General features: G+C 43.4%; 6 protein-coding genes across 9 annotated transcripts; 3 read left to right on the plus strand and 3 right to left on the minus strand.

Annotated features, from left to right (window-relative positions):
- The first annotated feature begins 16170 nt into the window (after positions 1–16170).
- On the plus strand, positions 16171–17795 carry LOC139407695 (cilia and flagella associated protein 144). The gene is made up of 4 exons (XM_071151543.1): positions 16171–16372; positions 17110–17169; positions 17250–17353; positions 17487–17795. The coding sequence occupies exons 1-4, from the start codon at positions 16234–16236 to the stop codon at positions 17598–17600; spliced, it is 417 nt and encodes a 138-aa protein (XP_071007644.1). The 5' UTR covers positions 16171–16233; the 3' UTR covers positions 17601–17795.
- A 2393-nt stretch (positions 17796–20188) lies between these two features.
- On the minus strand, positions 20189–28525 carry LOC139406811 (probable rRNA-processing protein EBP2). The gene is made up of 9 exons (XM_071149861.1): positions 28339–28525; positions 28106–28189; positions 23263–23438; positions 22781–22904; positions 21795–21884; positions 21599–21674; positions 21330–21459; positions 20988–21192; positions 20189–20838 (listed from the first exon to the last, which is right to left on the minus strand). Exons 1-9 carry the CDS (start codon positions 28432–28434, stop codon positions 20791–20793), a joined length of 1029 nt encoding a protein of 342 aa, XP_071005962.1. The 5' UTR covers positions 28435–28525; the 3' UTR covers positions 20189–20790.
- Positions 28526–29215: 690 nt separating this feature from the next.
- On the plus strand, positions 29216–54246 carry LOC139407982 (cilia- and flagella-associated protein 57-like). The gene is given in 21 exon segments (XM_071151835.1): positions 29216–29372; positions 29596–29909; positions 30515–30810; positions 31094–31250; positions 31468–31760; positions 32643–32808; positions 32934–33047; positions 33355–33567; positions 35128–35301; positions 37138–37299; positions 37600–37755; positions 44125–44218; positions 44434–44624; positions 47939–48112; positions 48854–49012; positions 50436–50579; positions 51219–51335; positions 51683–51817; positions 51905–52048; positions 52291–52417; positions 54053–54246. Coding segments are annotated over 21 exon segments (3681 nt in total).
- A 1415-nt stretch (positions 54247–55661) lies between these two features.
- Positions 55662–64913, plus strand: LOC139407696 (transmembrane protein 125-like). Its single transcript, XM_071151544.1, has 2 exons — positions 55662–55945; positions 62608–64913. Exon 2 carries the CDS (start codon positions 62904–62906, stop codon positions 63582–63584), a length of 681 nt encoding a protein of 226 aa, XP_071007645.1. The 5' UTR covers positions 55662–55945; positions 62608–62903; the 3' UTR covers positions 63585–64913.
- Positions 64914–71566: 6653 nt separating this feature from the next.
- On the minus strand, positions 71567–106501 carry LOC139406812 (AP-1 complex subunit mu-1-like). The gene is made up of 12 exons (XM_071149862.1): positions 106349–106501; positions 97793–97949; positions 97300–97367; positions 97070–97200; positions 84638–84785; positions 80113–80239; positions 77127–77269; positions 76938–77009; positions 76374–76532; positions 73956–74081; positions 73720–73795; positions 71567–72957 (listed from the first exon to the last, which is right to left on the minus strand). Exons 1-12 carry the CDS (start codon positions 106388–106390, stop codon positions 72935–72937), a joined length of 1272 nt encoding a protein of 423 aa, XP_071005963.1. The 5' UTR covers positions 106391–106501; the 3' UTR covers positions 71567–72934.
- Positions 106502–106778: 277 nt separating this feature from the next.
- LOC139406813 (leucine-rich repeat-containing protein 19-like) lies at positions 106779–117649 on the minus strand. 4 transcript variants are annotated; one of them, XM_071149864.1, is made up of 5 exons: positions 117483–117606; positions 116964–117022; positions 111271–111394; positions 109262–109763; positions 106781–109092 (listed from the first exon to the last, which is right to left on the minus strand). In XM_071149864.1, the coding sequence occupies exons 3-5, from the start codon at positions 111379–111381 to the stop codon at positions 108680–108682; spliced, it is 1026 nt and encodes a 341-aa protein (XP_071005965.1). In that variant the 5' UTR covers positions 111382–111394; positions 116964–117022; positions 117483–117606; the 3' UTR covers positions 106781–108679. The 4 variants fall into 4 exon arrangements, with proteins under 4 accessions (XP_071005967.1, XP_071005965.1, XP_071005964.1 ...); XM_071149867.1 differs by having other exon boundaries at positions 107415–109092; positions 117507–117649; XM_071149866.1 differs by lacking the exon at positions 116964–117022 and having other exon boundaries at positions 106779–109092; positions 117507–117613.
- Positions 117650–127853: the final 10204 nt, after the last annotated feature.

Here is a 127853-nt window from a genome sequence, read left to right on the forward strand (position 1 = left end):
CCGCTAAATGTTGGAACATTGTGAGGGGGCTTGCTTCCATTCAGCCACAAGAGCATTAGTGAAGTCGGGCACTGATGTTGGGCGATTAGGCCTGAATCGGCATTCCAATTCATCCTAAAGGTGTTCAATGGGGTTGAGGTCAAAGCTCTGTGCAAGCCAGTCAAGTTCTTCCACACTGATCTCAACAAACCATCTGTATGGACCTCGCTTTGTGCACGGGGGCATTATCATGCTTAAACAGGAAAGGGCCTGCTCCAAACTGTTGCCACAAAGTTGGAAGCACAGAATCATCTAGAATATCATTGCTTGCTGTAACGTTAAGATTTCCCTTCACTGGAACTAAGGGGCCTAGCCCGAATCATGAAAAACAGCCCCAAACCATTATTCCTCCTCCACCAAACTTAACAGTCGGCAATATGCATTCGGACAGGTAGCGTTCTCCTAGCATACGCCAAACCCAGATTCGTCCGTTGGACTGCCAGATGGTGAAGCGTGATTCATCACTCCAGAGAAAGCTTTTCTACTCAGTCCAATGGGGGCGAGCTTTACACCACTCCAACCGACAGTTTGGAACGCTTAGAGTTGACCGGGGAAGCTCTACCAGGTCAGAAATTTGACAAACTAGCACGTTGGAAAGGTGGCACTCTATGACAGTTGCAAGTCACTTCAGCAATGCCATTCTACTGTCAATGTTTGTCTACGGAGATTGCATGGACGTGTGCTCAGTTTTACACTCCTGTCAGCAACAGGTGTGGTTGACATAGCTGAATCCACTCATTTGTAGGGCTGTCCACATACTTTTGTATGTATAGTGTGATTCTATGATGGACACGCTCCATTTTAATGTTCTGCGCTTGGTCTTTTAACGCAAACAGAGAGGACTGTGTGTAGTTCTAATAAGCTGTCTGGGAGTCTATTTTCCGTTGACAATTACACCAATCTCCATTTAATCTGCTTAGAGAGCAACCAAATCAAACAATAGGGGTGCTCTACCGAGACCTTTTTATCGATTGAGTTTCAAGTTACATTTGCCACATGCACAAGTACAGTGAAATGCTTAACTTGGAAGCCCTAACCAACAGTTCAGTATTCAACATCGAATAGTATTACTATTATTGTTGAAAAAACCCCCCAGAATAAATAAGAAATGAGAGAGTACGCTAAACACAAAGTCAGTACCACATGTACAATGTGCAAGGATACTGGAGTACTGAGGTAGGTATGTACACGTAGGCAGGGATTAGGAGAAAGTAACTGGTAGCAGGATAAATAATATTACAAATAGAAAACAGTATGGCAGCAGCGTAAGTGGTGGGTGAGTGTGTGTATAAGTGTGTAAGTGTGTCAGTGTAGGCGGATATACAGTGCATTCGGAAAGTACTCCGACCCCTTCAATTTTTCCACATTTTGTTAAGTTACAGCCTTGTTCTAAAATTGATTCAATTGATGAGGAAAATAATGAATCTACACAGAATAACCCATAATGACAATGTGAAAACAGTTTTTTTTTTATGTTTGATTTTTTGTTGTTGAAAGAAATACCTTATTTACATAAGTATTCAGACCATTTGTTATGAGACTCGAAATTGATCTCAGGTGCATCCTGTTTCCATTGATCATTCTTGAGATGTTTCCACAACTTGACTGGAGCCTACCTGTGGTAAATTCAACTGATCGGACATGATTTGGAAAGGCACACAGTGCATGTCAAAGCAAAAACCAAACCATGAGGTCGAAGGAATTGTCCGTAGAGCTCTGAGACAGGATTGTGTTAAGGCACAGATCTGGGTAGCACAAAAAAATGTCTGCAGCATTGAAGGTCTTGGAGATTACCAAAAGGCACCTAAAAGACTCTCAGACCATGAGAAACAAGATTCTCTGGTCTGATGAAACCAAGATTGAACTCTTTGACCTGAATGCCAAACGTCACGTCTGGAGGAAACCAGGCACTGCTCATCACCTGGCCAACATCATCCCTATTGTGAAGTATGGTGGTGGCAGCAGCATCATGCTGTGGGGATGTTTTTCAGCAGCAGGGACTGGGAGATTAGTCAGGATTGAGGAACAGATTAACAGAGAAAAGTACAGATGAAAACCTGCTCCATTCACCTTTCAACAGGACAACGACCCTAAGCACACAGCCAAGACAACGCAGGAGTGGCTTCGGGACAAGTCTATGAATATCCATGAGTGGCCCAGCCAGAGCCCAGACTTGAACCCGATCAAACATCTTTTTTATTTTTTTAATTTTTTAGCTTTATTTAACTAGGCAAGTCAGTTAAGAACAAATTATTATTTTCAATGAAGGCCTAGGAACAGTGGGTTAACTGCCTGTTCAGGGGCAGAACGACATATTTGTACCTTGTCAGCTTGGGGATTTGAACTCGCAACCTTCCGGTTACTAGTCCAACGCTCTAACCACTAGGCTACCCTGCCGCCCATCTCTGGAGAGACCCGAAAATAGCTGTGCAGTGACCCATCCAACCTGACAGAGCTTGAGACGATCTGCAGAGAAGAATGGGAGAAACTCCCCATGTACAGGTGTGCCAGGCTTGTAGCGTCATACCCAAGAAGACTCGAGGCTGTAATGGCTGCCGAAGGTGCTTCAACAAAGCACTAAGTAAAGGGTCTGAACACTTATGTAAAAGTGATATCAGTTTTTTATTTGCAAACATTTCTAAAAACCTGTTTTTGCTTTGTCAATGGGGTATAGTGTGTAGATTGATGATGGAAAATGCAATGTAATCAATTTTAGAATAAGCCTATAACGTAACAAAAGGTGGAAAAAGTTAAGGGGTCTGAATACTTTACTAATGCACTGAACATATCAGAGGGCTGAAAAGTGACTGATAGCAGGAATATATAAATACTTATGGTAATATACATGTAAACAGGAGTAATAGTGACCAGTATCAGGCTAAATAGATACAGTGGGGAGAACAAGTATTTGATACACTGCCGATTTTGCAGGTTTTCCTACTTACAAAGCATGTAGAGGTCTGTCATTTTTATCATAGGTACACTTCAACTGTGAGAGACGGAATCTAAAACAAAAATCCAGAAAATCACATTGTATGATTTTTAAGTAATTAATTAGCATTTTATTGCATGACATAAGTATTTGATCACCTACCAACCAGTAAGATTTCCGGGTCTCACTGACCTGTTAGTTTTTCTTTAAGAAGCCATCCTGTTCTCCACTCATTACCTTTATTATCTGCACCTGTTTGAACTCGTTACCTGTATAAAAGACTCCTGTCCACACACTCAATCAAACAGACTCCAACCTCTCCACAATGGCCAAGACCAGAAAGCTGTGTAAGGACATCAGGGATACAATTGGAGACCTGCACAAGGCTGGGATGGGCTACAGGACAATAGGCAACCCCAAGAACACCATCCCAACTGTGAAGCATGGAGGTGGAAACATCATTCTTTGGTGATGCTTTTCTGCAAAGGGGACAGGACGACTGCACCGTATTGAGGGGAGGATGGATGAGGCCATGTATCGCGAGATCTTGGCCAACAACCTCCTTCCCTCAGTAAGAGCATTGAAGATGGGTCATGGCTGGGTCTTCCAGCATGACAACGACCCAAAACACACAGCCAGGGCAACTAAGGAGTGGCTCCATAAGAAGCATCTCAAGGTCCTGGAGTAGCCTAGCCAGTCTTCAGACCTGAACCCAATAGAACATCTTTGGAGGGAGCTGAAAGTCCGTATTGCCCAGCGACAGCCCCGAAACCTGAAGGATCTGGAGAAGGTCTGTATGGAGGAGTGAGCCAAAATCCCTGCTGCAGTGTGTGCAAACCTGGTCAAGAACTACAGGAAACGTATGATCTCTGTAATTGCAAACAAAGGTTTCTGTACCAAATATTAAGTTCTGCTTTTCTGATGTATCAAACACCTATGTCATGCAATAAATGCAAATTAATGACTTAAAAATGTGATTTTTTGGGGTTTTTGTTTTAGATTCCGTCTCTCGCAGTTGAAGTGTACCTATGATACAAATTACAGACCTCTACATGCTTTGTAAGTAGGAAAACCTGCAAAATCGGCAGTGTATCAAATACTTGTTCTCCCCACTGTAGATACTAATAGTAATGGCAATCAATAGTTAATAAACAGCAGCGTAATGGTAAGCATTTCAGTGTTAGTCGAGACCTGTTATTTACGAATCGTGACAAATACAATTTGACTTGGTAATAATGAACCTAATCAATAATCATTTTAGCAGCAGCGTAGGTGTGAGGGGGAGCAGTAGTTGTTAACCATTTACTAGTCTTATAGCCAGGGGATAGAAGCTGTTTAGGGGTCTGTTGGTCTGAGCCTTGATGCACCGATACCATCTGCCAGACGGGAGCATGGAGAACAGTCCATGTCTCAGGAGGCTGGATCCTTCTGAAATTTGTCGGTCCTTTCTCAGACACCGCCTGGCATGTATGGGGCGACAGGTAATAATAATACATTTTAGTACCCCTTTCAGGGTACTCAAGGACATCTTGCATTAAAAGATGGCCTATATAAAAGCAAGTGCAGCACATAAGATCATGAAATCAATTGCATCAATCAAAGTAACATTTCAATCAAAGAACAAGACGAAACAGGACAGATAAAAAGAGGATGGAGGGGTTGGGTAGAGTAGAGTATACAAACCTGGTTTAGGGTAAGGTTGTGGGTTCACATAGGTATACTGAGAATGCACAGAATGGGGGGGGGGGGGGGGTAGAGGTTTTCGGCATCCTTGAAGTCTGTTTTTAGGAGGTTTTTGAAAGTGTCTGCATGTTGTATGTGTGGGGGGAGTGCATTCCAGAGCCTGGCTGGGCACCCTTGGTGGAGAGGCGTAATGGGGGGGGGGGGGGGGGGGGGGGGGACAAGGAGACCATCAGAGGAGGAGGGAGAGGGAAGCTGCTTAGACAGGGAGAAGGTCTGAGAGGTAGGAGGGTGCCAGGTTGTGAAGGGCTTTGTAGGTGAGGAGTGTCTTAAAGTTAATAAGGGATTGCACATGGAGCTATTGTAGATTGATGAGGATTAGTGTGATGTGTGGGTGAAGATTCTGGCAGCAGAGTTCTGGACCAGTTGAAGTCTGTTGGTGAGTTTGGCGGGGATACCAGTGAGCAGTGTTGCAATAGTCCAAACAGGAAGTGACGAGGGCATGGATGAGGGTTTTGGTGCTGGAGTGTGAAGGTGAGGGGCGGAGCCTGGAGATATTGCAGAGATGAAAGAACGCTGTCCTGGTGATGGTTTTTATGTGGGGTTCGAACGAGAGGGAACTGTACAGGAAGAAACAGCGGTTTGTATTGACAGAGAGAGTGGAAACTATGGTGATGTTGAGCTGTTTGGAGAGAGGGGTAGCCTAGCGCTTAAGAGTGTAGGGCCGATAACCAAAAGGTCGCTGGATTGAATCCCCGAGCTGACTAGGTGAGAAATCTGTTGACGTGATCGTAGTCCTTTACACTCGCGCTCGCACATGGCAGATTTTGGCAATAATAAGCACCTAAATTGGAACGTCGTGGCTGTACAGTAACATGCTATACATCAGAGCGCTGCGCTTCACAGTGCTGTATGGGTTTTGACTGACAGCCATTCTGAACTTCAGTACCACGCACCACAAGAAGTTGCCTCCACCCCTCCTGATAATTGGGCAACCTTTCCAAATGTTTTGTTGTCGGAGTGAGGGAAATGCTGCAAATTAAGATTACTCTGCATTTTTAAAGAGGAGATGTTGAGGAATATAATAAGCAAGCCAAACACCTGCGAGTCCAAATGTGCACTTCACATTTCCAAATCATAAAACTCAAGTCGGCTTTGACAGAGCCAACGTTTATGATCACTATGTTTGATAAACAGTTCCAAGATGACGTAGCGTCAAACCCTTCAGAACCATTGTTCTGAACAGAATGAGGCTGTTTATTTATTGTGAAGAAAATTTTCTGCTGAACATGCACCTGACTGCACTCATGACTCCTTTCGGTTCCGTACCCAAAATCACTCTGAATTGCCTTGTGAAAGCCTAACAATGTAGGATCGTATTTGATAACTTAACCAGTCATGTTGGCAATAGAACAAGCTTTCAAATGATGCCCGCCTGACCCAGTTTGCGATTTATAATAGACCATTTTTGGATTGCGTAAACAACAACAGTAATTGTTCCAAACCACACAACTACAAGTGGTGTGCTTGCTGTAGTTCCTCAACGGCACAGCTAGGAGAGCTCAAAAAAGTACCGTATTAGTTGAAGACTCTTCTTTGAGTCATTAAAGTGCATTGAATTTGCTTAAGGAACTGTGTGGCCACTTGAGACACCAGTAAGTCCCTCTCACTCAAACGCTTGTCATTTTTGTTGTTTTATGTTGCACCTACCCCACATTTTCCAGGAAGTCTTATCATGTTGCTGAATGTAGGCAGAGCATTTTCAGATTACGTTATCAAAATATGAGGGAAAAAAGTACAGTGAATGTAAAATGCACATAAAATCAACAGTTGAAATGTTTGGATTCAGTCTTGTGTCCAGGTGAACTGTTGTGTCTTCACCATTGGACTGATCCTTTCTCCATCATCTCCAAACGGTTCCTTTTCACTTGCTACCTTATAGGCCAATTCCCGAGTGTAAAGGGTTAAGCAAGGCACTTAACACTAATTGCTGCTGCAAGTCGCTCTGTAGATACCCTTACAGGAAAAAACACATTAATTACACATGTGGTCACGTGATCTTGCGTCACGGTAACATGTTACAACCTGTAAAAGCAACGTGACAACATGAAACAGCGCATGTGAAAACATGGACTGGTGAAATAAATGTGTCAAAAATGGGGGTGCAGCATTTTAACGTGATAACATGAAGCTACGCGTGACATTTGAACGTTTTTCACATGTAAAACTGCTAATTCAATTTTCACATGCAAATGTTTTTCGATTGAAAATACAATTCCACATGTGAGAGTTAGATTTTTACTGAAAAGTTTTTCACAAGGGGGTGAGAAGGTGGTGTTTACATAACAACTGACCTCACATGTGTCTCTTTTGTTTTCACATTTCAGCTCAAGATGTGAAAACAGCTATTTCACGGGTTCTTAAGGATGAGGGGCCATGCCAAATCATTTCAGCCTCCTGAGGGAGAAGAGGCACTGCCGTGCCTTCTTCATGACTGTTCTGGTGTGAGAGGAGCATCTTGCTTCCTCAGGTGATGTGGACATCGAGGAACTTATAGTTCTTGACCCTCTCCACAGAGGCTCCGACGTTGTGGATGGGAGTGTGCAACCGCCCCTGTTGAAGTCCAAATGGTGTTTGTTGTTACTATTATTTTTTATCTTTCTTGTTTTTTTTTTCTTTTCAGTGCAGTCTCTGAAAACCCTTAAGGCTTTTCTTCTTTTGGTCTTTTTGTTAGGCTTGATTGGTCCACCTGTCTGAAGAGCAGAGGAGACTCAAGACAGACCATTTTAGAGAGGTGCACATAGAGAGAGAGGAGATGGAGGTATGAGGAGAGATGGAGGGATGGGAAGAGGTGGAGGGTGCAGAGCCTCAATTTGGAATTTTTATTAGAGCTAATCTGATAAATTAATAATCTAGACATCAATGTGAAGCTATGGAGAACATGCCACTCCTTGTATCGTCACCTAACCTCGACACAACCTCACCACTTTAACTCACCCTTTGTCTTACCACCCTTCATACCCCTAATCTCTCCCCTAACTCCCTCCCCCCCTACTTTACCCCCTGGTCTATCCTCACATCCACCTCCTCAGAGACAGAGAGAGACATGGAGACAGGGTCAGGCCCCTCCCTCTCTAAGGAAATCCCAATCCCTTTTTTTTGTTGGCCCGCTGTAAGTGGGTAGCTGCCCTGACAGACGTGATGTCTAGCTGGCCTGTCACTGCGAGTGTGTGTGTGATTTCTGACATGAATTACACTGTTAATATAAACATGGCTGCTTTCTAGTCGCCGGCGAGAGGGAGGGCAAGCTTTTAAGAGATTACACGCCAGGTGCTGAACAGGAGGACAAGACAGAGCCAGTTACAGCCAGGGCAGAGCTCTCCTGTCAGTGTTGAAGTTAGTTAAAGTGGATGTAACTGTTATATGAGATGAAAATTTAAGGACATGTCTCATGTCTGGATGAGTCCCATTTCACGAGTCACTTGTCATACAATGGTAGCCTACCATGATAGCCTACGGATTAGCTTGGCAAATAAGATATGCTCACTAACAGGGATGTAAACAAATTTGTGAACAACATTTTAGAGCAATAAGCTTTTTATGTGTATGGAAAATGTTTGGGATTTTTTATTTCTATAGCTCATGTGTCATGAGATCGACATGGGATCGACACTTTACATGTTGCGTTTATATTTTTTTCAGTGTACAGTGCCTTGCGAAAGTATTCGGCCCCCTTGAACTTTGCGACCTTTTGCCACATTTCAGGCTTCAAACATAAAGATATAAAACTGTATTTTTTGTGAAGAATCAACAACAAGTGGGACACAATCATGAAGTGGAACGACATTTATTGGATATTTCAAACTTTTTTAACAAATCAAAAACTGAAAAATTGGGCGTGCAAAATTATTCAGCCCCCTTAAGTTAATACTTTGTAGCGCCACCTTTTGCTGCGATTACAGCTGTAAGTCGCTTGGGGTATGTCTCTATCAGTTTTGCACATCGAGAGACTGACATTTTTTCCCATTCCTCCTTGCAAAACAGCTCGAGCTCAGTGAGGTTGGATGGAGAGCATTTGTGAACAGCAGTTTTCAGTTCTTTCCACAGATTCTCGATTGGATTCAGGTCTGGACTTTGACTTGGCCATTCTAACACCTGGATATGTTTATTTTTGAACCATTCCATTGTAGATGTTGCTTTATGTTTTGGATCATTGTCTTGTTGGAAGACAAATCTCCGTCCCAGATTGTATTTATCATCATTAGTCATTTAGGTCAACATTGGATCATTCAGAGATCCTCACTGAACTTCTGGAGAGAGTTTGCTGCACTGAAAGTAAAGGGGCTGAATAATTTTGCACGCCCAATTTTTCAGTTTTTGATTTGTTAAAAAAGTTTGAAATATCCAATAAATGTCGTTCCACTTCATGATTGTGTCCCACTTGTTGTTGATTCTTCACAAAAAAATAAAATTGTATATCTTTATGTTTGAAGCCTGAAATGTGGCAAAAGGTCGCAAAGTTCAAGGGGGCCGAATACTTTCGCAAGGCACTGTATATAATATAGATTGAATTAATCATATCCCCATGAACATCAACATCTCTCTCTCTCTGCCCTGTCCCTCTCCTCTATGCCTGCAGTGACCTGTGACCTCTGGGATGAGTTCTGCTGTCATGACTTCCTGTCACCTGTGAGGTATGCCAGGGGACGTGGTCAGGTTAGGGCATGGCCCCACAGGTGGATCCCCTTCCTGAACAAAGATCACTCTGCTCTTGTCAGGAATGTGACATGGAGGACGACCCGGTCTCTTCTGCCATCCCTCTCTCAACAGCAGTACCATTCAGAAGAGGTGAGGCATGGTGAGCCGTGGACGCTGCGCTGGTGTCATTAGCCCTGAGCTAAACGCAGGTTGGCATTTATTGTCAAGAATCTTGCCCTGAAGGCAGCTCTGCAGAGTGGTCACTAGCTAGCACAGCCACAAAGTCGTAACGTCTGATTTTAAACCTTAACCACACCGCTAACCCTAATGCCGAACCCTAAATGATTTTTTGTTTTCATTAATTTTTACAATATAACCAACTTTCTTTGCAGCCTCCAGGGCAAGATTTGTGACAACAAATGTCAACCTGCGCGCTAAGCTGTCCTGCTATGACAACAAAAATATGAAATTGATTTGTCTCCCTCAGGCAGCCTTTATTGGATATGAATTAATTTGGTTAATGTTACGTCAAACATATTTAATAAGGTAGGATATGCCTCCAACCCATTTCCACTTGTTGAATTTAAGACTTCAAGGCATCGGCGTAGTTAGGGGTGGGCTTCTAGGGCTGCAGCCCTGAGTTGTTTTCAGTGTAGCCCCTAACCTTTTGATGGTCAAATAATTGTGAAATTGCAGCCTGTAAAAAATACCATGCAAACGCCTCGGAACAGGCAGGCAGGCTGTTTGACTCTGCACACAGCGGTTTCTAAAGCCAGCATGGCATGTTGTATCTGTTTTCTCCCTATAAATTTGGCTCTAGCGTGTGAACGGCTTAGGCTATTAGCTAAAATGACCCCAAAAATGAAAGCTAAGACCCCTAGGAACACACAGTATGTGTGCCTTCTGTTTCCCTCCACAACGTTCACAAGCCGTGCATAAGTCGTTAGAAGGGACTTTGACAAAACCACAGAATGACTGGAGTAAATTCATTAAATTGTGATAATCTTCCTAGAAATTTGGCTCCAGCCTTGGAGCGGATCGGGCTACTAGCAATTATGACCCCGTTCCTGAAAGTTAAGACATATCTTGTGTTCTAAGAAAGATGAACTACACAATGATTGCCTGATGATCTTCCTTCTGCTTTCCTGAATATTCCAATACTTGTACGATGCATGTTAATCACCGGAAGGCATACTTAATTCAGACTTAAATTTGGCATTGCCTGATTTGACATATCTTTGTGTTCTTTATAAGGCCAGATTCAAAGGCGTCATCATTTTTCCTTTACAGCTTTGTTCCAGGGTCCTAAAATAGAAAAAAAAAGAAAGAAAGTGTGATGGTCCATTCTATCACTATTTGAAAAACAAATATGTGTTAACAGGGCAGTAAATATAGTACAGAAAATGCACATATTAAGAGGAATGGAATGTACTTTCGGCATTGTAAAGGTCTGCCACATCTCTCCTTGGAAAGAAAACCGACATTGGATTAGGATGATTTGTCCGACAACAATCGTAAGCGTGCTATTTTATTTGACTGAACTGTACACTCACCATACAGTTTATTAGGTACACCACTCCATTCACGAAACTGGATCGCTTGAGTCGCGTGGCCTGGCTTGCGATAATAAAGCAGGCAGACAGGTATCCAGTTCCTCTTTGATTAAACGCGAGACTGGGCAACATGAGTGACCTAAGCGACTGAGTGTGGTAGGATCGTCAGATCCGGTATCTCAGAAACAGCCACCCTCCTGGGGCTTTTCACGAATGGTAGTGTCTAGGGTTTACCGAGAACGGTGGGACAAACAAAGACACATCCAGCCAGCGGCAGTCCTGTGGGAGAAAACAGCTCATTGATGAGAGAGGTCGGAGGAGAATGGCAAGAATCATGCAAGCTAACAGACGGGTCACAGACAGACAAATAACGGCGCCGTGGGTGTTCAGAATGGCATCTTGAAACGCACACAAATCATGAATCCTTGACACGGATGGGCTATTGCAGCAGACGACCACTCCAGGGTCCACTCCTATCAACTAAAAACAAGAAGAAGCGGCTCTAGTGGGAACAACATCACCAACACCGGACAATCGAGGAGTGGAAAACAGCCTGGTCCAACAAATCAAGGTTCCAGTTGCATCATGCTGATGGCAGAGTAAGGATTTGGAGTAAACAGCATGAGTCCATGGACCCATCCTGCCTGGTGTCAAAGGTACAGGCTTGTGGTGGTGGCGTACTGCTGTCCAATCTGCAGCAACTGTGTGATGCCATTGCGTCAGCAAGGACCAATATCCCTGTGGAACGTTTCCGACTTGTAGAATCAATGCCCCTGAGAATTCAAGCTGTTCTGGGGGCAAAGGGGGTCCGACCCAGTACTAGATGGTACTGGTGATTGTATAGGAGAGAGAGAGAAAGCGAGCTTGGGTAAGAGTGTGATTCTTGAAGCAGTTTGGCTCATTGGACATGTCAGAAGCCCCGTTTATACCTGGTTCTAACATGTGTCCGTTGTCCTAATCTTGTCCCATTCTGATTGTGCTCAATTTTTTGGACATGTGTAGATGATTAAAAGACACATCGTGATTTGATTGTGATCAGACCTTCCTGACCACCTCCGGACGTAGTCAGTCACACATTGTTCCTGGATCTGCACAGTGAATCCATTTAAATCACAATTATCCTGTCCTCTACAATCATTGACAGGTTACGCCATTGACTTATGGCATCAATATGTGTCTTAAAAAAAAAAAAAAGATTAAAATAAATAAATATGATGACTACCTGCATTTAGGATGTTGAAATTCCTTTTTCTTCTGGGTGAGACCCCCAGACCCCCCCAGACCCCTTTGTGCTAAGCCCCCAATTTCCTCAAATCCTAGCAATGCCATTAACCGAATCAATGGGATGTTCAGCAGACACACACACACGCACCCGAGGGTGCCCCGTCTCTCCGCCTCTCTCCTCTAATGCCTCTAGCTAATCAGCTCTGTTAGCAAACAAGGCAGAGAGAGAATCACCAGCCTCCACGCTCCCTGTCTCACTCCAGGCCAGTGATATTAATGAAGATGAGCTAGTGTAGTGAGGAGGGCAAATAGGAGGACAAATTAGATTAAAACACGACTACATAGCGGAGGGCAGAGGAGCGCCATAGATGAGTGAGCTCACATCACCCACTACTGCAACCCGGTGGAGAAACCATGCAACTGCCTGAGACAAGAAGAGAGCAGAAAGCATACAACACTTATGAAAGTGCCTCTTGCCTTTGTGGCCCCAAAAAAAGATACCAGTCTGCAGGGAAGGGTAGACTATAAAGTAACTTTGGTCAGATATCTATTCTACAACAAGGTGTATTCTAATCGGTGCAGCTCTAATCGGCTGCGCTCAATCAGTGAGAAAGTCTACTGAGAAAGTCTACTACTGGAGGCACAACAGGGAGATTTGAGAAAGGAGTAATGGTGACATAACAGTGAGATCTGATCTGAGGACGGCTTTCCCGCGACTGGGGTGTCTCCACTGCACCTCACATAAACAAATCACAAGCATCAGCTCTCTGTCTCTGTCTGTCTGTGTGTGTCTGTCTCCAGATAAACGTTCCCCTGCGATCACCTGTCCTGCTGGCTCCATTGTGAGTGTAGTATGTATACATGGCTAGACTGCATGGCACAGAATGTGTGGGCAGTGGTGCCTGCCCTGCTCTACCAAACACAATAGGCCATAAGAGGAGGGCTGTGTTGAGAGTTGTGTTCAAAATGGAGTGGTGGATGCCTGGCAGTCACAGACTGCACTAGGCTCAGGGGCTCCAGGTACAAACCCCAGAGAAATCATTTTCTCACGGTCTTAGGTCTTCACTGGAGATAGCAAAGTCTATGTACAACACTGTCTTCTATGGGCTCTCTTCTGTACTGGCTGATGAGCAGGGTTAGTTGGGATTCGTCACTACCTTAACATCATCTCTAAGGTAGTCTTGTTTTCTTGTTCATGTGATAAAAATATAGCCATTTATTTTTTCTATCACTATTTGATTTGGTTAGAATAAATTCCAAAGAACCGATTCCATTACTCCTAAGGAGTCTGGTGCACAACACGCTCCCTATTTCATAAAAACATCATTTATGAAAAATAAAATACATTTACAGTGTCAAAGTGCTATTTGATGAGACATTTCTACGGTTCCCTTTGATTCTCATCCACAACCACTCGTGTTCCAAAGGTCATGTTCAGTAAATGAAAAGCTACCCAGGAAGTTCATTCAAATTACAGTTCTAAATTCCACCACCAGTGTGTTGTTCTTTCCCCTTAGTAAGTAAATATCAGTGGAGTTCATTAGTGGTCATAACTAAGTGGATTAGAGAGTGTGAAGGAATAAAACGCAGGCTCTTGTTAGTTCTGTGTTGGATTAATCAGGGAGAAAATGGCTGTATTATACTGCACATTACATCATGTTTAATTAGCAGGCTAGTTGGAGGGCAATTTGTAATTAGAACATGGCCTCGTCAGGAAAGGTCAAAAGCTGTTGATTGCCATGGCGCAGAGTTGGACTGTCTACTATGGAAAGGGTTGTGAATATTGAGCCGTTATTGGCTTTGATACTGAGCCATGTTCTGGGGCACAAACTCTCGATCTCTCTCTACTTTGCACACACATTAGTTCTAAAAGACATTATATGGAGTATACAGTTGCCATAAAATCTAATGTTCTTTTCCATGGCCTTTCTAAATAATAGGTATATTCAAACAAGAGGAACTAGTTACACATTCTTCCATTATGGCCTGAGGATGTGAACTACATCAAAATGCCAACCTGACAATCTAAAAATTGCCCTCTCTCTGTTCTCTGATCCAGAATGCAAAGGGAGAGAAAGTGACTGACTTGACATTAACATGGATGGACATTGTGACAGGGGACAGAGGGTTGTGCTTGACATGACACACCCCGAGTCCCTCACACACAAAGAGAAATATCACAAACATGAGACACAAACTCTCTGTCTCTCTCACACACACACACACACACACACACCCCTACTAATTTGCCTCTAGATGTTCCCAATAACAAAGCTGCACTCTAACACAAGCTGATTCTCAAACTCCCTGGGAAGCTAGTCCATTTTTCCTGTTATTACTTACTATATTTTTCATTATTTTCCAGAGACAACAATAACCCTTAAATCAGGTTACGACAATGGAAGGGAGAACAGCAGAGGATCTCTGACTTTATTAACTTGTCTCTTTCCATGAGGGAAGCAGTGACACAGAACCAACCCGCAGAGACACACACTGCTCAGAAACCCTCAGAAGGGGGGGGACAATAATGATTGTCTCAGAACAGGAGGAAGGAATGAGGAAGGGACTAAGGAAGACTGGAGGAAGGGAAATGAAAGGGAAATGAAATAAAAGGCCTTATGTGATGGGACAAGTGCAGGCGCTTCAAAGCCGTGAGATTGTCATCGCTGCTTTGCAAATATACCAGTGATCCTGAGGGACCCATCCAACCAAATGCTCCATTTACAAGAGGAAGTGTGTGTGCCTTTGTAAAATGTGCATGTGTGTGTGAGAAGCCCTGATCGTGACACTACAGATGGTAGACTAACTCAAGCGTAGTTCTGCACAATCTGAAAACCTCAATTTGGTTTCCAAGCATTGTGCAGTCAGTCACTAGACTGTACTTTCTCCCATTACTGTTAAATATTCATAACAGTTAACCCAGTAGGCTACGTACAGCACATCAGCAACACAGAGACGTTAACAGATGGAGATGGGGAAAGAGCAGCTGAACACTAAAGCGCTCCAAGTATCTTCTGCCAGTGTCTGCATGACAAAGACTATGTCTCAAATTGCACCCTTTTCCCTATATAGTGGGCTACTTCTGTCCAGGGCCCATAGGGCTCTGGTCAAAAGTTGTGTGCCGTGTAGCGAATAAGATGCCATTTGGGACAGTGTACATCTAAAACATTCTGATTGGCGAGATTGGGGGGGGAAGAGAAAAAATAATCAAGATATGAAGACAAAAAAAAGTAAGATTGATAGCCACTCGCAAAACCTAGTAAGCTTACAACATAAACCAAAGACAAGACAAATGGGTCTCTGTGAAAACTCGGAATCAATATCAAACACAACGGTCTTTGAAATTAAATCAACAGCAGTCTGAAAAACAAAAACTCACAGACTGACCAAGCAATAATCTCAGGGTATATATATATATATATATATATTATTCGTCGAGCCTATCAGATATAAATATAGCCTTAGAGAAGAGGTCGGCCGAGGACAACCAAGGTCTTGTATTGGAACTGGACACCACCTCTGGCAGGGTTATATAGAGGGAGCCCGGGGATCCTCATGTCAATACAGCTATGACCTTGTCATCACATTCTACTCATGCAGCCAGGCCTAAATATATATATTTTTAAAACACGTACTGAACGGAGAAGCTCGTGTAAAAGGTTTAAAGCACCTAACGTTTGATATAGCATCTCTAGATATCAAACAAGCAAACTTGGCATGCATTTTACAATATTTTCTTTGATGTTTTTCAATTGCCAACGTTGGAGTAAATTGATTTAATGGTGGCCTACAAGACGGAATGTACTCTCTTCACTAGCAGGGCAAGAGCACAGTAGACTACAGCCCCTGTAGCTCTGAACAGAAATACATTTTTAATTTCATCCACGGCTGACTGAAGGAAAATGTGTACTGTGCGCCCTCGTGTGGCCACTAAATACCTGCACATTCTGAGATTCTGTTTACTGTTGCTAGGCAACGAGAGAACTAAAGAAGACTTGTTGCGATTGAATGTTAGTTTGTATTTCGAAGGCTGGCTTTCTACGAAGTTGCATACTACGTGGTCTCCCGTGTTCTCTCTGGATTGCGTCCGAATTTACACGAACCAGGATGGCAGCGGCTAAACAACCAAAAGAAAAGCACCCTGTGGATATTGTTCATCAGAACGCAATTCACGTCGAGACCATAAAGAAGGAGAATAGGAGCCAACGATTGTACACGCTATTTAGCATAAACCCGTACAAAAGACGTAAGCACATTCGACCGCCGTAGAAAGGTTTGCGTATTAATGTGAACCGATGAGGAATTTCATGATGAACAACTACTGTAATTGATTGTGTCCAATCTCTCCTACTGTGTCATAAACTAGTATCACAGGAATGAAACCACTTCGAAAGCTTTAGCTATATACAAACTCAAAGTACTGGAAAAAAATAAATATATAACACCTAGCTATCACCACACAATTATGAAATACAACCTCCTGAGTTGACAGCCTTTTATGCTTTGCCGACACCTCTGCTGTTTAAGATCACTCAGTTAGTAACATACTGCAAGGACAATACCAGGACGACAAGAGCTTCAACCAGAGGAGTCTGCTCAACTCAGTTTAGGGCCACCAAACTTGTCCCGAAACCTTTTTCAGTCAGAGCGTCTGGATTATGGAACACCCTGCCAACCAGTGAGAGAGTATTTTTGCTAGCTTCAAGGTAGACCTGAAAAAGTGTCTAGTGTAAAACCAGTCATGTGAAGATTAAGGCATTATGTTACTTAAAATGTCAGATACTGTAGGACCAAAAGAATTTCAACTCTGAACTGGTATCATTATATTGTATATTTTTGCCTGTTTTGATTTGTTTTACATATAGAGATATATTAAGCGTTATATTGTAATGAAGTATATAGTTCTGTCCGGAACTACATATATCAGCTATCTACCTAAATCTCTGACAAATAAACCAATAGTCATCTTCTTTTATTTCTCAGTTCATGTTTTGACTGACAAGCCTATGGCCAGCCCCACCCACGACAACATAGAGGAGGATCGTAAGTATAATGGCTAACTTTTCAATATTATCAGAGATGTTGGCCAGTCTCTTAGATTATGTCCCCCCCCCCCCCCCCAGCTGCTTTCCTGAAGATCATCCACAGGGCTTGTTTGGAACCAACCAAGAAATACACTCACCCCCAAACGGAGAGCCAAGAGATAGGCTGGACATCCAGACCTCTGGTAAGAACTTCCACTCTGTGAGTGATTATGAGAATACGTTTCAAAGTTGTGTCCCCCTTTAGTGTCCTTAGCCTGCTCTGGCATTCCTACAATCAAATTTGTCCTAAAATAGCTTTTTTTTTGCCCTGTCAAGATTGCTTCAGATCGCAGTGATAGGAGACTGAACTGGCCACGGCAGAACTCTGAGATCACCAAGTACATGGATGCAGCATGGCGTCTGAAAGAACAGACACAGAACCTGGGCTAGATCTCCGGCCTACTACAAGCCTCAATTTGGATAAACTACCGGATCATTGGCCTCTTTGCTGGATATTGATTGAGAAATATTAAGTGGAAACATGGCTATGAAGAATATTACTTTACTGTCCCAAGCAAACAACTGGTTGCAGACAGACCTACTGTATAATGTCAAACACCATAACGTCTTTCAGAAAATAAATATTGAACTAGTACAAATCATTTGTCAAAAAGAAACAGGAGCAGGTATAGCCTGGTCCCAGGTCTGTTTGTGCCCTTGCCATCTCCATTGTGGTCATTATTGTCAAGCCAAACATGACACCGCATGACAATGAGTGACAAGGAGTTTGTATCATACCACAGAAAGGCACTCAAATCAAATGCACTGAATACAACAGGTGTAGGTAGACCTTACCATGAAATGCTTACTTACAAGCCCTTTACCAACAATGCAGTTCAAGAAAGCTTTAAGAAAATATGTACTAAATAAACTAAAGTAAAAAAAATATTTAAAAAAAAGAATCAAGGAACTTACATAATAGCAAGGCTATATACAGGGGGTATGCATCGTTAATAGACAGTGAGTAGCAACCGTGTAAAAACAAATATAAATAGTCTGGGTAGTATTTGATTTTTTTGTTCAGCAATCGTATGGCTTAGGGGTAGAAGCTGTTAAGGAACCATTTGGTCCTAGACTTGGCGCTCTGTTGCCGCTTGCCATGCAGTAGCAGAGAGAACAGTCTACGACTGGAGTCTGACAATTTTTGGGGATTTCCTCTGACACCGCCTAGTATATAGGTCCTGGATGTCAGGAAGCTTGGGCCCAGTGATGTTCTGGGCCTTACGGTCAGATGCCGAGCAGTTGCCATACCAGGCGGTGATGCCGCCTGGTATAGCCGTAAAACTTCTTGAGGATCTGGGGACCCATGCCAAATCTTTTCAGTCTCCTGAGGGGGAAGAGTTGTTGCCGTGCCCTCTTCACAACTGTCTTAGTGTGTTTGGACCATGATAGTTTGTTTGTGATATGGACACCAAAAAACTTGAACTCTACACCTGCTCCACTTCAGCCCTGTCAACGTTAATGAGGCCCTGTTCGGACCTCCTTTTCCTATTGTCCACGATCATCTCCTTGGTCTTACTGCCAGTGAGGGAGGGACTGTTGTCCTTGCACAACACTGCCAGATCTCTGACCTGTTGGTGATCAGGCCTACCATTGTTGTGTCGTCAGCAAACTTGATGGTGTTGGAGTCGTGCTTGGCCACACAGTCGTGGGTGAACAGGGAGTACAGAAGGGGCCCCAGTGTTCAGGATCAGCGTGGGGGCGATCCGTCAGGAAGTCCAAGATCTAGTTGCAGAGGGAGGTGTTTAGTCCCAGGGACCTTAGTTTAGTGATGAGCTTTGTGGGTACTATGGTATTGAACACTGAGCTGTAGTCAATGAACAGCATTCTCACATAGGTGTTCCTTTTGCCCAGGTGGGAAAGGGCAGTGTGGAGTGCGATTGAGATTGCATCATCTGTGGATCTGTTGTGGCGGTATGCGAATTGGGTCTAAGGTTTCCAACATGATGGTGTTGATGTGAGCCATGACCAGCCTTTCAAAGCACTTCATGGCTACCGATGTGAGTGCTACGGGGCAGTAATCATTTAGGCAGGTTATCTTCGCTTTCTGGGGCACAGGGAATATGGTGGTCTGTGTGAAACATGTAGGTATTACAGACAGTCAGGGGAGGTTGAAAATGGCAGAGAAGACACTTGCCTGCCAGTTGGTCAGCGCATCCTTTGAGTACATATCCTGGTAATCAGTCTGGCTCCGTGACTTTGTGAATGCCAACCTGTTTATAAGGATCGGATCCTTTTTTTCAATTTTCACCTAAAAAATGACAACACACACCGATCCCATAAAGGTTGAATGTCTTCCTCACATCGGCTACAGAGAGCGTGATCAGTCATTCGGAACAGCTGGTGCTCTCATGCATGCTTCAGTGTTGCTTGCCTCGAAGCGAGCATAAAAAGGCATTTAGCTCATCTGGAAGGCTCACTGGGCAGCTCGTGGCTGAGTTTCCCTTTATAGTCCGCATTAGTTTTCTAGCCCTACCACATCCGACGAGCATCTGACCCGGTGTCGTAGGATTCAATCTTAGTCCTGTATTGACGCTTTGCCTGTTTGAGGGCACAGTGGGATTTATTCTAAGCGTCCAGATTAGTGTCCCCCTCCTTGAAAGCGGTAGCTCTAGCCTTTAGCTCGGTGCAGATGTTGCTTCTCATCCATGGCTTCTGGTCAGGATATGTACATACGGTCACGGTGGGGACGACGTCGTCGCTGCACTTATTGATGAAGCCAGTATACTCCTCAGGCTAAACCAGGGGTTATTCTTGTGCCAAATAAAAAAAAGTTTAGATTTAACATTTACCCAGATCTATAGAAAGTAACACATTGGCCCATCACATATTAATACTATTGATAGATGTTAAAGGCCAAACATGACAGCTGTTCAATATTACAAAATATCATGTCACTAGGGGTAGTGAATCAGTGTCAATTCGCAGACTTGAAAAATTGCGGATTTTGCTAAAAATCTATAAGTATTAACAAAAACTAAATGACAGCATATATTTATTGAAGTGGCTTGATCATTTTAATCAACATCACAAAATAGCATCAAACTTACACGCGATACAACAATGTATAAAGTTTTATTTTAAAACAATTTTTTTTTTTTTTTTTTTTTTACAGGCAGTAATAAAAGAAACAACATGTAATTGTCTTTTAATGTCCAAATTCATGTTTGGGGTTTTAAACCACCCCTCTGCAGAGGGAGTGTAGCAGGGCAGCTATTGAATTTGGCGTATATGGTACGGTTCCGCTCAGTCAGGTTGTGCACAAGGTGACATTCCAAAGCTCACATGCAGCCAAGTCCGCATTTAGCCTCAGCGATATTCTAGGAAAGATCATTCTGAGGGCAGGATGCAAGTGGACATCTTGGGTCATAGTGACACAAATTCCTTCATATCAGTCCACTGCCCCAAGGGCTCAATAACAGTTGGTGTGTGTGATTAAGTATAGAAAGAGAGCACTTCTCTTTAATATATGCGCTGGGATGCAATGTGTGTAACCCAAGACTGATGACGAGGTGCAAACCTGGCTGATGTCATAGACCGAGGGACCAATCAAACTGCAGGACCTTCAGCACTCAACTCCTTAGGAGCGACCCTTCATCTTCTTGCGTGCATTCTTGCCCGGTCGTTTCTGAAGAATCACAAAACATATTAGAAAAGGAGCAAAATTACAAAATAACTACAATTTCAAATAACATAACAGGGAAAAATGTGATTAAACAATCAATTATTTTTTACTTTATTTCAAAATATGATCAATGACGTCTGTCAGTCACTTACAGTCCCTCCTTTGGAGGGGCCCCTTCCTCCTTTTCCTCCAGGTCCCGCTTTGCCTCCTTTCCCCCCCTTTCCTCCTTTCCCATGAGCCACCTTGGCACGAAACCCTGACACATCATTGTGACTGTCCTTGGTGTTCCACTTGGTTCCACTCTTCTTTCCGCCAAAGCCAAACCTCTGGTCCTTATACTTCCTCTTAGCATTGGGGCTGTCAAGTCAGATGTTTGAGTCAAGGTACAGTACACACAAATGTGTTGTAAAAAGCACTGAATACAAATTAGTATAGGTAGGTAGTGGAGAATAAGCATTGGTGCACAACATTCACATCTGTGTGTGGCGTCTTACCCTTTTTTGTTCATGGCTTTTTTATCAGGTGTTTGGCCTCCTGCTGTTTTCCCTGATCCTCCTTTAGCTGGAGCTCCTCCTTTAGCCGTCTTCTGATCTCCTTCCAGGAAGTCCAGTTTGTCAGTCATGCCTACGAGAAAGGAGGGTGTTTAAACGTCATGAATCACATTGGGCAGTTTTAGCAGATTGCTGTCAACCAGAGCCACTTAATAACAACAAGTGTGAACAAGTTGGGTCGTAGGCCACAACACATACAACTGAGGACCTACCTTTTTGATACTTCTTCACAGCATACATCATGGCCTTCTTCTCCTTCTGTCTCTTCTGAATAACCTCCACTTGCACCTACAGGACAGATTTCATATGACTACTTGTACCAAGATGACATAATAAAAAGTTACATGCCAGTGAGACCACCACTGCTGTCCTTTAAGGAAAAAAGAGATGGGAGGAGAGGATACAGACCTTCTTGCCGTACTTCCTCTGTTCTCTTAGTTTCTTGGCCTTTTCTGACTTCTCCATCATTGTCTGCTTCATGATGAGTTTCTTCCTGATCTGTGGGAAAAGACAACGGATCGCATTATTCATGACCACACCAGTGTTTCAGTGCCAGTAAAATGTCAGAATTTGCTGGACAAATGTGAGATTCAACAGCCATACCAATAGAAATCCATTTGAATGCCTCCACGTGTAAGATAATGTTTTATTAGGAGTGCCCGCTGGTGATTTATTGACACGACACCACTATGGAAGTGATTGCACTAATAATGCAAGAATGATAGGCCACCACGGGTACGTTAGCGCCTTGCATAAAGCACGTCTCCCTCTGTCCATCTGGCTAGTCAATATCTGCTGTTTCAGTGTCAATTTATTTTTTCAACTTGTGCCTTTATCCTTGTGAAAGTAGTTAGCTAGCTTGATTTGCATTTCTTACATTTTTCCTTCTTCTTTTAAACGGCCAACTACTCGACCAGACATTAGATTAGTGGAAGAGGAGGAAATCAAAATGACTTCATCATAATACTCCTTGGTGGACTTGCATGACACGTCTCACCTGTATGCATACAGTTATGTCCGTCATAGTCTCACTGGTGCAGGAAACTTTGTGGGCCAGTACCATGATACAATGCTGCTAGTTGGCAAGCGAGAGCTCAAGACAGACTGGCAGATTAGAGATTATGCAATAACAAGACAACCTGAACCAACCTCCATGCATAGCCAATGTGATTTAAAGAGGATATTGATTTTTGTCAGGATAATTTGTCAAATAATGTTTTTAAGCATTAAAAAAATTATTATATATCTGCCATAAACAGGCAATTACGGAAAAGTAAAACAACTCTTTTCATAACAGTTTTGGTGTCAGAGATTTACCCATACCTGATGCAATTAACATTCACATAGACATGGCAAGATATCTCTGGGTCTAAGGCTACGTCAGGGCATCCTACCTTCTGCATTTGCTGGTCCGACTTGGCCATCTCTGCAAAGTAGTCCTCAGGTCTCTTGGTGGCTATCTTAAGCTTCAGGAGCCGGGGCATCGCCTCCAGAACAGCGGCTTGGGCTTGGCGGTAGCTGGAGGACATCACCGTAAGAGAGGATGTGTTACAATTGCCATAGCTTAAAGAGCATAAAATTACACCAACGTCTCTCTTCAGTATGATACAAATGGATTTTTTTATTTATTTAACTTGACAAGTCAGTTAAGAACAAATTCTTAATTACAATGACTGCCTACACTCGCCAAACCCTAACCAGGACGACGCTGGGCCAATTGTGCACCGCCCTATGGGACTCCCGATCACGGCTGGTTGTGATACAGCCCGGGATCGTACCAGGGTCTGTAGTGACGGCTCTAGCACTGTGATGCTGCGTCACTCGGGAGCCCCACACCCATGTATTCAACACCCATGTATTGGGGCAATACACTCACAAGAACATCTCTCTCTGGAAGTCGTCATCCGGGTTGAGGTCTCCGCTAGCCTTGTTGTCAAGTCTGCCCTCGGACTTGGCAACGATGTCATCAGCTGGGAGATTGACCATGTCCAGCCTCTCTACCCAGGGTAGTGTGTTCTTACGGAAGTCGGCGAGGCACTGTTTCAAACCCTCCTGTACACAACCATGAAGAAAATAAGTATTAGAAAAGCCACCTGTGATTCACATACTAGACAGGGCAACACCAATTTGGGGACTTCTGGTAGATTAACAAAAATCGCAGCACGTTTTTGGACTCATTCAGCAGTTTTACCTTATTAAGTACAATACCATTGGAAACGAACGTTGAAAGTTATTTATATTCCTAAAACTTACAACAATACTAATCAAAAAAAATTTTTTAAAGACAGTGCTGCATTTTTATTATAGTGGGTCGCCAACGCAGTTAGTGTAACACTTTTGTTAATCACTAGGGTTTCTGTTAGCCAGTAATAGCCGGCTTTTGGCAACAACAACAAAAAAGCCCCTAAACAAAATAAGAACTGTCGCAGGTCAATTGTCAGGGAGAAGGGAGAAAAAGTCCCATTGCAAAATAAAGCTTTTTGGCCTATTCATTGATGGAAATACCAGTCGATTAGGAGTGTAACGGTACATACAGTGGGGCAAAAAAGTATTTAGTCAGCCACCAATTGTGCAAGTTCTCCCACTTAAAAAGAGGAGGCCTGTAATTTTCATCATAGGTACACTTCAACTACGACAGACAAAATGAGGGCGCCTTGGTTCTTCAACAGGTGACTGGCTTAAATCAGAGGGAGCGGTGGCTGTGCTAACAGTGCAGCTAACGGTGGCTTTGGAGCAGCTAGCAGTGACAAACTGCTCTGGTGCTCCCTCACGTCGTGGCTCACAATTTTTTCTCTCTCCGACTCATCTTTCTTATCTCCCTCTTCTTTGGCCCCCTCAGACAGGGTCTGGATTTTCATTTTCTACCCGCACTCTTCTCTTGATCAGAAAACAGTCCATCGCAACGGGGCGAGATGGGTGACTAGCTAGCTAGAAGTTAGCACACACCAGACACACGTCATAGGGGACACGAGCACGCAGCCAGGGATCGGATTGGAACAGAATCTCAGAGAGCTGGGACCAAAGTAACAAAGCCTACCATCAGTAACACATGCCGCCAGGGACTCAAATCCTGCAGTGCCAGATGTGTCACCCTGCTTAAGCCAGTACATGTCCAGGCCCGTCTGAAGTTTGCTAGAGAGCATTTGGATGATCCAGAAGAAGATTGGGAGAATGTCATATGATCAGATGAAACAAAAATATAACTTTTTGGTAAAAACTCAACTCGTCGTGTTTGGAGGACAAAGAATGCCGAGTTGCATCCAAAGAACACCATACCTACTGTGAAGCATGTCAGGCAGCTGTCAGGCAGTCCAGAACCCAGTTGCACAAGGTGGGGTTCAAATCCAGGGCCCGGGCTTAATGATGAACTTGAAAAGCATTCTTACATAGGTATTCCTCTTGTCCAGATGGGATAGGGCAGTGTGCAGACGATTGGATCGTCTGGGGATCTATAGGGGCGGTATGCAAATATAGGTGGGTCTAGGTGTCAGTTAAAGTGGAGGTGATATGATCCTTAACTAGCCTCTCAAAGAGGTTAAGCAATGGAATTTTTTTTTTGCCCCCACTGTATATATAAGAACAAATACTTATTTACAATGACGGCCTACCCCGGCCAAACCCTAATGACGCTGGGCCAATTGTGCATCGCCCTATGGGACTCCCAATCACGTCCGGTTGTGATACCGCCTGGAATCGAACCAGGGTCTGTAGTGATGCCTCTAGCACTGAGATGCAGTGCCTTAGACAGCTGCACCACTTGGGAGCCCCAAAACGAATCATAATCTCTATGGGGGTGCCACAGGGTTCAATTCTCGGGACGACTCTTTTCTCTGTATATATCAATGATGTCGCTCTTGCTGCGGGTGATTCTTTGATTTACTTCTACACAGACGACACCATTCTGTATACATCTGGCCCTTCTTTGGACACTGTGTTATCGAACCTCCAAACGAGCTTCAATGCCATACAACTCTCCTTCAGTGGCCTCCAACTGCTCTTAAATGCTCGTAAAATGAAATGCATGCTCTTCAACCGATTGCTGCCCGCACCCACCCGCCTAGCATCACTACTCTGGACGGTTCTGACTTAGGTATTTATAGTTGTCCACATATTCTAACTCTCCTTCCAGACTCACATTAAACCTGTTTGGGATAGGTGGAATTTTCACATTTGGATGAAAAGCGTGCCCAGAGTAAACTGCATTCTACTCAGTCTCAGTTGCTAATATATGCATATTATTAGTAGATTTGGACAGAAAACACTCTGACGTTTCTAAAACTGTTTGAATGATGCCTGTGAGTAAAACAGAACTCATATGTCAGGCAAAAACCAGAGAAAAATCCAACCAGGAAGTGGGAAATCTGAGGTTTGTAGTTTTTCAAAGCTTGGCCTATCAAAAACAGTGTCTATGGGGTCAAATTGCACTTCCCAAGGCTTCCACTAGATGTCAGACGTCTTTGGAAACTTGTTTGAGGCTTCTACTGTAAAGGAGGGGCTCATAAGGGCTCATTGAGTCAGTGGTCTGGCAGAGTGCCACATACTCGTTATGCTCGTTCACATGAGAGGTAGCCCTCGTTCCATTGCTTTTCTACAGACAACGGAATTCTCCGGTTGGAACATTATTGAAAATTTAGGTTAAAAACATCCTAAAGATTGATTCTATACATCGTTTGACATGTTTCTACAGACTCAAACAGAACTTTTGGACTTTGTCTGGACCTAGTGCTCGCGTCTCATGAAGATGGATTACTGGGCTGAACGCGCTAACAACAAGGAGGAATTTGGATTTGAACAACAAATCAAGCATTTATTGTGGAACTGGGATTCCTGGAAGTGCATCATGATGAATATCAAAGGTAAGTGAATATTTATAATGCTATTTCTGACTATTGTAGACTCCAACATGGCGGATATTTCTTTGGCTGAACGTTACTGAACGTAACGCGCCAATGTAAACTGAGATTTTTGGATATAAATATGCACTTTATCGAACAAAACATACATGTATTGTGTAACATTATGTCCTATGAGTGTCATCTGATGAAGATCAAAGGTTAGTGATTAATTGTATCTATATTTTTGCTTTTTATGACTATCTTTGGCTGGAAAAATGGCTGTGTGTGTTTTTGTGACTTGGCTCTGACCTAACATGTTGTGCTTTGGTTGTAAAGCCTTTTTGAAATCGGACACGATGGGTAGATTAACAAGAAGTTTCTTTCATTTGGTGTATTGCACTTGTTAAGCATCTCCAATCCCAAATTAAATCTAGAATCGTCTTCCTATTTCCCAACAAAGCCTCCTTCACCCATGCTGCCAAACATACCCTCGTAAAACTGCCTATCCTACCGATCCTTGACTTTGGCAATGTCATTTACAAAATAGCCTCCAACACTCTACTCAGCAAACTGGGTGTAGTGTATCACAGTGCCATCCGTTTTGTCACCAAATCCCCATATACTACCCACCACTGCGACCTGTATGCTCTCGTTGGCTGGCCCTCGCTACATATCCGTCGCCAAACCCACTGGCTCCAGGTCATCTATAAGTCTTTGCTAGGTAAAGCTCCGCCTTATCTCAGCTCACTGTTTCACCATAGCAACACACACACGTAGCACACGCTCCAGCAGGTATATCTCACTGGTCATCTCCAAAGCCAAAACCTAATTTGGCCACCTTTCCTTACAGTTCTCTGCTGCCAATGACAAACCAATTGCAAAAAATAAATAAACACATATATATTTTTTTTTTAATCACTGAAGTTGGGGACTTGTATCTCCCTCACTAACTTTAAGCGGCAGCTATCAGAGCAGCTTACCGACCGCTGCAGCTGTACACAGCCATCATCCAACCACCTACCTCATCCACATATTTGTTCTTGTTTTTCTGCTCTTTTGCACACCAGTATTTCTACTTGCACATCCTCATCTGCACATATATCACTCCAGTGTAAATTGCTAAATTGTGATTACTTCACCACTATTGGCCAATTTATTTCCTTACCTTCTTACTTAATTTCCTCACACTGTATACATGTTTTTCTATTGTGTTATTGACTGTATGTTTGTTTATCCCATGTGTAACTCCGTTGTTGTTTTTGTCACACTGTTTTGCTTTATCTTGGCCAGGTCGCAATTGTAAATGAGAACTTGTTCTCAACAGGCCTACCTGGTTAAAATAAAGGTGAAAAAAAAAAATGAATACAAACAGTGACAACGGTTGGCTGTTATCAAAGTGATACATTTGACAGTCAAATTTGTGTATTGGTGTGTGGCAAATTTTATGGAGAGTCCTACCCGAATTATTCGCGCCATTTGAGAAAGAAAATTATAGCTGCATTCTAAGTCCTGCAACCCCAAGAGTGTATGACACAAATAAAAATGTATCCGTTTAAGCAATTGATAGTGTGTAATGTTGACAAATCTCTAATAACAGTATGTAATCCCCCCCCCCCCCCCCCCCATCAGCGTGTGTAATGTAGTAAGTAACACACTGTCCACATCATGGAGTAACGTAATATAAATGAGAGTAAAACAATTCAATAACTTAATTTAGGATGATGGTAAAAATGAAGCAAACGCAGACTTTTTCAATAATCATATATCTCACTAGTTTAACCATTTAGAGAGAAAAAAATGATCCTGAACAGTTTAACCAGGCTTAACGATTATAGCCTACATAGGACGTAAGTCTTTGGAAACAATGGTGGGTTGCGCACTCACCACATTGTTGACAATCTTCTTCGGTTCTTGTGTTGTAAAGTTCAATCCAGGCTTTAACAAACCCTTTGCAAATGCATCTTGAAGCTAATGAAAAAGAAACACAGCAAATGAAAGCTTTTTATAACCTAGCTAAAGTAAAGTTATCAAAGACATCGCTAACTAACGTTAACTACTATTTAACTTCGCTAATGTTAGCTAGCTACCAAGCACGACGCTATAGAATATCCAGTTACCTCTCCGTCAGATAATTCGCTGTCATCCTCCTCAGACGTCTCACCTAATTGCTCGTCATCTTCGTTAATATCCATGGTATTTTTAACGAGAATCATTGGATACAAACAGTTATTTAATGTAAAAGCGGTGCTCACATGGAGCGGTTCACGTGGGAAGGAAGTGGCGGCTTTAACAGTCCTCCGAAAATATCTTCCGGGGAAACACTCAGCCCGAATAGATCAAAGATTCCTACGCGACGTTTCTTTTTGCAGTATTTACAGTTTTCCTGAATTACAACTCGTGGAGAAAAAAAAAAGACCAGAAGAGTCAGGACAAAAAAACATAATCAATTTATATTGATATGGGTGTATGCTTTAATCATTTATATTATTTGTTTATTATGCAATTACGCATTGTATGAATGCTTTTCCATAGTGATAGAATGTAACAATAACATTCTATTCATATTATATTATATCCCACGCCTCGGAAAAAACATAGCATGTTAGTCTCTGAATGTTTCAATGATTTAAAAATAAATAATGAATAAGGAGTTGTGAGGAATCAACCATTCCCCCCCCCCCCCCCCCCAATAAAGGTAAGTAGCTTAGTTAAATAAGAATAATTTCTTTTCAAAGTTCAATGTATGGTTCCAGGTAAGGCTATAAAAATTTGCGTATTGTAGATCAGGAGTTGTAGATGTAAATGTACAGGTCCAATAGCGCAATTTCAGATCAAAGTGAAAAGGATCAATATGGTCTTAAATAATTTAATTAGTCTCCTTAAGAGTTTTGCTTGTCATATTTTAAAGATCAAAACCCTTCTGAATTCGTTTTTTATTCTTCTGTCCTTTCACTGGCAGATTTTAGTCTGCAGCTTTGATTTGACAACACTCTGATGTCTGCAGTGGTGGCCCAGTGCCACTACAGCTTTGGTTTGCAGAGGGGCGTTGCCAATAACCTGTTCTACTTTGATGAGCAGACTGTCATCTTCCCATCCGGGAATAACTGTGTTCGTTATAACATTGATCAGAAATGGCAGAGGTTTATCCCAGGTATCTGCATGCTCACATCTCAGGAGTACAACAATATGGCTAAGGTCAGGGTGTGTTATAGTTGTTTAGTGTCTCTGACACTACATCACTTTCTCTGAAATCTATTCATAGACTAATTTAAACCTGGCATACTTTTTGTTGTTGTTGCTGTTAACAACCTGTTAAAGATATCCAACTTCCAGTTATGTTGTCTTTGTGATTCATCTTTGATTTTGCTCATTAGGTTTGGAGAGGAGTCAGGGAATGTATGCCCTGGCTATCAGCTCAAACCGCCGCTACCTGGCGGTGTCGGAGCGTGGAGACAGGGCCACCATTACGGTGTACGACCTGCAGCACGAGCAGAGCCGGAAGAGGAAGGTGCTGAATGGAGGGGACATCCATGTCCAGGAGTTTGTCTCCATGGCCTTCTCCACCGACTCCAAGTACTTCATTGGCCAATCAGGAGCGCCAGACTACACCCTCTTCTACTGGATGTGGGAGAAGCAGAAGGTCATGGCCATGGTGAAGACCACTGTGGCCACTAATCCAGTCAACCAGGTGATGTCGGACTGCTCTCTTGTTATTGGGGCCAGGGAAGAGTCGTTGGCAAGGAAATGGTGATGTGGAATGATCCGCATGTTCATTCAAAATTGCAGTGTTATTTTTCCATAGATAAGGCAGGGTTTCCCAACATGGGTGCATGTTGTTTTTTTCCCCCTAGCACTGCACAGCTGATTCAAATAACAAACTTATCGTCAAGCTTTGATTATTTGAATCAGATGTGAGTGCTAGGGCAAAAAACAAAACGTGCACCCAGGGAGGGCCCCAGCACTGACATTGGGAAACCCTAAGGTAAGGCAACAAATCGCATTCTGGGTCCTTGCTCCTTACTCTGTTATAGTATTCACTCTGTAGCTGATCACACACATACTTATTTACTTTCAAAAGCTATATTATGATGGCACTGTCTCACACTCAACACTCTTAGAAATGAGGGTGAAGGTGCTATGGAAACATAATACACTCTTTGGAAAAAGGGTTCCCAAAGGGGTCCTACCTGGAACCAAAACGGATTCTACCTGGAACCAAAAAGGGTTCTCCCATGGGGGCAGCCGATGAACCCTTTTGGAACCCTTTTTTCAAAAAGTGTATTATGTTTCCAGGTCAGCTTGAACCCATACGACAACACCCAGATCTGTGTAAGTGGGAATGGGGTCTTCAAGCTGTTCCGCTATGCAGAGGGGGTTCTGAAGCAGTCCACCTTCCATAAGCAAGAGACCCATAACTTCCTATCCCATGCCTGGATGTCTGAGGAGAGGGTGATTGCAGGGACAGAAGCTGGGAGGCTGATGGTGTTTGAGTCTGGAGACCTCCGATGGGACATGAGTGTGACCACCAAGACCACCATGCCACAGGACCCAGACAGGTGGGCATAAGGAGAGAGGCTTGTGCTGACACAGTAATAACCTACCTATCTACCAGGAAATAAAATGTTACCAAATTAGCTGTTTTAGAAAGTTAGACCAATCTAAAGTGCTCTTGGATATCATACCACAGAGGCAGTTAGAATCCAGTTTGAGCAACTTCTTTCATTGCACAGGGCACAGAACAGATGTCACACAATTTCCATGCCTGCTGTGTTTCTTTTTACCTGCACACCTAAGAAGGTGAAAGCTGAAACGTCTGTGTATGTTACCCTCCTAATGCCGTAATAATAATAATACAAATAAAATGTTTTACAGTGCAGAGGGAAATGATGAAGAGACCCCTCAGTTGCCACGGGTTACAGTCATCACAGCTTACTCAAAAGGCTTTGCCTGCTCGGCCGGTCCTGGGACTGTGTATCTGTTTGAGAGAACCGACGACAAGGACAACTACAGGAAGACCAGGGAGATCAGGGTGACAGAATTTATTTCGCCAAACTATAACAATCACTCAAGCGAGCTGTATACTGCAAATCTACGCACCTTCTGTACAAATAGACTATTTGTAAAGAGGTTTCTGATAAAGTCTCTGCCTTTGTATTTATGCTTGTGTGTTTTGTATTAATGTAACTGTGTTGGGTGTGCATGTATATGTGTGTGTGTGTGTGTGTTCATGTATGTGTTCCATTCAGATCCCCTCAGACCAGTGCAGTCACGAGCCCAGCCATGCAGAGCAGCAGCAGATCGTCTCTCTGGTCATCAGTCCATCAGAGGAGACAGTAGTGACCAGCACAGATCGTGGTCAGCTCTACAGTATCACCCTGTCCTCTGCTGAGATGAGCAAGGGGGAGCAGGTCCAGTTTGAGTTCCTGTCCCACTCTTTCCACTCTGGGCCTATCACCGGCCTGTCCGTCTGCATCCGCAAGCCCATCATCGCCACCTGCTCCCTGGACCAGTCTGTACGCATTTGGAACGTTGAGACCAAGTAAGAGCTGCGGGTTTGACAATCCCTTTTAATACAGATTTTCTGGAGTTTATGTCAAGTCTATACAGTGTCCCAGCCTGTGATGATTAACTCAGCTCCTTTGTTGTTTTAGACACTGAATGGTAGTTACAGTATGTCTGAGAAAAAAAAATATTGGCTGGCTGTTAGGTTTTCTAGAGCCTATATTAGGTCTGTTTTTAGAGCCTATATTAGGTCTGTTTTTAGAGCCTATATTAGGTCTGTTTTTAGAGCCTATATTAGGTCTGTTTTTAGAGCCTATATTAGGTCTGTTTTTTAAAGCCTATATTAGGTCTGTTCTTTAAAGCCTATATTAGGTCTGTTCTTTAAAGCCTATATTAGGTCTGTTTTTAAAGCCTATATTAGGTCTGTTTTTTAAAGCCTTTATTAGGTCTGTTTTTTAAAGCCTATATTAGGTCTGTTCTTTAAAGCCTATATTAGGTCTGTTCTTTAAAGCCTATATTAGGTCTGTTTTTAAAGCCTATATTAGGTCTGTTCTTTAAAGCCTATATTAGGTCTGTTTTTAAAGCCTTTATTAGGTCTGTTCTTTAAAGCCTTTATTAGGTCTGTTCTTTAAAGCCTATATTAGGTCTGTTCTTTAAAGCCTATATTAGGTCTGTTCTTTAAAGCCTATATTAGGTCTGTTCTTTAAAGCCTTTATTAGGTCTGTTTTTAAAGCCTATATTAGGTCTGTTCTTTAAAGCCTATATTAGGTATGTTCTTTAAAGCCTATATTAGGTCTGTTCTTTAAAGCCTATATTAGGTCTGTTTTTAAAGCCTATATTAGGTCTGTTCTTTAAAGCCTTTATTAGGTCTGTTTTTTAAAGCCTTTGTTAGGTCTGTCTCCTTTCCGTTCCCCCCCAGCACCCTCGAGCTGTATAAGGAGTTCCAGGAGGAGGCGTTCAGCATCGCCCTCCACCCGTTTGGCCTGTTTGTCATGGTGGGCTTCTCTGACAAGCTGCGACTCATGAACCTGCTCATAGACGACGTCAGGACCTTCAAGGAGTTCACCGTGCGAGCCTGTAGAGAGGTCAGAACGAAGAGTTCTCAGTGCCAACAGTGCCTCATTGTCGATAGCTGAACATCACTGGTACTCAAACATTGATTTCTAGCTATTCCAGCTCTTGCAGTGTACTGTACGCTTTTTCCTTTTAGTGTGCCTTCAGTCACGGAGGACACCTGTTTGCTGCGGTCAATGGAAACATCATCCACATCTACTCCACCACTACGTTCGAGAACGTCCTCAACCTCAAAGGACACAATGGGAAGGTTAGGAATGGTACACTGGGGGAGGGCACTGATGGTTTACCGTGTGATTCATCATCAGAGAGTAAGACCCTAGCTAGCAAGCTCCAACTAGCCCACTAGCAGCCCGCCTCCGGCATATTTTCTCGCCCACATCTGGCAGCCGCTTGACCAACCACAGTTCCAGTAGGCCTCACCTCAGGCCAACAGTTCCTGGCCATGTGACCTGACCAGGAAAAACATTTTGGCCCTAGTTATAGCTTTAGGGTCGCAGAGATAACGTGACCGCAAGTGGGTATTTTGTTTGAGGCTCGCCTGTCTCCATCTACAGGTGCGCTCCATAGCCTGGAGTGGTGATGACAGCAGGCTGGTGTCGTGTGGTATGGAGGGGGCTGTGTACGAGTGGAACACCCTGACCAGCAAGCGGGAGTCGGAGAGCGTCCTCAAGTCCTGCAGCTACACCAGCGTCACCATCTCCCCTGACGCCAAGACTATCTTCGCCGTGGGGACCGACTGTACCCTGAAAGAGATCCAGGCCTGTCAAGTGAGACCCAAAATTTTTTACATGTTTCTTCCCTCTAGGGAGTTTTTCCTGTACGTTGCTTCTGCTTTGCTTGCTCTTTGGGGTCTAGGCTGGGTTACTGTAAAGCTTCTCTTGACAACTGCTGATGTAAAACATTAGATTTAAATTGATTTGAAATGTCAGATACTCTGACAACTGCGTATTAGTTTTGAGATATAGTCAGTTATAATGATGCTATAAAATTATATCAGGTTTGTCTTGTAATCAAATCAACAACAACAAAATTCACATGCGAGAAGTAACACAAGAAAATTAAATAACAATAACAAGGCTATATACAGGGGGTACCGGTACCGAGTCAATGTGCAGGGGTACAGGTTAGTCGAGGTAATTTGTAAAGTGACTGCGTAGATAATAAACAGCGAGTAGCAGCAGTGTAAAAACAAAGGTGTGGGGGGGGGGGTTGTCAATGTAAATAGTCCAGGTGGCCATTTGATACATTTTTCAGCAGTCTTATGGCTTGGGGGTAGAAGCTGTTAAGGAGCCTTTTGCTCCTAGACTTGGCGCTCCGGTACCGCTTGCCGGGACTGGAGTCTTTGACATTTTTTGGGGCCTTTCTCTGACACCACCTAGTATATAGGTCCTGGATGTCTGTAGCGCCTTTACGGTCAGATGCCAAGCAGTTACCATACCAGGCGGTGATGCAACCAGTCAGGATGCTCTTGATGGTGCAGCTGAAGAACATTTTGAGGATCTGGCTATAATAATAGCTATAAGATGGTTTTAATAATTGAGGGGTGCAGTTAGAACTTATTAGCCAGTTCTTATTCTTAGTATGCAGAAGTTTCCTTCAAGAGCGGTACTATGCTGAATGTTTTGAGTTAATATTTTATTTCCCTTAACTCTTCATTACATTGTTTTGATGGTGTCAGTTTCCAGCTGTGTGAAGTGAAGTTCTGAAAGGGAAATAAATAGTGTTTCCCTCTCCGTCATAATGACTGGGGCCAGAGAGTTGACGGCCATCTTTCTGACAGTCTGTGAAAATAATCAGGGAAGAGGATACAGTCCGTCAGATAGAGGCCCTTTGAGTTATTCTGAGCTGCTGGAGCTTGGAGAGAAGAACCCACAACAATCATAAGCATCTCAATTTGGAAGAGTTTTATCCAGTCCTGAATAGATCAGTGGTTTTGTTGGATGTTGGATGCCTTCATCCTTCCCCATTAGGCTATTTGCATTCCAAGTGTTGGTGAAGTAAACAACTTTCACTGACAGAATATCCACTTCAATAAATGAGTCCCTCGGGGTAACTTAGTTCTACTTAAAAATGTACATGTACACTCCTGGGTGAGGCTGGCATAATAATGTTAATGTTATGCATGAATATTAACAACACTTTACCTCTGCTGCATTTGTTTCTCGCCATCCCTTGATAGTACCCTTTATATGGTAGTCTTTATATGGTAGCCTTTATATGGGCTTTTCCTGGTTAAATAAAGGTAAAAAAAAAAAAAAATTGGTAGCCTTTATATGCACATCCACTGTGTCCTCATCCCCTGGCTGTCCCTTCTCTCTCTCTGTCAGATCCTACGTGAAGTGCCCGCTGAAGATGTGGCTTACACCACCATCGCTATGTCCCGTTCTGGGCGCACGCTCTTCACTGGGACCTCCATCGGAACCATCAGGGCCATCAAGTACCCCCTGTCCACCCAGAAGGACTGGATCGAGTACCAGGCCCACTCTTCACCTGTCACCAAGGTAAGACTTGCAATACCTTCACAAAACAGTAAAATACTGTGCATTGCAATGGAACACTACACAACGCATCACAATTTGAGCGATTACTGTGTAATGAACCCACAACAACACAAAAACCGACACAACCTTTTTTACAAGCATTTCGCTACACCCGTAATAACATCTGCTAAATAGGTGTATGTGACCAATGAAATTTGACTTGATTAGATTTTTGATGACGCGCTGAATTCAAGATTGATGACAAAGGCCATTGATTTGAGTGCATTCGGGAAAGTATTCAGACGCCTTGACTTTGTCCACATTTTGTTACGTTACAGCCTTATTCTAAAAATGATTCAAATAGTTTTTCCCTCATCAATCTACACACAATACTCCATAATGACAAAGCAAAAACTGTTTTTTTGAATTTTTTGCAAGTGTATAAAAAATGTAACACTGAAATATCACAGTTACGTAAGTATTCAGACCCTTTACTCAGTACTTTGTTGAAACACCTTTAGCAGCGATTCCAGCCTAGAGTCTTCTTGGGTATGACCCTACAAGCTTGGCACACCTGTATTTGGCGAGTTTCTCCCATTCTTCTCTGCAGATCCTCTCAAGCTCTGTCAGGTTGGATGGGGCGCGTAGCGACACAGCTATTTTCAGGTCTTTCCAGAAATGTTCGAACGGGTTCAAGTCCGGGCTCTAGCTGGGCCATTCAAGGACATTCAGAGACTTGTCCCGAAGCCACTCCTGCGTTGTCTTGGCTGTGTGCTTAGGGTCATTGTCCTGTTGGAAGGTGAACCTTCACTCCAGTCTGAGGTCATGAGCGCTCTGGAGCAGGTTTTCATCAAAGATCTTTCTGTACTTAGCTCTGTTCATCTTTTCCTCGATCCTGACTAGTCTCCTAGTCCCTGCCGCTGAAAAACATCCCCACAGCATGATGCTGCCACCACCATGCTTCACCCTAGGGATGGTGCCAAGTTTCCTCCAGATGTGATGCTTGGCATTCAGTTCAAAGAGTTCAGTCTTGGTTTCATCAGACCAGAGAATCTTGTTTCTCACAGTCTTAGAGTCTTTAGGTGCCTTTTGGCAAACTCTAAGCGGGCTGTCATGTACATTTTCCTGAGGAGTGGCTTCCGTCTGGCTACATAAAGACCTGATTGGTGGAGTGCTGCAGAGATGGTTGTCCTTCTGGAAGGTTCTCCCATCTTCACAGAGGAACTCTGGAGCTCTGTCAGAGTGACCATCTGGTTCTTGGTCACCTACCTGACCAAGACACTTCTCCCCTGATTGCTCAGTTTTGCCGGGCGGCCAGCTCTAGGATGAGTCTTGGTGGTTCCAAACTTCTTCCATTTAAGAATGATGGAGGCCACTGTGTTCTTGGGGACCTTCAATGCTGTAAAAATGTTTTGGTACCCTTCCCCAGATCTGTGCCTCGAAACAATCCTGTCTCGAAGCTCTATGGACAATTACTTCAACCTCATGGCTAGGTTTTTGCTCTGACATGCACTGTCAACTGTGGGACCTTATATAGACAGATGTGTGCCTTTTCCAAATATTGTCAAAAATATTGAATTTACTACAGGTGGACTTCAATCAAGTTGTAGAAACATCTTAAGGATGATCAATGGAAACAAGATGCACCTGAGCTCAATTTCAGTTTTTTATTATTTCTAATCGCCTTTTGCTTTGTCATAATGAGGTATTGTGTGTAGATTGATGAGGAAAAGTTTTATTTCGTCCATTTAAGAATAAGGCTGTAATGTAACATAATGTGGAAAAAGTCAAGGTGTCTGAATACTTTCCGAATGCACTGAACGGAGGTGTTGAAGTGTGTGTCCTCTCTGTGTTCAGATGGTGATCACTTTTGATGACCAGTACCTACTGACGGTTTCTGAGGACGGCTGTCTGCTCATCTGGAAGATCATAGACAAGGAGGGCCGCGGCCTGAAGAGAGACAAGGAGATCACCTACGCTGAGGAGATCCTCATCACCAAGTCAGACCTGGAGGAGAAGGTAGCCCACCATGGGGATTTTTGGAGCATTACACTGACTTGATACATGGGTTGGGTGTGTTCCATTATTGTAGGTTTGCGAGGGCTATGGTCACTCCTACTCTAACCTGATTAATCACATTATCCCTGTCCTCCTGTCCTCTCGTCCTCTCCTCTTCCTCCCCCTCTCCTCCCCTGCTCTCATGCCTCCTTTTCTCTCTTCTCCCACTCACTTCACTTCACTGCTACTACTCTTCTTCTCTCTCTCTACCTTGTCCCTCGCTCATTCTCTCCCTCACTACCTCCTGTCCTCCTATAACAGAACCAGGTGATGTTAGAGCTGAAGACACGTGTGGAGGAGCTGAAGATGGAGAATGAGTACCAGCTCCGTCTGAAGGACATGAACTACAACGAAAAGACCAAGGAGCTGTCAACTACATTTGTTCGGCAGATGGAGTCGCTCAAGACCAACATACAGGTGAGACAGAGAGGGCTTCAAACATAATCAGTTACCTACCTCAAACAACTTAACTAAATAAAGTACTTAATTTTAATAAATAACCGACATGAAACAAACAAGGACAGCGTCTGGACAGGGGAAACATAACGAAAGTAATGCTGACACAGCGATCAAACTGAGAAACAGACAGATATAGGAGGTGGCATTCAACAAAGTAATGGCGTACAGATGAGTCCAAAGAAGTGCTGATGCGCGTAACGATGGGGACAGGTGTGCGTAATGATGAGCAGCCTGGCGCCAGGGAGGGAGAGCAGGCATGATAGTACTCATCAATTTGATTCAATTCATTTAGTAAATTAGAGTGATGAAGCTACATGTATATGGTAAATAAGCTCTGAGATAAACACTAATATGGTATGAACTAGTACGGGAGACCGGGGCAATTGTAAAAGGGACCTTGAATTTCTCCAAACAGAAACAAGCTAGAGTGATGAAACTCTCTCAGCACATGCCCATTTAGGTTCTCTCCCTCACTATTTGCAGCTGAAAGTAGTTTTTACGACTGCTGAATTTTTCTTATACTGTCTTGAGCATTAATGTTCAAGAATTCAAGCTATCATCATTTTCATCACTATATGTTGGCTAAACATTGACATTGAAATGTTTGACATGTCACTATTGTTGTCCCTTGCTAGGCACATGAGATTTTGTCATTGCTACTGGGTTGGTGGCAATTGTAATGCAGTGTTAAAATAAACCCTAGCCAAGCAGCCAATGATGAAAAAAAGTTATATTAACTTTAGGATTGTACGAATTACACATTAATTATATGTGACGATCGTCTGAAGAAGTAGACCAAGGTGCAACGTGGTAAGTGTTCATGATCTTCAATACTCAGAACACCAAACAAAAACATGGCGGCTCCGTGCCATGGATCCTTACTGCAGGCTCCGGGCCATGGATCATCACTGGAGGCTTTGTGCCATGGATCATCACTGGAGGCTTCGTGCCATGGATCATCACTGGAGGCTTTCGTGCCATGGATCATCACTGGAGGCGTCGGGCCATGGATCATCACTGGAGGCGTCGGGCCATGGATCATCACTGGAGGCTTCGTGCCATGGATCATCACTGGAGGCGTCGGGCCATGGATCATCACTGGAGGCGTCGGGCCATGGATCATCCCTGGAGGCTTCAGGCCATGGATCATCATTGGAGGCTTTGTGCCTTAGATCATCACTGGAGGTTGGGTTCGTGGAGCTGGCACAGGATATACTGGGCCGTGGAGCCGCACTGGAGGTCTGGAGCACAGAGCTGGCACAACCCGTCCTGACTGGATGCTCACCCTAGCCCCGCAACTGTGGGGCGTTGGCACAGGACGTACTGGGCTGTGGAGACGCACCGGAAACACAGTGCGCAGAGCCGGCGCAGGATATCCTGGACCGAAGAGCCGCACTGAAGGCCAGATGCGCTGAGCCGGCACCATCCGTCCTGGCTGAATGCCCACTCTAGCTCGACAACTGTGAGTAGCTGGCACAGAGCGCACCGGGCTGTGCATGCAAACCTGTAACACACGGCGCAGAGCCGCATAACATGGTGCCTGTCTAGTCACTCTCCCCACGGCAAGCATGATGAGTTGGCTCAGGTCTATAACCTGACTGCGCCAATCTCCCCGTGTGCCTCCCCCAAAAGATTGCCTTTGCCTCTCGTGCATGCTTCGTCGTGCCAACTCCTCGTATCTTCGCCGTTCCGCCTTTGCTGCTTCTAGCTCCTCCTTAGGACGGCGATATTCTCCAGCCTGTGCCCAGGGTCCCTTGCCTTCCAGTATCTCCTCCCATGTCCATTCCTACAGAAAACGCTGCTTGGTCTTTTTGTGGTGGGATCTTCTGTGACGATCGTCTGAAGAAGTAGACCAAGGTGCAGCGTGGTAAGTCTTTAATACTCAGAACACCAAACAAAAACAACAAACGGAATAACGAACGTCACGTTCTGCTGGCTTCACAGAGCTAAAAAAAAAAACAAGATCCCACAACATAGGTGGGAAAACAGGCTACCTAAGTATGATTCTCAATCAGAGACAACGATAGACAGCTGCCTCTGATTGGGAACCACACTCGGCCAAAACCAAAGAAATACAAAACATAGAATGCCCACCCCACATCACACCCTCACCAAATAGAGAAATAAAACATCTCTCTAAGGTCTGGGCGTGACATTACATTTTAAAAAATACTTTAAATAGCCTTGGAGTACTATAGATTGCCAAAGAGGTGATAAACATATATTTCCATTTAACCAGGCAAGTCAGTTAAGAACAAATTCTTATTTTCATTGACAGTCTACAGCAGCCAAACCTGGGCCAATTGTGCACCGCCCTATGGGACTCCCTATCACAGCCGGATGTGATACCCTGGTTCGAAGCCAAGCTGTATCTGTAGTGACACCTCTAGCACTGACATGCAGTGCCTTAGACTGCTGTGCCACTTGGGAGCCCAATATCAGTTGGGCACCATCAGACTATTCAAATGTTTTGAGAGGAACAGAATGACCATGCAGAAATAAGGATGTTACTGTAATTATTGGTTACACTCACATGAAAAAAATACTATAGTATATTATGATATAAATACTATAGTATTCACTGTTTTTATAGTCACGTGCCTCAACCTCCAGCTGCGTACCCCCTCTAGCACCAGGGTCAACGCACTCTCAAATGTTGTTTTTTGCCATCATTGTAAGCCTGCCACACACACACACACTATACGATACATTTATTAAATATAAGAATGAGTGTGAGTTTCTCCTCAAGGAGAAAGCCTCCACTTCTATGTCGAAGATAATATAACAGATATACTATTGTAAATACTACAGTAATGTCTGCAAAAACGCTACAGTAAATAGTACAGTATATTACAGTCCGCAAAAACCCTATAGTAAATACTACAAAATACTACAGTCCGCAAAAAACCTATAGTAAAATACAAAAGGACCAGGGCACAGGGCACAAATAATAATATTATAATAATAATACATAATTTTGCTCTTTATTTAGCCATCTTACATATAAAACCATATTTGTTAATCAATAATTGTGAATAACTCACCACAGGTTAATGAGAGGGGTGTGCTTGAGAGGATGCACATAACTCTGTAATGTTGGGTTGTATTGGAGAGAGTCTCAGTTGTAAGGGGTGCGTAACTGGTGGCAGGGAAGTCAGATGCAGGAGAGCAGAACTAGGTAATAGCCGGAGCAGTTTAGTTCCAAAACCAACAGCATCAAGAAAATAACAGCTTGGGTACAAAACCTGACGCGCACCTGTCAACATGTGCACAAGTACTTACAAACAAACAATACCACACAAAGACATGGGGGGAACAGAGGGTTAAATACACAACACGTAATGTGGGAAATGAAAACCAGGTGTGTGGGAAAACAAGACAAAACAAATGGAAAAGTGGATCGGCGATGGCTAGAAGACCGGTGACGTCTACCGCCGAACACTGCCCGAACAAGGAGAGGAACTGACTTTGGTAGAAGTCGTGACAGTACCCCCCCCCCCCCCCCCCCCCCCTTGACGCGCGGCTCCTGCAGCGCGCTGACATCGGCCTCGGGGACGACCCGGAGGGTGAGGCGTAGGGGCGATCCGGACGGAGACGGTGGAACTCCCGCACCATTGAAGGGTCCAACACGTCCTCCACCGGAACCCAGCATCTCTCCTCCGGACCATACCCCTCCCAGTCCACAAGGTACTGAAGTCCCCATGCCCGACGCCTCGAATCAAGTATGGAACGAACGGAGTACGCCGGGGCCCCCTCGGAGGAACCTCCCGCACCTCAGACTCCTGGAGCGGGCCAGCCACCACTGGCCTGAGGAGAGACACATGGAACAAGGGGTTAATACAGTAATCGGGGGGGAGCTGTAACCTGTAACTCACCTCGTTCAGTCTCCTCAGGACTTTAAATGGCCCCACAAACCGCGGACCCAGTTTCAGGCAGGGCAGGCGGAGGGGCAGGTTTTGGGTCGAGAGCCAGACCCGGTCCCCCGGTGTGAACACCGGGGCCTCACTGCGGTGATGGTCTGCGCCGGATTTCTGGCACAGCATGGCGCGCTGAAGGTGAACATGGGCGGCGTCGTCCACCGCAGGACGGTCGTCCACTGCAGGAGCCTCGGTCTGACTCTGATGCCAAGGAGCCAAAACCGGCTGATACCCCAGTACGCACTGAAAGGGGGCGAGGTTAGTGGAGGAGTGGCGGAGCGAGTTCTGGGCCATCTCTGCCCAGGGCACGAACGCTGCCCACTCCCCCGGCCGCTCCTGACAATAAGACCTCAGGCATTCCCTTGGCAGCAAGAGCCTTTCAGTGGATGCTGCCGCGTCGGGAGCAACTGCTTGCACGTGCGTTACCACTCCACTATGTCTCCCTGTGATGGCATTTGCGCCATCAGTACAGATACCAACACATCTTGACCACCAATGTCCATTTGATGTCACAAAGGTGTCCAGTACTTTAAAAATATCCTATCATGTTGTCCTGATTTCCAGAAGAGGATGTCTTCCTTAATTGAGCCCCCATGAATGCAAAGGACATATACCAGGAGCTGTACCAGGCCCGCCACGTCTGTTGACTCATCCAGCTGTAACGCATATAATTCACTGGCTCGTATACGAAGCAGTAATTGTTTCAAAACATCTCCTGCCATATCACTGATGCATTGTGAAACAGTGTTGTTTGATGAAGGCATTGTCTGTATAGTTTTTTTGAGCCTTTTCCCCCCAGCATTGTCCCAGCCATATCCGCGGTAGCAGGAAGAATTAAGTTCTCCACAATAGTATGGGGCTTGCCACTCGGTAGCTCACCATATAAGACACTTCTAGACCCTTATTATTAATGGTATCTGTTTCTTTTATACACGTCTTACTATTCAAAAAACTCCAGAGTCTTATTTTTCAAATTGTCATGTTTCGTTTCTAAATTTCTGCGAGAGAGTAACGGTTAATGTGATTGGATTTTAATTATTTGACTTGGCTTCCTGTATTTGACATTGTGTTGTTATTTCGCTGAACACTTGATGGTTTCATTTTATTTTTGGCAGTGAAACGAGGCTACTCTGGCAAGAAAAATAACTCATCCAAATGTATAGCCATGTTGGAAAATATAAATGTACTCCCCAGTTTGGGAATACCTGCTCTACAGTATACTACAACATTCTGTTGTTAGTACTACACATGATCCACAGGAGGTTGGTGGTAACTTAATTGGGGAGAACGGGCTCGTGGTAACGACTGGAGAGTTATCAGTGGAATGGTATCAAATACTGTACATCAAACACAAGGTTTCCAGGTGTTTGATGCCATTCCATTTGCTCCGTTCTGGATATTATTATGAGCTGTTGTCCACTCAGCACCCTCCACTGACATGATTTAGGGATATTGCAGGGTGTAGTATAGTATTCTACAGTTTACTTAAGATTTCTATTGTAAGTACTGTAGTATTCTATAGTAAACTGTAGTATTTTTGTGGGCGTATATATAAATAATAATATTTATTTCAAAAGCATTACTTATGTCTATGATAATTCATAAACATTCGTTTTTTAAAAAGTTAAGTGAATGTATTTGGTTTATTTTTCAGGAGTTACATTTGACCCCAGCTACTGTTACTGAAACAGATGTATTCGTTCCTTATATATATATAAAAAAAAGTGATCGGCCTAGTTCAAGTGGCCTCAATTGCCCCTGGTCTCCCCATTTGATTTACCTTGTACCAAATAACTCTGAGTCTGTTTACTGTACTGTACTGTCTTCGGAAAAAAAAGGGTCCCAAAAGGGTTCTTTGTTGGGGGATAGGGTTCTACCTAGAACCTTTAACATCCTAAGGGACCGTTTTTGGAGGATAATTCTTTGTAAGGCAAGAAGGGTTCTACATAGAACCATATATCATATTTCACAGCATGCGCTAATGAAGGGTGATTTTCAGAATAGTTTGTTTAAATATCTATGTTTTTCCATGTACAATGATTGGTTGATTATAAAGAACATTCTAGGTAGAACCTTCTGCAAATGGTTCTACCTAGCACCAAAAAGGAACAAAACGAAGAACCATTTATGGTTCTACTTAGCACCTTTTTTTCTAAGCGTGTAGCTCAGTATAATACTTTTAACACGGTTTAACTTTCAAAAGTGTTCTACTCTCATTATGGTATGCACTGAGTGTACTTTGCCTTGTAAGAGTCGGCCTTGATAAGAGCTACTGCTAGATCGATACATGGAAATGAGAATTGAAAGTGGCTCTGGCTGGGCTGGCGTAAAGGGAACACCTCAGTGAGGTGCATGTGCAGAGATATCCCTCTCCACCTTTCTTCATCCCTCTCTCCATCTCTCCCGTCAGATCCTAAAGACAGAGAGAGACAATATGGAGGTAGCTAATCAGGAGACCATGTTCGAGGTCATGGAGAAACACTCCAAAGAGCTGCAGGATATGGGTAAGTTCTGTTCTATTCTATGCTATTCTCAGTTATTGTCCATCTTTCAGAAGAAAACAAAAGTGACCTTTAAGTTTGTAGTTAAGAGACTTGAATGAGACTTGAATGACTCCCATTGCAGTGTGAACATTGACAGCAGCACATGATAGCATTAACTGTGTTTGATCCAGGGTCCTCATTGGATATCCTCTCTGTCTCTCTCTGCGTTCCCTTAGAATCGGCCAACAGTCAGAAGCTGATGCTGGAATATGAGAAGTACCAGGAGCTGCAGTTCAAGTCTCAGCAGATGCAGCAGGACTATGAAAAGCAGCTGCAGCAGATGGACGAGAGCAAGACTGCTGCCCTGGAGGAGCTCACCCTCTACTACGAGGGAAAGATGCAGGAGAAACTACTGGTGCTGGAGCAGGTAGTGGATACTAGGATGTCAAGGGGTTGTATGGGGATGTTTGGAGATGGGATTTGCGGCTTTATATAGAGTCCACACAGATAGGGTCCTGTTTTTTCCCCTCACCAGGAATAACCTGGGGTTAGCGCCCAGAGTTCTCCCTGGTCAGATCATGTGGTCCGGAAAAACTCCTGGCTTTACTTCAAGGCGATGTAGTCTAGTCAGGCATTTAGCGGCAACCTTCACCCTCCCTTCTGTCCTCTCTTTCTCCTCTCCTCCCTGCTGTGACACTGATTGGAAGCGAAGAGACAAATGAATATCGGAGCACCAGGTTCTCCGATCGAGGATGTCTGCGGAATCTTTAAGGAAATACGACGTCAACTCCCATCATTGCTAATGGGGGTGTGAGTGGCGGGGTGGGGTATGTGGGGGGCGCAACACTGGGCCTGCATAACCACCTCATTATTTCATTCTGAGAGAGAGAGAGAGAGAGAGAATATTTTAAGATCCCCTTTATTGGGTAAAGACCCCACACTACAATACATCACATTACCATTTAGCCCTCAGATGTCATACTCAAGAAATAATCACGAAAGCACAGCAAGTTGACAAGACACTAGAAGAGAACCCTCCTGGAAGGATTCACAGAACACTTCGTTCCCCCCCACCCAATACATTCCCAGAAACGTTTGTAAAAAGTCTGATGGCAAACCATCAATACCAGGGAGACCAGAGGAGATCTGTATAACTGCAGTGGACAGTTCCTGCAGAGTAATGTCCGAGTCCAAAGCAGCTCTCTGCTCAGGGCCCAGTTTAGGAAGTCCTTGAAGGACCTGTGCAGTGCACACAGAGTCACAGTCTTCCGCCCTGTAGAGAGCAGAATAGAAATCTCCGGCATGGATTTGCGCTGCAATACCGACCACTCTAGATTAAAAAAGAAAGCGCAAAGAGCAGCCATATCCCCGAGAGAGAGAGTAGCAAAACGAGACTTCTCATGTAAGAATGACCCCAGTTCATGTATTTCCCCCAGTAAAGTTATGTCTAGAACAGAGCCATTCTGAGTGAGCAGTTTCAGTTCAATAGTTTATATTCTTGACAGTTTTGTCCATCATCCCTTGTGGCTCAGTTGGTAGAGCACGACGCTTGCAACGCCAGGGTTGTGGGTTCAATTCCCACGGGGGGCCAGTATAGGAATGTATGGCCTCACTCTTTACTGTAAGTCACTCTGGAAAAGAGCATCTGCTGAAATTGACAAAAAAAGAATCTAAATAGTAGATGCAGAAGTATACTGTTGATGAAACACACATAATTGGGCCTTCCCAACCTTCCACCATTGACTCTAAGTTCCCCTTTGTAGCTCTCCACAGGGAGCTCTCCACATAATCACCTTAATATTTAACTCTGTAGAGAGAGAGAGAGAGGCACACATGGAATGCAGAGCATCTCAGTAGCCTAGTCCTGACTGGGGTAATTGAGGATGTACTAAAGGTGCATAAACAAACACCCAACAATGGGATTATCCATCTTCACAGATGCCACGCTAGGATGGCCTAACCTCTGTCTGTGTTGTGAGGCAGAGCTCCCGTTCATACCGTCTTTATCGCGCTCTCCTTCTGCCCTTCGATCTCGTGCCCCCCCTTTTTCTTATCCTCACTCTCTGTCCTTTCACCTCTCTCTTTCTCTGTGTCTCATTCCTTCTCTTCCACGTAACTCTTCCCATTATACCTTGCCTTGTTATTTGCTACCTCTTTCGCCTTCCCTTTTTCTTTCTCGATCACATTTTTTTTTTTAAATACAGAGCGACTAACTGCGTTCATCTTAAGATACACCACATGACCAAAAGTATGTGGACACCTGCTCGTCAAAACATCTCTTTCCAAAATCATGGGCATTAATATGGAGATAGTCTCCCCCTTTGCTGCTATAACAGCCTTCACTCTTCTGGGAAGCATTTCAACTAGATGTTGGAACATTGCAGCTGGGGCTTGCTTCCATTCAGCTACAAGAGCATTTGTGAGGTCGAGCACTGATTGTTGGGAGATTAGGCCTGGCTCGCAGTCGGTGTTCCAATTCATCCCAAAGGTGTTCGATGGGGTTGTGGTCAGGGCCCTGTGCAGGCCAGTCTTCCACACCGAACTCTACAAACCATTTCTGTATGGACCTCGCTTTGTGATTGGGGGCATTGTCATGTTTAAACAGGAAAGGGCCTTTCCCAAACTGTTGCCACATAGTTGGAAGCACAGAACCGTTGAATGTCATTGTATGCTGTAGCGTTAAGTTTTCCATTCACTGGCACTAAGGTGCCTAGCCTGAACCATAAAAACAGCCACAGACCATTATTCCTCCTCCACCAAACTTTACATTTGGCACTATGCATTAGGGCAGTTAGCGTTCTCCTGGCATCCGCCAAACCCAGATTCGCCCGTCGGACTGCCAGAAGGTTCATCACTGCAGATTCATCACTGCAGAGAATGTGTCTCCACTGCTCCAGAGTCCAATGGCAGTGAGCTTTACAACACTCCAGCAAACGCTTGGCATTGTGCATGGTGATCTTAGGGTTGTGTGTGGCTGCTCGGCCATGGGAACCCATTTCATGAAGCTCCCGACGAACACTTTTTGTGCTGATATTGCTTCCAGGGGCAGTTTTGAACTCGGTAGTGAGTGTTGCAACCAAGGACAGACGAGGTACGCGCTACACGCTTCAGCACTCAGCGGTCCCATCCTGTGAGCTTGTGTACCACTTCGCTTTGTTTCTCCTAGATGTTTCCACTTCACAATAACAACACTTACAGTTGACGGGGGCAGCTCTAGCAGGGCAGAAATTTGACGAACTGACTTGTTGGAAAGGTGGCATCCTATGACGGTGCCACGTTGAAATTCACTGAGCTCTTCAGTAAGACCATTCAACTGCCACTGTTTGTCTATGGAGATTGCATGGCGGTGTGCTCAATTTTATACACCTGTCAGCAGCGGGTGTGGCTGAAATAGCCAAATTCACTAATTTGAAGGGGTGTCTACATGCGTGTATATATACTGTATAGTGTAGCTAGGTGAGACATCCACATCTCAGTATTCTTTTAAATAAAGTAGCTATCAGCAAAACCAGTACTGGTAGAACAAAGTCAAGTATTAGTACACGAAAGGCAAGGGTGTTTTTTATTTTTTTGTGGGGGGTGAGGGGTGGTTGCTGTGGGAATATTTAAGTTACTCTTTAAAGAGGGTAGGGTTTCAGATGTTTTTCGAAAGATGGACAGGGACTCTGCTGTCCTAGTGTCAGAAGGAAGCTTGTTCTACCATCTCCCACTTATTTCTTGCTCCCTCCCTACCCTCTGTAGTGCCAGGAGGAGTCTCGTATCCAGGCGAGGGAGTTTGAGGAGAGCAGGAAGCAGATGGAGGAGGATGGGGACAGGGAGATCCAGGACATCAGGGTCCGCTACGAGAGGTGGCTGAGGGACGAGAGGGAGACCAACATGCGCATGAAGAGAGACACAGGCATCATGAAGAAGAAGGTAGAGACATGATCTTCTCGCTCCCACTCCTCCAATCTCTCTCAAAAGTTTCCTTGATTCCTTTTGTCCTTTTGTCCTCTTGCCTTCTTCTCAGAACATCAGAGGGTTAAGAGGAGAGCATTGGAGGAGAAGATCAGAGGCTCCTCTCCAATGCTCTCCTCGCTTTCCTCTGATAATTTGAGAAGGAAGTGGGGAGAGAACGGGAGGATGCAAGATTCACCCCTACTTTGCTTCCAAGTCCCATCCCATCCTACACACCCCACTCAACCCTCTCCCACCTAGCCCCTGCCTGCCTTTTCATCACACCTCCCAGTCAGCTCTTCTCTCCCAGCCTGCAGTGTGGTAGATCATAATTACAGCCAATCAGACTGCAAGCAGGGCATGTCCGTCTGTCCACAGTTAGGCTCTAATGCACTCCCTCTGCATGCTCACTCAATATCACAGGGATCACTTTAATGGAAAGGGATGACGTTGAATCAGATCCTCTGCACATTCAGCCGTCCTATACACCCGGTCCCACTCTGTCTATATGTTGTCTTTTCTCTGTCTTTTTTTTTGTCTCCTTTTTTTTTTACTATCCAATATGGTTTTGGATGTGGAGGCCTTGTTATGGGTTATGGAAGCTAAAAAGAATATGACCGTTGTGTAAGGGACAATGAGTTATGAGGACTGGTGACTGATGACATTTTCCTCCTCTACCCCTCCCTCCCTCCCTCCCTCACACACACACACACACTGCAGTTCAGCAGCCTCCAGAAGGATATAGACAACAGCAACGTGGAGAAGGAGAGGATGAAGTTGGAGCAGCAGAAGCTACAGGCCATCGTCAAGTCCTTGGAAAAGGACATCCTGGCTCTGAAGAAAGCGATCCAGGAGAGGGACGAGACCATCCAAGACAAGGTGAGTGAGTGGCTGGGGTGAGGGGTGCAAGAGGTGCAGGGGGTACAGCAAGATGCCGAGGAAAGGAGAGGGTTAGTTTTGTTCCAAAAGCAGCGAGGCAGAAATGATTGGTTTGCCTCCAAGGTATGCAGAAACATGGAAGGTATAGGTGACTGGACGTCACTGAAACTGTCAAAACACTGAGGAAGGAACAACAGTCCGTTTTGTATAATGGAGATCTACTCGTATGATTGTGTTCCAGTTCAATTTGTTCTAATGGCCCTCTCTCAGAATCAAACACAGTCAACTCATACGCTGTTATAGATTGTCCATCAAAAAGTTTCCTCTCCCCCAGCCAGCCATTCATCCTGACTGAGTCCCAGTGCCATGCATCACACCAGACGAGGTGACTGTAAGACCCCCCCCCCCCCTCCCCCCGGCGCAAAACAGCACTGAGCCTTGAGAAATGAAGGTCCACTAATGACTAATCCCACTCAGACACCTGCTCTGTGAGCACGAACTCACATACGCACACACGCGTACGTGCATAGGTGCACACACGTGCACACAGGCATGCACAACATGTGCCAGCGCGTAAAACCTCCTTGACAGCACGCATGCTGCTGTTAGCGCTATTGATGTGTGAGACACTGTAGCGTGTTATTTCCCTTAAAGAGCATGTACATATTTTACCATCAGTGTTATGAGGGGTAGACAGGGGAGAAAGGCATTTGCATCTCTCTCTGTTGGCTCTTTGTGCATAGAGGGAAACTTAATTAGTGTGTAAATGTCACAGATGCTGTCCTATGAAAAGATCACCCCCCCTACACGCACACACACACACACACACACACACACACACACACACACACACACACACACAAGATTAAACGGTTTCAAACAGCTAATTGGACAGGGAGTAAATTCAAACAAAATGGTTCTGCATCAAAAGAGGATCCCCTCAGTTCATTTGAAACACCTTCCTCTTCATGAATAAAGATTCACACTCAGCAGCAATAACCTTGGCATCTGTTGTTCCTATGCTCTCTTGTCTGGTTTGCTCGCTTGTCTCTAACGATAATGCATTTGAACATTAAGAGGCGCTGCCCAGAAGTTAAGCCGAACATTTAGATTTGGATCACCAAAGGGCTTTTATTGTTGAACTACCTATACAAAATTACATTTCCTATCAATTTCATGGGATCAAAGTTTGGAAGAGGACCATGAACATAATTGAACTTGAAAAAAGTCACTATAAAAATCTCATGGCTGTTAAATGTGTAGTCTGTTAGTGTGAATACAAACTTAACTTTATACAGAGATCTGAAGTCTATTTATGCTTTCTTACCAACTCCTATTGTTGTTGCGTGACAATGAGTTGGCAAGACAGCACAAACAGATCTGGGACCAGGCTAAAGTCTTGTCCTGTTCCTGTGTACTGTAGGAGAAACGCATCTATGATCTGAAGAAGAAGAACCAGGAGCTGGAGAAGTTTAAATTTGTCCTGGACTACAAGATCAAAGAGCTGAAGAAACAAATAGAGCCCAGAGAGAATGATATCAAGGAGATGAAGGAGCAGATCCACGAGGTGAAACAAGATGGCTTCTCTTCTTCCTCCTTTATCAGCTCTTTAACGGGATAACTGCCATTTTTGAAATTGTTAAAAACCATCACTGAAATGTCCCTTGAATACATGCATTCTATCGGCGGTTGTCCACAGTAGGCTAACTGAAATGTCTCTTTGATTAGAATGAGAATTCAATATTCACAGAAAAAAAAATCAGTTCCTACTTTTGCACTTGTCACCATTGATATTTTTTTAAAGTGCCTGCCAACTTCAGGCCCTTTTCATCAACATGGAAATGAGCACTGGGGTCCATATCGATTTAGGGTTGATCAGGGTTTAGATGAGTCCTATAGATCAGTTGTGTGAGATAGAGGGAGGTGGGAGAGAGTGGAGAATATGGAGATCAAAGCTATGCCCCCCCCCCCCCCCACACACACACTCTAACTGCACTCACACTCGTATTTTCCTACTAGCACTGACTTCACACATAACTACTTAATGCGAGAATTTTGTTTTACTTACCATGACTGTGATAATGTGGCTGTCTCGCCTAGCTGTCATTAGATGACTGCACTAACTGAGTTGCTCTGGATAAGAGTGTCTGCTAAATGTATTTTTAAAAACGATGTAAAAAGGCTATTGGCTTCCGGTGACTTGTAGATGGAGGAGGAGCTGGATACCTTCCACAAGAAGAACACTCAGGGAGAGCTGGACATCGCTGAGCTGAAGCTCAAACTCACCACCACTGACAAGGAAATGCACAAGGGCCTGCAGAAGGTGTGTACTGTATACGTAGCAAGAGAGAGAGAGAGAGAGATAGAGAGAGAGAGAGAGAGAGGTCCATACGTTTATATTTGTGCCTTTATCTTTGTCTGAAGATCAGTGTCACCCAATGTGTCTGACAAGTTCACGATCTTCACCCACAGTCTCACCTCCATCCCTCACTTTTCCTCTCTTCTCCACGATCTTCGCCCACAGTCTCACCTCCATCCCTCACTTTTCCTCTCTTCTCCACGATCTTCACCCACAGTCTCACCTCCATCCCTCACTTTTCCTCTCTTCTCCACGATCTTCACCCACAGTCTCACCTCCATCCCTCACTTTTCCTTTCTTCTCCTTCTCAGGTGAGAGATGTGGAGGCCCTGGTACGCAGGTTCAAGACGGACCTCCATAACTGTGTGGGGTTCATCCAAGAGCCCAAGAGGCTGAAGGAGAGCATCAGAGACCTGTATGACCGCTACGCACAGCAGAGTGACGTGGTGAGACAGCGTTGGCTACTGTGTGTTCCTGTTAAGAAGTAGTGAATGAATACACATCTTTAAATGGCTGCTCTTCATGTCTCTCAGCTGGATAAAGTTAGTGTGGACCCAAACGTTCAGATGGAGTACGCTAGGCAAAGGGACCACCTGGAGAGGAACGTGGCGTCCCTGAAGAGGAAGCTGGCCCAAGACAGCGTGGTCCACCATGCTGACAACGTCAAGATCATGCAGGTGACAGAGACGAGACTTCTCAGAAAGGACTATTGGGTTAGGTGGATAAGTGTGTCTGTGTGCCCAAAACTATTTTCATATAATTTGTGGATTTGGTTTCATTCCCATTTATAATGACACCCTAAAGCTAGGCTTGTCGTTTTAATGTCGTAGTCCTTGACTGGCTGTCAGACAGACGGACGGACTAATTGACTGACTGGATTACTTGATTGCTTAATTGGATAATTGATTGGTTGCTACAGGAGAACGTGACTCTGATCAGTGAGGTCAACGACCTGCGGCGGCAGCTGCATCTGGCGGACTCCCAGGTCCATGACTACAAGAGTATGATGGGAAAGAAGGGCCTGAAGCAGACCAGCACACTCAAGGGTGACCTCTTTCTCTTCTCATCTCTCTGATTTACAGGAAAGAGAATAGAGTGCAGCTTTCTACTCATTGGAAAGATTGGTTGAGTTAAGTTCCCTGAACTTTTCTTTGAAGTAGAGCGTTCATATTTCTAGCCACTGGGTGTCACTGTGTGTATAGTCTGTATAATAACTTTTTATATTCATATACAGTTGAATCCAGAAGTTTACATACACTTATGTTGGAGTCATTAAAACTAGTTTTTTCAACTACTCCACAAATTTCTTGTTAACAAACTATAGTTTTGGCAACTCGGTTGGACATCTACTTTGTGCATGATACAAGTCATTTTTCCAACAATTGTTTACAGACAGATTATTTCACTTATAATTCACTGTATCACAATTCCAGTGGGTCAGAAGTTTACATACACTAAGTTGACTGTGCCCTTAAACAGCTTGGAAAATTCCAGATAATTATGTCATGGCTTTAGAAGCTTCTGATAGGCTAATTGACATAATTGAGTCAATTGGAGGTTTACCTGTGGATGTATTCCAAGGCCTACCTCAGTGCCTCTTTGCTTGACATCATGGGAAAATCAAAAGAAATCAGCCAACACCTCAGAAAGACAATTGTAGACCTCCACAAGTCTGGTTCATCCTTGGGAGCCTTTTCCAAACGCCTGAAGGTACCACGTTCATCTGTACAAACAATAGTTTGCAAGTATAAACACCATGGGAACACGCAGCCGTCATAACGCTCAGGAAGGAGACACGTTCTGACTCCTAGAGATTAACGTACTTTGGTGCGAAAAGTGCAAATCAATCTCAGAACAACAGCAAAGGACCTTGTGAAGATGCTGGAGGAAAGGGGCACAAAAGTATCTATATCCACAGTAAAACGAGTCCTATATCGACATAACCTGAAAGGCTGCTCAGCAAGGAAGAAGCCACTGCTCCAAAACCGCCATAAAAAAGCCAGACTACGGTTTGCAACTGCACGTTAGGACAAAGATCGTACTTTTTGGAGAAATGTCCTCTGGTCTGATGAAACAAAAATAGAACTGTTTGGCCATAATGACCATTGTTAAGTTTGGAGGAAAAAGGGGGATGCTTGCAAGCTGAAGAACACCATCCCAACCGTGAAGCACAGGGGTGGCAGCATCATGTTGTGGGGGTGCTTTGCTGCAGGAGCGACATGTGCACTTCACAAAATAGAAGGCATCATGAGGTATTATTGTGGGAAGCTTGTGGAAGGCTACTTGAAACGTTTGACCCAAGTTAAACAATTCAAAGGCAATGCTACCAAATACTAATTGAGTGTATGTAAACTTCTGACCCACTGGGAATGTGATGAAAGAAATAAAAGCTGAAATAAATCATTCTCTCTACTATTATTCTGACATTTCACATTGTTAAAATAAAGTGGTGATCCTAACTGACCTAAGACAGGGAATTTGTACGAAGATAAAATGTCAGGAATTGTGAAAAACTGTAAGTGCTTAAGAAGTGGGTGTCTGGTCACTGTTTCATCCTAAGAAGGCATACGTTGTTTGGGGTAAATCCTAAGAATTTAGGGTAAAGTCCTATTGGTTTACTTCTACTTCCCAATAAAGTAACTCCTGCATGATCTCACTCTGTATTTGGTCCCTATATCCAGCCCTGCTGTCTCCCAGGGCCAACCCCAGTAACATGGTGGTCCATCTGAATGAGGAGGACGAAGGGGACCGCATCATCCAGCTGCAGCGCCTAGAGATCCAGAGACTGAGAGAGGAGATACAGGTCCTGATGAAGATACACCCCTACAGACCCCCCTCTACCGCCAAGCTACCCTCCCTCCAAACCAACACATAACCATCACCACCACCACCACACCTACAGACCCACCTCCACCGCCAAGCTACCCTCCCTCCAAACCAACACATAACCACCACCACCACCCCTACAGACCCCACTCCACTGCCAAGCTACCCTCCCTCCAAACCAACACATAACCACCACCACCACACCTACAGACCCACCTCCACCGCCAAGCTACCCTCCCTCCAAACCAACACATAACCACCACCACCACCCCTACAGACCCCATCCACCGCCAAGCTACCCTCCCTCCAAATCAACACATAACCACCACCACCACCCCTACAGACCCCACTCCACTGCCAAACTACCCTCCCTCCAAACCAACACATAACCACCACCACCACCCCTACAGACCCCACTCCACTGCCAAGCTACCCTCCAAACCAACACATAACCACCATCACCACCCCTACAGACCCCATCCACCGCCAAGCTACCCTCCCTCCAAACCAATACATAACCACCACCCTCTCTCCAAACCAATACATAACCACCACCACCACCCTCTCTCCAAACCAATACATAAACACCACCCTCTCTCCAAACTAATACATAACCACCACCACCACCACCCTCTCTCCAAACCAATACATAACCTCCTCACCACCACCACTCTCCCAACACACAGACCCATGCAGTATAAGACCTCCACATCATAGTAAAAATAATTTAAAGAAAATGTTTGCATATTTAAAGTGCCTTTTAGCAGTAATCATTAATGGCATTTTTTTTTTTTTTAAAGCAACTTGGAAATAAAAAGTAGAACAATTCCTATTTGAGTTTTCTACATATTTTTTTTATGAGATGGGGCCCATTGGAGTTTTCAAAAGTGAATGGAGGCTTTTCTTGTCAGGGTGGATCAAATCAATAAGCCATTGTGTCTGACTGGAAATGATGAACGTTTTATGACAAGCTATTCATTAACAAGAACATTGACATTGTTGGGTATTGTTCATCAAAAACCGTTTTCACCATATTGATTCCATATTGTATAGGCTTGTCAGTAGCCTTTTTGTGTTTTGATTGAGGCATGTGGTGTGCATATTTAACGGGGCTGCCCGGTGAAATGGTATTCCTTCTTATTACAACCATAATAATGGGATATGGCAAAAAACGATATGCCTGTCATTCTCTGGCTCTGAAAAAGTATTGGGAAAATCCTATTTTGTCTGTTTGCTCCGTGCTATCTCAACCGTGCATAACCCCCTTCATGAGATGTGGTTATAATTCCAGCCTAGAGCGCGGGCTTTCCCCGTGGGACGTCGGCGAAAGGTCGCGCGCTGCACTGTAGCCCAAGTAGGATAACTGCATACGTGGAGTGTGTCTGAAAGTGTAGCCCGATCAGCTCTCGCCTCCCAAACGGCGTCGCTGCGGCGTCTTGTGACCAGACCTGCAACAGGGATAGTCCACTCGACCTGAGCACTGTTCCGGGAGCGAGAGGCACACACTTTCATCGCCCTCAGTGGCTCCACACCGCAGAAAGGTAGTCTAGTCAGAGTTGTGCGTTGATTATCGAGACGAGACGGTTTCAAACAGTTTCTGCACGCACTAGATTAGCCGCGGCATATGGTTGGGAATTGGAAATAGCTCCCGGCGCACGAGCGCAGATCTGTGTGTGGAGCGGTTCCGTTTCACGCCACTGAGAAACGGGGATTAAGAGCGACAGGGAACGTGTCAGCAGCACGGACAGGTAAATAACGTACTGAATATAAATGCCAGACAGACGGTGAATGAATCGCACAGTCGTTTCGATAAAATTACCAGTCAAATTACCAAAAGCACGCTGTAACTTTCTATTATAATATGAATCCATGCACCTCCTTTTTAGTTTCTTTCTGGGCTACTTAATTGAAGTAGGTAGTCAGACCACTGCATAGACGAGCCTATTTCCCATTTTTAAAATGTCCAGTTAATAGAGGTGAAGGAGTTCATCATGTGACTGTTATTTAGCTTTAATGACAGCCTAAGGAAATGTGTTACTGTATGTTTATTGAAATGTCTACCATGTCACCATTCTCATGAGACAATTATCACAGAGTCGGCTACATCGGAGAGTTAGCTCACTGCAGTTGCAACACATTGAATTCAAATAACCCGATGTATTTTCTGAAAGAGTCCAAGCCTATTTTCATGAAAGTTATCTCCCATGAAAATACATTGTTGCTCATAATTGAGATATTCCTAAAAAAACAATTAAGTGAGAAATTGGCCACTTGCCTCCCCCCCCCATAAAGGTATTTCTAAAATATTTAATCATGGTTATTAGCTGTTTGATATAAGGTTTAATTATTAGTACATTAACAAATAGTGTGAACAGACCAGTGACCTTATGGTACATTTCTTACAGACAAAAAACATACTCCTTATCCTGTCCATTCTTCAGTCTACATATGATGCAAATAATTTAGCATATTCTGTTTTCAGGCACATTTATGCCATACTGGAATAGCTGAATGAATATGAACCTTTTATTGACCGACCAAATGGGTGGAACAGGACTGAATTGTCTCGTGTGTTTTGACTTAAGTGAACCAGGAAGTAGCCTATACTGTAACTTGTTTCTGTCAATATCACATCCCACCCTAACCTTTGGACCACAGTGTTAGTGTTGTCCTCCAACCTCTGAACACTGTTATGATGTAGCTGTGTCATGGACGATGACTCCACTTTTATAAAGCTACCATACAAAGCAAAGGTCAATGCGTGCTTGTGTATGGCAGGGAGAAACAGAGAGAATGAGAGAGAGAATAGTAAGTGAACGGGTGATGTTTAAGGAGCGTGCGGGTCCATGTACAGTGGATGTCGGAAGTTTACGTACACCTCGGCCAAATACATTTAAACTCTGTTTTTCACAATTCCTGACATTTTATCCTAGTAAAAATTACCTGTCTTAGGTCAGTTAGGATCACCACTTTATTTTAAGAATGTGAAATGTCAGAATAGTAGTAGAGTGATTTATTTCCGCTTTTATTTCTTTCATCACATTCCCAGTGGGTCAGAAGTTTACATACACTCAATTAGTATTTGGTAGCATTGCCTTTAAATGGTTTAACTTGGGTCAAATGTTTTGGGTAGCCTTCCACAAGCTTCCCACAATATGTTGGGTGAATTTTGGCCCATTCCTCCTGACAGAGCTGGTGTAACTGAGTCAGGTTTGTGGGCCTCCTTGCTCGCACACGCTTTTTCAGTTCTGGCCACAAATTTTCTATGGGATTGAGGTCAGGGCTTTGTGATGGCCACTCCAATACTTTGACTTTGTTGTCCTTAAGCCATTTTGCCACGACTTTGGAAGTATGCTTGGGGTCATTTTGAAGACTCATTTGTGACCAAGCTTTAACTTCCTGACTAATGTCTTGAGATGTTGCTTCCATATATCCACATAATTTTCCTTCTCATGATGCCATCTATTTTGTGAAGTGCACCAGGCCCTCCTGCAGCAAAGCACCCCCACAACATGATGCTGCCACCCCGTGCTTCACGATTGGGATGGTGTTTTTCGGCTTGCAAGCCTCCCCCTTTTTCCTCCAAACATAACGATGGTCATTGTGGCCAAACAGTTCTATTTTTGTTTCATCAGACCAGAGGACATTTATCCAAAAAGTACGATCTTTGTCCCCATATGCAGTTACAAACCTTAGTCTGTCTTTTTTATGGCGGTTTTGGAGCAGTGGCTTCTTCCTTGCTGAACGGCTTTTCAGGTTAAGTCGATTATAGGACTCGTTTTACTGTGGCTAAAGATACTTTTGTACGTCTTTTGCACTTTTCGCACCAAAGTATGTTCATCTCTAGGAGACAGAACGTGTCTCCTTCCTGAGCGGTATGGTGGCTGTGTGGTCCCAAGGTGTTTATACTTGAGTACTATTGTTTGTACAGATGAACGTGGTACTTTCAGGTGTTTGGAAATTGCTCCCAAGGATGAACCAGACTTGTGGAGGTCTACACATTTTTTTCTGAGGTCTTGGCTGATTTCTTTTGATTTTCCCATGATGTCAAGCAAAGAGGCACTGAGTTTGAAGGTAGGCTTTGGAATACATCCACAGGTAAACCTCCAATTCTCTCAAATGATGTCAATTAGCCTATCAGAAGCTTCTAAAGCCATGACATAATTATCTGGAATTTTCCAAGCTGTTCAAAGGCACAGTCAACTTAGTGTATGTGAACTTCTGACCCACTGGAAGTGTGATACAGTGAATTATAAGTGAAATAATCTGTCTGTAAACAATTGTTGTAAAAATTACTAGTGTCATGCACAAAGTAAATGTCCTACCGACTTGCCAAAACTATAGTTTGTTAACAAGAAATTTGTGGAGTGGTTGAAAAACAAATTTTAATAACTCCAACCTAAGTGTATGTAAACTTCCGACTTCAACTGTATGTGTGCGTGTCACCGATGTACAGTACCAGTCAAACGTTTGGACACACCTACTCATTCCAGGGTTTTTCTTTATTTTGACTATTTTCTACGTTTCTGCACTATGAAAGAAAAGTGTCAAACAAATCAAAATATATTTTATGAAGTTCTTTAAAGTAGCCACCCTTTGCCTTGATGACAGATTTGCACACTCTTGGCATTCTCTCAACCAGCTTCATGAGGTAGTCACCTGGAATGTATTTCAATTAACAGGTGTGCCTTGTTAAAAGTTCATTTGTGGAATTTCTTTCCTTCTTAATGTGTTTGAGCCAATCAGTGGTACTTTGAAGAATCTCAAATATAAAATACATTTATTTGTTTAACACTTTTTTTTAGTTACTACATGATTCAATATGTGTTATTTCATAGTTTTGATGTCGTCACTATTATAATACAATGTAGAAAATAGTTCAAATGAACGAAAAACCCTTGAATGAGTAGGCGTGTCCAAACCGACTGGTACTATATGTGTATGACACAGATTGTGTTCTGGCTTGTGCTGTGTTAGGTAGGTTGCAGCCTGGAACCCTGTGAGGATCAGGTTGTAGGTTAGTCTCCTGTTTCCCAGAGCAGGGAGATGTAAATATGCTGAAGGCTGCCTCTAAACCCACACAGCTACACCGAGATTAAAAAGGAAAAGTTGAACAAAAAAAAACATAAGTAAACCAGTTTCCTTTCCTGCAGAGTGGAGCAAGGCAAGGGAGACAAGACGCGACTGCATGTTAATTGGTGATTTGATTAGTGGTTTAATATTGCAGCTGTGCTCAGTACAGGCATACTGGGGCCAAGGACTCAAACTCCCTGTGTTATCAGGCAGGCCGCTAGGAGAAAGCAACACAGAAAGAGAGAGGAAACAGTCTGCATCCTAGGATAGAAATGCTGTTCAGGGGCATACGGTTACCGTGTGCTTGTGTTCTGTTGTTTCTCCATCCAGTTTTCAGAAGAGCTAGAGCCAGGTGTCTGAGACCAGCAGGCTGGAAATACCAGTGTTTTAAGTTTGTACGAGTCTCTTGACAGTGTCCAATTTAAAATAGCATTAAAGCAAATTTGGGATGGTGTGACTAAACCTAACTGAACCGAACCTGCCCTCCCAAACCTCGCTACATCTCTCTATCGCCCTTCCTCTCCCATTGCCGACTGAAGGCATCCTGGGTCTGATGTCTGAGGAGGACACAGTGACAAGGAGACCGAGACACAGGCAGTGAGTCAGCCCATTGTCCCCTCACTGTGCCTAGCCACAGAGAGGGTCCCCAGGCCCCCGACTGGAAAGTGACAGGAACAGAGACACGGCCTGAATAAAGAACCATTCACAACCTCTGTCTCTTTCTCCCACTCCATCTCTCTCTCTCCTTCCCTCTCCTTCTCTCTGTGTACTTACTAACCTCTCCCCTCCCTCTCTCATCTCTCCCTCACTCTCTCCCTCAAACCCTCATTGTCTCTTTTCCCCTCTCTCCACCCACCACGCCACCTCTACCCAGAACATCTCATCCCCAGACGCCTGCCTGCCGCCAGCCCCTAGCAGCACCAGCCTCACAGCCTCCCGGCCCCCATGGCACTTGGCACTGATTCCCACCACAAGGACAGATGGTGCCAACCCTGACCCCTCTCCTCGCCCGTGGGGGACCACACCGCCACAGAGAGACCGCCCATTGACAGGAACAGGAAGAGGGAGCTCTGTCGCCACGGCAACTCCTAGCCCCACATCCTCTCCAAGGGCCTCAGATAAACACATTCACACAGCAGGACCTCGGTGAGGTCCCTGTTTTGTTTGTCTCCGGCTAATTTGTGCCTTTGAGATTTCACCACCATCAGACTTCTTCTTTAGGCATTCCATGCCTGTTTAGACTGTATGAGAATGTGCTGATGGACCAGGACCAGTGCAGGAGTACGACATTAGTTTGCTGAAAGCCAGTGAAACTTCATCCTGTCTGGGACTTCTCCTCTTTCCCTCCTGGCTGGCCTGGCCTCTCAGGCCTGGATGAATTATTAAACGGACTCTACAGCCAAGCTCAGGCTCAGTGCTGCTGGGAGCTCTATAGGCCTCTTTAAACCCTTGCTGATTGAAGGGATCGGAGTCACGGGGTCACAGGTCAAACGACACTGCAAAGAGAAAAGAGGTAGAAGCAGTTTCTGCCGTTTTAACTGCAGATCAAAGCAAAACCTCTGCAACTCTCTGGCTCTCTTGACTCTCCTCTCCTCCAGACAGAAGTCAAACAACACACAATTCTGTTTATTCTTTACTGGACATTATTATTATATTGAACCCATTAATTCTTGATCTACAGACTGATTACCATATAATGGCCGACTCCTATATTAAAAAAATAAAAAAGGGAATAGCACTTCCAACATAAAATTAGACACTAATGGCTTGGTGGGATGAATTCAGCAGGGCCAAGTAACAGAGGAGGGAATACGGTGTCCCTAAAGCATAGCAGGTAATTGGAGAAAAGCACAGCTTCTCTGTCGAGCCGACCGACAGACTGACCTTCAGGCTGAAAACTCGGAACCAAAAAGGCATGAACTGACTGATTTTTTTTCAAGGCTTACGGTTATCTCTGGGATTTCATCATCATTATCACAGAGAACATTTGCATAACTGAAATATGCTGCACTGCACACAACTACCATCAACATTGTTGGGTGCAGACGTTTGGGAGAAGCCATTGTCTGCACCTGTCTGCTAGACAATACGGAAGGGAGACTACAGTAGAGCGCAGGGAGAGAAAACAGAGGAGCAGATGATAAAGGTATTTATATTGAGGTTAGTGTAATCTGGGTGATATGATGGAGAGGTCAGCTGTGATAAGAGAGAAGTCAGAAAGGCTTAGAGAGAGAGGGGGGGGGGGGGGAGAGGGAGGGTAGAATGTGTACAGGTGTGTGTGAGTGAGTGCATGCGAGAGAGAGAGAGAGGTGTAGGTGTGTGAGTATTGTTTTTGTCCAGCTCATATGCTACCTTAATTACTGCCTTCTATTCCTGTTCTGTCACTGGCATCAGATCCAAACCTGCTGGGATTTAATTAGTGACTCAACAACACTCACTCACACTGTACACCTCTCTCCCACACACTGCACACCATGTTCTCACACGGTACACACATCCACCTCACAGTTATGAACTGAAACCACGTCGAACATTGGGAGTCCAATAAACACAATGCGCTCTGTGTAATTAAGTATCCCTTCACTTCACACCTCATGTGAACGCCTTGTCTCAGTGTGATAGTCCCTGTGTGTTGGTGATGAGGGCTCATCACACCCTGCTGCTGTTCAGCTCCGGCAGACAGGTCGTGTTTGTGTAAGCAGGCCTGCCGCTCTGCGCTCGCCTCGCGCCTCGGCTCGCGCTGCTGACTTTGATAGTAAACACGCTGACAGGCTTTTAAAGACAAGCTGTCTGCGGCGTAACCTTGAGAGTCGCTGGGACTACAGGAACAGCTTATTGATAAAGGGATGAATACTTCGGCCCCTTTGTCGCTTGCGCCGCTATCTTAGAAACATCACCCCCGGGGGAATAAACAAGAGGTTGCTTTGCTCACAACACGGAGGACGAGACCTGGGTTACTACACATAGCTACAGGGTGCTGGTCTGCATGCACAGGAGGAGTGCACCGTAAAGATGACAGGCCATGGTATGAGAGGGAGAGAAAGGTGCGGAATAGAAAGTGTGTGTGTTGTTTGTTTGATTAGCCTCTGATAGTGGTCTCACCTGATTGCCTCTGTACACATTTGCGGAGTGAGAATGAGGGGGTTTCAGGTTGCCATTTCAGCAATATGGTTTCAGTCAGTCCAAACACCTCTCTCTGCAGGCTACCTCTGTTTATATGGCAGGAGCTCTACTGTTTACAGCTGCTGTGAAGATGGCATATGCCGCAGTGTGTGTGTGTGTGCGTGCGTGCATGTCAGCAGGTGGCTCTTATCTTCCCTGTCTCTCCTCTCCCCAGGTATCTATCAGGCTCCATCCTGGTCCCATAGCTCTGAGGGTTCAGTGACGGGCTGTCCTCTCAGGCTGCAGTGGATTACATGAGGGAACCTGTGATCCACAAATAATACCTGTAATCCAGTGAAAAGGAACTGTGATCCGGAGAGAGGCCCAGTGATCGATCCACCAAGGGCTGCTGTGATTCACTGAGGACTGAGAGTTTCAGAGAGTAGGAACTATGACCCGGCACTGAGCGTACCAGTGGTCCAGGTTGTGTTCTGCCGTGCCGAGCGTGGCCGTCAGGCTGGGAGAATCAGGATGCCAGAGCTGGAGGACTTCCCCCCGATGCGGGATGACCAGCCGGCTGGTCCTGACCCGGACCAGATCCAGCGCAGCATACTGGACGAGCAGGTAGAGCTGTGGTGGTTCCGCGACCCGGCCAAGTCTCTGCTGTGCTACGCCGTCGCCGTCCTACTCATCCTGGGCTGCGGCCTGGGAGGCATACTCCTCCTCTCCACCACGACCAGCTTCTCTAGTGACTGGCGCATGGGAGCGGGCATGGCTCTGTGTCTCTTAGCCCTGGCCGTCCTCCTCAAACAGCTCCTGAGCTCCGCCGTGCAGGACATGAACTGCGTCCGTAGTCGGAGGCGGATCGATATCCTGAAGAGCGGAGGGCTGTCGGATCTGCTAGTGGTTCTCATCACAGGGCTGTGTCTGGTGGTCTGTGGGGCCGTACTGCTGAAGCTGGCACTAGGACACCACATGCCCAAGCCCGGCGTAGCCCTTAATGATATGTACATCTCTGGGGTGGTGTTGTTAGCTGGAGGGGGGTCAGCGGTGGTGGGGGTGGGAGTGTACACGGGGGTGGTGTTCCTGTTGGAGAGGACGTGGCCGGGACAGAGGTTCAGGGATAGGGCCATGGGGGTGTTCACTATCTCTGGACGACACATGGACCAGGGTAGGAGGGAGACCACCTCTAGCTTGGCTAACCTCATCTGACCTGACCACCAGAGACATGGCATGGGATAGGTAGCCCAAAACAGCAGATGACCGCAACACTCATATGGCCCTGGGAGGGACCAATGGACATCACATGTGAAGATGGAATTTGAGCAAAGTGGCCGCCTTTGGAGCAACTAAGTATCAATTCAATTTTGCAGGTCCATGAATTGCAATATGGGATAGAGAGCTGTGTCTACACAACATGTTATATTTTAATGATTGGCCATCCTTGGATAATTACTTATGAGATGGAACCCCAGCAGAGCACTACTCTCTATAATGTGAAATAAACAGAATGACAGTGACACAGACACTGGTCCCGGACACAGAACAAAGATTAAGATTCATAATGTGTCTAATCTAATAGTATCATCCACTACAAAGCAGTTGGTGAAAAAGCTGCTGTATGGAATAATCATATCATAGAATAATGTAAACAGGTTACTGTACGAAGTGATTTCCTGATAAATGTCACATTTTGTCATCTTTTTATGTCACAGGTTTACAGCTGTGTTGGGTAGTCAAAGGCCTTGCAACTCTACGAAGAATCTGAGGAGAATGCCATTGTCGCCTGGTTGAATGGTACAATATGGTTTAATTGAACAAAGCATCTGTGTGTTTGCGTGTGTGTCTGGCCCTCGCAACTCCTTATCAGGCAGTACATGTGAGCTGTCTGTCGCTCAGAGACAATAGGGGTCACTGAGGCGGCCATTGTTGTTGTACCGACGGCCGGCCAGGCCAATGGACAATGGGCAGGCTGTGGATCGTAAGGGGTTGGCGTCGCCCAGTACGGCTTTCCCTTACCACCCTCTAACACACACACACACACACAACAGCGGTGGCAGCGACTGTGGCTGTAATCCCTCATTGACAAGGGACTGTTCTCTGACCTGAAGTCTCTCTCTGTCTCTGCTGTGCAATGCTATGCAGGACATGCTCTTTAGGTGGTGGTGCCAAGTAGGTTTGTGCATTCACGACAGAGAGTGCGAGAGATGACCGCCATGAAACAGTGATGGGAGAGGAAGCGAGAAAGAGAAAACAGTACAATATAGTGACACGAGAGAAACCAGACGAGAAAGAGAGACCGAGCTAAACCCTCAGGTGCAGTCCACCTTTTAGGCCATAGGGGGTTCATACTCACAAACGTGTGCTTAATGTGCTTAAACTGGCAGTTTAGACCTTAGGTTTAAAATGTCTATCTGCTAGCTTTTCTCATAGGCAAACCTGGCACAATTGGCCATCTGGCTACCATGAGTCCTTTGTATAGTGAACAAAAATATAAAACGCAACATGTAAAGTGAAATAAAAATAAAAGATGACCCCAAATTTTCCATACACATAGAAAGCTTATTTCTCTCAAAGTTTGTGCACAAATTTGTTTACATCCCTGTTAGTGACCATTTCTCCAGGTGAGGCATATCAAGAAGCTGTTCATTTAGCATGATAATTACACAGGTGCACTTTGTGCTGGGGACAACAAAAGGCCACTCAAGTTTTGAGGGAGTGTGCAATTGCCATGCTGACTGTAGGAATGTCCACCAGAGAAGTTGCCAGATCATTTAATGTTCATTTCTCTACCATAAGCTGCCTTTAATGTCGTTTTAGAGAATATGGCAGTAAGCCTAACTGGCCTTACAACCGCAGACCACATGTAACCACGCCAGCCCAGGACCTCCACATCCAGCTTCTTCGCCTGCGGGATCGTCTGAGACCAGCCACCCGGGACAGCTGATGGGTTTGCACAACCAAAGAATTTCTGCACAAACTGTCAGAAAACGTCTCAGGGAAGCTCATCTGCATGCTCGTTGTCCTCACCAGGGTCTTGACCAAATTGCAGTTCAGCGTCGTAACCGACGCCAGTGGGCAAATGTTCACCTTCGATGGCTACTGGCACGCTGGAGAAGTGTGCTCTTCACAGATGAATCCCAGTTTCAACTGTACAGGACAAATGTCATACAGCGTATATGGCGATTGGTTTGCCGATGTCAACATCGGGCACGGTGCCAGGATTTTTTTCTCTCCCGGTGCTAAGGGGGGGGGGGGGCTTGAACAATACGTGGGGGTGCTAAAAACATTTTCAGGACTATTTACAAGTGCATTTATTCCTGACAATTGTGCATTGGTAATAATGTTTCGGATGAAATGGCTATCACAAGGTCAGAAATGAAATGACTAATATCCAAAGTGCAGCCACAACGAGAAGTGCAATGCATTTAGCCGATGCCTGTTAACTGTGCACACACTGGCTATCAGCACAATCTTAGTGATTATATTTCTATTGCAAACAAAAATAACTTGTAGGCCGATGACATATATGCGTCCGGCTGTGCATAGGTTATAATGTTACCAATTAAATGAAAGGAATAATATACACATTGCAGCCACAATGAGAAGTGTGTTGACCCTATGCCTGTCAACTTTGCCCACATGTGTGTAAAACGAGCTGGCTGTCATCACAATCTTAGCAATTTCTATTGCAAACATACTTGTAGGCCGACTGGCCTGCATCTTCTCGTTCCATCCAGATCCAGATCAGCGCGATTGAATCATGTTCCCACCACCGGGCAGGCGCGCTCTGTCAATGAATAAAAGGTATTTCAGTTACTCCCCAAGTGTTTGTTTTATAGAAGGACGATACGACGATACGTTGAGTCTATAATCTTCTGCACATTCAGGGCCTTGGTTCTTTCTGCGTGTATGGACAGGCAGGCAAGCTTGCTGAGTCAAGGGTTTGCCCAGTATTTCATTCTGTATATCATGATGCGTGTACTTAGCATTTCTAGGATTATCTGAGATTTTCTTTGTCGAATTTGCCTCTGACCTGTGAAAGTTCAAGGAAGTTTCCCTCTCTGTGAAAGTCCCTGGTATGCAGTAAAACGCAATGACTCCCCAACTGCTCTCATATATTCTCTGTTCTCTGACTATTTTCGAACGGCCATCACTTAGAGCATGGCATATTGTTGAGCCAGACTCTTTCTGAATAGTCCACTCATTCCCATGCTGTCATTCCATATTTATGCTCCACACTAGCATTGTGTGTCTTGAACAAACTTGTGGCCTTCTTCCAGTTCTGGTAGCCATCGTGGGTAAATGCTGCCTTCTCTCCACCATAGTTTCCTGGACGTTGAAAATGGCGGCATGCAAAGCAGAAAGCATGGTCCTTTGAGATAGAATATTCCAGCCATTTGAAATCCTCATACCATCTACGATTGAAGTAGCGATCCTGCAGTCCAACTTTTGTGGCTGGATAATGCCGAAGAAGAGGGCGCCTTGGTTCTTCAACAGGTGACTGGCTTAAATCAGAGGGAGCGGTGGCTGTGCTAACAGTGCAGCTAACGGTGGCTTTGGAGCAGCTAGCAGTGACAAACTGCTCTGGTGCTCCCTCACGTCGTGGCTCACAATTTTTTCTCTCTCCGACTCATCTTTCTCATCTCCCTCTTCTTCGGCCCCCTCAGACAGGGTCTGGATTTTCATTTTCTACCCGCACTCTTCTCTTGATCAGAAAACAGTCCATCGCAACGGGGCGAGATGGGTGACTAGCTAGCTAGAAGTTAGCACACACCAGACACACGTCATAGGGGACACGAGCACGCAGCCAGGGATCGGATTGGAACAGAATCTCTGGTTATTAACTTTGACATATTTCTTTATTTAAAAAAATAAAATAAATACTAATGCTTTTGAGGGGGCTTAACTGGGGCTATGCAGATTTGTGATGTAGCTATAACCTCCCCTAGCCCCGGTGTAGCTCCGTGCCTGGTCAACATCGTGAACAGAGTGTCCCTTGGTGGGGTTATGGTATGGGCAAACATAAACTACGGACAATGAATACGATTGCATTTTATCGATGGCAATTTGAGTGCACAGAGATACCGCGACGAGATCCTGAGGTTAATTGTCGTGCCATTCATACGCCGCCATCACCTCATGTTTCAGCATTATAATGTTGCAAGGATCTGTACACAATTCCTGGAAGCAGAAAATGTCCCAGTTTTTCCATGGCCTGCATACTCACCAGACAAGTGAGCATGTTTGGGATGCTCTGGATCGATCTATACGACAGTGTTCTCACCAATATCCAGCAAATTCACACAGCCATTAAAGAGGAGTGGGACGACATTCCACAGGCCACAATCAACAGCCTGATCAACTCTATGCGAAGGAGATGTGTTGTGCTGCATGAGGCAAATGGTGGTCACACCAGATACTGACTGGTCTTCTGATCCACGCCCCTACTTTTTTTTAGAGGTACAGTATCTGTGACCAACAGATGCATATCTGTATTCCCAGTAATGTGAAATCCATAAATTAGGGCCTAATGAATTTATTTCAATTGACTGATTTCCTTATGAACTGAAACTTGAAATTGTTGCATGTTGCATTTATATTTTTGTTCAGTGTATGTTCGGTAACAAAATAAAGAATCTTAAAAATGGTAGAGACACGATCCAATTCCATTTCTTATTAAACTAGGTCAACTTGGCCACCAGAGGTCGTTCCCCTTGGTCTGTTTTATTTTATTTTTTATTTCACCTTTATTTAACCAGGTAGGCTAGTTGAGAACAAGTTCTCATTTACAACTGCGACTTGGCCAAGATAAACGCATAGCAGTGTAAACAGACAACACAGAGTTACACATGGGGTAAACAATTAACAAGTCAATAACACAGTAGAAAAAAAGTCTATATACATTGAGGAGGCATGAGGAGGTAGGTGAATAATTACAATTTTGCAGATTAACACTGGAGTGATAAATGATCAGATGGTCATGTACAGGTAGAGATATTGGTGTGCAAAAGAGCAGAGAAGTAAATACAGTGGGGCAAAAAAGTATTTAGTCAGCCACCAATTGTGTAAGGTCTCCAACTTAATTTTCATCATAGGTACACTTCAACTATGACAGACAAAATGAGGAAAAAAAATCCAGAAAATCACATTGTAGGATTTTTAAGGAATTTATTTGCAAATTATGGTGGAAAATAAGTATTTGGTCACCTACAAACAAGCAAGATTTCTGGCTCTCACAGACCTGTAACTTCTTCTTTAAGAGGCTCCTCTGTCCTCCACTCATTACCTGTATTAATGGCACCTGTTTGAACTTGTTATCAGTATAAAAGACACTTGCCCACAACCTCAAACAGTCACACTCCAAACTCCACTATGGCCAAGACCAAAGAGCTGTCAAAGGACACCATAAACAAAATTGTAGACCTGCACCAGGCTGGGAAGACTGCATCTGCAATAGGTAAACAGCTTGGTTTGAAGAAATCAACTGTGGGAGCAATTATTAGGAAATGGAAGACATACAAGACCACTGATAATCTCCCTCGATCTGGGGCTCCATGCAAGATCTCACCCCGTGGGGTCAAAATGATCACAAGAACGGTGAGCAAAAATCTCAGAACCACACCTAGTGAATGACCTGCAGAGAGCTGGGACCAAAGTAACAAAGCCTACCATCAGTAACACACTACGCTGCCAGGGACTCAAATCCTGCAGTGCCAGACGTGTCACCCTGCTTAAGCCAGTACATGTCCAGGCCCGTCTGAAGTTTGCTAGTGCGCATTTGGATGATCCAGAGGAAGATTGGGAGAATATCATATGGTCAGATGAAACCAAAATATAACTTTTTGGTAAAAACTCAACTCGTCGTGTTTGGAGGTTAAAGAATGCTGAGTTCCATCCAAAGAACACCATACCTACTGTTAAGCATGGGGTGGAAACATCATGCTTTGGGGCTGTTTTTCTGCAAAGGGACCAGGACGACTGATCCGTATAAAGGAAAGAATGAATGGGGCCATGTTTCGTGAGATTTTGAGTGAAAACCTCCTTCCATCAGCAAGGGCATTGAAGATGAAACGTGGCTGGGTCTTTCAGCATGACAATGATCCCAAACACACCGCCCACGTAACGAAGGAGTGACTTCGTAAGAAGCATTTCAAGGTCCTGGAGTGGCCTAGCCAGTCTCCAGATCTCAACCCCATAGAAAATCTTTGGAGGGAGTTGAAAGTCCGTGTTGCACAGCAACAGCCCCAAAACATCACTGCTCTAAGGAGATCTGCATGGAGGAATGGGCCAAAATACCAGCAACAGTGTGTGAAAACCTTGTGAAGACTTACAGAAAACGTTTGACCTCTGTCATTGCCAACAAAGGGTATATAACAAAGTATTGAGATAAACTTGTGTTGTTGACCAAATACTTATTTTCCACCATCATTTGCAAATAAATTCATTAAAAATCCTACAATGTGATTTTCTGGATTTTTTTCCTTCTCATTTTGTCTGTCATAGTTGAAGTGTACCTATGATGAAAATTACAGGCCTCATCTTTTTAAGTGGGAGAACTTGCACAATTGGTGGCTGACTAAATACTTTTTTGCCCCACTGTAAATATAAACAGTATGGGTATGAGGTAGATAAATTGGGTGGGCTATTTACCGATAGACTATGTACAGCTGCAGCGATCGGTTAGCTGCTCAGATAGCAGATGTTTGAAGTTGGTGAGGGAGATAAAAGTCTCCAACTTCAGCGATTTTTTTTTTTTTTTGCAATTCGTTCCAGTCACAGGCAGCAGAGAACTGGAACGAAAGGCGGCCAAATGAGGTGTTGGCTTTAGGGATGATCAGTGAGATACACCTGCTGGAGCGCGTGCTACGGGTGGGTGTTGCCATCGTGACCAGTGAACTTAGATAAGGCGGAGCTTTACCTAGCATGGACTTGTAGATGACCTGGAGCCAGTGGCAACAAGTAAAGTGTGCCAATATTTGCATGATGCATCTTTGACTTGGCTATTGACTTTTTTTTACGGAAAGAAATATGTAGGAGGATTATACGTTTATATTCGTAGCTAATTTTTTTTTTTTTAAAGGATGGTGGTTTTGTCATACTTTACCTCTATTTTATGCTTTCACTGACTGATGGTGCAGTCTGCTAAGGTGGTATGCTCAAAGTTTGGAGGATGAGACTGCTGAGTTCATATTTCACTAGTGGCAACAATGGGGGTGGGGGATAACGCTTCTACTGGTCATCAAGTCAAATAACGTATATTTCACAAATTAATCATTATAAATTGTATATTAAACATTGTAGGTCTACATTTAGGCGTACAAGTCCATGTAATGTAATATGATTATTAGGTCCTTGCAGTGTGTTTGTCTACTAGTCTGAAGAAAGATGTGGCTCGTTATTAAATTAATTCTTAATCTTAATATTCAAGGTGTTGTCTGCACTTCTCGTCTCAACACACTAACACAAATGTAATTCTACATTTTAAAAGGGACTTTTTTTATGTGGGATTCTATAACCTTTGCTGCATACCTGGTCAACTATCAGGAGGTAGATTTCCTACACTGAGATATTTGACCAGTCATTCACATACCAAGTTCCGTTGGACTTCTGTTAAAGGGATAGTTTGGGATTTTCCAATGAGGTCCTTCTCCAGAGTCAGATGAACTTCTGGATACCATGTCTGTCTGTGTGTGCAGTTATGAAGGAAGTTGCGCAATTGCTAACTAGTTTTGGTGCAACGACAAAGTCTAGCTGTTCCTGTAAACTTCCGGTCATTGTGCTAAGCTAGTTAGCATTTTCTCGCGAAACTACCTCTAACTTTATACTGGACGCAGATACATAAAAATGGTATCCACACATTCATCTGACCCTGGGTAAGTAGATAAAGGGCTTCACCAAAATCGTGAACTACCCCTTTAAAGGACGCTTTTATGAACAAGTGTTGGATCATGTCGAACTGCGTCGACAATTTGAATTGGCTGATACGGAATTTGTTCCCGGACATAATCATGCTGTTCAGCTGGTCATACTTAGCATAGTGGCTAATTGTGCCAGGTTTGCCTATGAGAAAATCTAATAACGAGACATCTTAAACCAAAGGTTTAAGTATGGACCCAGGGGGTTCAGCTCGTCTGTTCCCATCTTTCAATTGATAAAATACAAATTTCACTGATAGACGAAAATAACTAGAAGAGAAAGTACAAAGACATTTATTTATTTATACATAGGTCCTTTTGCCTCCTATTGACTTACATATGGTTAATAAATAAGATATTGAGAGATTGAAAAACACATATACTAATCATTAAAACCCCACTGGAGAGAATATCTGAAAGAAAATCGTCATATTTGTTCTGTTCCTCAAACAACTATTTTACAAGGAAAGTGTAGTATGGGATTTCATACAGTAGGCCTACACACCGCAAACTCATGCACATAACAAATTGACTGTAGCGTCTAGTCTGGGCTGAACCTTTCAACTCTATTCCTCTGGCAGAGACCCAAGGCTGATATGAGGGGTTGGTGCCCAACAGACTAACTATAACTATACCAAACAACACCTGCTTTGGAAAAGTTGGGTGTTTTTTTTTTTATGGAGAAAAATAAAATATAAAAACCATTTTAACACATTTTGGCATACAATAGCCAGGCAAGGTCTTGTTCATACTGGTCCACCTGTATTTCTGGAGGGTTATTTCTTTCTTTCATGTATTTTCCTCAAGTGATCTGTTTCCGCCAGGTAGATAAACTACTTCCTTGTCAGTATAGCAAAAAGAAAAATAATTCCTTCAGTCTTTTCCATATAGTTAGTTGTAAGCTGAGTGCAAATACAAAGATGGCAATATTGTTTATTTTGTATTACTTAGTAATCGGTGATCTGACCAGCTCGGTGTTCATTTCATGAGACAGAATGCTGTTACAGAACTGACACCACGATAACATCAACTGACAACCACACCCACCAGATACAAGTTTATCAGTGCTGTGTAAAAGCCACGTTTCAATGTTCACAGACTTTCAACCATGTCTCACACCCTGAATTCTTACGGTAAATTAAACACACTGTGCCTTGAGAATAAACAAACTATACAATTTTTACAACACGACCAATAGGGAAAAACTCCTACATTCATTACTCTATAAACTGAGAAAACATGTCTCCAGATGCTGTAAAACTTTTGCCAAAGGTGACACATCAGTCGAGTTCTGAATGGAAACTATGGGAAGGTCTCAATTGCCTACTCCTCGCGTCGTCTCTCCTCGTCTCCTTCTCAAAACCCATTGGAGGAGATGGTCAGAGGGGTGGGACCACTGGCTTCCTCATCCAATGGGGTTTGAGGAAATGACAGAGAGAGGACGAGAGGAGTATGCAATTGAGATCGTCACAGAGTCTTTACGGTACTCAATGTCTGCAGATCAGGGGCATGATGGCTGCCTGGTCCTTTTGGAGAGTGGGGAAAATTGTTACCCTTTCCTTGTCCTCTGCTGTCCCTCACTCCCAGGGAGCCAGAGAGAGGGGGAGGGAGTGAAGATCCATTCGTCTGGCAGCAGGCTTGCCCTTAGTTTGTCCGAAGTTGGTAATCTGCCAAAAGAGGGAGATGTAACAGTAATACATTAACACTGTTCTATGTATCATCACTTTGCCCCTGCACTGTGGCTGATCACATTAACGCTGTTAGCATCTAAACCCACAAAACTGGGGCTCGGCGTGCCTGTGGCTTCTGCCGAGTCCCCAACAACCGGATGTTCAGGTTTTCAGGGGGAAATAAAAAGAGAGCCTTTGACATGACTTCCGCTTTTGGATGGGAACAAGGCGACACATCTTAACTCCTCCAAATTTCCTGGATTGGTTGGACAGTCAAAAAAGAACATCCCCCTACAATTCTCGTCAAGACCAGTATGTCGGGGATCTCGTTTCATGCATTTGCTACGTTAGGTTAGAGTGACAGTGATCACATTTGGGTCAGTGGAGCAGTTATAAATGGCATTACAATAACCACTTAGAACTCGCTTATGAATAAGTCAACACTGCCAGTGTAAGGTATCTGAGTGTGGTGCGCCTCTCTCTTTATCTCTCTCTCTCTCTCCCTTCCTCTCACTCACTCTCCATCTCTCTCTGCCTCCATCCCTCTCTCTCTCTACCTCTGCTGATTACAGTGGAAAGGTGATAGTCACCTTGGCATGCAGAGTGACAAGTGACACGGAGAACCTAATGGCACCAAGGCATAATTCCGATCCCCCATGCCCCAGCTTTATAAGGAGAGAGGTAATGGATATGAAAGCTGGGTTCACTACTGGGCCGTATAGTGCTGAGATAAGGAGTGTGTGTTTGTGTGTGTCTCACCTCCACTCTGTGTTATGTAGCGTACCCACGGTAACGCCTGATAGCCGCTCTTCTCAATGATCTTAAGATAGCGTACCTGAGGAGGAGCAAAGAACAGTTACATAAACAACAGACACACACACACCACACATACTGGTGAGACTGCTCCTTCCAACCTGTATGCACTATTCAATGAAACTCGTGTGGCTCTACGAGGGTTCACGTTAACAGAGATAAAATGGGTTCGGTTAACTTACCTGGATACCAGATACAGTGAAATAGGGGATCTCAAAGTTGACAGTGATGGGCCTCTTCCCCTCCAACTCATCACTCTCCACACTAGGCAGCCCAAAGTGAGCCCTCATCATGTACTCCTTGCCTCCCTACACACAAAACACACACGATCACACACTTTCATTGGGAAATTTGTGGCATTTCTCTCCGGTAGGTTTCTTTGTAACATACCTGATCTTAACAAAACAAAACTAGCTAGACTATACATTCCTATACTTGTAAAACTCTCCTCACACCTGCACTAGGGCAGGATACATCTGCAGTTCACAGGACTGCCTTGTCCAATCAAGGTAAAGTAAACAACTACAGAGGTGACTTGGATGTCGTTGGTCACACATCGAACCCATTCCCCTACCACACATCACTATAACACCACTACACAGTTATTAAAACTGTCCGTGCGACTCTGTTGTTTTTCAAAGCCAGGAAGGATGTGGGTTTACAGCAGCAGAGAGAGCTGACAGTCATATGCTGAATGTAATGTTAATAGTCATGGGGTTGAGTGCAGTATCCTTATCGGTCTTTATCAATATGAAGTGTTGGGGCGTTTTATATTTCCTCTAAAGCTGTTATCAGTCATTACTTGGCTAACCTCCCCTGGGTTCGTCTGGTGGCAGTGTAAAAACATGCTATCTATAAAATGTGCTGCTTCCTGTGAGAATACAGTATGTACTGTCTTCCGAGAATGGTAGGACAAGACTCTATTTTTACTATTTAGTTCCCATTCAGTCGATAATTACACACGGGGTTGTTCCACTTCAAAAAGCTCATGTTAGTGTTCCTGCAACATTATTTTGTTGAAATATAATTTCATCTCTAAGAAATGAAGTTAATTGATTGCATCCAAATTGGCCATTTTCATTTATAGGATTCATATAATATTTAATAAATATAGTACCTAACAGTCGCTTTGGACAAAACTTTTTTTGACTAACAAAGAGTTAGATATGAGGAATCCAAAGGAATGGTCAATAGCCCCCCCATGGACACCCTACACCCTACGTCAATCCCACCCCAACAACGAGTAGATAGTATCAGTTCACTGTGTCTGACAGTAGTACGGAGCTGCGGCTCTGAGTATTGTTTCTTCATCCTATGTAATGTATTCCCAGTGAAATTTGTGACTTTTAAAAAAATCCTCTTTGCATTGAAGTTGTTAGGTTTATGTCCCATCCTAAATTCTGTTATTACCAGAATGTTAAAGGGATAGTTCACCCAATTTACAAAATTAAATTGGTTTCCTTACCCTTTAAGTAGTCTATTGACAAGGTATGAAAGTAACCCAGGCTTTGGTTTTGTTGGCCACTGTTTCAAATGCTAACTTTTTAGCATTTGTGGCACAAATCCAATGCAAGTCAATGGTACCTATATCAGTAATTTCACGCTTCATGTTTAAATCATACTAAAGTATCTAAAAAATAAGTCAATGATGCTACTTATAGATTATTTGGAAATGAGGTGTGAAAATGCTAATATAGGTACCATTAACTTGCATTGGATTTGCCACAAATACATACTTAGCATTTGAAACAGTGGCCAGGTAAACATAAACCAAAGCATGGGTTGCTGTTATACCTTGTCCATAGAGGAAACCAATATGTCATTTTGTAATTTAAGCGAACTATCCCTTTAACATTAATAGCAGGAACAGCACCATCTTGTGGTCAAAACCTGGTATTATCAGGATGTAGGATGGGACATAAACCTAACAACTTCAATGACTTATTTCTATGAACGGGGGAGAAAAAAATATATATACCAAATTCACTGAATACATTACATAGGATGAAGAAACAATATTCCAAGCTGCAGCTCCATACAACTTCTCAGACATAGAGAACTGATACTATCTACTCATTGTTGGGTAGGGATTGGTGTGGGTGGGACTTTTAATCATTTATTTGGATTCCTCATTTTATTTAAAAAAAAGTTTGGTCCAATCGACTAAGGCAATATATTTACTGAATATTATATGAATCCAATAAATGAAAATGGCCAAATTGAGTGCAATCAATTCGTAATTTCTCAGAGATCAAGTTATATTTCAACAAAACAATGTTGCAGGAATGCAAATCCTAACTAGAGAAACGATTTCAGAACAATCGGAGATGGTGGGTGTGATGGCTTCCTGAAAGGACATGGAATGACACCATCGTATGGTAATGAAGAGTTACAACTGTTGTATAGCCCTTGTATTACTCTTGGGTGAGCAAGGCTTGAACAAATAGCATCTAAAAACACATGGTGACTGTTACAATATCTATGATAATAGCAGAGGATGCACGAACAGGAATGCATCGACTGCCATCTGCAATAGGTTATTAGCATAGTAATGTTGAGTTTATCTCATGACGCTAGCTGTGTCCATGTAGGCTACTTACAGGGAAGGACTTGATGTTCCACTGCACCACGCTCTTCTCGGGAAGATACTTGCAGCTGCCTGTGCTCGTCTTGAATTTAGGCGAGTCGGCGTCGCTGGGCACGGGTACCATGATGGCTACGTTGTTGGCGGTGGAGCGGCTCTTAAACTGACTCTTGGCCTGCAGGGTGGAGGGGAAAAGGTAAGGGTCACAGGGTTACCGACAAGGACGTGCAGTGACATAAAGAGGGGGAGGGGGGCAATTTATGTGGTAAAACCCGCTTTTACACTACAGCGATGATGACACAGTCATGAGGAAAGAAACACAGTCATGGACATGGAACGGAGGCTATTGTATTCAGAATTTCCTGTTCAATTATTAACTTGCTATGAGTTTAAGGGTGAGGAAACAGTCCCAACCCAACGGTTTTCGCACATTGAAGCAAAAAATGGAAACGACATGGATCTGTGTCTATGTACTTAAGAGTCTGGAACTATGCACTTAAGAGAGGTCAGTGTTGGAGCTACTGGTGAAACACAGTAGATGTTGACAGTTTGACAGTGAATGATGGTGGACATCCTTTACCTTAACCTTGATCTCAACTCGGCTGTGGGAGAACTTCTCAATCACACTCTCGATCCATATAAGAGGCTTCACCTGTCACGGAAAGGCCAGGAGAGGAGAGAGAGAGAGAGAGAGAAGGTCATCAGGTTAACATTGGGCAAGGGAGGGTGTGTGTGTGTGTGTGTGTGTGTGTGCATGTGTGTCACTGACCGTGGTGTTGAGGCGGTAGGACATGAGCTCACTCTCTCCGTCCGGGGGGATGAAGGAGATGGTTCGATCGTTCTCGAAGCGAGACAGACGGACACACTGATGGAACTGGACGTCTTCCAGCTCCACCGTCTTACTCTTCTCTCCTGGTACGACACACAGGCAAGGAGGGGGCTATTGTATGCTATGTCCTAATACAGTCAACTTCTGAGAAGTGCAAAATCTCAATAGCAGTCCATAGCAGTTCACCAGTCCCAGTTAAAATACTGTACATTCCGCACACCTTATTTGCCTCAGATACTAACTTCAAAAAAAGGCTAATCTCCTGTATGTTCCACTGTCATCCTTCCTGATCTGAAAACTCACAGTGACACTGGACACACACCACTGTTTCTTCTTCATAAGGACTTTATAAAGAGTTCCATCAATCAGCTCTTGCAAGAGAAAGCTTCGGGAGACCACTCTCTTCAGCAGTGGGCTAGAAAACAATGTCATGGCAATGTGGATGTGTGCCGTAGTGAGAAAGCCTAATGTTCTTGTTGTTTCCCCAGAGTAAATGGTCCAGCGGAGCTGCTGTTAAAAGCTCTTTATAATGAATCAGGGCCACTGGGCTTTCACTTAAATCCCCCCATGAACCTAGAAAGAATAACCCTGTCCATACAGCAACGGCTGTATAGAAATGGACAGCCATCGACGATAGCATGTGACACCATTCATTCGTATGTGAAGACTCAACAGTGCACCGAATCCAAACTAAGTCGGTTAATAGTATGGATACAGAGAGCTAGAACACCGAGTCAAGTCTTTGGAGAGACCTGTTAAGACAGCTCAAATCCCGGCAGGTAAGCCCTTGGGAGCACTGGTCCACGACACAGGTATGATGTCCCATGTTGCATCATCACTGGGTAACTGTGGAAAAGTGAAAAAGGAGGCACAGTCCTTTATGTTTTGGCTCTAAGGGGGTGTACACAGTCCCCTGTGGTTCACCCGAAAGGCTGTGCCATCTCCCTAACGAGGCAACAGAACACTCATGTATCCATATCAGATAGGAAATCCTGCGTTTGATTTGTTTTCCCAATTTGAACTGTTTCAGCTCTCGTATATCTCTCATGTCTCATCTCTCACAATCTACTCAAAATCTCTCCCTGTACGCATGTGTCTTGATTTCCCTGCACGTTTCATCTGTATGCTTTCCTCATACCCAGATTTGACTGTCCTCACTCTCCCGTCTCTTCCACAAAACTGTATGTAGTAACGGGCTCTGACCAGAAGAAGGAGATGTTTAACCCATGTCTGTTCACGCGTAGAAAGCCAGTCGCAACAGTAAGCGTGACTTCACCTTGAAAAAAAAAACTGCTTGTTGGTAATCAAGCACACAAGCATTTTTTGGTTGAAAGTTACCTTCGGTTTTGCAGTGGGGTGTCTCTTGAAAGGCATCCATACGTATGACGCGCACAGACACAGATCAGTAAACATACAAATAAGAAAGATATTAAAGTGTGCACCTCCTCCTCTGGTTATGGTACAATAGGGTGAGTGCAGAAGCCCATTTTAAATTCTCATGTTTATCTATTCATTGTTTGTCGGAGTAGTTTTCCTTTTCTGTTCCAGACATCCCACTCCACTTCCAGTCCGTGGGCAGCATGCACATGTGAGGAGCCGTCCAGGGGGCATCTTTCATCTGCCAACAGCAGCAGTAGCCTCGGGGAGGGATTAGCAATAGGGCTAGACCAAGGAAGAGTAATCCACCAGACGCCCCACAACCAGGGCACATGAGGGGTGAGAACAGGGACTGGGGCGGTGAAGGTGGGGGGGTGTAGGTAGGGATGGGGAGCAGTGGAGTGGTGGGAGCAGGGATGGGGAGAGGAGGCAGGGGGAAAGGGGGTGAGTTGGGCAGGATTGGGAGCACACTGAGATTTTGAAGGGTGAGGATTTGACCATGGGAGTGGAAGATAATTGTCCATGTTACCTATATTATGACCATCGCTCTCCAAGTCTGAAGAGTCCGATTATTTGGGTGGTGTCCGTTTACATACTTGTAGGATTGTGTTTGTACAGTTTGTGTACTTGTGTGTTGTGTGTGTGTGTGCGCACTGTAACGGAAAACAGTCATTTATATGGTATTTTTGTGTATTATCAACAGTAAAATGTTTACAGCAGCATACTATAGATTGTGGTGCATTGTGGGAATATTTGGTGGACGGAAAAATAATTGCTGTATTTGGAATGATACTGTAATTCCATTCCACAAAATACAGTACCGTACCATATTTTTTGAGCTCCAAAAACCTTTTGACCACTAGTGGGTGCATGGTATTGTTGTTTCTGGCTCTTTAAAATGCAGTATTTTGAAGTGTCCTTTATAAGAGGCTACATTTGTTGCACGTGTTAGTGAGAATACCAATTTCAACTAGTATGTGGTAGTAGTACCCCATCAATTTAAAATGTATGGGGGACAGATTGGAGTGTCAGCAAGTCTTAAACCTTAAATGGTAGAGCATTTTGCCATGTCCTTTTGGTCTGGTTTGCCTTGTAGTAGCCGCCAGTTTGGAAGCCTTTGTTAACCTGCCCTGTAGAAGTGCAGGTGATATAAAACACATTACCCAGCAGCCAACCTGTTTGCACCAATTCAATGTAAAAGTAAAATACTGTGAAATACAAACACCATATCCCCTCAATGAATTTCATCCATCCATCCATCCATTCATTACGAATACAGTAGCTGTAACTTTTTTTCTTTAGTATAATAGAGCCAATTCTATGGTATTGTAGTGTGTGTCCTTAATTAAACAGTATTTGATTTGATACCATATTTATATTACAGTATGTGTACTGCAATAAGAAATACAGGAACTAACTTGCCTCTTCGCTGCCTGCAAATTACTAAATCAATTAATGGCAACACCTTACAGTGTGTGTGTGTGTGTGTGTGTGTGTGTGTGTGTGTGTGTGTGTGTGTGTGTATTATACTGCATGTGTTTTTACTCACTTCCTGTGATCTCGAAGAGCACTTTGTCGTTGAGGCCCAGTCTGAGCTCTGGCATTCCAGACAGAACCACTTTGAGCTTGATGCTGCCCATGATCTCACTTCGCAGGACACTGCCGGTCGCACTTACCTTGCACAGGGAGACAGACAGGCACGGTTACATTAAAGGGAAGCTGGTTGAAAAGGGCCTATGTTGCATCGACATTAGTCAGAAACGTTGATTCAAGTGTACAAATTTACTACAAAGTGTAATAGCATAATTTTTCATAAAGTCAGTATTTTCCCCAAACAGAGATTTGTGAGATTTTCCTAGATACAGTGGATATTTGAGGGTTGGGTTTTGATTTCAATAATGCCCACTAACACAGCATGGTAACGCCTAGGGAGAATTGTCATGCACGGAGAAACATCTGCGCTGATTGTGCTCTATCCAATCGTTTACATAAAAGATAACACATTGCCAATGTTATGTTGAAAGAACACTTGGCCCCTAAGCCCTTTATGGAGTGACCACTTGCTACTAGCTAGCTTAATTGACAAACACAGAGATGGAACTTGGGCAATGATAAACAGTGTGTGGTTTGTGCGTCACTCACGATAGTTTGACAGCTTGCTGCTGAGGTTGTGGATGCAGCAGCAGCTGACTCGATACTGTCTACCTAGTTTTCATGCAAATCTTTTAACTTGAGAAATACTGCACCAAACACCGTTGCCTGATGTAAAATTGTGCAACTAAGACCTCCTCGGCAAAAACTTTCAAATTAATTAGAGATTTCTTCATTTATCTTCGAATAATTCGGACTATTTTGAGGGTGAAATGTTTCTACCAGGACTCAAGAGGGACAAACAACAATAACTCCCCAGGGTACAATATAGCAAACATAACACACCCCCCCAAGATGCAAGTCTCGCTTTTTCTTAATGAGAAGCAGAAAAACCCAGGCAGAATCGGGGAGTTCAGCCCCCCTTTAAATAGGGAGAGACAACAGCAGGACATTTACAGTTGAGATAGTCTTGCGTTACCACACTCGCAATGCGAAGTCTCCTTCATCACAAAGGAACCAAAGAAATCAGGAAACCCTGGAATTCAATATAGAAATGACAAAAGGAGTTTTAGAAAGGATGAGAGAGGAATGGAAAAGAATGAGAAGGTATGTTGGAGAATGACCTAGAGAATGAAGATGAAACAATGTATTGTCAAAAAAAGGGAAAGCCAGCTATCTAATTAAATGATCATGTGGCATGGAGAGGCCCATCAGACTTGCTCTTCCTTACAATTAGTCAGTTATTAGCCAGTTATTAGTCTCTGTCTCTGACCCCTGGGATACATAAAATGGGCTCAAGGGGCTGGTTACGTGTCAGAACAAAGAGCCGTGGGTATCCTGGTGTAACACCGTTACAACAATCCTCCGGTTTCTGTGGTAAGGAAATCTGAAATCATTTCCTCCCACTTCTGACAATTAATTTTGGGGCTCCCGAGTAGCGGTCTACGGCACTGCATCTCAGTGCTAGATGCGTCACTACAAACCCTGGTTCGATCCCGGCTGTATCACAACCGGCCGTGATCGGGAGTCCCATAGGGCTGCGCACAATTGGCCCAGCATCGTCCGGGTTAGGGGAGGGTTTGGCCGGGGGAAGCCTGTCATTGTACAAAAAAAAATTGTTCAGCTTCTCTGACACAATGCTGATTAATACTGTAAATCTGACCTGGTTTCTTAGTCTGCACACTGCAAATGATTATCAAATCGTTAAATATACAGTAGAAGTCACAAGTTTACATACACCTTAGCCAAATGTTTAAACTCAGTTTTTCACAATTCCAGATATTTAATCCTAGTAAAAATTCCCTGTTTTAGGTCAGTTAGGATCACCACTTTATTTTAAGAATGTGAAATGTCAGAATAAAAATAGAGACTGATTTATTTCAGCTTTTATTTCTTTCATCACATTCCCAGTGGGTCAGAAGATTACATACACTCAATTCGTATTTGGTAGCATTGGCTTTAAATGGTTTAACTTGGTTCAAACATTTCTGGTAGCCTTCCACAAGCTTCCCACAATAAGTTGGGTGAATTTTGGCCCATTCCTCCTGACAGAGCCGATGTAACTGAGTCAGGTTTGTAAGGCCAACTTGCTCGCGCACGCTTTTTCAGTTCTGCCCACAAATTTTCTGTAGGATTGAGGTCAGGGCTTTGTGATGGCCACTCCAATACCTTGGCTTTGTTGTCCTTAAGCCATTTTGTCACAACTTTGGAAGTATGCTTGGGGTCATTGTCCATTTGGAAGACCCATTTGCGACCAAGCTTTAACTTCCTGACTGATGTCTTGAGATGTTGCTTCAATATATCCACATCATTTTCCTACCTCATGATGCCATCTATTTTGTGAAGTGCACCAGGCCCTCCTGCAGCAAAGCACCCCCGTGCTTCATGGTAGGGATGGTATTCTTCGGCTTGCAAGCCTCCCCCTTTCTCCTCCAAACATAACGATGGTCATTATGGAAAACAGTTCTATTTTTGTTTCATCAGACTAGAGGACATTTCTCCAAAAAGTATGATCTTTGTCCCCATGTGCAGTTGCAAACCGTAGTCTGGCTTTTTTATAGCGGTTTTGGAGCAGTGGCTTCTTCCTTGCTGAGCGGCCTTTCGGGTTATATCGATATAGGACTTGTTTTACTGTGGCTATAGATACTTTTGTACCTGTTTCCTCCAGCATCTTCACAAGGTCCTTTGCTGGGATTGATTTGCACTTTTCGCACCAAAGTACGTTCATCTCTAGGAGACAGAACGCGTCTCCTTCCTGAGCGTTATGACGGCTGCGTGGTCCCATGGTGTTTATACTTGCGTACTATTGTTTGTACAGATGAACGTGGTACCTTCAGGCATTTGGAAATTGCTCCCAAGGATGACCCAGACTTGTGGAGGTCTACAATTTTTTTTTATGTCAATTAGCCTATCAGAAGCTTCTAAAGCCATGACATCATTTTCTGGAATTTTCCAAGCAGCTTTAAAGGCACAGTCAACTTAGTGAATGTAAACTTCTGAGCCACTGGAATTGTGATACAGTGAATTAGAAGTGAAATAATCTGTCTGGAAACAAATGTTGGAAAAATGACTTGTGTCATGCACAAAGTAGATGTCCTAACCGACTTGCCAAAACTATAGTTTGTTGACAAGTGGTTGAAAAACTAGTTTTAATGACTTCAACCTAAGTGTTTGTAAACTTCCGACTTCAACTGTATATCAGACTATTAGAAATCTAATTTGAACAAAAATGGATCTACCCTGGAAACAATGTTTGATGAATTTGTTACCATTCCGCCAATTCCGCTCCAGTCATTACCACGAGCCCGTTCTCCCTAATTAAGATGCCACCAACCTCCTGTGCCGCACGCCTGGAGTTTTTAAAAAGGCACGTGAAAGACTCAGAGCATAAGGAAAAAGATGCTGTGATGCAATGTTTTTTTTACTGAATGCAAAGCACAATGTAGGATATAACCAGGCACAGCGTCAGAGCTTCAGAACAAGAATGTGAAACTCCTTGAGTGGCCCAGCCAAAGCCCAGACTTGAATCCCATTGAAAATCTGTGGAAAGACTTGAAGATTGCTGTTCACCGCCTCTTCCCATCTAACTTAACAGAGCTTCAGAAAATCTGGAAGGACAAATGTCAGAAAATCCCCAAATCCAGTTGCGCAAAGCTGATACAGACATACCCAAGATGAGTCAAAGCTGTAATCGCCGACAAAGGTGCTTCTACAAAGTATTGACTCAGGGGTGTGAATACTTTTGTAAATGAGATATTTCTGTATTTCATTTTCAACAAACGTGCAAACATTTCTAAAAACCTGCTTTCACTTTGTCATTATGGGGTCTTGTGTGTCGATGGGTTTCTAAAAATATATATTTAATCCATTTTGAATTCAGGCTGTAACACAGCAAAATGTGTAATGAGTCAAGGGGTATGAATACTTTCTGAAGGCACTGTAGTACAGTAGTAGATGTATATACAGTAAAGCATAGTAAAACTATATACAATAAAGCTCAGGTGTATTTTTGTCTCTGCTCATACAGGAGTAATAAAGGCTTTTTTAATCAGGGGGTGCTGGCTACTTCCTGCGGGCGGCTATAGGAAAACCTGGGACTATTTTAGACTTAGTCCCTGTTACCCTAGAGCAGTTTTTTCCAACCCTAGTCTTCGAGTACTGCCAAAATTACACATTTTTATGTAACCCTGGACAAGCACACATGATTCAACTTGTCAACTAATTATCAAGTCTTCGAAGAGTTGAATACGTCTTTGTCCAGGGCTACGACAAAAATGTGTACTGTTGGGGGGAAACAGTGCCCTTAGAGAGACCACGTTATTAAACAAATACAATAGTCACAGACTGAAATCATAGTGCAGACCCTCACTAGCACGTTGTGGCTACTGTGTTCGTGGTACACTAGGGACCTTTTGATAGTACCCATTATTAATTACAATACTTGAGGTGTTTTTTACTGACATCCGAGTGAAAAGCCTCCTCACCAGCAGGTTAACGGACTCGATGACATCCATGAACACCTCGTTCTTCCTGTACTTGATGCCCTCTGACCTCCAGGACACTGCATTGGTGACGGTGGCGGGGGGGCGAGGGGCGCCCACATCCAGTTTGTGACCCTGCTGGGTGATGTACCTGCAGAGAGAGGGGTTGAGGGGAGAGAGGAGAGGACAGATACCATGTAAGCTTCTTTAGAGGAAAAAGAATGCTGTCGTCGCTACCTCACTTTCCAACTAAGGTTCGAGAACAGAGGAGAAAGCAGAATATGACAAATATTGAAGTAGAATCCAAGAATGTGAGGATCAGTACAAAGATGTTTGTTTTCTAGGTGATATCAATCTTTCTATATATATATATTCATGATTAATGAGCTTATGATAAGATACCCCAGAATAGAAAGTTAATTATATTAAACCTCACTGGATTAGATAGATTAATGAAAGGATTTGTCTTGGGTTGTGAGCAGGTTAGTCATGGGTGTAATTGGAACAAGGGGGTTTACATTGTGATTCTATTGTGATTGTAACCAAAAGACTAAAACGGCACAAAACTAAAACACTAAGGCTCAAATCATCCTGAAGTGCATTTTGTGTGCTCATTTAAAGGTGCAATCTGCAATAGTTCAAGTTGACCTCAGACTGTCAGGCCTTGTACCCATAGCTCTTTGAGAGTGATTACATGTCTCTAGCCTAGCTCCATCCCATTGTGTCTTTAAACACAGTAGACCTTGTATGTCTATTGTCTACTACTGGCTGTACTATCAATACCATATGCTGCAGGATGATGTGATGAGACGGGGAGTGGGTAGGAGGGAGATGATATACAGTACCTATGCAAACACATGACCGTTTATTCCGTAGGTGGAACACCTGCCCGCTGCCTCTACCTCTCACTGACAAACAACCAGGGTGACAGACAGCAACGCCACCTTAAATACACACACACACACACACACACACACACACACACACACACACACAGTCCTGCCGCCCGACCTGTAATCCCACCAGATGGATCTCTCCTCTGCCTGCATCTCTCCCAGCTCTCCCTGAGGTAATGACAGACTGATCCAATCTCAACCATAGATCCTTCTGATGCCTGCAGACTTTCTCTCCTTGACTACCCTTCCCTGGGCTCCTTTGAGAATCCCCTTATTGCTCAGCTTGAAAGAGGCTAGCGTGGTTCAAAATGTGTCTGCACATTGCAAAGGCACCGAAAGCCGCCCCCCAAAATTGCCCCAAAAAATGACATTACACTGGTTTGAATTCACCACTTGACACAGGCCATGGTGACCTCATATAGTGTTTTATGGTAATCTCGTGTGATACAGGGAGATCATCTCGTCTCAATACCTCATCTTGACTCAAGGAGAGTGGAAAGAGGTGAAAGTCAAGTTGGAGACAATTGGGCTTGTTAGGTGTGTTGGTTTTAGTCTAGATTCTCCCCAGAAATGCTAATGATGTATCCAACAAGAGCATCTGAGTTGGTGGGAAAATCGACAGTCATACTACAAAACAACACACACAAACACACTCCTTCTCTTTCACATACACACAAACAGGGGAAGACAATTGGAATGGTAGCCAGGCCAGGGCCCGGTTCTCTCAAAAGCATTTTATGGCTAAATTCACCATTCGATCCTTCGTAAGAGCATCTTTACATTTCTGAGCCGTTTCCCAAATCTGTCTTTATTAATGTTGCACTTGAAAGCGATCGTAATCTAAACGCTCAAAATCTAAAGACCACTCGTAGAACAGCTAAATGCGTTGTTAGATCACTGTTTGCCCTCTGCCCCTCCCGCGTCACTTTACACACAGAAAATCTTCGCTAAACATGGAATGAAGATGTTTATTTTGTCTCTGTGACCTCCAAAAACATCATAGTTTAACAAGTTAATTATAAATAGCCTAAAAAGTTTGCAATGATTCAGAGGGGTTGGGTTAAATGCGGAACACACATTTCAGTTCAGTTGTACAACTGACTAGGTATCCTTTCCCAATGTAATAAACAAGCAAAGCAAGGATGTAAAAATGGAAACCGAGAACCTAATTATATGAGTGCTAAATTAGACTACATATTGACATCTCTTTCATGTAAGTGCAATCGATAGATAACTAGTATTAGGTCATTAGGCTACACCTCGGCTACATTATCTGAAAGCTCAAGCATTTCACTGTAGCCGAACCAATAACTTGAAAAGGTTATCATCATATCCTACATATCCTAAAGCTTCCATTTTTCTGCATGTTATTGGAGAGGAGGCATTGGACATTTACATTTACAACTTGACGTTGACTGTGCTAATGGCTAAATAAATGAGGAGTACTTTGCACCAAGCCAGAACGTTACGTTTGAGAGATACACGTTTTTCTCTCATGATCAGAAACCGGGAGTCAGTTTTGACCAGTATTTGGCTGAGCTGAACACACTGAGCAAAACGTGTGAATTTGAAAATCTGAAAGACTCACAAGTGAAAGACAGGATGGTCTGTGGCCTACTTGATAATGGACCCGAGGAGAGATTGCTGCGTGAGCAAGATGTAACTGTGGATAAAGCAGTGAATATGTGTGCAGCAGCTGAAACCACCAGAGCACAAGCTAAAGAGCTGTGCAGGGAAGAGACGTCAGTGCATGCAATAAAAAGAGAGGAGCAATACACACAACGCCTTACAAAACAAAAACAAGCAAAAGAGAGAAATCAAAACACTACATGTGGAAAATGTGGATTTATCCATAAGCCAACAAAAATGCCCTGCATATGGCAAATCACGTAACAACTGTGGGAAAGATAATAATTTCTCAAAATGCTGCAACGCTGAGGCTACAAAGAAAAAGGTTCACACAGTCGAGGAGATGGAAGAATTCTTTGTTGATTCTGTGGAAATATGCAATGCAGTAAATGCTGAATGGATTGTGCCATTGACTGTGAATTAAACTATAATACCATTCAAGCTTGATACTGGAGCACAGGTAAACCTGTTGTCTCTGGATGACTACAAAACACTGAAGGTGAAGAGCAAAATACACCCGGTGAAAAGTAAGGTTACTGGTTATACTGGGGAGAACGTACCATTCAAAAAGGTAGCTACATAGTAACTTTACAGCACAAAGATAAACAGTTCAGAGCACAGCTGCTGATTGTGGAAAAGAGTGTACAGCCTATTCTAGGAATCAATGCATGTGAAAAGCTCAATTTGTTGAAAAGAGTGTATGTAGTGACATCACAGACTGAAAATGACCAAGAATCACTACTGGCTGAGTATAAGGGTGTGTCTGAGGGTCTTGGATGTTTACCAGGAGAACACAAAATATGTACTGATGACAAAATTACTCCAGTTGTGCATGCATGCAGAAAAGTTCCATTTGCACTGAGGAAAAAACTCAAAGAGGAACTCGGACGCATGGAAAAGATGGACGTCATCACAAAAATGGATGAACCTACAGACTGGGTAAGCTCACTGGTTATTGTGGTGAAAAAGAACGGCGATCTCAGGATATGTCTAGACCCGAGACATCTCAACAAAGCAATCAAGAAAGAGCATTTCAAGTTGCCAACCAGAGAAGAGATAATGTCGCAGTTCGCTGGAGTAAAGTGGTTCAGTAAGCTTGGGAATGGGAATGGTCCCATGAACAGGAAAACTGCTTCAAAAACCTAAAGAAGACCATCACAGAAGAGCCAGTGCTCCGGTTCTATGATCCAGAGAAAAGCACAAGGATTTCTGCAGACGCGTCAGAGTTTGGCCTGGGAGCAGTTCTTCTGCAACAGCATGACGACACATGGCAACCCGTTGCTTATGCGTCCATAGCCTTGACAGGCGCAGAGACAAGGTATGCACAAATAGAGAAATAACTACTGGCAAGCACATACGCTTGCGAAAGGTTTCACCAATACGTCTACGGACGAGACTTCGAAGTAGAAACCGCCCACAAACCATTGTGTCAATCATGTCTAAGCCACTGAATGATTGTCCAATGAGAATCCAGAGAATGTTGATCAGACTGCAAAAGTATGATGTGAAGATGATCTATACCCCGGGAAAGTTCATGTTCGCCGCCAACACTCTTTCTCCAGCAGTTGACAAGGAGAGCTTCGACACACAGAAGACACTGAGATTCAGGCCTACGTCGACATGATTGTAGCATCACTTCCTGTGTCTTCTGAGAGATTGGAGCAGATCGAAAGAGAGACCGCAGCTGACCGAACAATGACAGAGTTGAAAGAAACAACACTGATAGGATGGCTTTCACAGAAAAACAACTGTCCAAGGAGAATACAGGATTACTGGATGTGCAGAGCAGAGCTCACCGTTGTGGATGACATAGTGTTCAAAAGCAACAAGATTGTCATTCCCATGACACTACGCAAAGAAATGCTACAGAAAATACACGAGGGCCACTTGGGTGAGGAAAAATGCAAACAACGAGCACGAGAAGTAATGGACTGGCCAAGAATGAACCAGGAAATCAGCCAGACCACTGTTTCATGTGAACTGTGTTTGACCTACAGGCCAAAGCAGTAAGCAGAGACGCTAATGCCTCATCCAGTACCCAACAGACCCTACTACAAAGTTGGAGTTGACCTTTTTGACTGCAATGGCAAAAGTCACATTGGTTGTGATTACTCAAACTACCCATGCAGTAGCAACACTGCCAACTACCTCCAGCAAAGCTGTAATCACCTACCTGAAATCAGTCTTTGCAAGACATGGCGTTGCGTCTGAACTGTACTCGGACAATGGCCCGCAGTTCTGAAGTTCCGAATTCCGATCGTTCGCTAACGACTGGGGATTCCAACACCACCTCCAGCCCCAACTACCCAAGGTCCAACAGCTTAGCAGAGAGTTCAGTCAAAATTGTCAAAGGTCTGATGAAAAAGGCACACGATGGAAAGGAGGATTTCCTAAAGAAATCTGATGATCTACCGCAGCGCACCGCTGCAGAACGGACTTTCTGCTGCACAAATGTTGATGGGACGTCGCATCAGAACCAACCTACCCATCCATGAGGACTTGCCAACACCCAGAGGTGCTCACAAAGTCAAACTTGCAAAGGAAAATTAGAAAGACAAACAAAAACAGCGTCACAACAAAAGTCCAAGACACTTACCTGAACTGAAACCTGGAGATCATGTACGACTCCGAGACATCACTACAGGAACCTGGATGCAGCCAGGGCATGTGCAGAGAGAAGTTGCACCGCGATCCTATGAGATCCAAACGGAGCATGGATCACAACTGAGACGAAACAGAGTGGGTCTAAGGCTGCAGCCATTCACTCAAGGGACCGAGGATAATCAGGAGGATACTGCTGAAGCGTCAAATGCCTTTAGAAATGGACAATTCAGTCAGAACACCCTGACTAACAATGAACGCTGTCCAACTGTTTCAGGAAGCACTTCAGCAGAACGACCAAAAAGGACTTTCAGAGCCCCTGAAAGGCTTATTGAGAATTGCTAAAAAAAAATTAAAAAGGGGCACCTCGACTGAATGTTTGGTTTATGTGAAAAGAAATAGGGCCACAATAGAGTATTGTTGGACAGACTATATTTAGTTTAAATATATATACACAGTGCCTTGCGAAAGTATTCGGCCCCCTTGAACTTTGCAACCTTTTGCCACATTTCAGGCTTCAAACATAAAGATATAAAACTGTATTTTTTTGTGAAGAATCAACAACAAGTGGCACACAATCATGAAGTGGAACGACATTTATTGGATATTTCAAACTTTTTTAACAAATAAAAAACTGAAAAATTGGGCGTGCAAAATTATTCAGCCCCCTTAAGTTAATACTTTGTAGCGCCACCTTTTGCTGCGATTACAGCTGTAAGTCGCTTGGGGTATGTCTCTATCAGTTTTGCACATCGAGAGACTGACATTTTTTCCCATTCCTCCTTGCAAAACAGCTCGAGCTCAGTGAGGTTGGATGGAGAGCATTTGTGAACAGCAGTTTTCAGTTCTTTCCACAGATTCTCGATTAGATTCAGGTCTGGACTTTGACTTGGCCATTCTAACACCTGGATATGTTTATTTTTTAACCATTCCATTGTAGATTTTGCTTTATGTTTTGGATCATTGTCTTATTGGAAGACAAATCTCCGTCCCAGTCTCAGGTCTTTTGCAGACTCCATCAGGTTTTCTTCCAGAATGGTCCTGTATTTGGCTCCATCCATCTTCCCATCAATTTTAACCATCTTCCCTGTCCCTGCTGAAGAAAAGCAGGCCCAAACCATGATGCTGCCACCACCATGTTTGACAGTGGGGATGGTGTGTTCAGGGTGATGAGCTGTGTTGCTTTTACGCCAAACATAACGTTTTGCATTGTTGCCAAAAAGTTCAATTTTGGTTTCATCTGACCAGAGCACCTTCTTCCACATGTTTGGTGTGTCTCCCAGGTGGCTTGTGGCAAACTTTAAACAACACTTTTTATGGATATCTTTAAGAAATGGCTTTCTACTTGCCACTCTTCCATAAAGGCCAGATTTGTGCAATATACGACTGATTGTTGTCCTATGGACAGAGTCTCCCACCTCAGCTGTAGATCTCTGCAGTTCATCCAGAGTGATCATGGGCCTCTTGGCTGCATCTCTGATCAGTCTTCTCCTTGTATGAGCTGAAAGTTTAGAGGGACGGCCAGGTCTTGGTAGATTTGCAGTGGTCTGATACTCCTTCCATTTCAATATTATCGCTTGCACAGTGCTCCTTGGGATGTTTAAAGCTTGGGAAATCTTTTTGTATCCAAATCCGGCTTTAAACTTCTTCACAACAGTATCTCGGACCTGCCTGGTGTGTTCCTTGTTCTTCATGATGCTCTCTGCGCTTTTAACAGACCTCTGAGACTATCACAGTGCAGGTGCATTTATACGGAGACTTAAATACAATCCACCTGTGTGTAATCATCATCATTAGTCATTTAGGTCAACATTGGATAATTCAGAGATCCTCACTGAACTTCTGGAGAGAGTTTGCTGCACTGAAAGTAAAGGGGGCTGAATAATTTTGCACGCCCAATTTTCAGTTTTTGATTTGTTAAAAAAGTTTGAAATATCCAATAAATGTCGTTCCACTTCATGATTGTGTCCCACTTGTTGTTGATTCTTCACAAAAAAATACAGTTTTATATCTTTATGTTTGAAGCCTGAAATGTGGCAAAAGGTTGCAAAGTTCAAGGGGGCCGAATACTTTCGCAAGGCACTGTATATATTTTTCAGAAAAAAAATTGGGGGAATGAAATGTGTGTTATTGAAAATTGCATGTTATGCAGGTTGAGTAAATAAATGTGATGTGACATGTGTAGTTACATAGAAAAGTAGTTTTATTTTAAAGGAAAGAAGATGTGTTGTTATGTGTTAATAACATTTAGACTACGTTACCCAGCAGGCTATGCGGGAGGCGGATGGTTAAAGAAGGCCTTGCATGGCTAACATGGAGTTTTCTAGCTGAAGTATATGTTCATTAAAAGTAGTTAAACCTACGCCCAAGTTTGTCATTATATAAGGAACAAACATAACATATTGATATTTTCTAAATAGCGAACAAGGCAATGAGTGACTTTGAATTTGGCCTTTATTCATTCTTTATACATTCTTAAGAAATGCAGGATTTAGCCTACATAATCAAACATTGTATACAAAATATCCCGGAAAAGAACACTAGCCTTTATTGTAGGGAATAATTTCAGCAAGGGACAGCTCCTGCAACGGCACAGTTAAATTCCACTTTGTAATGAGTGCATCGTTAAAACAGTCATAAGCCTAAATTCCATTGCTATCGAGAAATTGCGCCCAGGTGGGCAGTATTTTAGGCTAAAGGGGGGGGGGGTTATTTTGAAAGTGCCTGGTTGGGGGGAGATGGAGAAGCAGGGGAGGAGCGTCGGGATGTGGTGGAGGGGCTCCTTGGCGAAACGAGGAGCAGAGCTGAGCTCGTCTGTCTGGGTGTCGAGTGGAGCCAGCTGACAGTGGCATTGTGTATGTGTCAATGGGAGACAGGCTAGCGATTATCAGCCCTATTCAGGCCCACATTCACAGACAACACAGACAACACACTGATAAAGACCTCATCAAAGCTCAGGGCAAAAACACATCTTCATACATCCACATCAGACAGTCACCATATTATCAAAGTAAACCATCTGTTTGAGCAATTATAAAAAGACAAAATTATATTATATGATGTTACATACAGGCTTTCAATTAAAGTGTAAGACTAATTACAAAGAGGTAATTAAGCAGACAAAATAGGCAGATTGCCATGGTAGTCTGGACTTAATTAGGTGAACACTGAACCTTCTGCCAGAACATGGCACCATTCCCAGGGGCAAGTAACAGAACAGGAAAACAAAGTCGTGTTAACGAGCTAAACCCTCTGAACCCTATAGGCTACTGTATACTGTCTGGCACTAGCCTAGATTCTAGTCTTTTATGGCATCAAACGGCAAGCCATCTAGTAGAGAGATTAGTAGACAGAGGTGTTGACTGACTCGAACTGACTCTACTCTTTAGCAGAGAAGAAAACATGACATATAAAGTCGTATTAACATGCTAAAGCAGGGTTTCCCCAAACGTTTTTGACCCGCGACCCCATTTTGATGTCTGAAAATTATTTTTTCATGTCGCAATAATGTAATTAACAGCCCATGTTAACTTTTTTATTTGGGGCTATGTCCGTCAATTGAAAAACATTCTAACTGCATTTCCGATTGTGAGTTGAGAAGACAATTGTATACTTTTAATGTGGGGCAGTCAATTGCAAAGGAGTAATGTCTCTCATCTCACCACCGCCAATGAGATGTGTGTGTGCTTGATGCGTGTCGCGTCCGAGCTTCTCAACATCAGGGGGCGTGGTCGACAGCGCGCACTTCATCTCTGCTGTCACATCCAATCTGGATCCTATTTGGTTTTAATACAGACGAGAGCACTGAATCCAGTTTAACATCGATATGAGCTGGCGAAGGGTTGCCTACCATGTGATTTCGAACCAACTGGGAACTGGGAATACTAAGTCAAATCATGACGTCAGGGATGAAAGTCAGAGCTCTAGAAAGAGGCCCGAGTTCCCTAGTTGGAATTCCGAGTGGGATGACCGTTCAAAACTATTTTTCCCCAGTCGGAGCTCGTTTCTTTCAGAGTTCCCAGTTGTCTTGAACGTAGTGAAGTTGGAGATTTCCGAGTTCCCAGTTCTGAATTACCAGTTGTTTTTAACGTGTAATTAATGCTCAGAGGGAGACGGCAGAGTATTTCCTTTGAGACAGGAACCAAGCCTCCTCCGTAGTGAACTGTAAATGCGTTGTCTGTAGCATTCGGTCACATGACGGCTTGATCAGCTGTACGATTTCATTTACCGACATGTCAACTGAGCCAGGATCACAGTGAAACGGATTGGGAAGTAGGTCAGTCCCAAAGTGCTCTTCCGAGCATGGGAGGTGAGCAGCCATCACTCGTGTGGGACACACTGATGTTGTTTTCTGTTGTTTTCTTTTCATTACACAGAAAGTCAACCAAGTCAGATTTTTTACATCCATTGTGAATGACAAAAGTTCCTCTCTCAGTGTGAAAAAACTTTCCAACACCCCCTCAATAACCACCAAGCCTCGGTGTGAAATAGAACAGTCATGCTCTGATCCCACATCTCTACATAGTTTTGCGAAAAGGCGCTCGCACAATTGATGTGATTTGATGTAGTTTACAATTGAAGATACCTGCTGCAGTATATCTCCGAGTTCCGTGCTCAGCTCTTTTGCCACCTTTTTCTCTCGGTTTATCATACAATGTGTCCATATGTCAGAGGGAGACGCATTCATAACTAGAGTGCAGAGGCCTGCCCGCCGTCCTGTGATAGATGGCGCCCCATCTGTGCAAAAGCCCACCATTCGATCCCATATGGAATCACTTTTTTGTCAATATAGCCACGCAGCACACTGAACATCCCCCCTATGTCGTTTCATGCTCAGGAATCGCGAGACAGAACAATATGTCCTCGTGAATAGCATCCCCCGACACGCATGGGCATCTCGGCCCTCACAGCTAACGTCAGTTTGAAGAGCATACGCTGGGGAGTTTGAGTCGTTCAGTCAGAGTTTCCTCTTGATTGCAAGCAATAGCATACATTTTTCAGTTAACAGTGCTATCTGACAAAGGTATTGATGCGAGTTTCTCTGCCTCTGCCTCCCCACACATTCTTTTCACCATATCAATTGCAGCTGGTAATATCAAAGTCTCTGCAATAGTGCGTGGTTTCATATCCAGCCTAGCCATTCACCGTGGGAATGATTCAAGTGCAACGGTCAAGGCCTTTTTCCATGATCTAAGGGCACTCCCTTTAGATTTGAATAATTATCATTTAAATTTTTATGGTTAACCATAAATTTAATTAATTTTTATGGTTAATTTTTATGGTTTTATGGTTACAATAATTTTTAGATACAAAGACGATATTATAATATATACACTGCTCAAAAAAATGAAATAACACATCCTAGATCTGAATGAATGAAATATTCTTATTAAATACTTTTTTCTTTACATAGTTGAATGTGCTGACAACAAAATCACACAGAAATTATCAATGGAAATCAAATTTATCAACCCATTGAGGTCTGGATTAGGAGTCACAGTCAAAATTAAAGTGGAAAACCACACTACATGTTGATCCAACTTTGATGTAATGTCCTTACAACAAGTCAAAATGAGGCTCAGTGGTGTGTGTGGCCTCCACTTGCCTGTGTGACCTCCCTACAACGCCTGGGCATGCTACCTCTGGCGAGCACATGGAGGGCTGTTTTCATCCGTGAAGAGCACAGGGCGCCAGTGGCGAATTTGTCGATCTTGGTGTTCTCTGGCAAATGCCAAACGTCCTGCACAGTGTTGGGCTGTAAGCACAACCCCCACCTGTGGATGTCGGGCCCTCATACCACACTCATGGAGTCTGTTTCTGATCGTTTGAGCAGACACATGCACATTTGTGGCCTGCTGGAGGTCATTTTGCAGGGCTCTGGCAGTGCTCCTCCTGCTCCTCCTTGCACAAAGGCAGAGGTAGCGGTCCTGCTGCTGGGTTGTTACCCTCCTACAGCTTCCTCCACGTCTCCTGATGTACTGGCCTGTCTCCTGGTAGCGCCTCCATGCTCTGGACACTACGCTTACAGACACAGCAAAGCTTCTTGCCACAGCTCGCATTGATGTGCCATCCTGGATGAGCTGCACTACCTGAGCCACTTGTGTGGGTTGTAGACTCCGTCTCATGCTACCACTAGAGTGAAAGCACCGCCAGCATTCAAAAGTGACCAAAACATCAGCCAGGAAGCATAGGAACTGAGAAGTGGTCAGTGGTCACCACCTGCAGAACCACTCCTTTATTGGGGGTGTCTTGCTAATTGCCTATAATTTCCACCTGTTTGGCCCTGTCCGGGGGTGTCCTTGGATGGGGCCACAGTGTCTCCTGACCCCTCCTGTCTCAGCCTCCAGTATTTATGCTGCAGTGGTTTATGTGTCGGGGGGCTAGGGTCAGTTTGTTATATCTGGAGTACTTCTCCTGTCCTATTCGGTGTCCTGTGTGAATTTAAGTGTGCTCTCTCTAATTCTCTTTTTCTTTCTCTCTCTCGGAGGACCTGAGCCCTAGGACCATGCCTCAGTACTACCTGACATGATGACTCCTTGCTGTCCCTAGTCCACCTGGCTGTGCTGCTGCTCCAGTTTCAACTGTTCTGCAGTATTATTATTGGACCATGCTGGTCATTTATGAACATTTGAACATCTCGGCCATGTTCTGTTATAATCTCCACCCGGCACAGCCAGAAGAGGACTGGCCACCCCACATAGCCTGGTTCCTCTCTAGGTTTCTTCCTAGGTTTTGGCCTTTCTAGGGAGTTTTTTCTAGCCACTGTGCTTCTACACCTGCATTGCTTGCTGTTTGGGATTTTAGGCTGGGTTTCTGTACAGCACTTTGAGATATCAGCTGATGTACGAAGGGCTATATAAATAAATTTGATTTGATTTGATTTTGACCTGTTGTCTATTCCATTTGCGCAACAGCATGTGAAAATGTATTGTCAATCAGTGTTGCTTCCTAAGTGGACAGTTTGATTTCACATAAGTGTGATTGACTTGGAGTTACATTGTGTTGTTTAAGTGTTCCCTTTATTTTTTTGAGCAGTGTATATATATATATATATTTATTTTTTTTCTCAGGATTTCGTAAATTCTCCCGCATGCCCCATTTTCATATCAAGTGACCCCACCTGGGGTCACGACCCCTAGTTCGGGAACAGCTGAGCTAAGGCCTTTGAACCTTATACTGTAGCCTACTAAGCAATATGGTAGTCTGTTGGATGGTAGTCTGTTTTAGCATTGCCCCTGTGTTGCAGTCTAAAATGCCAAGCCTTCCAGGCCAGACTGTAGTCTTGACTGTAACCGGGTCCTCTACTCACTCTTGCAGGATCTTGCTGTCTGTGGTCTGGGGAAAGCCAAAGTCCATGACCTCGTCCATCAGCTCATACACAATCACAAAGTTGTCACGGATGCTCTCCTCCTCCAGCTCCTTAAAGTACTCCTTAAACACCTGCAGATTTACAGACAACTTAAATACAAGATCAATACAATACCAGAATAGTAAGCACAGTGTATTATAGTAGGTATTGTCAGTGAAGCACACACTCACCTGCACTATTTTGTAGAGGAAGGAGTATACCAGAGCAGCGTTGGCATTCTTCTTGGTCATTGCCACCACTAAAGGACGACTGTTAAGTACGTACTACACTGTTGAACAGAAAAGGGTACTGTGCCACTGCTGTTTTAAATCTATCAAATGGAACATTGTAAATTAATGATACATACCGATTGACTCTTGAAGAATATAACTTAGAAATGCCTCATGAGCTTAGTTCAACTGCCTTAACCCAAAGTATTAGCTTGGTTTACTCCACTATTATTCTACAATGTAGAAAAGAGTCAAATAAAGAAAAACCCTTGAATGAGTAGGTGTGTCCAAACTTTTGACTGGTACTGTACACAGCACGACATCATGAATCTGCATGCATGCAGTGAGGGTGTGAACTGTGAATTGTGAGATACGTCTCGTGAGCGAGACAGAGGCTGAGACAGACGGCCTGACCGGCTGAGCAGTAACAGGACTTCCTGTTTGGACAGGATACGGTAGAGGTTGCTGTGTTTGATCCACAGGAAGTGTGAGGAGCCGCTGGTCACCAGGGGCGACGTGTCCGCGTCCTCCTCCATCCTCATCATTATAGGCATGAAATGGTCGATCTCATTCATGTCCATGTTTCCCATGTAGTTACGACTTATCAACACCTACAAGGAAAACACATAACATGAAAATAGAGGGTGAAGATTTGCAACATGTCCATGTTGCTCTTGGAGTTACGACATATCAACACCTGGCCAATTAGATAACGTGACAAAGGGCATTGTAACACATTGATGTACAGTCATTTTCTATTCAATTCAGTTCATCTTCATTTAGATTGAAATATACTATCTAAATGTTTTCCAAGGAGTCCATAGTGGAAGATATGCAACAGTACAAATGGAAAAAGATCCAAAAATGGAGCCATATGTCCTTCCCCTCGTTCTAACGGCTCAGCGGTAAGTTGTGTAACATCATAAAATTGTCTGTCGAAATGGGCAGCAGCCTCTGCCAGGAAGACCACTATTCAGAAACAGTAAATAACTAGTCATGTGATCACAACACTCAATAACAGCATTGTGCAATATACACTGGAGTGGCCCGAGGGAAGCATCACTTTCTCTCTCTCTCTCACACCTATGTCTTATTATACTTGTGAGCAGTGGCAGAGCTCCGCCTGTTTTGAGCCCCACATTTTAAGCCCAAAAAATTAAAAATTAAAAAGTGCCAGTTTTGCATGTTATTTCAGCATTAACACGTGACACATTTCAGTTGGTAAACAATGTAAAAAAATAAATAAAAAATAAGTAATTGCGTCAATAAAGCCGTTGTTTTGCTTTCTTGAGTAAGGCAGCTTCAAAATGCAGGTGTTTCAGCCTAGCTCAGTGCTTTCTGTGGTGATAGGGAAGCAAGCGGAAAATACAGAGCGAAGGTGTTGGTAATGTTCTCTAGTTGCACCGTGATTGGCTCAGTGTTCCGTCACTCATGGGGACACCACGTCACCGCCAAGTCTACGGGTAAAGCTAAAAAATTCAAGCCCCTTGGGTGCTGCCATAGAGTTACATTGGAAGTGCCCATCCAAGAAGGCTCAAGGTCATTGGCAACAGATAAAATGACGTCAAATCACGTTACATCTACAGTAGCTTTGATTGGACGGACTGATGATGTCAACATCATACTTAAAATCTTAGCTAGCTGTCATCCTCATGAATCAAGTTGACAATCTTTTGGCAAATCCTTTTTAATCCTTGTCATATAAAGAGAAATAATGAAGAGAAATGAAATCAAACGTATTGGTGCTAATCGGTCATAAACATTACACAACAAGTTGGAAATCGCAAATTCAACAATGAGTGGTTGGGAAGGAATCCGTGGTTAACTACAAGCATTGCAAAGCAATCACTAGCCTGCTATTCAGTGGAGTGGCTGTGTGTGTTGCCCTAAGGGGATTAAGGGTCTCTTTTCCAATAAAAAAACTATAAACATTCAACATTGGCCATGCTGTCAATGAAGCATGATTTGTGCCGTGCTCAAAGCTGTATACTCAGAACTGCGAAATCTGACTTCAGGGAGTTCAAGACAACTGGGAACTCTGGAAAAATTAGCTCAGACTGGGAAAATAATTTTTGAACGGTCATCCAACTCGGAATTGAAAATCCCGAAGTTGTGCCTCTTTCTAGAGCTACGACCTGAAGATCACTGACATCATCATGATTCAACCTTGTTTTTTTACAGAGTTCCCAGTTGTCTTGAAAGCATCAAAAATCCAGAGAATGCCAGACTTTGATAACAAAATTTGCCCACGAAGGAACACCGCGCCAACTTCATGTTCAAGTGAGCACAGCACGACAAGGTGTGTCCAAAAATGTATTGTATGCTGATGCATAAATTATGTAATATGCCAGAGAGATATGTATGCTTTAGATAAGAAAAGTAATACTAAGTATATGTTGTGTGGTAAACTGTTAGTAGCTCATGTGCCTCACCCTAATAATTTGGTCTATTTTCCCCTCTTAATTTCGCCTACTGTTCTGACTTGGTGGTGCACATTAGCCTATAACCTGTTTTAGAGAAAAGTAATCAACAAATATTGTAAGAGCTTTCATTGTCTGCTTACAAGGTACAAATCTGTCGTTCTGCCCCTGAACAGGCAGTTAACCCACTGTTCCTAGGCCATCATTGAAAATAAGAATTTGTTCTTAATTGACTTGCCTAGTTAAATAAAGGTAAAATAAAAATAAAAATGATATGCCCCCTTTATTTATCCTTCGGTTCTGACTTGGTGTACAGGGAAAACACTGTAAGAACGTACCATGTTCTGAACTCTGTTGCTGTACTTTTCAAAAGTGCTGAACAAATAGTTGTATTGACTACATCCGTCCTAGCTCGATGTCTTAATCGAAATTACGGATTGCCTCTTGTCGTCCCTTTATGCCATAGTTTGTACGTCTCAATTGTCTGTAGAAACCACAATTGTTTAAGCAAGTCAACCATATCATGTTTTTTTAAAGGCAGTAAATGAGGCTGAATGAACTGTTTCGCTGCCAAACAAGGCTCCGCTGATAGCCAGGTGTAGCAGTGGTATGGTGATGGGGCTGCTGTTGGGACTCTGCTGTTGGGACAGCTTTATGTAGGCCCTAACAGTTTGTGGGCCCCATTTGTCACCGTTATAGTGCAATTAATGTATTGTTGAGTGTTGTGTAGTGGCTTTGCTGACATGCATCCCACAAATATTTATTTTTTTGCCCCACCAAGATTTACATGATAAAATCACCACTGCTTGTGAGGACTTTTGGGGACCAACAATTGATTCCCATTCAAAATCCTATTTTCCATAAACCTAAGCCTAACCATTACCCTAACCTCCAACCCAAACTCTAAACCTAACCATTACCCTAACCTTAACTCTAAACCTAACTGCTAACCCTAAACCTAGACCTAAGCCTTAAATAGCCTTTTTACATGTGAGGCCGGCAAAATGTCTTTCAATTTTAGTTGGTTTCCTATTCTTTTGAGGACTTCTGGTACTCACAAGTATAATAAAATGTGTACACACACACACACACACTCATTTCAACACCAATAACAAGATGAGTCAGTATTGAGAGTCGCTGGGCTGGAGCCCTCACACTCTGAAATAAGTGTTGAAAGAGATCAAAGCCTATGCTTGAGGGATCTCACACACTGAAGACATGGCCTACAACCCTCTGTACTAGAGGGGCCTCTGTGCCGGGGAGATCACACAGGGCAGAGACAACAAAAGAGGAGGAAATAACAAATAAGACAAAGGAAATACCAAAATGAAAAACTCATCACACAGTGAAAGGATATGGACAGGCGGAACCCCAGACAGACGGACAGACATTTCAAAGGTTGTTGCACATAAAAAGCAGTCTGCCCTTGCAGGAAACACAAACACTACCTGAATGTTAAGAACGTAGAGGAAAATGATAGATTTCAGTGTTCACAATTATTACCATTTTGAGAATAAATATGGCTTTGGAGGACGTGTTTGGCTTCTGCTTAAAATGTACATTAAACTGCCATTGAGGTTCAAGGAAATAAAAAGTTAAAATATTGTTCAAAACCCATTTGTCGCCAACCCTTCATCATGGCCATTGTAAGTTCCTCATTCCTGTTTTAATCCCCAGCCACTGTCTGCAGTCATCCTGAGCTAACAAACCTCACTCCAGCCACCTTTTGTTTTTCATTAAAACACTTTCTCTGTTGAACCATTACATTTGTATTCTGCTAGCCTAGACTCCAGCCATGATACAGTGTTGGGGGTCTGGGTACCGTGAGACTAATATTCTGATAACTTTAAAAAGGTGAACCTAAGGACGGACACACACACACACACACACACACACACACACACACACACACACACACACACACACACAGCAACTCCAATGGAGTTAGCCAGTGCATCTTGCTACAGTACTGCAGAGACCAGACACAGACAGATCTGTCAGAATGCTGCAGTGATGTGGGAAGTGCTAGAGATTGAATGAGAGACATGTCTGGGAATATGAAAGCAGGCTTATGGTTCAAGTTCAGTGCCACTGTTGGCTGACAAATAGTAAAACACATTGGCCGACTATGAGGGCCTGGTTTATTCACTCACAGACACAGACACACACACCATATCCCCTTAAAAATGATGGGATGATTCAGCCAGGGGACGTTTGTTTGGCAATGGGACACTGGTTATTGTCAATGAGGCATTGTTTACAATGTTTGCAATCAATGTGAACTACAGTCTCTGTATGACATCTCAGTTAAGGTAAACAGACCAGAGATCCCTCAGGTTCCATCTCAAATGGCACGCTATTCCCTACGTAGTGCACTACTTTTGAACAGGGGTCAAAAGTAGTGCACTGCATCAGGAATAGGGTACCGTTGGGAAACAAGCTCAGTGATTTAGAGGTAAACGTTCCATGAAAAATCTATGACGCTACCAGAAGGTCTAAAATGACTTTCCCCGCCGAGAATGACATGGTTTGACAATCAAACACACACCATGGCCACTATATTTCACCTTGAAAACAAATGTCAGGTTATATTTATGACCATGTCCCATCACATGTCAGGCTATCTATACATTGCGCTGCCTAGTTTCTCATACAGTGCATTCGGAAAGTGTTTAAGACCCCTTTCCTTTTTCCACATTTTCTAACGTTACAGTATTATTCTAGAATGGATTAAATACATGTTTTTCCTCATCAATCTACACACTATACCCCATAATGAAAAAGCGAAAACAGGTTTTTATAAAAGGTTAGCTAACGTTTTACAAATGAAAAACAGAAATACCTTATTTACATAAGAATTCAGACCCTTTGTTATGAGACTCGAAATTGAGCTTAAGTGCCTCTTGCTTCCATTGATCATAATTGAGATGTACCTACAACTTGATTGGAGTCCACCTGTGGTAAATTCAATTGTTGGACATGATTTGGAAAAGGCACAACTGTCTACATAAGGTCCCACAGTTGACAGTGCATGTCAGAGCAAAAACCATGCTATTAGGTCGAAGGAAGAGTCCGTAGAGCTCAGAGACAGGATTGTGTCGAGGCACAGATCTGGGGAAGGGTACCAAAACATTTCTGCAGCATTGAAGGTCCCCAAAAACACAGTGACCTCCATCATTCTTAAATGGAAGAAGTTTGGAACCACCAAGGCTCTTCATAGAGCTGGCCGCTCGGCCAAACTGAGCAATCGGGGTTAGAACCTCAGACTTGGGCCAAAGTTTACCTTCCAACAGGACAACGACTCTAAGCACACAGCCAAGACAACGCAGAAGTGGCTTCAGGACACGTCTCTGAATGTCCTTGAGTGGCCCAGCCAGAGCCCAGACTTTAGCCCGATCGAACATCTCTGGAGAGACCCGGAAATAGCTGTGCAGCGACGCTCCTCACCTCACAGATCTTGAGAGGATCTCCCCAAATAGACGCGTGCCAAGCTTGTAGCGTCATACCCAAGAAGACTCAAGGCTGTAATCGCTGCCAAAGGTGCTTCAACAAAGTACTGAGTAAAGGGTCTGAATATGTATGTAATTGTGATATCAGTTTTTAATTTGTAATAAATTTGCAACAATTTCTAAAAAACTGTTTTTGCTTTGTCATTAAGGGGAATTGTGTGTAGACAGATGAGGGGAAAAAAAACTTTTTTAAATCCATTTTATAAAGACTGTAAAGTAACAAAATGTGGAAAAGGTCAAGGGGTCTGAATACTTTCTGAATTCACTGTATATTACTTAAGACAGCAAACATGAGAGTGTAGTTTAAAAGTAGCCTAGTGTACACACATCCAGAATTGCATGTGCAAGGTACACAAAGTAGAGTAACGAAATAAATGCTCCAGTTGTTTAATTCGCTCATTAAAACCGCTTGGGCTCATTCATCAGTGTGTTGGTGTAAACGTTTTATTTCAAATACATGATTGTAGTCAGTGTGAAAAACAAAGCAGCCATTTATCAGCATAACAATATATTTCAAAGAACAACACATTCAGTTGACCAATACAGCATAAAAAGCGACCTTCATAACATCTCAAACTTCAAGAACAAGCACACAATGCGTTGATACAGAGACTGTATCCAGACACTCTAGCCTCGAGCGACCGATCGATGGATAGATACATAGATAGATATCCTCAGCCTCCAGTACAGCCCGTCTGGGTTGGTTTTAGCAGGGAGAAGGCCTGAGGGCAGAAAAGGCTTTAGCACTGATAGGGATCCAGGGACCCATCCCCTTAATAACAACCTCAGGATCTCCTTCTCCACAATATTATTACCACAACCACACAAAGAAGGGAGGTCAGGTTTGGCTTGATTAGCCTATAGTCTGCTGTCTGAGTGAGCAGGTAGCCCAGACTTTGTATGCACACCTCTAACCATGAACGAGCCAATTAAACTAGGCTATTAATGCACCTTATCTTGTGTTCATAGAGTTGCCTAATAAGACATTAAACGTGACATGCCAGTCCAATGGGGGCAGATGACGCTAGTTTCTACTTGACAGTAAGGCTGTTTGAGGGACATTTATGTTTTTTCTTTCAGAAATGCTTTCTTGAACACGTTAACTTTTATGTGCCTTAATTACAAACTTGTATGGGATCCGTAAATATTCATTTTGATTTGATTTTATTATGAGCCTAGTTTAGCCAATGAGAAAGCACTTAGCTACATGTGACCCACCACCTGGATTAGGTCATATGCAGCAACATTTGAAATAGTTTTTTACATTGGACAAAAGTAGAGACTCCAGGCTAGAAAATTGTATATTGTGCACTGCAGTTGAGGAACAATGAGAAAGTAATTTTGAAAAACGTGTAACCCCACTGTTGAGAAAATGGCCTGTGAATGTTTTGGTACACCTACTGGAGACCTTTTCTTTGTCTACACCCATTCAGCATTGTTCACACCCGTCTCTTTGAGGATTCACAGTGTTGTAAACAACCAAAGATTTCAAGACTAAAAGTGGTGAAAGTAGTAGCAAAAATAAACTTCTAGTCCTTGGCCTATATCCTAATCTGATTTTGGTGCAGGTCATGTTGTTCTTCACATTACCGTCTCTGGTAAACACACACTATATCAAATCAAATCTAAGTTTATTCGTCACATGCCCAGGATACAGAAGGTGTAAACAGTACAGTGAAATGGTCACTTGCAGAGTGGAGTCTTTTGTTTCGACAAGTAGCTAGCTAAACAATTAATCATAATCCCTACTCTTAATTACACGTTCAAAACAACTCGGAACTCATATGGAAAGCTGTGAAAGCCTGTTTGCAGATGAAGAGAGAGGTCCCAATGAATGTCCCAAGACTGAGACTAAAGGGTATAACCTATACCATGGATTATACAGTATGTTAGCAAATGTTGTATACAAAAATGCAGTTAAAACATCACACACAATGTGTGTGTGTTCTATAACAGGAGCAGGTCAACCCTGCTGGAGGTCTGCTGGGTGTGCAGGGTTCTGTTTCAGCCCAGCAATAACACACCTGATTCAACTTGTCAAACTTACTGTAATGAGTTGATAATCAAGTGTACTATTGCTGGTCTGGAACTGACGTCTGCTCACCCCGTAAAGAGCAAGGGTCAGTGGAGCAAGGTTGGCTACCTCTGGTATATAATTATGTTTGTTGTTCACCTGAAAGGATGCTTTAGTAATAATAACCTACTTGTATTACTCAATTATCTACTGTTGTTTAGACGGTAAAGAACTAGTGTCAATGTTGATTAATCACAAGTCACAATCCTGCAATAAATAGGGGGAGGAGTGATAACATTATCACGTATGTGCTGGCTGTTTAAACTAACTGCACATCTTTATCAGTAGAATCCTATCCTGCCTTGAATGGAAGAGTTTAGTTCTTCTCCAACGCCATCCATCCACGGTGAGCCTGTCCTGCACACTGCTACTTTTTTTTTTAAAACAAGTTTTGCCATCTGTGCTGTCCACGCCTATACTGGGAGTCTCCTATCCTCCTCAATTGTTCAAGTCACCAGCCTCCAATGGTGTTGAACCATCATAACGATATTGAAATAATCTACCTAGCATTGATTAAGGTTAAAAACTGGGTCTGTGCCACCCCATTTAAAATGTTCTGGACACGCCACTGCCTACACTGTCCTACATCTGCTGAGAATGTGTATAAGTGATTGAGAAATAACTTGTCAAGAAATTCGTTTTATTTGATGTAGGTGTAGGGTTCAGAGAGTGCTGAGGTAGATTGCTATTTCTCTGCCGACAAAAAAAAAAAACGGAAAATTGAGCCGATCACGAAGTTAAATAGCTGTGTTGTGAATGTAATGTGACATTGACGTATTCAGAAATAAACAACGACATTTAGTTGTAAGTAATCAAAGATAATAAACAAGTGTGTAATTTTACTATAGCCTGCCCTACCGCTATCTTTCATATTTGTATCTGCGCTTATAGTTTTACGCACGGATTACTGCGCTACACTGGCAGGTGCAACCTGTGCTCAGCGCTGTTGATCTCGATGCCTTAACAATAAACTTCTCCGCCACGTAAACTGTCAAATCTCAACTCACCTTGCCTTTAAGATCCAGAATAAATATAGCAGACGCCGACATCCTGATAAACGAATAACGGACAATATACTGATGTTTTGACGTTCAATATCCCTTACAACATTTTATCCACTCTCTCGCTCTGTTGTCTAAACCACGCCACGGCTCTTTTCCGGGTAGTATTTCGTCGTCAGACCTGTCGAGCAGCTTTCAACCCAACAGAGCATGCAAAACCAACCCACCGTGTGGACAGTCAGTCTGTGCGCGAGTCGCTACATCAATGAATGGGTTTACATACCACGGTATCGATTATCTTCTGTTCTACTGAGGTTATGCATAAACTACTACCAGGAGTGTTTGTCTATTGTCCTATATAAAGCATTGTTATACCTTATTATAGATCGATGCATACCTGTGTTTCAAAATAATTTGATGGCTTTTTCTACAGAAATGTGCTATTGAATTTAAAAACGTTTATTTGATCTACAAATGTATGAAAGTGGAGTGCAAGCACACCCAAAAAAAAACAAATTATGCCTGAACTCAAAAAAGCAAACTCAAAACAAATTGATTGATTATTTGATCCACTTTGTATAATAATTTTCAAACATATTTGTATTTCAAGTCCGTACAAAGTCAACCCTACTTGGAAATCCAATGAAAGACTCACATCCACAGGTACCCTATTGCAAAGCTACATTGAGTTGGCTCTGCTCTGAGAGAGATTGCTATTGTCAGTTTTGTATTCATCTGTGACTGTTTTTTTCCCTCCCAAGATGATGGAGATAGACATTGTCATGTCTTTGGCTATGCCGGATTAAGTGATATGACATGCTATTCTATAAAATAATTTCTCCATAATTAATATTACCTGATTGAGCTAATCAGTAATTAACTAGAGAGTTGGGGCACCAAAACATTATATTTATAGAGCTGTTATCTTCCGTATAAACTTAAAGACCTAGTAATATTTTACATCAATAGCCGTCAATATTAATCGTCATCTTAATTCAGTCTCATCTGAAAGTTGTACATTCTTGGTTATCTGCACGAACCCTGGCTAACAAGTTGAATCAGCAATACAAAATTGGGTTTAATTATTTATTTACTCAATACCAAACTAATCACACAGAATTACACATACACATAATTAAATCATAATTTGATTACAGATTACGTCATAAAGGAAAACGTCCCTAGCGGGAAGGAACAGATATGACAGCTTGTTACACAAAATAAAAGGGGCTAGGTTTGAGTGAAAGAGCGGGAAGACTGAGGAACAAAGGGCGAAGCTGTGCTATCGTAAATACAGTATCTTATGCATTCTAAATTACCGCCCATTTGGAAAAGGAAAATGCAATAAATATTTACTCTGAGCTGTGCTTCGGTAGGTTGGTGGTAGATGGAAGGCCGTGTTGTCCAACCGAGTCCTTTGTCCTTTGAAGAATGTCTCTGCTGGTAAAGTGGATACGTTGTAGTAACGTCGTTGTGTGGTAGATGGAATACTCTGTCTGTTCCTTCCTAACCTGAATTTGCAGCTGCTGTTGCTAACTCAACGGCTAGGAGGTATCACTTCTGTAGTGAATAAGAGTTCAAAGTTCATACCATTCGCAACCAAAGCTCATGCTGATGTTGGCTTCGTTCTGTAGTTATTATCTGAACCATTCTGACATCAGACCGCCGTCCTCACATCCTCGGAACAGGAGGTTATATTGTCGTCAAGGCTTTATATAGTAAGGGAGAGGAGGGCGTGTTTGAAAAGTTTTACAGCCCATGTCCCTTCACAGGGGCGGGCCACTGATTGTTTTATGAAAACCCAAATCTCACATTTTAGAAGCTAAAATCACATTTCATCCCATCACGAATAATTTCATATTCAAACATTTATATTGAATAACAATTCAATGTGAATCCGATAACTCTGATGTGTAGACTTTCCACTGTAGAGTTTATGTCATCTTATCATTGATGAGAATGTCTCAGATGACAACCGAACTGACATCATATTCATTAAGTACCACCGCATATGCTCAATTGGTCGGATTACCAGAATGTAGTTCATTTCCCCCCACCTTCTGATGTTCCCAGAATCTCTATGTTAACCAAGGGTTTTGCAAATGTAACATCAGTAGGGTAGAGAGAGGAAAAAGGGGGGAAGAGGTATTTATGACTATCATAAACCTACCCCCAGGCCAACGTCATGACAACATGCATATATTTAATATCAGCATTGGCCCTAATCAGTGTCCAAATTGGCTACAGTAACCTCTCTCTCTCTCTCTGTATGTATGTCTGTCTGTCTTTCTCTCTAATTTCTCTCGACCCTCTTTCTCCCCTCCCATTCCACCTCTTCTAGCCAATGGAAAATACCATGTCATCCTCCTCCTCCTCCTGCAGTTCCAGTGCCCTCTTAGCCCTCTCCCTCTCGCTGGCTTGTATGTAGTTATCCTCTATGAAGCCATCATCATCATCCTCCTCATCCTCCATGTACATCTCTCCCTGGGGGACAGCAGCAGGGTGGGTGCTCCGTGCCTGTCCCCCATGGTTGTGCATGGAGAAGCCTACCTCCAGGCTGTTGGGGTCACACTGGCTGGCTGTGTCCCCCTCGATCAGCCGGGTGTGACGGTAACTGGCCAGGTAGCGGCGGACCAGCTGGCATTTGGCCAGGACAGCGATGAGGAGGGAGAGGGAGATGGCCGTCACCAGTACTGCTACCAGGTACTGCCAGCTTTTGGAGAAACGGCTCTGACCACCATCCTCACTGCCTGTTGGGAGAAGGAAATAGCTTTTACTGCTCAAATCATTATTATTATGTTCACTGCCAAAACAGCAAAGACCACGTGAGTAAGAGTGACAACAGATAATAGATACTAAGTACATAGAAATGAATTGATATAATGAAGCAGATGTAAGTTATATAACTGAGATCCATACCATTAGTTGGTGTCATTGAGTTAGCTGGAGTTGGGCTGGGATGTTCAATGACCTCTGTTAACAGTTTCCTATGGAATGGTCTTCTAATTCCTGTCGACGTATCATCAGAGCCATGGTCAAGCTCTTGGTTCCCATTGAGATCCAGGAAGGATATAGTTTGAGCAGAAACAGACAGGGGGGCTTGCAGTATGTTGTGCCCCAGAAACAGCTTCCCTAACCTGGGTAAACCCTGCAGAGCTCCAGCCTCCATGGAGGTCAGTTGGCAACCACTGAGGTCTAGTATCTGCAGGAAGGGCAGGCTGCAGAAGTGGCCTTTTTCCAGCAGAGGGAGGTAGTTTCCTGAGAGATTTAGGTTAACCAGCTGATCCAACCTCTGTAGTTGTCTGAGGTGTTGAGGGTTAGTAAGGTTCAGGTGGTTATGAGAGAGGTCCAGTGCGGTTGCATTGTTCCATATCTCTGTTGGAATATGGGCCAGTTTCCTCCAACTGCAGTTAAATGATGCCTTGTGAAAGAGATGGACAAGATTGGTCAAGCCAACCCTTCCAATTTTGTGGTTGCTATTTTGCAAGAATCAAGAAGAGTTTTGAAAATAATAAATCAACTTCAGGATTTTCTCCCTAAAACCATTGTATGGGTGAATTGAAAGGCAATTATTAAAATGGTGATGTTAAAATTCACGAGGAAGGTCCTTCCACCAATTCAGTACCTTTTGAGAAGTGTAACTTGGTAAGAAAAAAAATTAAAGTTTGATTTCACCTAATTATAGCATTCTGTCATAAAGAGCACATGTTCAATGTCATAAAACCAGTTTTCCCATCTCAAGAGGTGACATTTTTTTTAAATGGCTCTAATAAGTGTCTATTAAGTGCCTTTGTAGGACGTCATCGTAAAAAAGAATTTGTTCTTAACTGAATCACCTAGTTAAATAAAGGTCAAATACATCAAATTTTTAAAAAAAGAGCCAAATAAACAGGGTTCACCGTAACAGGGTTGACGATTTCTTCTTAAATCAGCCATAAATCCCCTTGTTAGAGGGGGAATGGAAGCTTCTTGTGTGCAACAGGGAATTTTAAAAAAAGTGTACAATTCTTCTTTTTTTAAACATATCTAGCCTGTCTACCTATGGGTACCAGGGTTGACGTGTTATGCTTGATCCGCTCCGTTTTCCACCACAAAACACCAGAAAATGGCCAAAAAGAGTAGAACCAGCTCATTTGCTTTTAGTCTATGATTTGACTATTAGATGTTCAATGTTTCTTTAGAAATAAATATTTAAAAAGGAATAGTTTCACCATATCAAAAAACGAGAGTTCAGTTCACATAACAGGGTTGACCATAAAACGAGGGACAGACGTAAATGAATCACCAATCACATTAAATAAATAATCTTCAGACATGACTTTGTCAAAACAGCAAAATCACTAAAAGGCTCTACAATGATAATGAAACGTGGAGAAATGTTAGGATTAAGGGGGTTCAAATCTTCCTAAGGGTTGACGGAGGGACATGTCAAATTTATTCAACTAAAATAAATCTGATTTATTGAATTGTCCATGTGGTGTATATTAAAGGGCACTTTATTTAATAAAACAGGCTTTTAAAATTCAATATTAGTGCACAATGTCTACTGAAAAAAATCAAAGACCCTCATTTTGTGGAATGACCCAGGAGTCTTTGCAACTGTCTAGTACTAATGACTAAATATTGAATGTAATCACTTTAAAACAGAAGGATAAAGAAAACCATCTAATATTTAACGGATCAATTTGTGAAAAACAAATAGATTTTGCTGAAAGAAGCACAATCTTGACATATAATTCTAATGTTGATATCCTATAACGAAGTAGACGTGACTCCCAGAGGTAACACTAGTTTACTGTATGATCAACAACGGGAGAAGTGTAGCACAAACAGGAAATTCTCCATCGTGTCATCCTCATGTGACTGCTTAGAACTAAACAAAGGGAAGAACATGGGGAGAAGGACAAAGCTGTGTGTGTCTTTCTTACCGTGCCAGTATTGACAGTACACGGGCCAACAATGTGACCGTGAAGTGTGTTCCAACTAACTGTTCCCCAGAAACACAAAACCACACACAGACCGAGGCCCCAGGACCCCATGGTTCCCTACTTCCTGTAGAAATGACAAATAGAGAAACACAATACATATTAATCAGACTGAAAAGTAAGTCAGAACTAGAATTGGACTGCATTTGTGTAGCCATTATAACCTGACTTACGGGGCCTATGACCTAACTGAAATATACCTGACCAGGAAAAACTACTAGCCCTAAAAAAACACCAGAATTGGGTTGAAAAACATAAACAGTTTTTGACATGTTCAATCAAAGCTGCAACCAGTGACCTCTGTGCTCTTCTGTAAGTGAATATGTTAAATGTACATTTGTTTGCATGCGATGTTGATTCATGCTGTCATAAATGACTTATTGCACTCTGAAGATGTCTATTGGCATGTTCTCACAAAGACAACAGTCCGTCCATACCAGCTTAGTGTTTCCACCAGTTTAGTGTTGTACATTTTCCATGAAGATGTGTGTACACACTTTCTATGCACTAAAAAGTTGATTTGAAGCGTTGAGTTATATAATGAAGAGCTTTTCACACACAATAGCAATAGCTTTTGTTCTGCAGAGTGCTCTTACGTAGTTCTTCTTAGAACCATTTGTATCTTCCTCTCTCTTTATTTTTTTACCCTGCCTCTTCTGTTTTCAGAGTTTTCTTGGCACCATGGGGATTTTTCACAGAGGGGCCAGGCTGGCTGGTCGGTCTGCCATTAGGCCTCTTCCCCTCTCCTTCTCCTGCTATTCAGCTCAGCATTGTTGGCTGTAAACACCAGAGTGGGGCTCTTTTTATCTCTTCCTGTCCTCACACAGCCAAGGCATAAAAACAACACGCCAGGCCTGGGAGCTATGGAAAGCCTAGGAGCCCACAAGGGGCTGTGTGTGTAATAGTAGGGTGTGTGTATGTGTGTGTGCGTACAACTAGCGTGTGTGCATGCTTGTCTGTGTGTCTGCATCTGCATTAGCGTTTGTGACTGCATGAGTGTGCACTGTATGTTTAAGAGTAGGCTTTGAGGGCTTCCCGGGTGGCGCAGTGGTCTAAGGCGCTGCATCGCAGTGCTAGCTGTGCCACCAGAGACTCTGGGTTTGAGCACAGGCTCTGTCGCAGCCGGCCGCGACCGAGAGGTCCATGGGGCGACGCACAATTGGCCCAGCGTCGTCCGGGTTAGGGAGGGTTTGGCCGGCAGGGATATCCTTGTCTCATTGCGCACTAGCGACTCCTGTGGTGGGCTGGGCGCTGACCAGGTCGCCAGGTGTACAGTGTTTCCTCTGACACATTGGTGCGGCTGGCTTCCGGGTTGGATGTGCATTGTGTCAAGAAGCAGTGCGGCTAGGTTGGGTTGTGTTTCAGAGGACGTATGGCTCTCGACCTTCGCCTCTCCTGAGTCCGTACGGGAGTTGCAGCGATGAGACAAGACTGTAACTACTACCAAATGGATACCATGAAAATTGGGGATAAAAAAGGGGTAAAAATAAATCAATATATTAAAAAAGAGTAGGCTTTGAAAGGAGTGCCAAGGAGCTCTTTGACCACCACACTACCACACCTCCCTCTCTCTCACACACTCCCATCCCTGCAGCCCAGTGCCACCTCTTGCTGTTCTGTAATGGGTTGCCTAGGTCCTGTCCTTCTCCTCCCTCTCCTCTCTGAGTACAGAAGTCACACACAAAGCCATCCTGCATCTGATCTCCCGGTGCCACTGATCAAGTCATCCTTCCACCTTCCTCCACCTCCTCAGTCCTCATTCATGGTGCCAGATATATATTTGTGTTATTTGTTTTGCGTTTTGCGTAGGAATTAAGCGATGCCATTGTTTGTCAAGAATGAAGGACATGGTTTGATCATACAGTGATTGGAAAAACAGCTGGCAAAGAGAGAGGGAGGATGTTTATGAGGAAGATGTTTTAGGCATGCAATAGGGTGGTATTCTTAACAATAGTTATTCTTTACTTTGAAGGAGTTTCACATCTACGACTGCAACTATGTGAATTCTACTGTTTGTCCTAAACAAAGAAAGTGGTAATGGGTACAATCCTTTCTAACATTTGCTTAAAGGCCTACACACTCTGCAATGTCATCAATAGAGCCAAGCTACTACTGTAAACAAAAGCACCATGAAACTGATATATTTAGCTTTGGAGGTTAGTCAGATAGCAGAGTAATACATTTGATGGACTAATACCTCTTACCAGTGTTGTGTTCAAGACCACCTAAAGTGAGACTGATTCAAGACCAAGACTAGAGGGGGACAAGGGGTCTGAACCGAGTCAAGCCCGAGACCATAAAAATGAAAGTCCAATTCAAGACCATGATTGTAATTTTGTCAAATCACCACCATAATAACAGTTCAAAATAATAACAGTTTTTCTGTGCTCATATTTCAGACCAACAAATTGATTTTTTTGACATTCAGAATAGTGAAAAAATGCATGCTGAGGGAAAATAGAGCCACTCTACAAATGATTGCTCACCCAAACACAGTGGGGAACGGAAGGCTTTCTACGCCTTCAGAGAAGGGCTAAGGATTTATAAAATAATGATTATAATATAACTATAATGATAACTATATTACTATTTTCAATGATGTTCTAATTTAATTGCTTCAGTTTTTGTTGGAATGGAAAGGGTTAACACTGAAGAGAAAAAAAAGATCCAATCAGGATTTTTCTTTGCTGGTCTCTGGGGAGATAAATCTAGCTAGCTTAGTCAGCCATTTATCTAGGCCATCAGAACCTAGATAAAGGCATCTGCTATTCAACTGTATTAGAGCAAAATAAAATTGGCGTGCCAGTGGAAACAACCAATCACATTTTGACTTAATGAGTGGGACCGTTTTTACTAAAACTTATGGAAACATCTGCCTTCTTGAAAGCCAACAGGTCACTGTGCAACAGCTTGTAGTAGTTTTCCCACGGTCTAACTAGCTAGCTTTAGTTGTTGGCTAGTTTGCAGTGGCTGCTGCAGGTGTTATCAAAGAGGATGTTGTTACTAATTTGTTAGCTTCTCCCTTTCAAGAATAACTTTCATCAAGAAGTTAAGTTTCAAATGATCATCTGCTGAGTAGAACTGTGTTTTTTTGTTGCAGCTCTCTTGCTGTTGTTAGCTATCTCTTTGAAAATAACTCGTGTGTGAAACATTGTTCCATTTAAAGTGGAACTGACAGCATTTTAACAACATGACATCTTATTAGAATCTGTTCATACACACACCAAGGAAGATTTTTTTTTTTATCTGACAAGCGACTACTTAGATACAGTATGGTCATTTTCATAAATTCTTAGTATGTTTTGGAATTATGTATACCAAGGCATAGTGGCTGTGCATTTGGTGAAGTAATAGAAACTGCAGTAAATAAAACGGAATAAAAACATCTGTCTTGTCCAGGACCGGAGTCTACACAGACCGGTGCGCTATAGCCAATCAGGGCTACAGTGGACCTTCATACACACAAGCCATTTGCCACATGGGCCTGCCATAATTCACTTTCAACTGGACTGTGTGTTCATAGGCATGACTTTAGATCATTAGAACGCATTCGCCAAAAGCCACAAAATACACCTGAATGGATTTCTGCAAATGTATGTATTGATCAAACAACAATGAACAGGTAGTCTCTCTCTCCCTCAGTTATGCACATCAACAAGATCAACAACTAATGCTAGCCAGAGCAAGATGAGCTCAAATCTAATGAAGAAACATTAGACAAACCCTCATAAGTTTTCAGCTTGTTGGCCGTCAGAATTTCTCTGATAAATGATGGGGGAATTGTAGCATCCTTGTGTATAGCCACTGAAAAACGATATGAGGGGGAAAAAATCAGTCACTCACCCACTCATCCTCCTAGCAGCTAGCTCGCTATCTAGCTAACTTTAGGCTCCGTGTTTTTAGCTAGCTACATAAATAGATACACTAGCCTATTAGCCAAATTATGACTGACTTGTGATCATTGCCCTTGCTATTTTGATTGAATTGACATTCCCAGCGTTAGTTACATTTTGCCCCCCCCTCCCCACCCCCACCCCAGAATATTCAGTCATTGAAACTGAAACAGTGCATCCCGAATGGAGGCAGCAAACAATGTACCGGGCCAGCTGTGATTTACAACCTAAAGGCAATATATTTTTGACTACCAAAAAATGTATTAGTGCATTATAATAATCATGCATTGAAATGCATGCATCTGTTCTGCCAACAATGCCTTAGTATACTTCTTGGAACGTTAAATAAAAATACACAACTATTTTTAAAACCTCTTATAAAGTTGGTTTTGAAGCATACTGGGAATTTAATATTTTTTACTGATATTATGATTGTCTGTTTCATATCTGTTAAAGCGCTGTCAGTTACACTTGAAACTTTAGGTCACTGATTGCTTTGTGTGCTAAACATGAAATGTTTTTTGCAATGGGAAGTAATAGTTGTACATTTCGATTGGGAAATGCTTAATGGTTTTTGTTTACTTATGATTGGGACCTACTGACTGCTGATCCTTTACCATCATGCTGTGTGTGACTGCTGTCTTTCCATTGGCCCTATGCAGTGGTGTAGTGGTGCCTGGAGAAGTCGGTATGCTCTAATTTAACAAAAAAGTTCCCAATGAAAAACCCTGTCTGAAAAATCCTGTTTTCCTGGGGTTTTTTGTGAGTTTTTCTATGGGTTTTTTCATTTTCCCCCCATTTTTTTTAATATTGAAAAAAAATATACACATTTGATGGTCTAAATCCACAACAATGCTTCAACCACATTAATCTGATTGGGTGGGCCTGTAAGGGCCTGGCTTCCCAGTGGGTGGGCCCCTGTCCATCCAGGCCCATTCATGTCTATGCCCCTGATGCAAACAGCACACAATGACAATTGCACATCACAAATAGCCAACTAACCAACACTTCGGACTAAACTTTTTCAATACCTGGTTTGCATACCAATCGTTGCCTTAGTTTGTATTTGCTGGTAGATATCATACGTGGAAACGTCTTTCCTACCCTACCGGCTAGCGATTTTGTGTGCTGCTCCATGCTAAAAACAAATTGAGAGCCTTTTTTTTTCTTAACTCATGCTGCCTGCAGATGATATTCCGCTGAAACTAGGCTGTGTGTTTGGCGTGTGAATATATCTCACGTGCCTTGCGATTGTGTAGGGAACTTTGCATGATTTCTCTATCGTAATAAAAGTCGTAAACTTCCACTACCCTACTTTGAAATGGATTAAGAACTGAACAAAAGAGAGCATACTGTTTACACCTGCGTATACCCTCTACTACACCACTGGGTCTTTGTGTTTTACGAAAAGTGCACCCTCCTACATGAGTAAACTGATATTACGGTTGCTGTCCTTTCAGACTCACGAACCTGTCACACACTGAAGGCGAATATGTTTGGCACTGCGCAAACATGTCTATAATAGATATAAAGACTGTTAAGATATTCATGTTTCATATTTGGCCTGTCGAAGCGGTTTTATGCGCTGACTGAATGGAACATGATAATTAGGATTTTTTTTTTACTCCGCTGGTCTCGGGAAGAAATGACGAATCCTCACTGTCCGAGTACACCGAGACAAGACCGAGACGCTCAATATGTAGTCTCGAGGACGGGATCGAGTACTACAACACTGCTTCTTACCTTTTTTAGCGCTCTACTTCTCCATTGTAATGTAACTGGATCTCACCACAACATCCTGCCTGAATGAACAATGGTTTACATTATTATCAACACCCTGGCTGAAAAGTCAGCGGCTGTCAAAGGTTTAGCCTTATTTTGTGTGGGCATGACTGACTGGTAGAGCAGCATTGGCTTGCAATATGATATCTCACTCAGAAATGGACCCATGCGTCTATGTATTTATTTCTCTCTCTCTCATGAATCTACTTTCATTTTAATATATATTGCCATATTCATCCAAATGTAATTAGTGATATACAGTATACTAGTTGAGATTGTTCAAAAGGTTCTTTCCATTTGGTTATTATACTAGTAAGTTGTCATAGTAGTATATAGCAAGATACTGTAATTAGTGAATGCACTAAAATATCAACAGGTGGACCAGGGAAGTCATATGACCTCAGTGTTGACAAATGTAAACAAGGTAACAGCCCAAAAGGGAAAGGCTTTGAGAAAGTCCACTCGTTAGAAGTGTCCTACCTGGTCAGCCTGGTCAATATGTACCTGAAACTCAGGTGCGGAAATGACCCTCTTCCTTATAGCTCACATTGAAGCAGCATTGTCACTGAACATTTGTTTTCACCTTTGCTATAAAATGGAGTCTGAAAGGGGTGCGTTCACCTCAATCATGTTGCGAAGGACAAGTCAATGAGTAACTTTGTAACTACATAGGTGCACTCGCCTCCTACTTTCACTAGACCTGGCCTCAGTCAATATTGCCATGCAGTAAAGGAAGGTGGTTGCTTTGAAATGACATGCTTTGTCCTGCATGTCCTACTGTTTACACACAATAGCAGTCTGTTCTACAGATAACACTTTCCAGTCATCTGAGTTCACAGCTGAGAACCCATGTTATTTACACATCAATACAAATTCATATTTACACATTACATAGGCCTACTTATCAAAACACGGTCTATCCACAGTCAGGGTATGATATAGCACAGACAATACTGTACATTTAAAACCAGTTATTAAATGTAACTAAATGTGATCTATGTAACCCCAAAATAAATGATTTATCACGAGAGGCCCATAAAAAAATAACTAGTAATTGAGCATACTCCAAGAAAGGTTCAAATCTAAACTTTCTGGTAAAAAAAAGTTAGGAATTCCTGAGGTGTAGTCCCTTTTGAGGACACAAGCTCAAATGCACAGTACAAATATGAAAAATATTTTATATTGTATTTCCTATTGAACAAAACTGTCAAATCAAATTATAAAACCACTAACTATAAGATTTCACCTTCCTTATAACTGTCAAATACATATTTGTATGTTTAGTGTTGTGCATATTTTCTAAAGGTCTCTCTTGATCAAAACGTCTGCCTCCATCGCTGTGAACTAATCACATAGCTCTAGCTTGGCTTCCTGAACTCGTTAGGAACTCACCTTTCATCTCATAATAATCTTGTCCGTCTATGACAAACAGCAAGTGTTTCCTTTCTTTAAAATCTATTCATTATTTTTAGATTAATGGCTATATATCGATATATATTCGATATATCGAATGTGCTACCGTGATGAAACCGCTCTCTCCTGCTGCACTACAATGTAACGATTGTAGGATTCAGCCAGGAGTCTGTGTCCGTGTGAACAAGGGCTATTGCTCAATGCAAGCCATTTCGATCGATGGAATACACAGATCGATTTATAAGCTAAAATATCGGTCGGGACTAGAACCACACAGGTCCCCTTTACGTCCCCTTTACATTTTATTAATAAATGGCAAATTGGATACCCCACAGACACACCTTGCTTTGATCTCATAAAACCACCTCATCTCTGAATGTCTTGAGGTGAGAGAGGGGAACCGAAAATATATGTGTGAAGCGTTTTTTGTGTTTAGTTAAGAGGTTTCAGCCTTGAGGGAGAGAGCAGGCCTTCTGCAGCCCTGGAAGGAAAAGAGGGGTGACTCTGGAAACAATAGGGCCACATCCCAGCTTGCTCCAAACCTGCAGCATGCATTCCACGCCTCAGAACCTCTGTGTGCTTCTAGCAAGTTTCTAAGCGGCCTCAGTTGGTTTTAGGGCAGGCAGACGGGCAGGATAGTAGGGTCATATTTATTGGGAGGGTTTCAGATTGAGGAAATGTACGGCTTTCCTACACACAAAATGTACGCCATTCCTACACACGCCTGTCCTATAACCTCAGTATTTGCTATTCAGACTTACCTTATTCAGTCCTGTAATGCGCTCTACAGATGTGCCTACCTTCAGGGGAGGACTGGGACACTAATTAGTTCCTGGCATTTTGATCACACCAGCCCACATCAATACATGCACCCCCATCCCCCTACCACCCACCCAGCTGGCAACCAACCATACACACACACACCCCATCCCCACATGTACACCCTACAACTGACCCGACACACCCTACTTAGACAAAGGCAGTAGTGCTGACACAACATTGGCAGTACAGTACAGCGTTTCTCAACTATTTCTGTACCAGTGACTGACGAGACATGGTCCTCCTCCTCTTTTTTGAACCAGCTCATGTTAAAAGCAAATACAATATGTATTTGCTGGAGATAAAACTGACCACTATAACCTTGCCTCTGCTCTAGCCATTTTGTTTTCCTCCATGTTGTGGTGTCTATCTGTCTCAGCATCTTCTCTGCTGTCACTCTGTTCTTCTTCTTTTGTTGTCTGTCTGTCTGTCGGTTTAAGACTTATACAGTTGAAATTGGAAGTTTACATACACCTTAGCCAAATACATTTAAACTGAGTTTTTCACAATTCCTGACATTTAATCCTTGTAAAAATGCCCTATCTTAGGTCCTTCTTAACACCTTTGAGCCAGTCAGTTGTGTTGTGACAAGGTACACAAGATAGCCCTATTTGGTAAAAGACCAAGTCCATATTATAGCAAGAACAGCTCAAATAAGCAGAGAGAAACGACAGTTCATCATTACTTTAAGACATGAACGTCAGTCAATCCGGAAAATGTCAATAACTTTGAAAGTTTCTTCAAGTGCAGTCGCAGAAACCATCAAGCGCTATTATGAAACTGACTCTCATGAGGACTGCCACAGGAAAGGAAGACCCAGAGTTACCTCTGCTGCAGAGGATGAGTTCATTAGAGTTACCAACCTCAGAAATTGCAGCCCAAATAAATGCTTCACAGGATTCAAGTAACAGACACATCTCAACATCAACTGTTCAGAGGAGACTGTGAATCAGACCTTCATGGTCTTGCTGCAAAGAAACCATTACTAAATGACACCAATAAAAAGAACAGACTTGCTTGGGGCAGGAAACATGAGCAATGGCCACCGGTGTAAATCTGTCATTTGGTCTGATGAGTCCAAATTTGAGATTTTCGGTTCCAACCGCTGTGTCCTTTTGAGATGCGGAGTAGGTGAACAGATGATCTCTGTGTGGTTCCCACCATGAAAGCATGGAGGAGGAGGTGTGATGGTGTGGGGGTGCTTTGCTGGTAACACTGTTGGTGATTTATTTAAATTTCAAGGCACACATAACCAGCATGGCTACCACAGCATTCTGCAGCGATACGCCATCCATCTGGTTTGGGCTTAGTGGGACTATCATTGGTTTTCAACAGGACAATGACCCAACACACCTCCGGGTTTGTAAGGGCTATTTGACTAAGAATGAGAGTGATGGAGTGCTGCATCAGACGACCTGGCCTCCACAATCACCTGACCTCAACCCAATTGAGATGGTTTGGAATGAGTTGGACCTCAGAGGGAAGGAAAAGCAGCCAACAATTGCTCAGCATATGTGGGAACTCCTTCAAGACTGTTGGAAAAGCATTCCACTTGAAGCTGGTTGAGAGAATGCCAAGAGTGTGCAAAGCTGTCATCAAAGCAAAGGGTGGCTACTTTGACAAATCTAAAAATGTGACCTGTTTCAGGAAACCATGTGTATGTTGTGGGTCACTACTTCACAGGAGAGCCGTTTGAACGTAAACTTCTTTTTTTTTAATTATCAAAATGCTTTTTTTGTTGTTGCAGAAATGCCTTCTCGAACATGTGAACTTTCATGTGCCTTAATTACAAACTTGTATGCCATCTGTAAATACAAATTAAATTGTTAAATTATGAGCCTAGTTGGTTTATCCACAGAAAAAGCGAGCAACCTTCCCGCTAACCATGATTGGCTGAGATAATGAGTGGGCTGGACCTGCCGAGAGATGGATTGGTCTGCCATATAGCATGCTTCTGTCTATTTGAACTGGTCAGTATGTCTAGGTAATCCTGTCTAACGAGGCTTTTAAAAAAATGTATTGCATAGTAAAACTGCATAAGCCTAATGTCAAGTTAAAGTCTACTGTTAGCTAGCTAAAGTTACGTACATGCTCTCCACTTTCTGTAGGATTGAGTTTTGAAATCAGTGGAATTCGAGTATGATAGCTAAGGAGATGGAGAAAACACCTGTCTGCGGATTTCATCTTTAAACTAAGGGCAACCATGGTATCCGACAGGAGACATGTCCATCCATGATGTAAGATAGTCTAGGTAGCTACATTTTCAGATAATACACGTTTATAATTTTGACAGAAAGTGGCTTCATTTCATGTTAAAGTGTACTGTTAACTAGTCAATGTTAGCTGGCTGGCTCGCTAGCTAACGTTACGTGTATGATCTTATTATTCATATCTCATAGCCATTTGCTTGACTAGTTATAGCCTAATGTTAGCTAGTTAATATTGAATCTGGTTGGTTAGCTACCTGAAGATTCATGCAGGGTAGTAACGTCATGAGTTGGGATTATGGTTCATTGTTTACCTAGCTAGCTACATGTCTTAACAAAAGACTCTCGTCTGAGTGTGCCAGAGCGCAGAATAACTGATGAATTTACAAACGCTCAACACCTGTTGAATATGGCCGGAGTCAGTAAATGTCTGCAAAAAAGCATAAATAAATAGTTTCCAGCAGCACAGTTATAGTCACCAATGCTCTGGATAACATGAAAGAAATTGAACCAGCTCTGCTAGGGCGAGTAAAACGGTCAGAATGGGGTGTTCTCTCATTATGTGTCTGGAAGTAGCTAGGAAGCCAGCCAATGTTAGCCAGTTAGCTTGGGTGCTTGAATGCTGTTGTCCGTTCGTTAACTCAGAGTTCTGACCTCACATTCTGACAGCACAGTTACAGTCACCAACGGTCTGGATAACACAACAGCCTAACAAGCTCTGCTAGTGCGAGTAATGTTCAGTGATCTGTTCTCTCATTTGTCTCTGGAAGTAGCTAGCAAGTTAGCTTGGGTGCTTGACTGCTGTTGTCTTATGGCTGCAGGGGCAGTATTGAGTAGCTTGGATGAAAGGTGCCCAGAGTAAATGGCCTGCTCCTCAGTCCCAGTTACTAATATATGCATATTATTAGTAGTATTGGATAGAAGTTTCTAAAACTGTTTGAATGATGTCTGTGAATATAACAGAACTCATATGGCAGGCAGAAACCTGAGGAGAAATCCAAACAGGAAGTGAGAAATCTGAGGTTGGTAGGTTTTCAACACAGTTCCCATTGAAATCCCCTTGAGATATGAATATGCACTTCCTAGGGCTTCCACTTGCATTCCGTTGCTCCTCAAGACACAAAGGAATTCTCCGGTTGGAACTTTATAGAAGATATATGATAAAAACATCCTAATGATTGATTCTGTACTTAGTTTGAAATGTTTCTTCGACATGTAATATCACTTTTTGAAGTTTTTGTCAGAAGAAAAGTTCGACCAGCACCAGCGTTTGGATAGGTGTACCAAACGCGCTAATAAAAGTAGCTAATTGGACATAAATAACGGACGTTATCGAACAAATCAAGCATTTATTGTGGACCTGGGATTCCCGGGAGTGCATTCTGATGAAGATCATCAAATGTAAGGGAATATTTAGCATGTAATTTATGGTTTATGTTGACTAAAACATGGCGGCTAATTTGACTTGATTGTTCTGAGCGCCGTCTCAGATTATTGCATGGTTTTCTTTTTCCGTAAAGTGTTTTTAAAATCTGACATTGCATTAACTACTTACATCTGCTTTCCCAGTAATTTTTTGTTAGCAATCTTTGTTGAAGAAAGCCACCAGGGACGGGTGGCCCGCGTCAAATTCATCATTGGAACCACTTGATATGATTGGTCATATAAAAGCCTTGGGACCTAAATGCATATTGAGTGCTCTAACTCCCCCTTGTGGCGGTCTGAAGCAATGAACCATGACGCTGGGTATCTCTAAGTCCTGCGGTGTAAGGTCCCTACTATTAAAGGAGGAACCACGGTATGCAATTAGGCAGAAATGGGTTGTCGCCAGCGGAACGGCAATACAGGATCAACACGAAGAGTTGTCTTTATTGCGGGACTCTTGGTCATTTTGTGTCCTCTTGTCCTTTAAAAGACCAGGCTCACCGGTAGGAGCGAGTACTCTGGTGGGCCATATGGAGAACTGTTCTGCTTCCCTTGCTCGCACCCCTTTTCATGCCATTCTACTGTGGGGAAACCAGTCTAAATCTCTCAATTGGCTCATTCATCCCCCTCCTCTCCCCTGTAACTATTCCCCAGGTCGTTGCTGCAAATGAGAACGTGTTCTCAGTCAACTTACCTGGTAAAATAACGGATAAATAAAATTTAAAAACTGTTCAGAACCGCTACCACTAATTTACTCGGCCTTCAAGCCACTCCAGGGGGCCACTTTTCCAAGCTGGATCTACGGAATGCCTACCACCTGGTGCGGATACGAGAGGGGGACGAGTGGAAGACCACCTTCAACATGGGCAGCGGCCACTACGAGTATCTGGTCATGTTTTTTGGCCTCACCAACGCCCCTGCTGTGTTCCAGGCTCTGGTAAATGATGTTCTCTGTGACATGTTGAACCGGTTCGTCTTTGTCTACATTGATGACATCCTTGTCTTCTCCCGCTCTCCCCAAGAAAATGTGCTCCATGTCCGGCAGGTTCTTCAATGCCTTCTGGAGAATCAGTTGTTTGTGAAGGTGGAGAAGTGCGAGGTCCATCGCTCCACCATCCCCTTTCTGGGTTACTTCATCTCTCCTGGGAGTGTCCAGATGGACCCCTGGAAGGTGAGCGCCGTGGTGGATTGGCCTCAGCCTACGTCCAGGGTGCAGCTGTTTCCTGGGGTTTGTCCATTTTTATCGCCACTTTATCCGGGGTTACAGCCCCTTGGCTTCCCCCCTGTCTCCACTCACCTCTACCAAGGTTCCATTCACGTGGTCCTCTGCCAGTGACCGGGAGTTCCGGGACCTCAAACACTGCTTCACCACTGCTCCTATCTTGGTTCATCCTGACCCTTCCCTTCAGTTCGTGGTGGAGGCCGATACTTCAGATGTCGGAGTGGGAGTGTCCTGTCCCAACGTTCTGCCCTGGACCTTAAGCTGCATCCCTGTGCCTTCTTCTCCCACTGCCTCAGCGCCACGGAGAGGAACTACGATGTGGGGAATCGAGAGCTTCTCACGGTGAAGATGGAGCTAGAGGAATGGAGGCACTGGATGGAAGATGCGGAACATCCGTTCATTGTGTGGACCGACCACAAAAACCTGGCAGATAACCGGATGTTTGTGCCTGACGCTGTCCTGGAGGAGGCCCATTCCTCCAGGCTTGCCTGCCTTCCGGACTCCCGTCAGAAACCTAGCCTTCGTGCGACAATGCTTTTAGTGGCCTACTATGGTTCCGGATGTCGCCGTTTTTGTCGCACTGTCTGTGCTTAGAACAAGACTCCTCAGCAAGCTCCGGCTGGTCTTCAACCACTGCCTGTCCCTCACTGTCCCTGGTCCCACATATCCCTGGATTTTGTCTCGGGTCTCCCCCCATCTCAGGGCAACACTGCCATCCTGACTATAGTCGACCGGTTTTCCAAAGCTGCCCACTTCGTTCCTCTCCCCAAACTACCCTCGGCAAAGGAGACGGCCCAGCTCATGGTGCAGCACGTCTTCCGGATCCATGTACTGCCCATGAACATGGTCTCTGACCGGGGTCCTCAGTTCTCATCCCGGATCTAGAAGGCATTCTGCACCCTCATTGGGTCGTCGGCCAGCCTGTCCTTTGGGTTCCACCCCCAGTCCAATGGCCAGTCATAGCGAGCTGACCAGGATCTCGAGACTACTCTGCACTGCCTTGTCTCCGCCAACCCCACCACCTGGAGCCAGCAGGAGGTGTGGGTGGAATATGCCCGCAACACCCTTCCCTGCTCTGCCACGGGCCTATCGCCATTTGAGTGTTCCATGGGGTATCAGCCCCCACTCTTCAATGAGCAGGAGCAGAAGGTCAGCATACCTTCTGCCCAGATGTTTGTACACCGCTGACGTCGTACCTGGAGGAGAGCCCGGTCGGCCCTCCTCAAGACCACCTCCAGGTATCGACGACAAGCGGATCGCCATCAGACCCCGGCTCCCCAGCATCGTCTCATACAGAAGGCATGGCTATCTACCCGGGATCTGCCCCTCCGTGTGGAATCCTGCAAACTCTCACCCCGGTTTATCGGCCCGTTTCCCATCTCTAAAATTATTAGCCCCTCTGCCATTTCGTCTTCTGTTGCCCCGTACCCTTCATATACATCCCACCTTTCATGTGTCCAGAGTTAAACCCATGTCTCACAGCCCTTTGTCTCCTGTTTCCAGGCCCACCACTCTCCTCAATCTCATCGAAGTCCAACCGGCATACACGGTGAGGCGTCTCCTGAAGGTTTGACCTCAGGTCAGGGGATTCCAGTACCTTATTGACTGGGAGGGTTATGGCCCAGAGGAAAGGTGCTGGGTCCACACCAGGGACATCCTGGACCCAGGCCTCATCGTGGATTTCCAACACTGTCACCCCGGTCAACCAGGTATACGCCCAAGTAGGACGTCAAGTGGACGCCACACTGATCTGTTTCACCTGTCTTTGTGATTGTCTCCACCCCCTCCAGGTGTCGCCCATCTTCCCCATTATCCCTTGTGTATTTATACCTGTGTTCTCTGTTTGTCTGTTGCCAGTTCGTTTTGTTTCGTCAAGCCTACCATTTTTTTCCCCCTCTGTTCCTGTCTCTCGATTGTTCCTGTTTTCTAGTTTTTACCTTTTCTGCCTGCCTGCCGTCCTGTACCTTTGCCACACCTATCTGGATTACTGACCCCTGCCTGCCCTTGACCTGTCTTTTGCCTGCCTCTGGATTAATAAACTGTTGTTAATTCGACGTTGTCTGCATCTGGGTCTTACCTGAAACGTGATACAGCATCCAGCCCAATATCATTGTGAATAGGTTTAGAAGTTATTTAAAAGAGAGCCCACGGAAATAAAATGGTGATTAAATGCATCAGTGATGAGGTAATGAGGTGTCTGAATTAATTTGTTGTGGCAAAGAGGAAGAAGTAGAACCCTTCAGGATTTAGCCAGGTTATCATTTTAATCCAAAAGAGTGGTTATTTAATAATCAGATTTATTCATTCACAATTATTCCTCAGTTGCTTAAAAGCTTGCCAGTCCGGGCCTAAGCCTGTGTTCCTGGCCTTGAACCAAGCATCATCACTTTTTTGAATCACTTCTGATAATTCCAGTGTACCAAGCATTCAGTCTACCTTTAACCTTATTTTTTGAAGGGAGCATGATAATCCATTGGCAAAAAGAATTCTCTTTGTGATGATGCAAGCCTTTGATTTTTGTATTCTCACATCACTAACACAAACATTTGGGGATCAATGAAAGAAAGTAATCTAAATATATGCATACTCGTCTCAATTTCAGCACCAATTGATATATTTAAAAATACTCTGATCTTGTAGATTATTTAAGTTTAGGGAAGTCTTTATAAATCATTTAAAAAAAAACTGGTTTTGAAAAAGACAGAAAACGGTAGTTTGAGTCATTCTGAAAATTACCACATTCAGTTCTTCAACCCTTGCTAATGTTGGATGATTAATGTATATAGAATTATAGTAGGGAGAATACTGTACTCTACCCTCATCTATTACCTGCACTAACCATGGAACTGTGTGATGACACGACCAAGTATTGCGCCATGCAAACGGTTTCAGCTTGGTCTGCGCTCCGCTCCATAACGATTTAATTTAGCCTACATGTCTTTTTTTTTATACATTATCAACTGTTACTAAGGATCCTCAGCCACAACTACACGTTCATGCCAGCGATTACAGAGGAAGCAACACATATTTTCTTTATGGAATGACAATGTAGGTTGTACCAACTGAAGCGAACTAACAGTAAATTGGCAGTTGAATATGTGTGGTTATTATGCCTACTGACGGTCGATACTGATAGTGGCTAATATTTAACATGATAGGAAACAGAGAAAGTCAGGGTAACCTAAAATTTTAGAAATTGTTGAGTGGCCATCCCTTGAGGTTAAAAGGCAGTACAATTAAAAAATCTGCATAATGGCACAGCATTTCATAAATTGATATGTTGATATGCTTCAGTTTGCTGCCATATGACTGTTTTTTCCATTTGTCTAAAATAGATGCCATTGAAATGTATATTTATATTTAAGATTCCCTTGTCCAAATGGATTACTCATCTACTTGCTCTTATAAATGGCTCTTATCAAGTTGTATATTGCAGTGCACGAATGGTGTTATTTAAGTGCAATATCTGCTTTTTCCACTAGGAAAAGATAGGTTGGCTAGTCTTTAATCATTGTTTCCTCAATGAATAAAGGTGGTGGAATTGTTAGGGAATTAAGTCGAGGTCAGAATATGCTGTATCTGTAGAACACACCTCTGTCACACCTTCATTTATTCCACCTCCATCCCAAACGAATAGCGGGTGAATAGCATAATGATTGTTTGTTTTTGTCTTCCTTTGCAAAACAAAATCTGCTCCGATGTGCCCTAATTAATGTGACCTTGCAATCTGGCCACTCAGCAGTCAAGCAATCAGGTTTCTCCAGG

Source organism: Oncorhynchus clarkii, chromosome 4, assembly GCF_045791955.1.
Source record: "Oncorhynchus clarkii lewisi isolate Uvic-CL-2024 chromosome 4, UVic_Ocla_1.0, whole genome shotgun sequence".
Taxonomy (NCBI): domain Eukaryota; kingdom Metazoa; phylum Chordata; class Actinopteri; order Salmoniformes; family Salmonidae; genus Oncorhynchus; species Oncorhynchus clarkii.

Coding starts and splice junctions, on each gene's coding strand:
- LOC139407695 (XM_071151543.1), top strand. CDS start 16,234: ATGGCAGCGGCTAAACAACCAAAAGAAAAGCACCCTGTGGATATTGTT. Junction 16,373..17,109: donor CATAAACCCGTACAAAAGAC/GTAAGCACATTC, acceptor TTTATTTCTCAG/TTCATGTTTTGACTGACAAG. Junction 17,354..17,486: donor GCTGGACATCCAGACCTCTG/GTAAGAACTTCC, acceptor TGCCCTGTCAAG/ATTGCTTCAGATCGCAGTGA.
- LOC139406811 (XM_071149861.1), bottom strand. CDS start 28,434: ATGATTCTCGTTAAAAATACCATGGATATTAACGAAGATGACGAGCAA. Junction 28,190..28,338: donor GCGAATTATCTGACGGAGAG/GTAACTGGATAT, acceptor CTTTTTCATTAG/CTTCAAGATGCATTTGCAAA. Junction 23,439..28,105: donor AGAAGATTGTCAACAATGTG/GTGAGTGCGCAA, acceptor GGTTGTGTACAG/GAGGGTTTGAAACAGTGCCT.
- LOC139407696 (XM_071151544.1), top strand. CDS start 62,904: ATGCCAGAGCTGGAGGACTTCCCCCCGATGCGGGATGACCAGCCGGCT.
- LOC139406812 (XM_071149862.1), bottom strand. CDS start 106,390: ATGTCGGCGTCTGCTATATTTATTCTGGATCTTAAAGGCAAG. Junction 77,270..80,112: donor GCTCTTCGAGATCACAGGAA/GTGAGTAAAAAC, acceptor GTGTCGTACCAG/GAGAGAAGAGTAAGACGGTG. Junction 74,082..76,373: donor GGAACATCAAGTCCTTCCCT/GTAAGTAGCCTA, acceptor TTTTGTGTGTAG/GGAGGCAAGGAGTACATGAT.
- LOC139406813 (XM_071149866.1), bottom strand. CDS start 111,381: ATGGGGTCCTGGGGCCTCGGTCTGTGTGTGGTTTTGTGTTTCTGGGGA. Junction 109,764..111,270: donor GTACTGTCAATACTGGCACG/GTAAGAAAGACA, acceptor CTCTTTCACAAG/GCATCATTTAACTGCAGTTG. Junction 109,093..109,261: donor CTCAATGACACCAACTAATG/GTATGGATCTCA, acceptor TTCTCCCAACAG/GCAGTGAGGATGGTGGTCAG.